This window comes from Eptesicus fuscus, chromosome 10, assembly GCF_027574615.1.
Source record: "Eptesicus fuscus isolate TK198812 chromosome 10, DD_ASM_mEF_20220401, whole genome shotgun sequence".
NCBI classification, from domain to species: domain Eukaryota; kingdom Metazoa; phylum Chordata; class Mammalia; order Chiroptera; family Vespertilionidae; genus Eptesicus; species Eptesicus fuscus.
Genome location: NC_072482.1, coordinates 88546412 through 88690590, shown reverse-complemented (window position 1 = coordinate 88690590; position 144179 = coordinate 88546412). Strand labels below are relative to the sequence as shown.

The following is a 144179-nucleotide window of genomic DNA, read 5'->3' as shown; positions in this document are numbered from 1 at the left end:
CAGAGTTGCCAGGAAAAGTTGAAAATCACTTCTTATTTTTCCATTCTAGAACTTCCTATTAAGACAGTTGACTCTACATGGCCTGATTCGATGCTACTAAACAATGACACTTCATAGCCCGAAGTTTTACAAGAGTCCCAGTCCTACCAAGTGGGACTCTTGTCAGGCTTCCAAATATGAACCTTGGGAGCCTGACAAGAGGCCCGCTTGGCCCAGTTGGTGGCCTCTCCTCCCAGCTAGACAGGAAACCCTGGGGCAGGACTGTCTTTCCTCATCCTGTGTGCCCGATGGCATGGCGCCGGTGGCACTGAGAGGACTGTGTCTGCCCTGGAAAGTGCTCAGTGAATGTTTGTTGAACCGAGGTCTTTGTCATCAAGAGGAACCTTCGAACCCTGACTTGGTCACGCCTGACCTCTCGGACTTCTCTCCTGGGTTCTTCCATTGGGACTGTGTCTTTCTGGATGGACTGGAGTGGGAGAACCCCTCTAGGCCTTGGAAACTGGGGGCCCTGCCAGCCTAGGGGAAACACAGGAACTTGACAGTCAGAGGCCCTGGAGTTGGTACCGCACTGGGCACTTCCACTGTGAGATGGAGGAGCAGCGGAAGCCGGGCCCAGCTCTCTGGCTCTCCTACCACCTGCAGCTTAGGAACAGATGTCACTGGGGTCTCCGCCACCTTTCGAGTCTGAGACCACTGCTTGAGGAAGTGAAAACTGCTGGGACTCCAGCTTCCTGTGGTTGTAAGCTGATTCACTGATAGTCTTGCTACTTGGGATGTGATCTGAACATAGCTGGTTACTTAGTTTCACTGACATAAGCTTGGAGCTCCTTTAAGTCTTGAGCCCCACGCAGGCCACATGGCGCAGAATCTGCATTGCGTAAGATCCCAGGCAACCTTCTCACGCACAAACTTTTAGAGCAGGGGTCCTCAAACTTTTTAAACAGGGGCCAGTTCACTGTCCCTCAGACCGTTGGAGGGCCGGACTATAGTTTAAAAAAAAACTATGAACTAATTCCTATGCACACTGCACATACCTTATTTTGAAGTAAAAAAACAAAACGGCAAAAACACCCGCATGTGGCTCGCGGGCCGTAGTTTGAGGACGCCTGTTTTAGAGGCTCTGAGACCGGCCCTTTGGGGCCAGTGTTCAGCCTCTCTGATATAATAATGCTGAGATCTTAGGGAGCCTTCCCCTGCCTCTCTCCCTTTGCCCTGGGGGCATCTAGCCATGCAGGTCTTTAGGGGTAAGGTCTGCCTTAGAGGTAAGGTCTGCCCCTGGCCTCGTAGGCCTCACCCCATATCCCAGTGCAATAGACCCCTCTAGGCCTGGCAAGAGTCCCGCTTGGCCCAGTTGGTGGCCTCTCCCCAGCCCTGACATAGGCCTCCTTGTCCTCCACCTGCAGAACCTTCTCCGGCAGGACCTACAGGGGATTCCCAGCTCCTTGTGGGCTGTGCCTAGGTCACTTCAGCACCTCAGGGAAGCTGGGCAAAACCACTCCTGAGAGCCTGCATCCACCTGACTACCCTCTCCCAGACTCTCTAATTAGTGGGAGGGCGGGATCCCCTGACCTCCACGCACTCCTCAGCTCATCCCAAGTATCTTCCCCGTGGCCAAAGCTCAGAGGGCAGGCAGGAGACACGCTGGAAAGCTCCCTACTGACTGTCCTGATGTTTAGTCCGAATCCTCCCAGGTGAGAAGAAATGCATTAGATGGAACGCAGGTGGGTGCCTCAGGGCCACACTCCGGAGTCCAGGAAGTATGAGAGACACACCCGCTCGTCATTTTATTGGGGCTGGCGCAGAGCTCGAGTTCCCACCGCTGATGGCACCTCACTTCCTCACGTTGGGGACATGAGCAGCAGCAAGCACAGCAAACCCTCTCTCACAGGGATGTGGGGAGATCTCCTGCGATCATGAAGGTCTAAGTACTTGTACTGTCCACCGCCGAACAAGTGGAACCACCTCCCACTGTTCGGTGCTCATAGTTTAGCAAGCAGTTTCGCACTTCGTATCTCATTTGCTCTTTACAACCGTCTTCTGCGTTGGGGAGAACAAGTCTAGTCGATTCTCATTATTCTGTTCATATCCCGTACACCCGCCCATCGTCACCTAAACCTGCTTTGTGTACGCTTGTGTTCAAACGCCGTATTCCATATGCACTCTTGGCCAACAGCGCTGACTCATGCCCGGAGGAAGCTTAGCTCAGACCTATTTTCTCCCCAAGGCACACCACGGCTTCTTGCCTTGGGAACACCGAGCAGCACCTCAGCACTAGGCGTGGGCCATTTAAGTCACCGAGGAGCACACTGAGGTTCACACGCAGAACTGGAGCACGAAGCCAACAGCCAAAGGGTCACGTGTTCCCACCAGGGCAGCAGGAGCGTGTGCATTGGGGACTCCCGTTTTCTGCCGCTCTGCATAAGCCCTTCCGTGACGACAAACGTGCCAAAGGGATGGTTTGGGGGACACAGATCCATGTCGGCAAGCGGGCAAACCCATAAATGCCGAGCCCGTGAGGAAGGGGGGCTGGCTGTGCCGTTATCCCCATCTCACAGGCGTAAAAGCTCCCCTGCTCAGTGACGTGCCCAAGGTCGTGTCACAAGTGAGTGGGAAGACCGGGGTTTGCACTAAGCCTTCTGGTCCAACCGCAGGTCCCCTCCCGTGGCCACTGTGCTCCCCTTCCCTGCCCCAGGTCAGAGATTTAACTCAAGAAGCTGCCTGAGTAACCACAGGTTCAAGCTCCTGACCCCAAGCCTCTGGGCACAGAACCTCTGCGGTCATCTGAACTCTGTCCATGAAAGACTGAGATAAGAGGGAGCCTCGCAGACCGCTGCTGGTTTGTCTACTTCCTCTTGGGCTGCCACGTAAAATGTAGGCTGAAGTTATTACCCATAATCCTGCAAAAAAAAAAAAAAAAAAGGCAGCAATATGGTTCTTCTGCCCTTGCGTCCTCTTCACCCAGTTCCTAACGCTGCCAGAGGGCCAGCGGGAATACCCAATTAGAGCAAAGAGTTTCAAACAGAAGGAGGGGGACCGACAGAGAGGAGTCCCCGCTCACGCTCAGGTTCCATGTATTTCTGCCCTCAGATTTTCGCTCTGCCGTTTGGAAACACTGTCCCCAGGCACGTTTCAAAGTGGGAACAAGCGATGACGTACCCTCTGGCTTCCGTCCCGCGGCTTACTGGCCACACTCGGTCTTGGCCGCAACTGCAGACTTGTCAGCCAGGGCCGCCTGACCTCTCCACCTCTGACCACAGGCCACTTGTGCTTCTCTCCCAGGCCTGCCCTGGCTGTGGGCTCCCCCGGGGGGGACTGCTCCGAGTCCTTCTCCTCAGGGAATCGCCTCCTAGCTGTCCTTCCTTCTCCCGCCCTTGCCCTAACTGTAATTAAGAAAGCGCTTGTAAGTGTCAGACAAATCAGCAGTGTGAAATGCATCTTTTTAAAAACACTGGGGCGTATCCCGACATTGCAAAGGCCCCTCATCAGATGGAGCTCACAAGTGGAGCAGGTGGTGACCTTGAGACCTCCACGTGGGCCCTCGGCCAGGGCGTCCCTCTCAGATGTAGTGGGCGGTACCAGGGTCGCACAGAGCTTCCTGTCCTTGCCACCACATCTCCCGCCGGTGCATCAAGAAGGTGGCAAGAGCGACAGAAAAAAAAAAAAAACAGGGAAAGGGATCACCCGTCACCTCCTGGCCAGACTTGTCAGGGTCTGGAAGATTTCACAAACCCTGCCGCAGGGTCAGGAAGGGGGGAAGTGGGCCCCCCAGGACAACTGAAGTTCAAGCCACTGTCCCTGAGCTTGTCAGCAGGAGGTGTCCGTGGGCGGCTGGGATTTTTGTTGAAAGGACTGAAGCTGCCTTTCTCAGAGCTCCTACCTCTTTCCTTTGATCCTTCTCAGCTGCCTTTCCCGGGACCACACTCCGCGAGGCTTGTTACACAAGACACCCGCCTGGCTCCGGCCGCATGTCTTACTGAGCGGCTGGCCCATTCATCCGCACTCCCTGCTGGCCCAGAAAGTGTCTCCATGGCCAGACGCGCGTGTCTTTTATCTGCGGGTCTCTGACACTGTGCCTGGCCCACGGCAGTGCCAGTTCGTGGGTGTTCAATGAAATAACGGATTGGCACCGAGGAGACGTGGAGCCCGTGGAGCCGGGCCCTGCCTGCGTGCTTCCCATCGAGGCGAGGCTGGAGAAAGCTCAGTGGGCGACCCTCAGGAGGCAGAGGGAGGACATGAGGAGAAATGTTAGAGCCACTTTCTTCTCCCTCTCAGTCTTGTCCCCGCGGTTCCCACATGCAGGGTGCCCCCCTCTCCCCCAGGAGGCACGGCCAGTGAACCTGACAGAAGAGCCTGTGTCCCCAGTGGCCTCTGCCCTGCAGCTGAGTCCCTCAGCTCATAGTGAGCAGAGGCAGCGCCCTCTGTCCCGACGACAGAGACGCATTGCTTCCGTGCAGCTGCATTTAAAAAAGGTCCTCCATATTTTAATCGATGTGACACATCCCAGGGGCTTGTGACACAGAGGAACAGTTGTGTAAACAGAAGATGCTCAATGCCACGCTGCTGGCCAAGGGCAGGAAGCCCGCGGTGTTCTCACTTCGCGGGGGTCCGCCCTGACCGCTCACCAGGCACGAAGCCCCGGTGTGGACGCGGCCCAGGACAGAGGCCACTGTCCCCGGCAGCAGCGTGAGCCGGTTTCAGGCACAGACTTCTGCACTCCCTGCCACATCGCGCCGTTGGGAACGCGCACTTACTCTTCGTATTTGCAGAAAGATGGGCTCCATACTCGCCTAAGGACTCAAAGCGCAATGCAGCAAACAAAACAGAACTGTCTTAAGCACTGACCGAAAAGGGGGTGTGATAGAGAATAGAACGTCAGAAGGTCCTGGATGCAGACTTTAACAAACATCACATGTCAGAAATCTGAACCCTCTTACTCTTAAAGTACTATTCCTATTCAGCTGAAGGCGGTGAGGATGAGGATGAGAGTTTTCCCCACATAAGACACTGCGCAGTGCTTTCCCGAGAACTAGACTCAGCCCCGAGCCTCCCGGCGGGTTCCGACGGAGACGAGCTGGCTCTGGGCCTGAGGACGCAGGTGGCCTCCATCAGCATTTGACATGTTTACCGGCTGCCAGGCCCCACGGGCCGTTCTGAGGGGTAGCTGTCGACAAGGCACCTGCCCCTGTGGTATTTATATCCCGAGGAATGAAGAAACACGTGAGCAAGCACAGGGGGCAGGGTGAAGCCCAGGGCTGTGGCAGAGGGTGCGGCTCAGACGGGGCAGCCTGGCGGCGAGGCCCAGAGGGAGAAAAACAAGCCGGCCAACACAGAAAAGAAAGCACCAAGAGCAAAGCGAACCCAGAGAAGCGGCAGCAAGTGTTCGGGGGCCCGGGGGCTGGTGCAGGCCCAGGCCGGCAGCAGGGCGAGCCCACCCTGGTCTGGCGGGAGGCCTACTCGGTGCCTGGGTGGGAGCCTGACTGTGTTCTAGAGGGAGGGGCTGCCGCTGAAAGAGTTCAGCAGGGAGATAACAGCCTGGTTTACAGCTTTTAAAGATCATCATCTTAATCATGGTGGTTACACAAGCAACACATGCCCCATGGTTGTGCGCACGCACACACACACACACACACACACACACACACGTAAAGCTGATGAAATCCACTCTGTGCATTGCACCTGGGGTACTACTTCCTGCTTTGCTGTGTCACCACTGGGGGAAACTGGGTGATGGGTCCATGGAATTTCCCTGTACATTGTTTTTTGCAACTTCTATGAATCGATAGTTATTCCAAAATAAAAAGTTTTAAAGAGAGAGAGAAGATCATGTGGCTGCAGAGTGGAGAATGGGTGGGGGGGGGCTTGGACAGAAGAGGAGGCGGAAGGACTGGAAATGTCAGTTAAAGTTGAAGCAAACAGGGCTCCTCAGCAGGCTAGGTGTTGCCAGGGCCGGGACAGGGTGGGCGGGTCAAGTTTAACTCAGAGTTTTCTGGCTTCAACTACTGGCGATGCTGCTAATATGCTCTAATTTTATTTCATTTTTTAAATTTTTTTTTGGCGGGTGCGGGTGTGATCATTGGGGACAAAGTTCCAACTGGCTTTAGTTCTGTGAAACACGGCCTGTTAATATTAAAACGGGGGTCTCTTTTTTAGGAGTGGTCAATAGCACAATGGTATGTGTTTTTCCTGGACACCAATTCTCAGGACGAAAGCGGCTTTCCTGTTGTACCTGGGCTAACTCTGCATTCCAGGAAGGGCCCCGTGTGGCTCCTAGTCCTAGAAAAATCAGCACCTTTGCAAGATCTCACCACCCATGTGTGGGGGATGGTAAAATACACTCTTCACCAGGGACGCTCTTCTAGCTGCGCTATTGGTCCCAGCGCCACGTGGTCTGCACCGGGATTGCCTGAGGGACACGGAGAAGCCACTGCTGACGGGGCTGAAACCATATCCGGGCTCGACAGAGGCAGCGAGTGTCCATTTAGTGCGAGGCCTGGCTCAGCGCCAGGACACGCAGCTGCCTCCCGCCCTCTGCTGCTGGGATTAGACCACGTCCCTCCCTTCTTGTCCAAACTACAGTCATTTCACTGGAGACTGTGTTTGGAGCCTGATTTGATGGATGCATTGCATTGATCACGCTGCACGTGTTGCCTTTCCATGAAAATCTCATGAAGCCCGGGCAGGTGGTCTTGGAGAGGACATGGCCTCCGCAGGGCCCCAGCGTGACATCAACACTCTGCCCGGGGACAGAATGACCCACTTCCGCCCTCCCGCTACTCTGTGGACATTTATGGAGGGCCTACTGTGTGACAGGCATGTGCCAAGGGACGAGGGGTTTTGTGGAGGCCACTTATCCCAGACAGAGAGACATCCAGAGAAACCTGGGCCCGGGAGCCCCTTCCCCAGTGAGCCAATCACTTTCGAGACTCCACATAATGAGATTTTGCAGGCAGAAGTCTGCGAATGACACCCACGGCTCCACACGGCCCTCTGGGTGGGAGGCGTCTCTCTCACGCCTGGGAAAAGGAAATCGGAGCGCGTGAAAGAAGCAAACCGGATTCGCACCGTCTAAACTGCCCCCCCCCGCCCCCCACTACAAGTTCCCACCCATCTGTCTCCACTGCATCTCAGCTATTCCCCATATGAAACACTTGCTTTGTCTCCGGCACAAGATCCTTATTCCAGCCAGCCCTCTCGACAATCCTATGAGTGAGGTCACATCCTTATCCCCGGGAGGAAACCAAGGCACAGAGGGTTGAAGTCACCTGCCCACGGCTAGGAGGCAGCCGAGCGCACTCCGGACTCCAGTGTCTGTGCCTCACCATTGGGCAGCACTGGCCCTCTCCCACAGGGTTTGTGAGCCGTGGAGACGCAGCCCCCACCTCCGACCGCAGCCCTGTGCTGTCCCAAGCCTAGAGGTGGGTGGGATGCAAAGCTGAAAGCGTTGGTAGTGTAAATGCCGCCTGGACACGGGGAGACCCCAGGCAGCTTGGGCTGCTCTGAGCTAAGCTGCAGAAACAGTGTTCCCCGGAGTGGGGTTTGTGGGGAGCCTCAGAGGCGTCACACAAGCCACCATCCGCTGGGTGACCAACTTTGCAGCCAGCAAACTTCTGAGCGTTCCAGGCTTGCCTCTAACCTCGTTCCCAGCCTCAAGTGCCCAGGTTCTGGTTAAATCCAGTGACAGCCCACCAGGACTCAAAGGCAGGGGGACGCTCACGTGGTCTTTCCCAGCCCCTGCTGTCTGCTGCTCACGGCGTCCTCTCCTAGCGGATGTGACAGGGGAGGCACTGAGGTGGGAGACTGGTGAACTTGGTTATTTGGCAACAAGCAGATCTCAGCGCTTCAGGACTGGGCGCTTCAGGAGGGAGGGTCCCAGGAAGGAGACGCTCGCTGAGCACCAGGGGCCAGTGGGGGTGGGGGGTGGAGGGGTGGCTTTGGCCTAGTCAGCCCACAGCCCAGCGTGCTTTTTAAAGTGGGGTTTCTAGGGACCACCTTTCTGGCTGCAGGAGTCTAAGGAACATGAGGTCGCTGGGGAGGAGCTGGCATGGTGCTGAAGTCACCGTCCCCGTCCCCCCCACGCCCCCCCCCCGCCTCCCTCCCCCGACCCAGGCAGCTCTCGGCTCTCACAGCCCCACCAGGAAGTTACAGGCTGATCAACAGTGAATTATTCCCGTGTCCTCTAACGCAATCCAGCTCCGATCGAAAAAGCAGACGGCCCGCATCGGGAAAGATGAAAGGAAGCATGGGTAAAATTGCTTTCTTTCAACAGACACCCGTGACATTTAACTTACCTGAGCTCTGCAGTCATTCACTTCTCAGAGGTTTTCTTCCAAGAAACAACGTGGGCACAGCCATGGTTGGGGTTCCCAGAACGGTCACGGACACCCTGCGTCTGCCTCACCTGCGGCGGTGAGCAGCGGTCCGGGCTGCCAGGCTCCACTCCTGGCGCAGGGACCTCCACCAGCGGCCACATGTCCTTTGAGCAAAGCCCGGGAGGCCTGGGGGACAGGTTCCCTGTGCCTCTTCTGAAATGTGATCATTCACATCATAGTCATACTTTAAGACCCAACATAAGTGTCACCTCCTCCCAGGAGCCTTCCTTGATTGCTCTTTTCAAGTATCGTACACGTGCCTTTTTCTTGGTACTTTCCAACCTTGCTCTTCGCTATGTATTTTTCCAGTTGCTTCATATGCTATAGTTGTCTCTCTACGGGAAAGTTACTAAAGATAGGACTCAGGGTCTCCCTTTTGTGGTTCCCTCTATAGCTCCGAGCACAGGCCTAGACACCACATGTTAACCAAGGGATTAACAGCAGGTCCTCCATAAACATGCCGTTACTGTTTGAGACTGGGCTCCGGGGACAGGGGACAGCAATCTGTCCAAAGTCTCTCTGGGGTCAGAAAGTTTCTAGGTTGGCAGAACTGCAGGGTGATCACGTTGAGCTTTGATATCCTTAGACAGGGAAACCCAGGAATTGCCCCTTCCCTCCAGCCTTCCTTCCTTCCTCTGCTGTGGGAAGCCACCCATTGTCTTCACTAGCAGAGAGGTGTGGACAAGGAGTCCGGAAGGCTGGAGACCTTGAGCTCTGGCAAGGGTCAGAGCCATGCACCCACTGTCTAGTGGAGACAAAGGGAGCTGAAGCAACTTCCACCTTTTAGTTTTATGTAAATCCTTGCTGATAGGCTATCACTGAGCTATGACTGGAATTGCCTGCCTAAGGGCTATGGGTGTGTCCCAAACCTGAATAAAAGGGATCACAAGGCCAGAGCAAAGTGGAGTCCTCCCTTGGGCTTCCTCCTGGCCCCCAATTCCCAAATTAGCATTTCTTGTCTTGTCTCTTTCATTTGCACGTGGCCTCCTCCAGAGCCCGAACCCGAACCCTGAACCTGAACCCTGAACCACGAGGGATGTGGGTCCCTCGCACTCTCCCCCACCTCCATGCCTGGCTTTTAGATTAAAACCACTGCCCACATCCAACTGGCCTGGGATGAGCAGATTCCAATTCCTGAAAATGCCTTATTCATTTGCCCCGAGAAGACCATTCTGCAGAAATCCTTTTAATTTAATTATGAATTATGGCTTCCACTCTCATAAACTCTATTTACTTTACTCCAAACACTCTTCCAGTATTTAAAAATGAGCATATGTTTTATGGAGCTAGAGTCAATGTGTTCATGCTATTTTGAGCTCTAGGTTCTGGGTTTTTTGTTGTTGTTTTTAAAACGTACATTATTTCAAATGTCGTATCCACGTTAATCAACATTTTCACACAGCATCCTATTAGCTAGCTCCTATTCCTTTATGTTCGGGTGCCATCGTTTGCTAAGTTGACAAATACTTTTTAATATATATTCTCAGCACGCTCGCTGCATGGCGGGGGTGCCTGAGCAGTGACCCGGTGCCGGCCCCGCCGGGCAGCCAACCCTGACATTTCATTTCTTTTGCGCAGTTGCTGCCACAGATCTTTTCACAGGAGCTGCCTCCAGCTAAATGCCAGATTGCACCTCAAGAATGCGGGGAAGCTAATTTCCACTCCTGCCACTCACCCATCTCTTTCTGTTAGAGATCAGAGGAGGCAGTTTTAGCGCTGGGAAAAGGAAGTCGGGCTGCTGGTTGGTGTTTTCTTTTTCTTCCCACCCGTGTCCTTTTGTGGTAAATGTTGTCTCAAGACCTAAATGTGGGGGTCATTAAATTCCCATGATGCTGGAACTCCCTAGCGCTCCTCCGCGGTGAATGGATGGAGGCCCCACGCCCTTACCTTGGCCGGAAAGAGCCACCGCCAAAGGCCCAGGCAGCCGCCGTTCCCCACTTACCTCCTCTCCACCCCACTGCTCCATCCGGGCCGGGAGCCAGTGCTCCTGGGAGCAGCCAGAGGCACCTCTGAGAGTGGAGACTGCAAAGGCATCGCAGGAAACCTCTACTGCGCAATGTCACATGCCGGGCCCTGGGCGTGCAGACCAACGTCACACAGAGGCAGGCGTCACCCTCTAAGCGGGAACAGGACAGCTGCGTGTAGAGCAAGCAGCGGCGAGTGCTGTAGCGCAGGTGATCCTCAGGTGTGAAGGGAATTGTAGCACCTGCCCCTGCCTCTCTTGTCACCTGGGGATCTGAGGGTTCCCTGCTTCCCTGTCCCCAGCCAGGCAGCGGGGCGAGCTGCCCAGGAGGCAGGGAAGCCTGAGTAGCCTTTGCTAATTATTGTTATTTCCCATCATCCTGTTGGCCTTAGTGTTGGTTCAAAGATTAGACATTTGACCTAAACAGTTAACAAAGCAGGAGATGTGTAGGGGCTCCTGGGAAAGAAAGTCTCTCCTTCCCTTGGAACCACGGGAAGTGACAGAGGGTGGGCGTGATCGCAGGATGCTGGCAGCTGTCTCGTGTCCACCTGTGAACGGGCCAACATCATGGGAGGAGAGAGACTGGGGCCCAGCCTGAATCCAGCCAGATCTCAGGCCAGGCCTCCAACCATACCTTTTTGTTGCATGAGTCAATAAATGATTATCTAAGTTGGCTTGGTTTGAAATTTCTCTTACTTGCAACACAGTCATAGAACTTGATCACCTGTCTGGCTGGGAAACTGGCAGGCAAACAGCCAGCTCTCATGGGTGTGATGGGTGCCAGCCCCACGGAGGTAAAGCCCAGCAGGAGGAATGACGAGCTGAGGAGCTCTGACTCACAGGCGAGGGGCTCCTCTGGGCCACAGGCAGAAGGAAGAGCCTGGGACACTGGTCCCTGTCAGGAGCCTTCGCGGGCAACTGGGGAACTGGGAGCTGTCTACCCGCCCTTTCACCCTCAGATAAGAAAGCTCCGAGCCAGGTCGTAGAGTGATAGGTCCAAGTTGGAGCCAGAATGGAGACCTTCAAATTTAATCCAACAAGGCTTTTAAAATTATTATCGTAAATTCAAAGAAGGGTTTGTTATCTTTAAATGATCATTATCATAGTCACTGGTTAAGCCCTAAATCACGCTTTTCTCTTTATCTAGACTCATTTATTTTTTTGTTAAATCACAGATGGGGGCGCCTGGAGAGCCCGCCTTGGGAGCAGGTTCATAGGATCCCATCAAGCCTCTGGCGGTGCTGCTGAGCCAGGATCTCCGCCGCCAGCAGACTCTGAACCGAACACCTTGGATGCTGTCTTCAGGGACAGTCCCCAGGGACTTACAGATTCCTAAAAAAGAAAACAAATCTGTAGCTTCATTCATAAATTCCATGCAGAAATAGCCAAGCCTTTGGAAGGAGAGGTACGCTTTTCCAATGCTCATGTCACTTTCCATGTAGAGAAGACGCTAATGAGGCTACTTACATAAAACAGACATGGAGATGAGCTGGCTCTGACTCCCGGCAGCCCCAGCCTCGCTGGCCCATCCCACCCCGTGGAGAGCCTTGTTGCTGGTTCTGGTTGCTCACACACTGGCTTCTGTGATGAAGAAAATGAAAACTCTGTCCGCGTGCTGTTTGATGAAAACTGGCTGCAGAACTTTCACCATCTTCTCTCCAGTGAGCCGCAGAGTTGGGAGCTTTCTGCCTCAAATTTCCAGCAGGTTCTGAATAAGGAATTCAAGTCTTTTCTGTACTAAACTGTGTAAACAGGCAGATGGAAGGAAACGTAATGATGTATTCTAAAACCCCTTTTAAAACCAGTATTTCCCCCCGTCTTAGAATACAAAGCAAGTAAATCCCACTGATGGCAGGTAAAGGCTTCAATTTTCTAAAAAAGATAAAATGTGCCCGGCCTGCATGGCTCAGTGGTTGACGTTGACCTATGAACCAGGAGGTCACAGTTCGATTCCCTATCAGGGCACATGCCCGGGTTACTGACTCAATCCCTGGTGTGGGATGTGCAGGAAGTGGCCAACCAATGATTCTCTCTCATCATTGATGATTCTGTCTCTCTCTCTCTCTCTCCTTCCCTCTGAAATCAATACAAAATATATATTTTTAAAAAGATAAAAATGTACCTTCATCCTTGGCATTCAGAAGGCAGATAATTGTCACACCCTTTCCGTAGGGTGACTTGTTCTGGAAATCTTTGACATCTCTGTAATCCATCTGGTTTATCCTATGCTAGAAAGAGAAACCTATTTTCATTGTTAAAGTTGAAATTCCCTGGGATGGGAATCTTCCAGAACTGACCTGGCTCCCTCTATGCCATGCTGGTGATGTTATCACACAGTGAAGGGAAAAGTTGGCCTCACTCGGCTCCAGCTGACCTGCCACCCGCAGCACAGAGACCTGCTTATTCACACCCAGCGCTGCCTGCTCCCGGGCCCAGGGAGCTAGCTCACAACTCCTGCTATCTTTCCCCCTTGACCCCAGGCGGCGCTGCTGGAAACTCTGCTTAGCCTCTTGCATCCTTGGGATACTCCTGGTCAACACCAATAAAGCCACAAGCTAAATTTGGCACAGCCCTGCCTGTGGAATCAGGCCGAACTGACACCCAGTGACTGTGGTCTGCTATACCTCCTATGGGCTTGATTCCCGCTGGTTCCTGCCTCCGGGTGAAACTCACATTCTCACTTGCAATCAAGCTTTGATCTTTGCTTTCAGAGCTGCTCAAGCCACTGGTTTAGGACACCCTCCCCCTCCCCCGGCCCCCTCCACCCCCGCACCCCCCCCCCCCACACACACACACACACTGCCCTGGAGCAGACTCCGCAGTGCTTCAACAGCTGCACACAAAAAGAGTGCAATAAATTGTTGGGCCAAAGGGACAACAAATGCTAAGACAAATTAGGACCAGAGTTTAACGATTATCTCAATAATTATCTTGTAAAGCATGTCAGTTTGCGGGTGAGAAGCAAATCGTGGCCAGGATCTAGGGACAAATGCCAACATCTAAAGCCATTGCCTCCCTGAAAATACCCCCGAGGGGCCCATCAGCCTGGGGCTGCAATCTTGACTCTTTCCCTCCTTGTCAAACTCCCCAGGCCCTGACACAGGAACAGCGTAGAGAAGGAAGGGCTGTCATGAATGACTCACTCTTTTTCAGTGCTTGGTGCTCTGTAGCCTCTGTTCTCCCGGCTCAGCCTTCAAACAGCAAGTCACTAATTCCTATGATGCACCGTTGAGACTGATTTGACATGAACACGTCTTCATGAGTTTCTGAAAAGCTGACACTAATATGGTGGTGACGTCTGTCAACTCAGTCTCGCCAGGGGATGGCCTGGAGTCCCTGCCACCCACGTGAAGGCTTCGAAGACCCGGGGAAGTAAAATTGTGGGTTCTCCTGGCAGAAACAGGGTCTGCCTGGGTGGCCTCGGGTGGCCCGCGGGGAATGGAACAAGGGACGTGGGTGCCCTGACCCCGGAGGTCACGGGAAGGATAGTTTCTGGAAACCCAGGACAGCCACACAAAGGCCTGAGCCAGGGCTCTTTGCGCAAATCTTCATTCCTTCAGAAGGGCTTGTCAGAGTTAGCTGTGTCCTGTGCCACAAGGCAGAAGGCTCGGGTGTCAGAGGACACGCTAACGGATTTCCTAAGCAATCCCTTCCCGCCTCCTCGCCCTCAGTCTGCGGATGAAAGGGTATTTCCAGCTGCGGAGCAGCTCTGAGTGGTGTGCCCTGCACCTTCGCTGGGGAATTGGAGAGAGGCGGGCATTGTCTTCTAAAGCCATGCCTGAGGCTCTCTAGTGACATAATAGAAAAAAAACAGAAAATGTCTGGGCCTCCAGGCAGACGACAGGAGGTTCAGATGTGTCACTCAACTCAGTGGCCTTGAGGATATCAGTTCAACTCTTGGAACCTAGAATTCTTATTAAGATGGTGTTGTTGGGCAAGAATCAGCCTTAAATTCCATAGGGAAAAATTCTGCTAACATTTCAGGCATGTGAATGTTACTCCAGAGTTCGCAGATGTATGTCTGATACATAAAAGTTAGAATAGGCTGGAGTTCTAGAAACTGAAAAGCAACCGTTGAATCCAGCTCTTTCCCTCATGAGTCGTTTTCAGTCAACTCTTTCTGGCAGCAGCTTACCCGTGGTTCAGCCTCCACTCCACCCCATGGCTAGCTGTGATTGGTGAAGAAGTGGGTTCTTTTCAAGCTCTTATCACTGGTGCTAAAGGCCTTTGCATCATAACTCAACATCCTCTCCATCAAATGCCACACCTCTTGCCCAGGTATGCGCTTATGCTATGAAATGCCATCACTTTGCGTCCAGGAAGAAAGCAGCTTCGCAAAGATGCTCTTTGGGATTGCGTAACCTAAACTGCTCTCATCCTCCCCCTTCACCTCCCCAGACTGCCTGCATTGAAACCTGCCTTTCCCTGGACCAATTCACAAGCGACCTTCCTCTTCCCTCAGAGCCACCATGCTAAACCCTTACACTGGCCCTTGACAAAAGCTGCAGAGGGACACTTCCATTCAGAAGGTTTTCTTTCAGTATCAAAGCCCCATGATTGCTGCCTCTGGCCAACAGTCATAAGAGAAAGCTATCCTGCAACCAGATCTCCAAGCCAGCCCAGGCCAACATCTTGACTGTGACCTCATGAGAGACTGAGCCAGAACCACCCACATGAACTACTCTTGGATCCTGGCCTACAGAAAAGCATGTGAGATAAGACACGCTTGTTGTGTCCAGACATGTAGTGGTAGGATAGTCTGTTATGCAGCAATCGATAACAGATGCACTTGTTAAACTTTTAAGAGACTAGATCTTGGCTCTTGCCTGTTGCCTAAGAATAGTATTGCTAATATTCATTCCTTTAGCGGGGTACGAAATGGTGGGAACCCCTCCACAATATCTACGTATAGTGAGTCATCACACTGTATGCTTTAAGTATATTATATTTAATTGTCAATTATACTTCAATGAACCCTAAAAACATATAGAAATCACAATATTATAATTTGAATATTTGAGACCAAGCTATAGGCCAATAATATCACCTCAGTGTGCATGGGCTCCTTCAGCTGCCTGATGAAGTACTATTACGTCTCTCCGCACATTGGAAATGTTGCTGCTCTTCTGACAGTAATGACCAGGGCTCGGCGGCGGCCTTCCGTGTAGTTGGTGCTCGCTCTTCTTCTCTGGAAAAGGACCCAAATGCCCTGAGGTAAGTTTAAAGAATCAATTTCAGTTTTTATAAAGAGATGAGCTGGCTCTTTATAAGCTTCAGCTTTCATACATTTAGACTTGATACTGTCAGCTATTTGGAGGAAATATCAGAGAAGTAAGCTTTACGTAAGTGTTCTTAAAGCTCAAGACTTAGAATGACCAGAGAAAGACTGAGAAAGCCATGTCCAAACTTGGCAAAATTGACAGCCACCACCACCACCCCCATTCCTAAAGAAACAACACACCGAGTGAACCCTCTACTCTGTCAGAGTGAACAAAGACGAGGATGGGCCTCAGTGCCCTGACGCTGGCCTGCGACCCTGGCTTTCTGGGGTGCATGGGTCCTGGGATGACGCTGGTCCGCTTTGGGGAGGAAGTGGGGCATTTTACTTCTCCTCTAGGTTCATGACTCAGAAACCAGACATGCAGATAAATGCTCACTTTGGGGGCGGGACGGGGGGCGGTGGTAGAGAGTTCAGATCTGGCAAGGGAAAGAAACTATAATTTAACACAAGAAAAAAGAGACATCTTAAAAAGTAGCTGGGTCACACCACCAGAAATGCAAACTAGAAGGCTTAATGCGAGAGCCCCACCAAAAGCTTGGGGTCTCCCATCCAGTCCTGCCGGCTCACTCACACAGACCCAAGTCCGGCGCTTCCTGCAGAGCCCCCTGCCCTTTATTTGCTCCTGTGTTGTCAGGAAATGCCCAGCAGTCAGCGACATCACTTCTCTTCCCAGTCAAGTTCTGCCCTTCTCCCCAGTCCCCAAACTCAAAGCTTCCAGGAAATGAAGAACGTATCTTCCCCGTAAAACAATCCGGAGAAGTTCTGACCTGACACACGACCACACGGTGAACTCCCTTTTCCAGGATACTCCAAGTGACCAGGAGTGTGAAATCCATTTGACCCTTCCAGTACTCCACTGGCGGAACGCACTGGCTGAGGGCGTGTCTGGCCCCCTCCGTCTACACAAGTGCCTGGGTGCTGTGATCCCAACTCTGCCATCGCACAGACATGTCTTAGAATGTAATCCAAGTGTTTGCTGTTGCGGTTCCAAGCCTTTCTTCTGGGCGTCACCCTGGCTTTCAATATCCAAACAAAATGGTGTGGTGCAACTAGAAAGGCCAGGGGCCGGGCAGCCCACAGAAATATGTGCATCTTAGTATTCAACAAAATGAACATTTTTTTGAGGACCTGATATGTAAAAAAAAATAAAATAAAATAAAAAAGCCTTGATGGTAGGTGCCTATAAGGTACACATAGATTAAAAAGTGGAGGTCCCACCTGGCTGGCGTGGCTCTGTGGTTGAGCGTTGACTGTTGACCGATGAACCAGGAGGTCACGAATTTGATTCCTGGTCAGGGCACATGCCCAGGTTGCCTTGATCCCCAGTGTGGGGCCTGCAGAAGGCAGCCAACAATGTCTCTCTCTCATCATTGAGGTTTCTCTCTCTCTCTCTCTCTCCCCCATCTTCTCTGAAATCAATAAAAATATATATTTTTAAAAACACAGTTATTAAAAAAAAAAGTGGTGGTCCCATCCTCAAGAGCTTTTATAATTCAATGAGTTTTCTTTCACCCTCACCTAAATCTCAGTAGAGCACAGCATCAGGGATAGATGGGAGTTCATTTTCAGTAATGGTTGGGAGTGAGAGGCCTCCAGAGGCAAAGTGACTTCAGACAACCAGGAGTGAATCTTGGACTGGAAGCCAGTGCCCGAGTCTCTAAAACATCAGGATGGGCTGCAGCGGGAATAAGCACACAAATTAATCATTTGCTGTTCTGCAGGCATTGGAACCATGTCACCTCCCTTGTCCTAGCCGTGAGCATCTGTCATCACATTTTGCCCATAGGAGGAGTTGGCAAGCCCATAAGTGCAACCAGACACTTCAGTGACATGAGATTTTGCTTCCTGGGACTCAGTTTCCCCATGAGGAAAGGTCCCACTAACCTATGAGGGCTCAAACAAATTACACTGGGTTCCCAATAGTTTCAGATGAAATCAAGTAGAAAATGAAAGTCTAGGGAAGAAACAAAAAAAGAAAAAAGAAAAGGAGAAGGCATCTCATCATGCTCTTGACAGGGGTGCTGGAGAGAGAGACAGGAAGACTTCGCTGTTGCCAGGCAACTCCCCTCCCTCTCTGAGCTTCAGGTTGGGGCCCTGACTGTGGGAACGACTTCCTATGTCCTCACGTGTGCCTCCCTGGCGGCCAAAATGTCCTCCGACAGCTGCGGTCACGTCCTGTGTGAGACCGGAATCTCTATTCTGATTTGTGCTACCCCGGAAATGTCTATTTCTGAGCCTCTTTTTTCCCAGGAACCCAAAGTCCTTCTCTGTATGTCATGGATGCCATATAATCTATATGCAGACAGCATATATGAACACATTACACATGCAAATCGAGTCAGCTTCTTGAAAGTTCTCTGTTCCTTCCTTGCCAGCTGGCAGACTCGGTAGGCCAGCTGACACCCAGCCAGGCCATTTTATTCATTAGTGCACAAACCCAGAGCTTGGCTCCTCTCTTCCTAAGAATCACGGAATACAAAGGCCAGGAAGAGTGGGGATCCCTCAGCTCAGCCTAACAACTCTGTCCCTTTCCTGGGGCCTTTACTGGGCATTTGGCCCAGCTATTGTAAACCTGTCTTCCTTGTGATGGAGCACTTGCGACTTTATTCTTTGGGCAGCACTGAGACGGGTCTCAACAACAGCTGGGTGGTTGTGAGAAGGGGCAGTCTCGGCCTCTGGGGCAAATGTCCATCAGGTTTCTATGTGGCAGGAATGCATGTGGCATGAAGATTCAGGTAAACTGTACAGAAACAGTTTATACTCAGCATTCTTTTGGGCAAGATTACAAAACGGAGTCTTATTTAAAAAAAAAAAAATAACAGAACCTCAGTCCATCTGCTGTGTGTTGCTGGCCAATACTGTGTCCTTTCTCACATCAGTTTCTTAGACTAAGCTACTTAAAGAAGCAGGAAATGAAGAAAGGCAGAAAGTTTATAAAGGGAATCCATGTAGAATCAGTAGAAGTAGAATGAACTTTGAATTAGAGCCACTTAGGTCCAGGTCTTTGTGGCTGTGTGATCTTGAGCAAGTTGCTTTACCTCTCTGGGTCTCTAGTCATAGGACCTTCAGGTAAGGTACAGGCAATGATCCCGCAGAGTTGTAGAGTTAAATATCACATGTATGAAACATCTAACATGGTGCTTACCACATTTGCTCAGCAATAATAACTATTATGATGATTACTATGTATCAGTTTCTAAAATTACACTCCTTTTTTGAGATTTTTTTTAAAAGGCTCAACCAACAGGAAGACTAATACCCAGAGAAGATGACCTTCCTCCTGCTGCTCATTCAATACCAACTATAAATACTGATGGAGTCCTTAGTCTGAATTGAACATGGTCCTGGACTCGAGTAGTACTCCGGCTGCACCAGCGAGTCAGCCCTGTCTCCTTCCCAAGGAGCTCTAAGGAGAATGAAACGGGTCCTCAGGGATGCCTTCCTCCAACCATCCCCAAGGATGGTCCCACCAAGTCTCCATCCTGGGGGAGTCAGGCCACCCTTGCTGACAGGGGAGTGGCTCTTCATTCTGTAAACATTTACGAAACAGCTTCTAAATTGCAGGCTCGGAAGGGGCTGCAGGGACATGGAGACTAATAGAACATGGCCAGTGCCCTTGAGAGGGTGATGGTCCTGCGGAGGAAAGAGCGGGGAGAATGGATCATGACAGACAACTGAGAGGTCCCTCGGGATGTAGGTGGAGGTTGTGGGAGCATATCGACTGCCTGGGGAGAGCAGGGAAGCTTCCAGGAGGCAATGCTTGGTGGGGCCTTAAAGGCTGAGCAATATTTTGCCAGATGGACAATATTGAATTCGTAGGGGCTCAATATATAACATCCATTTATTTTTCCCTTTCTCAACTGTGGAATCAATAGAGAAGTAAGACACAAGGGATAGACAAATGGAGGTCAGAATGTCAGCTTTATTGTTGAGAAAGCCAGTTGGGGAACATGGCTCTTTTGTGGCTAAAAGAGCATTGTCCCCTCCCACCCCCCAAATAACTTTACAGTGGAGAAACTGACAGACTCTGCCTCAGCCAGGTGATCAAGGTCAACATCAACAGTCGTAAATCATGTTGACAGCAAGTGGACCCTTGTGGTCTTGCTCCCCAAAACCATAACCCCAGTCTAATCATGAAAAAATTTCAGCCAAATGCCAGTTGATAGACTTTCTACAAAATACCTGGTCCGTACTTCTCACAGCTGTCACGGTCATCAGAAACGAGGGAAATCTGTGCAACTGCCAAAGTGAAGAGAAGCCTGAGGAGACCTGAACAAATGCAACATGGTACCTTGGACAGGATCCGGGAGCTGAAAGAGGACATTAGGTGAAAGTGAAGGCAAAGAAGAGAAGGCAACGCTTCCGGCACTGCTCTGACCGGAAGCCCTCCCATCTCAGCACCTCCCCACTTTCCTGTTTCCTAAGTTCACGTCCTCCGGCCCTGGCCCTGTTTCCTGGATGCTTCTGGCCTGTTAGCCATGAAAAGAAAAGCAGGGGGGAGAATCCTAGTGGAGAGAAGGAGCGTGAAGGAGAGTGGACTGTCCTGGGGTGACTGTTTCACCATCATCCTGGTGCCTTCAGGTCTCTCTCATCAAAAGACCCGAGAAGGCAATTCATTTAGGAACTTTTGGGGCCAACTGCAGAGCTTGAGGCGGGAGAACGGACATGTGGTTTTCCCCTGAGAGGTTCATTGGAAGACTAATTTGCCCTGTTGAGCTACTGGAACATGATTACAAAAGATGTGTGAGGTTTTATTTAACCTCAAACCCAACCCAAACCCCAGCTGCTGTGATGTTCGGTTACTCAGCCCAGGCGTCTGCCAGATTGGCCGTCTGCCTTCACCCACACAGGATCAGAGGCGGCCTGGCTCATGGGGAGCCCTCAGAAGAATGTTCATGGGCAGCGATGCCACAGACATTCCTTTTGCCAGGGCAGGAGCTGCAGCAGGCTGGACAGACGTGCCCCGGCCTGCCATGTTCCACTGGGGACGGAGACGGCAAAGCCATATGCTAACTTTCTGTGGCTTCCGTGGCAGAATCAGAGCACCTGTCAGGGAGCTCTCTGGAGACGCTGCCTGCGTAGCACAGCTTTTGTCCACACACTTTGTTTGAAAGCAGGAAGCCCTTGTTAATTCAGTGCACTCCCTCACACCCCCAGACGCCTACCAGGCCCTTGGCGGGTCTACCAAGCAATTGCTTTGTTGTCGGAAGAAGGCTGTGGGCCTCTCACACCAGCCTGGTCGGTCTTCTCATGTACTAGGGTGTCTTACCTCACGGGCTTGTGCTCATAGTAATCCTCAGACCTCGGGTGTTTGTCTTTGCCCATCAGAATCGGACTCCCCCTTCTCTTCACTTTCTCTGAATTCGGGCAGCACTGGGGGCCACCCTCACAGTTTCATGCTCAGTCTTCCTCCTGTGGGGCCTGGATGCGTGGTGACTGTCACCCTTCTGCGCGTCCTCAGAAACCAGGGGCTGTGCACTAAGCAGGTGACAGTTGCTAGGTCAGTCACTGGATAAATCTGACTGGTGAATAGATTAGTAGTACACCTGCTTAGTCACCTGGCCCTCACCCTTGAAATAGGAGTTCAAGGAAGAGGTGGGGATCAGTTTAAGCGTGAAGAGAAGACATGATAAGGCAGGGGAAAATGGAGGGCAATGAATAAGAAATTAAATGAAAAAGGAAAAGGAAACACTTTGCCCTCTGGCTAGACAATACATTCCAGTCTCCACCTGGTGGCATTTCCATCCAGATGGTAGCAGTTTGACTTTGTAAGGGCCCATTCAGGTGATATGAGTCACTGGGTTTTTAAATGCCCACATGAGTGTGACAACAGAGTCCAAGTTTCCCATGATGCCTCCAAATTAAAAACCTTCCCTGCACTCACATTCCCCAGCAGTTGGAGTTGCGTAAATCACTGACATTTTGTCAGCTACGTTTCCATCGTCCCAGCTCCCAAAACAAAGTCCTACCCACGCTTTTCTGTGCACCATACTGCTGGGAAACCAATCTGCTCTTCAGTGGCTGCAAATTTGGATCAAGTCCAAGGTGCTTAACATGTGTGTGAAGCCCTTTGTGACCGACTGTCCAACTGCACCTCTCCCCGCCTCCCCACTGAACTCTGATGGCCTAGACTCACATGCCCTAGCCCATTCTTGGCCAGGTGCTTGAGTTTGCTATTACCTCTGCTACCACATTCTTCTCTAACTTCCAACCCTACTGCCTCCGATGCCTCCTCCTGGCCAGTACCATTTGTCCTAGGGGTCCCAGCACCTCATTCATTCCATCGGTCAGTCTGTCTGCAGGCATTCTGCTAGTGCTAATCCTAAGTGCACCAGACACTGAGGATACCGCCTCCAAAAAGCAGAACTGGTCCCTCCCCCCGCACCCCCCCCCCCGAGAGCTTATGGCCCAGTGAAGGGATACAATTAAATAGGCAGTGATAAGATGCTTTGATGAGTGGTGTAATATAGGATAAGAGCAGGATGTGTGTATTAAGTGTTCTCCAGACAAACAGAATAGGCTATAGAAAATGTGAGTGTGTGTGTGTGGAGAGAGAGAGAGAGAGAGAGAGAGAGGAGAGAGAGAGAGAGAGAGGTTTTAAAGAGGTTTATTATAAGCAGTTGGCTCATGGGATCATGGTGGTGGACAAGTCTTAAGATGTGCAGAGTGAGTGGGCAAGCAGGAGATGCAGGTGAGCCAGCAGGCTCAAAGTCCAGGGAGAGCCAAAATTTCAGTTCTCATCCAAAGGCAGAAAAATATCTGATGTTCCAGTTCAAAGGCAGTCAGGCAGGAGAAATTCTCCCTTACTCAGTGAAAAACAAGTCTTTCTGTGTCATTCATACCTTCAACTGATGGGATGAGGCCCACCACTCTAGAGAGAGTAATCTGCTTTACTCCATCTACCACTTTAAATGTTAATCTCATCCAAAACACCTTCACAGAAACACCAGAATAATGTTTGACCTAATATCTGGACACCCGTGACCCAGTAAATTGACACATAAAATTAACCATCACAGGGTGTCTCGGGGACACATAGCTGGAACCTCTACTCTGGAAGTGCTTCCATGACCCCCCACCCCCAAAACTCCTTTCTCTCTGCTCCTGTAGCCTTCAACCCCATCCTTATCATGTCATAATTCCTGTTGGCTTGGCCTCTCTCCCAGTGGTCTGTGAATGCTTCGATGTTTATGTGATGCTTTAAGACCTTGCTCTGAAGTTGGACCAACTAGGTTGACTTTCTGGCTCTCTTACTTTTAACAGTATACCTGGACACATTTCTTATCATTCCTGAGCCTCAGTTTTCTTATCTGTAAAAGGGCTAGTTTTAGTATGTACCAGCCTCACAGGAATGTTGTGATGATTAAACGAAGTAACTCGTGGGAAGTGTGTAGAGCAGTGCTGGCACAGGGGAAGTCCTCAGAAAAAGAAGCTCCTACCCGCATTCACTGTTGAACTCGAGCACCCGGCACACTTTCCAGAAACTGACAGGCTCTTGATTAGACTTGGATGACACACCCTGACTCATTTCCAGCCAGCAGCCAAGTCTGTGCCCAAGAGCCTCTCAGGGACTCCTTCCAGAACCCGGCCAGCGTTAGTTCCCTCCAGGCAGGCGCAGTGGGAAGGAAAAGCATCTGATCTTGTCTGAAGGGAGGTGATGACAGGACAGATGTTTGTGGAAGGCTGTGGAGTGCCTGGAGCAGAAAACAGAGAACGATTCCCAACAGGTGGTTTCTTTAGTGACCAGCTTGGCCTTCAGTTAACAGCAAGACTGACTTCTTCAATCAGGCAATGGATTTGTAGCCAATCACTTTCAAAGGGAGGAGACCTCAGGACAACTCATTATCAAGGATTTGATTTCCACTTCAAGGATAAAGAGTACCCAGTAGAATTAATGGACACTGGGCAATTTTGTCGTTTGCCATCATGAAGGGTTTTCCTGTCTTTCTGAGAGCCTTGGATGTCTGGACTCAGCAGTGTACAGACATGAAAGGGTTTTATTGTTCTCCTAACAAGGTCTCCGCCTGGGCTCTGAGGGTCTCCATTCAGGCCCTCACTACTCTCTCTATGTCAGTTACTGCACCTAAAAGTAGGGAGGATCACCCTCCCTGTATACATCAGGTGACAGCTTGTTACATGACACCTATAGGCATTATTTAACCTTTATCAATGAGGGGATGCTGGTGAAATGCTTGGGAGAGAATGCAGCATGTCACACGTACAGGGTGGTGGGCTTACGCAGAGGAATTCAGCCTGAAGATCTCGTGTAATCCGACCTAATTTTTACACAGAAATAAATGTAACGTGGAGAAAAAATAACTTCCCACAGCATGCAAATCAACAGCCATGCAGTCATGCTTTTTAAAAATTATCTAGTATCATCTTTAATATTTCAGCAAGCTTGCTCTCTTCTGAAGTTAATAGCATGGTGTGTCCTGGTCTGGGCCTTCCTGCTAGCTTTTTATTCCTCATGTTCATTCCAACCCATCTTTCAGCACGAGCACCGCCAACAAAATGAGTGCTTATGGCGAGATATACAATATAACAACAGTGTATGTGAAAATATAACAGCAATGCACCTTAAAAGAATGGCACCATGGCCCCAACTTCACCCTGGCTGGGTTCCTCTGCACATGCCACAGTGTAGTTTGGAATTGGGTATTTAGTCATCAGCTCTTTATGCATCTGCCTCAGGGCCAGAGCATAAGCACATTTTACAATTCACTGGGCCCAGAATGAAAGCTGGTTATTATGGGTTTACCTGTTCCCTCATCAAAAGATATTGAAATCCTAGCCCCCAGTACCTGTGTATTATACCTTGTTTGGAGATAGGGTTTTCATAAATGATCAAATTAAGATGAGGTCATTAGGGTAGACACCAATGCACTATGACAGGTATCCTTATAAGAAAGAGACGGACACACATAGAAAAAAGGCAATGACACAGGAAGAAGATAGCCATCTACAAGCCAAGGAACACCCGAGGCTCAGCTATGGAAGCAGAAGAGAGACATGGAGCCGGTTCTCCCTTACAGCCCTCAGAAGAAACCAGCCCTGCCAACACCTCGATCTTGGACATGTAGCCTACTGAACTCTGAGAGAATATGTTCCTATTTAACCATCCTGCGTGTGGTATTTTGCTATGGCAGCCCTAGCAAACTAATATGCTAGACTATTCTTGATTATTTTAATTTGGAGAGGTTCTCTTCCGTAAGGTAATATTCTATCAATTACTTAACCATCGTGCTTCTGGGGTGCACAATTAGCTGTAGAAAAGTGGGAAACTTTTGGGAGAGAAGAATTAGTGGAACCCTGGATATCCCATGAGTGAAGAAAGCAGGGCTCAAAGCAAAAGATTTTAGGACAGATATGTAAATAATAATACAATCACAGCTCATACGGATTGGGTGTTGCCATGTGCCAGGCACTGGGTTGAACCATTCACAGGACTTAACTCATTTAATTTGCAGAACAACCCCATGTAAGTGTTATAATGATCACCCCCAGCTTTCAAGTGAGGAAAATGGGTCAGAGTGAGGTTGGTGATCTGCCTAAGGTGGCTCAGCTGGCAGGTGGTTCGATCCTTGGCAGCCAGGCTTCGGAGCACACCTCTCTGGCTAGAAAGACCTAGAAGCCATTAGTTTTATGAGATAACAAAGAGGGTTTACATGTATTCCTTCCACACATATCCATGGATGGCCTATCATGGCCAGGCGTTGCTCTGGGGTCCAAAATTGAACTTAGTGCAGACCCTGCCTGCAGAGGACACATTGTCTGTGGAACAAGGGCCACTGCATACGTCTTCAGTTTCATTTCTGTTCCTCTGTGCTGGTGCTTAAGTCTGCCCACTAAGAAAACTGGGACTTATCCTAGGAGGATTTCTAAAATACAGTTGTGATGGTTAGTGTTGTGTGCCAACATGGCTAGGCTTCAGTAACCCAGTTAAACAGAAATCTAGGTGTTGCTGAGAAGGTATTTTGCAAATGTGCATAACTTCTACAATCAGTTGGCAGTAAATAGAGATTAACCTTGGCAATGTGGGTCAGCCTCATGCAATCCGTTCAAGATCCTGAGAGAAGAGGAATTCTGCCTCTAAACTGCAGCATTAACTCTTACCTGAGTTCCCAGCCTGCTGGCCTGCCCAACAGACTTTGAACTTGCCAACCCCTACAATCACATAGCCAATTCTACAAGATAATAGTAATTCCTTATTTATATGCATTCTTTATATAACAAACAATATATAAACATTTATGTATACATATAAAGCTATGCAATTTCTTAAATATGTTATATATGTTTACACACATATATGTATGCATATACATATGCACACATATGTATTTGTATAGGTATATGCATATGTGTATGTGTATGTGTCCTATAGGTCCTGTTTTCCTGGAGAACCCTGACCTAAACAACAGTCTAGTTGAAAAATCACAGTATTTTTGCAGAGTTAAAGGTTTGGGTCAAGTCCCAGATCCATCATGTACCAGCTCTGAGAACTTCAGAAAATTCTGAAAGGCCAAAAATTCTCTTCAAGCTTTAAATTTCTCAAGTATAACATGACAATAAAAATAACTCTGAATGCTAATACTTGCCTCACCTACTGCATAGAATTGAGTATCAAATGATATGGGTGAAAACACTTCTTAATAAAATGTCACTAATACCAGTTATTAGATCTAAAGGGAATGTATTTTTACAAATGATAGGCAACTATTTTTCTCTCAGACTTTGTAACATGGCCTCAAAGAGGGTGCTTGGTTCAGACAGAATGAGTGAAGCCGGAGCTCTTGAGGTCACAGTGAGTGACTTCCAGGGGTAATCAATACACTGCCGGGGACCGTCCTTGCTGGGCTTGAGGAGGAGAAAGGAGGACAGACACAGCCTACAAGCTTACTATTGCCATGGCAACGGAAGGGAGGGAGGCCTTTTCCATCAGTCCTGCAACCTCCCTAGGAGACGCATGACCAGGACAGCGAACAGGCGTGTGGGCTGCCATACCTGTCACAGTGTGGCTGCTCCTCAGCCCTGCGGTGGGTGGAGCTGCTGTCGCGGGCCACACAGAGCTTGTGTCGGGTGTCCCTGAGCACTGAGCAGGCCTCCGTGTGACATGAGAGGCCGGGAGGGAGCCGCCAGACCTACCACAGGGCAGAAAAGGACTTCGGGGGGGTGCCTGCTGTTTTCTGCATTAGGAGGTGTCAGCTGCGAGGAGTGCCCCCTCGCTGGTGCCCATGGGTCAGCAGACACGAAAGAAGTCAGAGAAAGAGGTGGAGTGCAGAATGCTGGTGTAACCACACCGAGTGTGTGACTGAGCGTGACGCCCCATGCGTGCTCTCAGGGGTGCAGGGTGGAGAGGTGTGAACAAGGCAGCTGCAGAACTGCCCACAGCCTCCCCCCCTGCGCCGTGTCTGGGACTCGCAGCGGGTGTCCCCCTCTTTACACAACACTGAGCCAAACGGCTGCTTTTGCTGAGTTTCCCTGAAGCCTCACCAGGAGCTTCGGGCAGCCTTGACCCCAGCCCATCCCTTTAGCGGCTTTAACAGAGCCCAGGGACACCCTGCCTGCGGGCAGGGGCACTTTCGTATTTCCCTGGTCCTCCCAGGTGCCAAGTGTCATCCAGGCCAACAAACCCATTCTGAGAACAAAGTGCTTTCTTCTTGATTCCAGCAGACAGCCCAATCCTCCAGGATTATAATTTCAACTTAAAAAGTGTCCAGGGCGACTGCTGTGTGCTTGTTCCAAGTCCCACTGCCCAGAGTCTGGAATTTCCCTGTTTTCTTAAAGCTCCTTGTGGTATACTTTTCATGACAAATGTGACTTCATACTCACCCCCAGAAGACTTGTCACACTTTCGTATTTTCAAGACGGTTCTTTGTCTTGCAGGGTTCCCTCCATTTCCCATGTGTTCCTCCTGCATAATCATAAAAATCAAAAGCCTTAATGAGCACGGTTCCCTTCTTAAACTTCACGACACATAGATAAATAGACGATTGGCAGTTATATTTATATCGACATAGAGAAATATAGATATTTCAATGTTATCCCTTAGATGACTTGTGCGCCATAAACATTTTATTGTTATGATTTTAAGTTACTGCTAAGTAATCTAAGTAGATGTCCCAGGAAGCCGAAGTCTTTTAAAATTAGCATATGGGTCATATGTAAGAAACCCTATACTTTCTGGTCCCTTTCAAAAGATTAAGTTATCAAGTGACGAAGATTTTAAAAAATCAACTGACTTTTTCTGATCCTTTTAGGGGGAATGTCAGCAAGTCTGGGCGTGACTGAGCGGGCTCTTCCCCTGTCTTTCTAGAAGTCCTTTAAACGTGGGGTTTTCTGTCTGAAGGCGGAAACATCGCTTCCCTAAGCTGCTTTCTGGTGGCAGCAGGAAATGCAGGTCAACATCCTCCTTGAAACTCTTTAAGTGGAGACAGATTGGGAGCAGAAGCCGGAGTGGTGGCCGAGGGGTGATGACAGGCGCGTGGAGACAGGCAGCGGGGTGGCTTGAGGACAGAGCAGGCTGCGGCCTCAGCGGGCTCCCCACAGACACTGGAGAGAAGGACGCAGCCTCAGGCGGCGAACAAGGGAATCCTGCCAAGGAAGCTTCCCCAGAGAAACAAACCCATTGGAGCTGCCAGAGAACGGAGAGACCTGCAGACAAAGCCTGGGGCGGAGGAGGGGCTCTGCTGGCTGGCCGTAACCCCTGAGAGGTGAGCACAGCACCAAGCGCCAGAGGGGCTGCTGCAGCTTTAATTAAAGATGCTCTGCCTTCCCCTGGGCCTTGATTTAAAAACCGAGGCCCTGAGGAAGCTGGGAGAATGTGTGCCTCGTTAGATGGGTTTCTCCTTCTTGGAACCTAGAATGTGGCCCACATCTACCTGGCTGGGTAGCTCAGTTGGGGGTTCGATCCTCAGTCAGGGCACAGATGAGAACCAACCAATAGAAAAAATAAAAAAGCACAAATAAGTGGGACAACAAATTGATGTCTCTCTCTCTCTCTCTCTATCTCAAATCAATGAATTTTGTTAAAAAAAAAAAAAAAAAAGAAGAATTTGGCCCTCTGGGATGGCTATTGGATATGGGATTTTTGCTCAACTGCAACCTTCGCCCCCAGCTAAATATGACCCCAAGAGAGAGAAATGACAAAAATACATTTCAAAATTAACAAGTAGGAAGTGTAATACACAGACAACAAAGGTGAAAACATAAGTGTGTCAGGTCTCCCGTGTCTAACTTGGACTTGGAGAGCTGGAGAATTCTGAGGGCGCAGGCGCCTGCCCCCACAGCCGGCGCTCCAGCCTGGCTCCTGGCGACACCTCCTAATCCTGGCCTCGCAGTTAGGACGCGCTGTCAGCTCCACTGAACGTCCTGGTCTCACACGTGCGGCTGAGCAGCATCAGATGAATGATGGCAACAGACCAAGAAGTATGAGGGTGGCCTGCCTGAAGGGGCACCCGGCAACCTGGCTTCCTGCCCGGCAGGGCCTCTGAGTCCCGGGCCTGGCCCTTCACACCTGTCGTGGGTGTGAACCTTAGAGAATCTGAGGCTAGAACAGACCCGCTCCTTCCAAAATGCTCTCACCTCTGCACGTTCCCGTCTGCCACTCTCCTGTCTCCCTCTTTCTGGCACTCTCTCCTCGGCACACGGTCTCTCTCGGTGGCTCCGCCTGTGGCTCGCAATCTGTCCCTCTCCTGCCAGGTTTAGAGGTTGTGAGGACCCTTAAGCTGCCTGAGCCGAAGTTCTGAGAACCCCTGGTTCAAAGATCGAGGCAGGGAGTTCTCTGCTCTAAAAGGAGCATACATGCTTGAAACAGAAATATCATTCAAAAGGGGAAAGAAAAAAGACCACAAACTGCTTTTCTTGGTAACTGTTTGAGAAATTTGACTCATCACCAGTTTCAGCACTTCTCAAAGGCTTTGGGAGTATTCTGAGAAAGTGACACCAGCCTGCACGGTAGTTTGTAACCTTGTTCTCCTGTGTTGGGATTATAGCCGAAAAGTGAGGTGTTGTGCTAAGTGCTATATGATTTTTTTTTAAAGATAAATTATCTTATTTATCCCCTTTCCAGGAGCGATCAGAAAGGGAGTTGGAGTCCCCTTTTCATACATCTAATCAGCACCTGTTGCCAACAATAGAAAAACCAGATGGTAAATCACTCACAGCAACGTGTGACCCACAGGGTATGTGGGGTCACACTTTATATAGATCACTTTTCGACCTGACGAGAACCAATCTGGTAACACCAGATATCCCATGAGCTCAGTTTCTATTTTTGGTTTCAGCTACCACTGGGTAGACTGTGATACTGCAAATAAATTAGTCTCAACGCTGCTTTTGGGGTTTAATTTAGAAACTTCAAAATAGCAAGGGATAATGTGCCACACATATTATTTAGGCACATATTTCAAAGGGGAAAATGTGTGGCAAGAATTGCCATTTGCCTGTCTTCACTTCACGGGGGTGTCATTTTTCTGTAAATTCAGCGTGTCTCTCTTCTATTGCTCATTTTCCCTGATCTCCACCAGGCAGCGTTCCCTTTTTGCTGCTGACAAGGAGGAAGGGAGAAAGTGGCTTTTGTGAAAGTAATTTCTGTCCACAGAACAGCCATTTTCAGGCATAGATCCCTTTAAAGGAAACTTCTGACCCTAATAGTTGAAAAGGGTGTAAATATAAGAAGGTATCTCCTAGCTACAAGAATGATACAAGTCATACTAAAAGAGACCGAGAAGATTGACCATTGTCAAGACTTGTGCAGGCTATGAAATTGGACCCTACCACAAACTGACAAGTTTGCCTGCGACAGCATCATTGATGCTGCCTGTAGAAGACCCAACATTCCTGGGTCAGAAAGAATGGACCGTTTATTACTCACAGAAACAGCAGTAGCCAGAATAGCAGCATATTTTGGCACTGATTTCTCCAAGTCTCAGTTCCCACAGGGGGTTGCAAAGAAGGCTAGGTGACAGCTACACATGCCGTGGGTTACATTACAGGAGAAAGAACTCTGAACTTAGGGAACCCTCATCTTTTATAATGGGCAGTAAGCTCCCCTGCTCTTTGCTCTAGAGCAGCGGTCGCCAACCTTTCAGACCTCACGGACCATCGGTGGTCCGCGGACCATCAGTTGGCGACTGCTGCTCTAGAGCAATAATTTTCAACCGATATGCCACAACACGTGCATATTTTAAAAATTATTGGGGCACACTGGTTGAAAATCACTGCCCTAGCCGAAACCGGTTTAGCTCAGTGGATAGAGCATCAGCCTGCAGACTGAAGGGTCCCAGGTTCGATTCCGAACAAGGGCACGTACCTTGGTTGCGGGCACATCCCCAGTAGGGGGTGTGCAGGAGGCAGCTGATCGATGTTTCTCTCTCATCGATGTTTCTAACTCTCTATCCCTCTCTGTAAAAAATCAATAAAATATATTTTTTTAAAAAGAAGAAGAAAATCACTGCCCTAGAGGGAGAAACTATATCTTCCAAGGCTATTTGCTACACTTACATAAAACAATTATTCAGAACTATGGTAGTCTCTGCTCACAAACATGCAGAAACATGAGAGACCCATATGGAATTTTCTCCCAACAATGGTAACACTGAATTGAAAATATAAATATGATCAAGTGTATAGAGTCATGTGTCACTTAACAACAGGGATAGGTCCTGAGAAAAGTGTCATTAGGTGATTTTATGGTCATGCAAACATTACAGAATGAACTTATACAAACCTAGATGGTCTAACCCAGTGGTCGGCAAATTCATTAGTCAACAGAGCCAAATATCAACAGTACAACGATTGCAATTTCTTTTGAGAGCCAAATTTTTTAAACTTAAACTTCTTCTAACACCACTTCTTCAAAATAGACTCGCCCAGGCTATGGTATTTTGTGGAAGAGCCACACTCAAGGGGCAAAAGAGCCACATGTGGCTCGTTAGCCGCAGTTTGCCGACCACAGGTCTAACCTATTACACACCTAGGCTGTAAGCTATAGCCTATTGCTACAAAGCAGTACAGCATGTTATTGTACTAATACTATAGGCAGTCATAACACAATCTATATATATAAAAGCCTAAGCGACCGGTCGACCAGTCGCTATGAAGCACACTGACCACCAACGGGCAGATGCTCAACACAGGAGCTGCCCCCTGGTGGTCAGTGCGCTCCCACAACCAGCCTCCTGCGGCCGGCCAACCTCCCGCAGTCCCTCCCCCTGGCCAGCCAGACCCAATCGCCTCAATCGGGACTGGGCGAGAGGGCCCTGATCAACCCGGACCACCAGCCAGGCCGAGGGACCCCACCCGTGCACGAATTTGTACACCGGGCCTCTAGTGGTAAATATTTGTGTATCTACACATAGACGAGGTTCAGGAGAAATGTGGTTAAAGGTAAAAATGGTACACTTGTATAGGGAGGGCACTTACCAGGAGCACAGCTTGCAGGACTGGGCGTTGCTCTGGGTGAGTCAGTGAGTGAGGATGAGTGAGCGTGGAGGCCTGGAACATACTGTACACACTGGAGACTTCAGAAACACTACACACTCAGGCTGCACTCAATTTATAAAGAACTTATCTTTTGTAAATAATAAATTAACCTTAGCTTACTATGCCATTTTTACTTTATAAACTTATTTTTTTAACTTTTGATTCTTTTGTAATCTCACTAAGCTTAAAACACAAACACTTTGTACAGCTATCCAAACATATTTTCTTTATTTATAGCCTTATCCTATAAGCTTTTTTCTATTTTAAAAATTCCTATTTTTTTTAACTTTTAAAACTTTTTTGTTAAAAATGAAGATGCATAAAGAATAACAGACTCAATCCCAGCAGGCTGAGTGTGGAGCAGTGCCCAGCGCAGAGATAGGCCACTGGGCAAGTGTCTGGCTACCCCTTGCAGCCTCTCCTGCACTCTAAAAGGGAAAGGGGTCCTCTCCCACCTGCTTCTCCAGCTGGGAGGCCTAGTGCTTGGGCCAATCTGGCTCTGTCTTGGCCTGGGCCCCTTCAGTCAGTGGGTAGGAAAGTGGTAGTCGTGGCCCAAAACAACCTCATGTGTCCAGCTCATGTGTGGCTCAGTGGTTGAGCATCGACCCGTGAACCAGGAGGTCATGACTCGATTCCCAGTCAGGGCATATGCCCAGATTTGGGGCTCAATCCCCATTAGGGGGTGTACAGGTGTATAGGAGGCAGCCAATCAATAATTCTCTCTCGCCAAAAACCAATTTGGCTCAGTGAATAGAGTGTTGGCCTGCGGACTGAAAGGTCCCAGGTTCAATTCCGGTCAAGGGCATGTACCTTGGTTGTGGGCACATCTCCTGTGGGGAGTGTGCAGGAGACAGCTGATCCAAGTTTCTCTCTCATTGATGTTTCTAACTCTCTATCCTTCTCCTTTCCTCTCTGTAAAAAATCAAAAAAATATATTTAAAAAAAAATAATTCTCATTGATGTTTTTCTCTCTCTCTCTCCCTCTCCCTGAAATCAATAAAAAAGGTTTCTTTAAAAAAAAAGACCTCATGTTTCCAACCACTGCATCATCTTGGAAGAGTGAGGTATAATCACATACTCACCTATTGTTAAGAAGCTGATTCTGCACCATCTTTGGTGGGGACTCCAAGTGGTACAGGAAAATCAGACACCTGCCTGTTACAGGAATTGCAAACCACCTTACCCTGAGCCCCTCTTTTTCCCAATTTTGCCTTCTCAGGAGGCTGATGAAAGGACAGTCCATGCTCAGCAGCCACAGCCACGTCAGGAGCCTTTTGTTATGGGAGAAGCAGCACAGAGCCGGCTACACTGCAGCTCAGGAGCGGGGAGCCCCTAGGGTGAGGAAGAACCAGCAGGTGGCCAGGGACCCTCTCCAATCACAGAGCACCCCAACCCCCCCACATAGGCGTGGGAGCCCAGCTCACATCAGATGCAGCTCATGGCTTTCACTCATATGAGCGAGGATGAAATTAACCCCCTGTGAGAGGCAGAAAAGCCTCATGGTCAAGGGGTATGGAATCCAACAGGACTGGGTTTGCATTTCAGCTCTGTAACTGTATGACCTCAGGTAAGCTGCTCAACCTTTCTGAGTTCGTTTTCTCATTTGTAAAATGAGGATCGTGCAATTTACCTGGTACCATTAATGTTGGGATTAAATGAGATAAGGTATGTAAGCCCTGAGCACAGTGATACATAAACAGGAAACGTTACTATTATTGTGAAGAATAGACGCCACTCGGTAAAGTTTAACCTCAGCTTTCTCAGTGTCGAAGAGAGCACTGGACTAGAAGCTGGAGACTGAGGATTCATCCCCCAGCGCTGTGCTTTCATTCCTCTCCAGCAGAAAATAAAATGAGAAATAGTCAGCGTGCTGATGTCATAGCTGCCACCTGCTGTACCAGCACAGACATGGTGAGCTGAGGTCAAATTCACGCATCAGGCGACACAAGAATGGCCCAGGGGCCCAGGGGTGCTCAGTCCGGAAGCTAGTAAAGACGCGTGCCTACAATCTGCTCCTACAGCTGCTGATTGAAATGGTCAGGAGGAGGGTCTAGGCTTCAGCAGTTTTGAAAGCTTCCCGCATGAAACAAATGTACATTAAGGTCTAAGAACCACTATCCCAGCTGGGAAGGAAACAACTGAGTTTTCTTGAAGAACCTTTTATGTTATTTATTCCGTTGGCAAACACAGATTGATCCCTTGGATGGACCGAGCACAAGAGCAGGTGCTTGAGTTATAAAATCCAGTCCCATCCTCAAGGGTTCTAGTTTATCAGAGAGACGAACAGGGGAAGTGACAGTAATAATACTGTGGATACGTGTCATGAGGGGTCAAACTGGAAGTTCTTCAGATAGAGCCTGCTGGCAGAGGGGAGGTTCCAGACCAAGGCAATAGTTTCTGCAAAGCCCCAGAGGAGAAAATACACAGAACACTCCAGATATCCCAAAGAACTCAGTGCAAGGTCGAGAGGTGGGGTGGGAGAGCCAGAGTCCAATTCCTTGTAAGAAATGTAGCAATGTCTGGATTTTATGTAGGGAAGTAGAATGATCAGAGCTGTCTTTCAGAAAGATTATTCTGGCTACTGGGTGGAGAGCAGATCAGAGAGAGGCAAGACTGGACATGGAGAAGCCAACTCCAACGGTTCTAGCCATGAAGGGACGGATCTGAGAGATACTAGGGGAAGACAAGCATAGTGACTGGGGGGGGGGGGTGTTGGGGGCAGAGATGGCCCATGCTTGTGGCTTGAGTGCTCAGGGGACATCAGGTGATGCCAGGCCCTGAGTGAAGGAAGGGAGGGAAGGCGGGAGTGTGTTCTGTGGCAGGATCAGAGGCCTTCGGAGGAAAAGCTCATTCTTGCTTCATCTGAAGACCATAACTTGGGCTGGTCAAGCCTAAGGAAAATTGTACAAATCCTGCATTTTTCTGTATTTACAGGGTGCATGGCATTCTCATGGTAATTGGAATACCTGATTGATTTGAAATCTTCTTGAGGATTTATATCAGATGGGTAAAGGGGAGCTTAAATAAGATGAAGGCGCACGGCCGAGGAGAGGGTTGGAACAGAAGGCAGGTGGGACCAAGTGCCTGGAACTCACCCTCTGTTTCCTTCTCAACCTTCTCTAGCTCTGCTGCTCTCATCGGGACCCACTGCCTAAGAAGGGACAGCTAGACACAGCGGCCTGGCCCCTCCTCTGCAGAGCGCCAGACTGAATCAAGTCAGCACGTGGCCATTTTTTTACAAGGCAAATGGTGAGTAGAGTTGTAAGCAGCTCCATTTATTTGAGTAAATAGCTTGTAAAGAAATCATTGGTAAACATTACAAAATTAAATACATTTTCAAAAGCTTGCCAGTTATACATAAAATTCACAAACATAGTTATTTTAAAAAATAAAATATGTTCAAAGCACCCTTGATAGAAAATGCCTGACCCCTGTGCTCCAACAGGGTCCCCCCGAGACACAGCTCACTGTAGATGGGGCCTCTGTGGGGAGGCAGCGGGACCTCCTGGAGGGAAGCAAGAGTTTCTACTCGGACCTTTTACTCCACCAGAGTCCATCTGAATGTTGAGCCTCCCCCAAGGAGCTGGTATGTAACTAAGAGGGGCAGGGCAGGCACCCCTGGCCTAGCTCCAGGCAAGGGAATCGGGGTGCCTAGAGCCAGAGTCCTCACCATATGCCGCTCAGAGAAACCAGAAATGCACTCTCCACCGAGCTTCTCAACCAGCCGATGCTCCTCTACCAACTTTCCTGAGAGGGGAAGAGGCTTCCCCACCTCTCCCTCTGCTCACCACTGAGCGCACCCCCTCTGCTCTGCTGCTGCCCAGGCACAGAAGTGACCAGAACCTACTTCTAAGAAGGGAGATGCATAATCTGCTGGCTTCCTTTTGACCTGCTTTCATGGAGAGAATATTACACAGTACTTGGTTTAAAGCAGAGAATTCATTGCTACCCAGTGCTCCCATTTTCCACAGAAAACACTGCTCAGATAGCGTGGGCTCCTCTCTAGACACCCCAGTAGTTCTTCCAACGAAGGATTCGTAAAACTTTAAAATACCACAAACGAGGCAATAAGTACACGACCTGGCAAAGCATCCCAATGAATGAAATAATACAAAGTCCATAAATTAAGCCCTTGACCAACTCAACACTTTTGTAGTGTAGCTCATTCAAACAACGGATACACTGGATTCTTTCACTTTGGTGCATAAAGCGGATGTTGGAGGTCAGCAGCACTCACATGAAGAATACCTAGTGGCCTCTGGCCAACACACGTGCTGTGACCTCCAGTTAAAGGACGACCACACGTTCATTTCATCAATGTGAAATAAAGCGCACATCTACGTTGTAACTCTGTTGTGTGTAGATATATACAAGTATGAGAAATTCGACGTCTGAGTTAAATGCAGAACTTAAGAAAAAAGGATTACCCAACTAGTTGTAAAACAACAACAACAAAAAACCATCATCCCTGTATAGTTAGGTCATCAACATCGGATTTCTCGAAGAAAATACTGCCTAGCCCAGCCCATCCTTGGATGTCTGTCTGGTTTGACAATCCCTGGTTGGGCTGAAACCAGAGTCATGATATCTTTGCTATTAAAATAGTACACTAACAAAACCTTTAGAAACCAAAAACAGAACGCTCTTGAATAAATGTCTAACAGATCCCCCCTCCCCCAAAAAAGTTAAAGAATAGTCTGAGTGAAGTCCAGTTCCCGGGACCCTGTCTTGGTCTCCCGGCAGCTCCGTCCTGTGCAGAATTACACAGCCTTCTTCTGCGGGGGGCTCAGTTTCCTCATGCCTCTTATCCGAGAGAGCAGCTCCTTGATGAATTCCTAAAAGAGATCAGAAGAAGTTAATGTGAGGGGGTCACTCTATTAAAATGTGGGTTGAAAATCTGCTTGAAGTAACTGATGTCAATTGAAGTTAACCTCAGTTGATGCGTTTGTTTAGATGTATTAACCCCAACTGATATAAGGCAGGGCATTTTTAAACAAATGAAGAGTGCTTAAATTTCACACCATAATGCCTTCTAATTGCTATACAGATGCTCCTCAATGTGCAAGGGATTTAGGTTGAGAATACTGTACGTTGAGCCTGGCTGGTGTGGCTCAGTGGTTGAGTGTCAACCTATGAACCAAGAGGTCATGGTTCAGTTCTGGTCAGGGCACATGCCTGGGTTGTGGGCTTGATCTCCAGTGGGGGGCATGTTGGAGGCAGCCGATCCATGATTCTCTCATCATTCATGTCTCTCTCTCTCTCTCTCTCTCTCTATCTCTATCTCTATCTCTCTCTCTCTCCCCCTCCCTTCCTATCTGAAATTATAAAAATATATTTTAGGGGAAAATACTAGAAGTTGAAAATGCATTGAATACACCTAACCTATGGAAGATCATAGCTTAGCCTAGCATCCCTTACACAGGCTCAGAACACTAACAGTAGGCACAATTGGGCAAAGTCATCTCACTGCCGCTGTCCAGCATCGTGAGAGAATATCGTACTGTGTACTGCTAGTCGGGAGAATATCAAAATTCCAAGTATATTTTCTACTAAACTATCACTTTTGCACCATCGTGAAGTAGAAAAATCATAAGTTGAACCACCATAAGTCAGGGACGGGCTGTGCTCTTTACGGAGAAGTCCAGGCTGCCTTCATTCACTGACATTGTCTACTTGGCCCCTGAAGGCATATGCGGTTTAGATCAGTGCTTCCAAACCTTTAACAAACCTCTAATACGAGCATACAAATCACCCCTGAAGCCTGTAGATTCCGATTTAGTAGGTCCAGGTTGGGGCTTGGGATTTTGCATTTCCAGCTAGCTGCCAGGTGATGCCAGTGTTAGACTCCAGACCACACCCAGGAAGGCAGGGCGAGACCGGTGGTTCTGAATTTGAGTGTGCACCAGAATGGCCAGGGGGCCTTGTTAACACACAGAGTGCTGGGTCTACCCCCGGAGTGTCGATTCAGTAGGTCTGGGTGGGGCCCGAGAATCCACATCTGTAACAGGCTCCCACGTGACACCTATACTGCGGGTCCTGGGATCTTACTGAAAAGCACTGCTATGTCACAAGAAGACTTTTGCCTTTTTTTTTTTTTTCTGCAAATCATCATTTGAAGAACACACATGTTTTTCATTTACAATCCAGGACATATAAAAACACACCCCTAAAATAAAAATGTAAAGAACTCATACTTACTATACACAATGGACCCTATATTTTCTATGTATGCTAATTTTTACTTACACTGTAATGCTGGGAGACCCACTGAAGTGATTTCATGATTCATGGCTGAGAACCCAAACACTGAAGAACAATCTAGAATGGTTTCCAATTTACAGCATCAGGAATCTTTCACTGTTGCTTCATGTTTTAAAATATTTGGTATCAATTGACAGGAAAATTTAATGAATTAGTAATTAAACACATTTTGCAATGTCTGTGGTCTCTTTAAGGGCAATTTCAGCAGTTAAAGAACTCGGATGAGAAAAAGAATGTGCACATAGGTTGCCTCGCGTGCAATGAAATAAAACTCAAAGTCTGTGTTCACACAAAAATATTTGGCTACTAAATAGATCACATTGATTAGATAATGACTTTGCCTTCCTATTTGTGTTTGTCAAAGACAAGGCGGACAGCAGTCAGACTTTCTCTGATCAGCAAGTGACAGCCAGCAATGCAGGACTGAGCAAAAACATGAAGGATCCTTCCTCTGCATTACGCCTCTGCACTGTTTAAGCTCTCAGACTACCTCCTACCCCAATTACAGCCCTTAGTCACCAGCTCTCAGGCTAATGATGCCTGCAACCATTCTCTGGCTCTAACACACAATAAGCTTGAATATTTCATATTCTATTAGACACCCTATTTCCTTTTTAAATCATCTTTTTGCTATTATAAAAGCAGTATGAGCTTGGCCTAGAAAAAGTAGAAAATACAAACCAGCAACAATTACTCCTCAGAATTAACCACTATTAACATATTTTCTTCTATGGAAAGTATTTTTTACCTAATTAAGATCAGACTGTATAAATATATCCTTTTTTCCATTTAGCATTATGTCAGAACTTTTCCCCACAACATTAAATTGTCTTTCTAAAAATAAAAGATTGTATAACCATTAAAATTAATTTTTACAATCTGCTTAATTCCCCCACCAATGGAGATTTGGTTGGTTCCTGGCTCTTCAAAATGGTCAACAATGCCACAGTTAACATCTTTGTGCATCAGTCACCGCCTGCAATTTGGATTATTCCCTTTGGACAGCAATCCCAAAGTGGGTCGAAGGACAAAATCATTTTTATCGCCACCATTTCTGAACTTGGACAGAATGAAATCCATGTGAATAAAATGAGGCCCTATTTTCAGTTTCTGAACACTATTTCATCTAATTTAAAGAATTCTCTAGGATAAAATGATGCTGAATTTTCCCACTTATAGTCAGTTTCCATTTTGAAAAGTTAAATGCATTTCCAATTCCCCTTTTACTGTGTGATTTAAACGATGCAGAGTATGCTGCACATACAATTTCAATTTTGTGGTGTTTTTAATCTGTTACTCAGCTGACTGCTGTGAAAAGTTCCAGCATTTAAGTGAAGATTTCCTTTCTCTCTCTTTTTTTAAAGCAAAAGTCAGAATTACAAACCCTATCATTTATCTTGTTAATAAGTCTGATAACTTTCCTTCACTATTTTAATAATATTTTTCATAAAGATCATTATAAAATAAAGATTAAAATCATATAAGGAATGATGTAACCTAAACTACAGACCTTTCTTCTTCAAGACAAGAGCAATTTGGTAATTTAAATCAAATTCAAATTTCCTTAAAACATTGGTTATGATGTGTAAAAAATCTGAGTGATTAAAAAGTTAAAATACATAACTTATCTTGTATTTATGATATATTAACATTAATAAAAGCCTCATTTTCAATTTTATATTAACATAAGTTATGTCTATAACTTAATATAGCCTATTGTGCATGTTTTAAACTGTTCATTAAATTTGCATAATGAGATGCTCAACTCATTAAGTTAAAAAATAGCAAGATCAATATTTATTCTCCAGATAGAAGCTTGACAACACCACTTGCAACAAAGATTTTGTTGATTAAAGACAATTCACAAAGAAAATTCAAAGATCTCTAATCAAAAATACTGATTGATAACTCTTGGTTTCTATTACTCAAGTATCTTCTATATAAGTAATAACATATCTCATTTACTTCCAAAACAGATCACTTAGACTAGGGTTAAGGACACTCATTTGGTCACTGAAGGGTTAACCCTTTGAGGAAATGACATCTGAGTTAAGCCCTGAATTAACAAAATGAAGCCAGCATGGGGTCTTGATCACCGAACACAGGCAGAGGCCTTGCAGAGAAACAAGAGAGAAAGCGGGCATTCCTGGCAAAGGAAAGCCAAGGTCAGCAAGGTGGGAGCCCTGGCTGAGATGCTGGGGCCTTGTTGGCCACAGTTAGATGATCAGAGATCATTCTCAGTGCAATGCAAAGTCACCTGCCGCTTTCAAGGACAAGAGCATCATCTGATCTGGGTTTTTTAAAGGTCCCTTCGGCTGCTGTGTGGAGAATAGGCTTTATGAAGACAAGAGGGAAAGAGAGATCAGTGTGGAGCTGTTTTTTGGTCCAAGCAAGTGCTGCCAGTGTCTTGGAGTTAAGTTGATGGAAACTGAAATGGCAATCAGTGGATAGATTTGGGATCCATTTCAGAGGCAGAGCCAAAAGACCTTGCTGGTGGGCTGAATGGGGGTAGGGTGCAGTGGGGAGCAGGGACAGGAGAAAAGGGAATTAAGGACCTCCTCAGAAGTCACTAGAAGAAAGGCAGTGGCATTTGCGGAGACGGGATAACTGAGGAGGGGGGGAGATTTACAGATATGAGATGTCTACTAGACATCTGGGGGGAGACATCAAGAGAATAGATAAATATGACTTTGGGTTTCAGTTCATGGTTGAATGCATAAATATGGGCACCACCAGCACTAGATCAGTGGCTTTCAACTGAAAAACAAACTGAAAAACTAAAATACTATGTGTGACCCACACATTGTTATAGCAACCTAGTAGACAGAGATAAAAGACTAAAACCAAAGTTTTGTGAATAAAAGATAATGCTTACTATATGTAATACATCTTGATATTTCCATTCTATTTTATTTTGAAAAAACACATGCCATAACCAGCTAATGGGTTATCACCCATAGTTTATAAACACAATGATCTAGACTGAGGCTATTCAATACAGTAGCCCTTAACATGTGTCTATTTAAATTCAGATTAATGAAAATAAATAAAATTTAAAATTTAGTTCCTTAGTCATACTAGCTACATTTCAAGTACTCAATAGCCACATATGACTAGTGGCTACCATAATGGACACTGCAGATACAGACTATTTCCATCATCTCAGAAAATTCTACTGGACACAGCAGATGACAATGCTTTGAGTCACAGGACTAGATGCAGTAACATTGGAGAAAAGCGTAAGTAGAGAGGAAAAGAAGGCTGGGGACCAAGGCCAGAGGCCTCTAACAGTGAGATCTGGTAGAGGAGTTAGAGTCAGAAAAGGAGACTGAAAAGAAAAGAGAGATGGGGGAAACCCATTAGCAAGCATGTCAAACTCGAGGCCGGCGGTCCACATACCTCATTTATTTAAACAAGGCATGCGGCCCATGGGCCGCGAGTGTGACATGCTTGCTAGAGTGTGCTATTAAGAAGACAAGGGAAGTGTTGGCTAGAGGGTTTTCTAGTGTTTCTAGAAGGAAGAGGTGCTCAATGAAGTCAAGAGCTGATAAAGGTTGAGATAGTCAAAGACAAACAAAGCTATTCAATTGGCAAGAAAGGGGCCGTTGTGTATCAAGTGGGGTGTGTGGAATTACATACAGTAATCAACTGGCAGCAGCTACTATGGAGGAAGGTTCTAGAGATTTTCCTTTAAGCCCTGAAACACTAGCCAGCCTGGGGTAAGTTAGGGAAGATGGGAAGCATTTAGAAAAGGGCAGAGTCTAGGATGCATGTGTGTGTGTGTGTGTGTGCGTGTGTGTGTGTGTGTGTGTGTGTGTGTGTGTGCGTACGAGCGTGCACACGAAGCCCTACCTGAGAGATCAGAAAAGCAATAGGAAGAAAATAAACATTTCCAGTAACCTTGGAAACCTGACTTTATGTAACATGCAGCCACCTGATTCACAAGAGACTTCTAAGAAACAAAGAAGCCAAAGCAGGTTTCCGAGGGGACCTGGCAGCCACTGTGAACACAGAAGGTCCCCCCTCACTCTGGAGTTTCAGCCATGTGGCACTGTCAGAGGGCATGAAATCACAGTGGCCACACTGCACTCTGAGCTCTCAGCCCTCGGTCCCTCCTGGGCCCTGTGGCTCTCAGCTTCGACCTCCTCCCGCCAGCTCCATCCTGTGCAGGAAGTGGCAGATGGACACCGGTTTTGTAATTATCACCAGAGCCAGGCGTCTGGGAACCTACCTAGACACTGAGCGATTCATCTGTTACTCTCATTGAGGATACTGCAATGCTTAAGCGAAGATGGCTCCATCAGAAAGTAGGAAAAGCAGAAACCACTGCACCGTTGTAAATCACTGCTTTGTGCATAAACTGCCTTTATGTCATTCTTGCAGCATTTCAAGTCATTTAAAAAGACAAAGTAAATAGGTATTATGTGGTAGCCCTTTGATTAGAAGTATTTTCTGAAGAAAAGAAATTTAGAAAGAAATGCTTAAACCGCTTGGTGAATGGTGTCACCAAACACGTTAATTATATAGATCATGCCAGCTCCAATAAAGCGTGCATAGCAGAACTCTGGATGCCGGACCTGCTTTTCCAAAAAAGCGTCCACCCCTTACACAGAGTACAGGGTGGAGTGAGGAGAAAGAGCAGGTGAGGATTCTGAAGGCTGAGATTCACGTGGGTCAGCAACTTCGCTGTGTTCTGTCTTCTCTTTGTCACCCTAGTCGATGCACCAGTCATTTCCTTAAAAATGCACAGTCATAGGGACCATCTGCTCCTGGTCTGAGACTCTCTGCTGGATGACAGCAAATCAAGTCAGCTTGTGCTCCTCCCCTCCCCGCCCCAATATAATTTTGTATTAGTTTCAGGGGTACAGCAGAGTGGTTAGAAATTATATACTTTACAAAGCAATCCCTGTGATATTTCCAGTACCCACCTGGCACCATATATAGTTATTACTGACTGTATTTCCTATGTTATACTTTACATCCCCATGACTATTTTGCAACTACCAATTTGTACTTCTCAATCCCTTTTTTCACCCAGCCCCCAGCTTGCACATCTACCTGACATTTCTTCCAAAAAGCATGACATTGAATAGATGACATGAGAGTGAGGCAAGTTGTGATCGGGTGGAGGAAGAGAAGAATTTTTTTTTAATTTGAGACATGAATGACATATGTTATATTAGTCTCAGGAGTAGAACATAATGATTCAATACACACACCCACACATACACACACACACACACACACAGACACACACACACACACACACTATTGTTAATGTAGGTAGCTAGTTAATACTAACAAAGGAAGGTAAAGATGGCGGCATAGATAAACACAGTGCTCGCTTCCTCTCACAAGCACATCAAAATGACAACTAAACTACAAACAACCATCATTCAGAACCATCTGAAATCTGGCTGAACGGAAGTCCTACAACTAGGGAATTAAAGAAGAAGCCACATCAAGACTGGGTCAGCTCCTGCACAGCAGCTCTTCCATTGTAGTCACAGTTGGTCCTCTCAGCCAATTGGCCTAAGGGTCAATCCCTCCCAGTGCCGTCAACAGCAATCAAGGCTGAACTACAATAGGACAGTACACAGGGCCCACACAGGGGCACATCTGGACTGCCCAGCTCAGGTAACTGGGGAGGCTAAACTCCTGGGCCCTACAGAATACCTACTACACAAGGCCACTCTACCAAGTCTGATAGACTTAGCAATTCTACCTAATAGACTTAGTCTGATAGACTTAGCAATTCTGATAGACTTAGCAATTCTACCTAATAGACTTAGTCTGATAGACTTAGCAATTCTGATAGACTTAGCAATTCTACCTAATCCATAGAAACAGACACAGGGACACAGTCAAAATGCAGGGACAAAGAAACATGTGGAAAATGAAAACAACAACAGAAGAAATCCCCAGAAAAAGAACTAAATGAAAAGCAAGCAAACTACCATGGTTATAAGGTTATAAGGATACTCAAGGAACTTAGAACTTCAAGGAACTTAATGAGAACATCAACAACATAAAAAAGGATCAGTCAGAGCCCTAGCCCAGTGGTCAGCAGACTGCGGTTAGTGAGCCTCATGTGGCTCTTTGGCACCTTGAGTGTGGCTCTTCCACAAAATACCATGCCTGGGAGAGTCTATTTTGAAGAAGTGGCATTAGAAGAAGTTTAAGTTTAAAAAATTTGGTTCTCAAAAGAAATTTCTATCGTTGTACTGTTGATATTTGACTCTGTTGACTAATGAGTTTGCCGACCACTGCCCTAGCCAGTTTGGGTCAGTGGATAGAGCATCAGCCTGCAGACTGAAGAGTCCCAGGTTCAATTCTGGTCAAGGGCACATGCCCGGGTTGTGGGCTCGATCCCCAGCAGGGGGCGTGCAGGAGGCAGCCAACCAATGATTCTCTCTCATCATTGATGTTTCTCTCTCTCTCCCTCTTCCTTCCTCTCTGAAATCAATAAAAATATTTTTTAAAAGGATCAGTCAGAAATAAAGGATAACTGAAATAAAGAATAATTTATAGGAAAACGACAGTAGAGGATGCTGAGAATCAAGTCAGTGATTTGGAATATGAGGAAGCAAAACACGCAATCAGAACAGCAAAAAGAAAAAATAATTTTAAAAATATGAAGATAGTATAAGGAGCCTCTGGAAAAACTTCAAGCATACCAACATTCACATCATGGGGATGCCAAAAGGAGAAGAGAAAGAACAAGAAATTGAAAACCTATTTGAAAAAAATAATGACAGGAAATGTCCCTTACCTGGTGAAAGAAATAGACATACAAGTCCAGGAAGGGTAGAGAGTCCCAAACAAGATGAATCCAAAGAGGCCCACCTCAAGATACATAATTAAAATGCTAAAGGTTAAAGACAAAGAGAGACTCTTAAAAGCAGCAAGAGAAAGCAGTTAATTACCTACATGGGAGCACCCATATGACAGTCAGCTGGTTTCTCACCAGAAACTTTGCAGGCCAGAAGGCAGTGCCAAGAAATATGAAAAGTAATGACAAGTAAGGACCTACAACCAAGACTACTCTACCCAGCAAAGTTATCATTCAGAATTGAAGGGAGGAGGAGAAGGAGGAGGAGGAGGAGGAGGAGGAAGAAATATGAACAATAAAATGCAATAAATAGATACCTGTCAACAATTGAACCTAAAAACCAAAATAAATGAACGAGCAGAACAGAAACAGACTTGTAGACACAGAGAACATTTTGACAGTTGCCAGATGGGAGGGGTTGGGGGATTGGGTGAAGGGATTTAGAAACACAAATTAGTAGTTACAGTGTATCATGGGAGTGTAAAGTACAGCATAGGGAATACAAGTCAATAATATTCTAACAACTAGGTATGATATGAGATGGGCATGAGATTTTGGGGGATGATCACTTAATACATTTTATAATGTCTAATCATTGGAGTGTGCACCTGAAACTAATGTAATATCGTGTGTGAACTGAAATTGAAAAATAAAAAGAAATGATTAAAAAATGTTAATAAAGGAAGGGAGCAAAGGGAATCGGACATTAAGCATAATAAACTAGGGAACTGAATTGAACACTAAGCCTGCTCTACTAGGAAGCTGCAGCATTCACAGGCTCCCCACAGGACGGCTGCATCCTCTGCCCTCAGCACCTAATTCCCCAGACGGGTGGAAGGATCATTGCTGGTCACTAGCCAGGATGACTGAGGGAGAAATAACATCAAAAGGGGATCATTTCTTTGCTGGGTGCATGTGTAGCAGGAGCCAAGATGGTGACCATAAAAGGGAGGTGCCTAGCCTTGGAAAAGGGTAGGATTGGATAAAGGACACAAAACCCTGGAAGATCCAGAAAAGGGATTAGTTAGGGGGTGGACCCAGGACAAACCATGAAGGACTGGGAAAGAGACTGGCAAGTTGGAAAGCCTGAGATAATATAATCGAAGCTCAACAAGAAAGGGCTTTCCACCGTTCACTTGTGCATTCTCTCTCCATAGCAGCCATGCGGGCCTGGCAGCTGCGCAGGCCCCAAGCTCAGCCTCCACGGCAGCCAGGCAGGCTCCAAAGCAATGGCACAGAATTTCTAGGCTCTGGCCCTACTTCTGGGCTTGATGAAGACAAAGCTGGACTTCTTCCACAGTGGGACAGACAGAGATGGGACATCAGGAACCTGGGAACCGTCTTTTATTTCTATTCCAATAAATTTTACCACTACATCTCATCCTCCAATACGTGGGTCCCCAAAATGCTTTTCTTGCAACTCAGTGGAAGGACCTCATTCCCACCGGCAATATCATGACATATTCACCATAATAAGTCTAGTTAACATTTACTACTACATAGCTATCCTAATTTTTTCTGTGATGAGAACTTTTAAGATCTACTCTCTTAGCAACTTTCAAATATACAATACGGTATTAACTCTTGTTACCATACTCTGCAAGATGAATTTCTAGATTTAACAAAGTTTAGGTAAGTGAGGACAATGGAAGGATAATAGGTATCTCTTTTAAAACATGATGGCAACCCTGAAAATGGTTCCAAATGACAATATATCCTCACCCAAGGAACAGGCGAAGCATTTAAATATCACACTGTAAACTTTTATTGGCTTAAATATTCATGTCACACAGGAGGCCAAAGGGACAGGCAGTGATTCAGCACTGAGAACACCGCTTTAGTGTCCCCAGCCCCATGTGACACTGGGATTTGCTCCCTGCAGTCACAGGCTTTCAGCACAGTCATCACTACCCACTGAGATATTTAATTTCTTTCCTCTCAGAGGAGAGGGTGGATAGTGCTGTTTATCATTGGAGAGGTTCATTTGCTAGCGGGGCACACCAGAACTGATCCTATTTTTCATTATCTGAAAAGAGGCTCATGAATCTGTTATGAGTAAAGGTTTGTGCCTGCTGTTGTTATAATCACTTCTGCCAACAGAAATTCCTGAAGGTCTTAGGCATCCTGGATGAACCCCCCACACCCTATCTCCTTTAACTTAAAAACCACTGACACTATTTTGTCCATTTATTTTCTTGACTATCTGCCTTTAAAGATTAATTTGTTCTGCTGATAAGAGCAGTCCCCTTAATCTACTTTAGAGATTCAGACCACTGCTCTTAAGCAAATTTATTTTGTACCCAAATTCTAGACCTTATTTGTATGCAGAACAACAGTTCCTTTGCTCTTACCATATTCAACCTTACCAGCATTTAGTTCTTCCCTCACTTACTAATAATTTTCTCAAATTCCACACACTTGGAATTCAGGCAACATAACATAAAATCCACGTAAATAATCCAACCAATGCAAAGAACCAATGGAGTTAATTCAGCAAAATTATAATCTCCCATTTTATAATCACCACAAAAATAATTTCATCAAGGATCCCATTACCAATTAGGGACAATAGTATTTCCTACAAGAACCTCAATCTCATCTAAATGAAAGAAACCCATTTCCAAACTTTGAAATTTAGTTTTGACAGCAACTCCCTTTGCTAAAAAATATAGCGATCCAAATGTCATGTGTTAAATTGCTCTTAACTCATATTCCTTCTTCTGTCTAGATAAATCTAAACACAAGAAGAGAATGTGGAGCTGTTTTTAAGATAGAGTTGACCAGCTTTTAAAACTCGATCGTTCATTTTGAGTTTAATGAACAAAGGAAAGGCCACAAAATCACAATCAATCACTCAAAAATGCCAACCATTTTAAAGGTCCACTGCCCTTTAAAACCTGTACCCTCCTCCTCCTCCTCCATCTCACTTTAAAACAACAACAACAACAAAACAATCATTAATTGCTGGAAGAAAAGTATCCAAAAGCAAAACACGTGTGGCTTTTCCTATCAAGGCATCTCTTCTTTCCTTTCCTTATGTTACATCACAATTATTGTTATCATCATCGTTGTCACTATTCTCATGGTCAAACTGCTTCTAAGAGTGTGTAGTAAAGAATTTAACCTTGCCCAAAAAGATGTCTGGTCTTTGCCCTCAGCTCCTGGGAGGCAAGCTCTAAGCCCTTGGAATGTTCTGCCTGATGAGAGTGTCTTTGTTCACCTGGGGCCTTGGGACATGAGAGACAGTCTCACAATGTGATGTAGGGTGGGGGCTTTGGGTCACATGGTACCAGCTCAATGTCCAGAGGGGCTGGTGACTTGAGGTCACTGTGGGCAGTCAACCATGACTATGTGACCAAGTCCCAATAAAAAATATTTGGCTCAGATGAGCTTCCCTGGTGGGCAATACTCTCCACACTGCCACACATCGTAACTGAGAGTCAGCACTGTCTGTGACTCCCCGGGAGAGGACGGCTGGAGGCTCTGCATTTGGAACTTCCCGGGATTCTGTCCCAAGCATCTCTTCCCTTGGCTGACTTTCATCTGTAGCCTTTCACTGTGTTGAACCCTAACTGTGAGCGTGACAACTTTCAGTGAGTTCTGTGGGTCCTTCTAGCAAAATAGCAAAAATGAGTATGGACTTGCACTTGCCATTGGTGTCAGAAGTGAGAATGGTGTTGTGGATGGTTCCCTAACTCGGCAGAGGATGTGGAATGAAGACCAGGAAATAAATGCAGAGTTTTGCTTCATGACTCCGTGTCTTTGGCAAGCTCACCTACTAGTAATGTTTCTGGCTTGATTTTCCTCAATGAAGATCATCTTAATCAGGTTTATAAATAAATATTCCAGAGTGGAGCGTGTGCTCACCCAGTAAGAATTCAGAGAAAGGAAATGAGAAGTAGACAGAGCACAGGATGTCAACTCCAATGTGGGTCCAAATGCCAGCTCCAGCACGGCCCGGCTCTTTTCCTGGGCCGAGGAGGCCTGGTGTATAAAGAGCACTATTCTAAGTATGTGAGCAACTGACATACTGGGACCAAATGTTTTTTTGGCTACTAGGTAACGTTACTCTTGTTTCTGGTTAATCAGTCCCACCCCTTTATTACTTGCCTGCCTAATTACAGTAAAACATAAGGCTCTCCTAGCCGATGGCTACAACCACTAGAATGTCCTTTGCATCTGATCACAGTCTTTCTCTGGAAGCCCCCAGTTCTCTCACTATTCAGAAACATTGTTCTGAAGGTGGCAGCTTTCAAAGGTTGTATTTCAACTTAATCTAGCATTCAAGCTCTATTCCTCACCCCGGCCCAAAACTGCAGTCTTTCTTTGAGGAAACCCCATGAGAAGCCACAGGGAAAGGTTCCCCTGAGTATAGACACTCACACCCGTTCAAGTGGAGTGAAGTGCCCCCTTCCTCAGTTTCTCTCGCAAGTACAGATTCCCATAAAATCATATTCTATTAAGCAATTTGGTTCCTAGCTTAGAGAACCATGGGATAAGCTGACACCCTGGCATTTCTGTCCTGTTATTCCTTCTTTAATATTCTTTCAGCATTTAAATTCTCCCCGTAGTGCACTGTGGCCTTATAAGAGATTGTTTTTAAAATGAACATACAGATTCACTGCTTTATCTGAGTCCCTAGATTAGTTACAGACACATAGATGTTGGATAAACATTTGTTGAGCAAATGAATAAAGAAAATATAGCAAAATGCCAAGCCGCATCTCCTCCGATCACCCACACAGCCTCTCTGTGTTGTAAATATCCAGTTTATAGTTTCTCTCCCCTGCAATCGGCTCAGTGAACAGGGACTGATAATATTCCATAAACTCAAAAATATTTCAAATGACAGGTTAAAATGCTACATGGGTAAGAGCTGATGTGATCAGAATGAGTTGACAATGGTCACCACCAAAGCGTGTCAGAAAAGTGAGACCAAGGCAAAAGCTGGGGATTCTGCCTTCCTGCTGCCAACACAGAAAGGGTTGAACATAAAATGGAGGCATGAACATAAAATGGAGTCAAGATAGTCTCTTCAACAAATGGTGTTGGGAAAACTGGACAGATACATGCCAAAAAAAATGAAACTAGACCACCAACTTACACCATACAGAAAAATTAACTCAAAATGGATACAGGACTTAAACATAAGACGGGAAACCATAAAAATACTAGAGGAATCCACAGGCAGAGCAATCTCAGACATATGCTGAAGCAATTTCTTCACCGATACCGCTCCTAGGGCAATGGAAGCTAAAGAGAAAATAAACAAATGGGACTACATCAAAATAAAAAGCTTTTGCACAGCAAAAGAAACTATCAACAAAACAACAAGAAAGCCCACTGTATGGGAGAACATATTTAATCAATCAGAAAGGATATATGCACTCCTATGTTCATAGCAGCACAATTCACCATAGCTAAGATTTGGAAACAGCCTAAGTGCCCATCAGCAGATGAGCGGATTAAAATTCTCCCCATAGGGCACTGTGGGGCCTGCTCCCCAAGCAGGCCTGCTCCCCAAAGACACTGGTCTACTTCTATTTACAACCATGGCCAGACACTCCTTTCCTGCACCTCATGTGGCCGTGACATTTCCGTGACCCGGCAGGTTACTGAGGCCCAGAGATGCTTTCACCACCTACTCTTAGACTTAGTCATCTGCATAAACCCCTGATCATATCCACTTACAGGCTTTGATTGCCAAAGCGATAGGAAATACCACAACCTCTGTTTCACAGAAATGAAACAGAAGACAAGTTGATGCAAAAAAAGACAAATTCGATGTTTATCCGACAACAGCACAGCCACCTTCAGCTATAAGAAGAGATTTCTAAAAGCCCATTGATTGGATTGGCAATTACCTTAACAGATGCTAAGACAGGTGCCCTCAAGCCCATATTAAATGTATTTTCTGTCCACACCCCAATACAATGGGGTGTATGTGATCTTAAGATCTGAAAATCATGCAAAGTTAGAGTGAGAAATAGAAAAGCAAGTTCCTCCTAGTACCCCCACCCCTGATTGCTACAATGTCCACTACGCTGTTAACTACGGATCCTCCAAATCCAAGTAATAACCAAACAAAAATACTCCTTTTCTTCTTGCATTACATAAAGACAACCTTTTTCTACATTTCAATCAGCTCTATGTTAATGCCTCTCCAGAAAAAAAAAAAAAAAATGGATGTCCAAACCTGGGGCGGTGACAAATTGATTTAATGAGACACAGCTATTTTTTTCTTTAGAAGCCTAATCTTATATCTGGCTTTTGAAATTATGACTATGTATTATATTGATTAAAAAATATTTTTAGCCCTAACCAGTTTGGCTCAGTGGATAGAGCGTTGGCCTGCGGACCCAAGGGTCCCAGGTTCGATTCCAGTCAAGAGCATGTACCTTGATTGCGGGCACATACCCAGTGGGGGGTGTGCAGGAGGCAGCTGGTCGGTGTTTCTCTCTCATCAATGTTTCTAACTCTTTCTCCCTCTCCCTTCCTCTCTGTAAAAAAAAAAAAAATCAATAAAATATATATTTTTTAAAATATTTTTAATAACTAAACTTAAAAATCTCTGTGACTGAAAGATAGAATCAATATAAAGAAGAACTGGAGATTGTAAGAATAAAGCTCAAGTTAGTAACTGGCCACAAACCAAATGATCATAAAACACCCCAGTCACTTAAATCTTACACATTCTTATAAAAGCATGGTTTCCCCTCACTTTATAATTATGTCACTTCAAAAAGCAGGAGTCCTACCACCAAGTGGACTCCAAAGCATCTGATAAATCTTCCTATTTCTCTGATTTATCACAGAGATACAGTGAAAGTACTTCTACCAATATTTTCTTAACTGATCAAACCCTCGATTCCTACATTGTTCTTTTGGTCTTTCGTGTATACATTAAATGATTCGGTCTAACCAAACTAATACCCATTGTTTCTCACAGTAGTACTTGTACACTTGATAAGTATCCAAACAAGTCATAAAATTGCTCCTTCCAAGAAAGGCAACTGTTCAATTTTGAACAACAGAATTGGCTGTAAGCTTTTAAAGAATACACACCTAGACACCAATAGAATGTATTCTCCAGTTACAACCTAAAACCCCTACTAAAATGATTCCAAAACCTCTCACAATTACCTTTGGAGTTTGGCTTTTATATAAAAGCAATCAACACATGAAAATCAATTCATTTTAAGTCTTCCTAAACCAGGCATATTCAGGCTTACAAATAATTATGGGGAATAATTGCTACTTAGTGTATACTTAATCAAACCCACTTATTGTGGTTTGGCTTTAAAAATAGACAAATTGATTTAATAAAAACCAATTCAAACATGGCATTTAGGAAACATGATTTGTTTACCTCTGTTGGTTTGTAGCAGTCTACGAGAGCTTCCTAGAATGAAATACACAGAAGGTAAGTTTTATTATTTTAAAAATCAGTATCATTTTAAAGGTGAAATTAAAAATTATTAATTCTTTATAGTATTATTCTAAACATAGTGAATCAACATTTCATATTGACTATCTAGAATCACACTTTATTTCAATACCCACTGACCACCTAGAGATATAAAGAGTTGTTCGGGGCCATTGTGGTTCGGTGGTTGAGCTTTGACCCAGGAACGGAAAGGTCATGGGTTTGATTCTTGGTCAGGGCATGAGCCGGGATTTCGAGCTCGATCCCCAGTAGGGGGCGTGCAGGAGACAGCCAATAGATAACATTTCTCTCTTATTGATGGTTCTATATCTCCCTTCCTCTCTCTAAAAATCAATATAAACATCTTTTTAAAAAGATATAAAGAGTTGTGTCCTTCATATGCAGGAATGCCTTACATTTTCCAGAACACATGCACGCATGGGCATACACACACATGTTTCCTTTGGGCTGCCAAGTTGGTTAATAATAAACGGGATATACTTAAATTGAGACAGCCTATGAAAGGCGGTGACAATCACACTGGATAATTGCACTGGAGAGTCAGGGGCCTGGCTGTGATTCAACCACAAACCAGCTTGTCACACCTCTGCAGGCTTCAGTGCCCTCACCTGGGAACCAAAGTTCAAGTTCTCAGTGTTAAGAGAACTCGATGCCATTCCATGCTGTATAAAACTGATGCCTGCTTCACTTTTTTTTAACTTGCATCTCCCGCTTAAATTTACCAACAAGAAATAATCATTAAACTGAGACTGTTCACCACTCAAGGGATGTTAGTAATGATTAACACATTATTATATTAAAATGTGCCCTTTAATTGCCTTCAGTGATCATTTGCCGCTGGTAATAACCAACTGCCATTAACAGTAATTATCTGTGTACATTAAAAAACATTGGCAGGTCAAAGGTTGACTGGTTTTAGAAACTCCCAAATACAGATATTTAAATGATAGATTTGACCTCCTCTGGGGAGGGAAATAAATATTGTATTACTGTGGACCAAGGAAACATGAGACATCTCAGCATGTACCAGGATGCTATCAGGTGAGCATAGTCTAATAAAAGAAACTTTATTCAACGGAATTATGTTGTACATAATCTTATGTAGAAATGAATGTCATGAACGATATAATCCACAACTGCAAGACCGGAGTCCTGGGTTTAGACACCCAGTTCTAGCTCAGCCCTTTTCATACAGTTGTGGGGCATCTCTTCCTTCTCTGGCAAATGGATCTCAGGAGGCAGAGCCAGCTCTCCCTCCTAAGAAGAGGAGGCTGGTGAAACTCACATCCATAAGGTGTCTCGAGAACTGACTGTTGTCAAGAACTGCTTTACCGTCAGAGAATCAGAGATGAGCTTCATGAGGGTGAATACTTAGCATCCCACCGCTTTCCCCTCTGCAAGCTCAGGAGCCCAAGCAGCTACGACCAGAAGGTTCTAGATTTTGAAAGCTGCTTACCCGTAATTTTAAAGCTCTCTCTTCTTCACTGTCAGCATCAAGAAGATCATCAATGTCAATTTCTACATCTGGCATTTCTTCTTCCTGGAGGACAAATGGAAAGGCATTCTATTTAGTGAGAAACTACATCGTGCTGAACCAACTTAGTTGAGTTAAATAAATGACTAGATCACCAGTTGACAATAAAGGGGGAAGAAGAGACTAGGAGGAAGAGGAAGGAAAGGAGGGGAAGGATGGGGAGATGGGAGAGAGGAAAAGGGGGGAAGGGGAAAAAAGAAAAAGGAGGGAGAAGGAGGGAGAAAAAAGAGGAGGGAGGGAGGAGGGGGGATGGAGGAGGGGGAACAAAGGAAGCTTTAAGAGTCACAAAGCAGTAAAAGGTAAATTTTCAAAAACAACTTTCTGCTTGCGGGCAGAAAACTGCAATGATAAGTACACACTAAGGATTGGTAAATTATAGAAAGAGTAGTGAGAGTTGTGGTTTGCTACGCAATGACTACCCTTCTCTCAGTGACTACCGGATGTTTGATTCTTTCTGGGGGGTTGAATAACTTCTTTTATGATTCTGGGTCTGAGGCAAACCTGATTTTATCACAGGTTTCTGAGGTGGGGCACTTGGATGAGCCTCGCCTGAGCCCAGCCCCAGTTACTGACTCAAGAGAGGACTCGGACCCAACTGAGACCAGTGAGGGACTCTGGGAATAGAAGCTCTTCCAACAGAGGCATCCCTCTGATCTGACCTGACGGGGGCTGGGGAAGCTCTGTGCCTGAACATTGCCAGCAGTCCTCATGGATCCGGAAAGGAGTGGGGCTGACTCCACAAGGGCGGGGTCAGAGAAACAGGGAAAGGAGGCTCTGGAGAATGTCACTCAGTCACCGAGTCAAACCTCCTCTACAACCGGCACCTTCACAAGTAAATCCCTGTTATCATTTCAGCCAGAATGACCGGAGTTTAACAGTCCCAAAACTAAAGACATCCAATCCAGAAAGGAGGGTAAGGAAGTCCAGCTGGAATGTGGGAAAGGCCTCACTGATTTGGAACCCGTACTTCCAATCCAAAGAAGGTCTTTGCTGCTTCTCATTTCTTCTGTCACCTGCTCTTCCCCCATACCTCTGAGAATGCTGACATCAAATCACATCTGAGAAACGCTGTCATTTTGCATTGCACCTTCCCACTAGGAGTCACCTGCACTCCAACCCCCCCCCCACCCCCCCCGCCGCCCCAGCCACAGGGATGGGCGAGAAGCGATTGAGAAACCTGTGGGGGGACACTTGGCTTAGCCGCTCTGTGTCAGCTGCATCAGCTGATCAGAGCAAGGCTGACTTCCTGAGTCTCTCCTTTCCGGTAAATTGCATTTCCTAAGAACATTTACTTCCCTGTTCCAACACAAAAGCAGACCCACGTGTTTGGAGGACTCTGAGGACTCTGATACACTGCTGTGAAACCATAGGGGCTGCTGCCCTGAACTGGAACGCACCGGGCCCACTTGCATCCAGTCCCTCTGTCTCTCTGAGTGGTCGGGGCCACTTTAAGCCCTCCTGGGGCAGAGCAGGGAGGTGGGTACAGATGTGGCCTCTTTTTGGGCAGAGGATGCTGGGAGGACCCCAAGGCTCCTCTCCATTGTCAGGACACCGGGAAAGACCACACTGGACATGTGTGCTGCTCCCCCCCCTCCCTGGGTGCCGGTCTCCTTGCCTCCTACCCAGCCCTAACCTTCCCCTCCATCGCCTGCCTGTGCCTGCCCGACTGCCTCTTTTTGTGTCTACGTGAAACCCTGCTGAAAGGAAGACTGTTTAGGGAGAATTTCAGATGACAGTTGTAGAGCTGTCAAGGGTGCCAGACTTCTCAGAGTGAAAGGACTGGTGAGACCTGAGACACCATCCAAGAAATCCCCTCGATGACAACACCACTGGCAGCCCCTGAACTCGGAGTGATGCTGGGAAGGCACAGTGAGCGTAGATCAGCCCCGGGGCCTCCCTGGCCACGGCCTATCTCAGTCACAGTCTATTCCCCTCCCCTCCCCAAGTCAGTCATTTGGGTGCAGCATTTATATCTGGTTGGAGCAGCAGGTTATATTTATGTGACGGTTCATGAAATCAAGCAGAGGAGACGGTGTAGGGCCCGCTCCAGGAGTCACAGGTACAGGGACCTCTGTGTCCGCTCTTCTTAAAGGAAATAAGAAGTAAATAATAGCTTGCCCAGGACAGCGCAGAAGGGTTTTCCTGCAGCAGTTTTTCAGCTTTGATGACCCGCCCAGTTTGGTCAAAAGGGCTTTTACTCTTGTCGCAAGATCGAGGCCCGCCCACGTCGGAGGCCCCGGCAATTAGGTGCCCTCCGCCCAGCTCTCCCTCAGGCCCCACATGACCCATTTTCCCCAGTCCTCAAGATCCAGGCCGCCCAGCATGGCAGCCACAGGTGGTGTGTGTTTTTTTCTCTGCTGAGTAAGGTATTACATATGTGTCCTTATCCTCCCATTGCACCCCACCCCCCCCCCACTCATGCCCTCACCCCCCGGTGTCTGTGTCCATTGGTTAGGCTTATATGCATGCATACAAGTCCTTTGGTTGATCTCTCCCCCTTACCCCCACCCTCCCCTACCTTCCCTCTGAGGTTTGATGGTCTGATCGATGCTTCTCTGTGGTGTTTAAATTTAAATTCACTGAAATGAAATGGACAGAGAATTCAGTTCCTCAGTCACATGAGCCCCATTTCAGTGCTCAATACCACCTGTGCTGAGTGGCTGCTGCCCTGGACGGTCCCCATAGAGGCTCTCATTCCTCTGGACAGCACTGCCCTGGAGCCCACCCACCCTGGACTAGAGGTGGGAAGCAAAGCTCCCTCCCTTCTCAGGGACCCTCGACAGGAGTAAAGAAAATGCATCGTAAGGCCACCGCCATTACCCAGGGCAGGTGGCTGGGAAACCCTGGGTGTGGCTATCCCGGTGGGAAAGCTGATGCGAACTAGTCCCTGAGTCATTATAATAATCATGAGGCATCAGCCCTGGCTGCCAACCTATGTTGCTACCCACCCTCATCCATCAGAGGGTAGGAGGAGCCTGAGCCCAGGGGCGTTCCCACCGTCCATGATGCCAAACCAAAGCCCGGATGAGAAGGACATGGAGACACGGGCCACAGAGGCAATGTGGGAGAGGCCTGGGAAGCAAAGGCTGATCTAGTACCGGGTATGGAACCCCGTGTCTCTTGGCATTTGATATTTTTAATGAGGTGTGGTAACAGTCTATATTCTATTCAAGTTTTCTGTGTCTCTACCTTCTGTACAAAGCAGTATCACTGAGTGTAACCGTAGTGACAAATCGGGTAACCTATAAACGAGTGACATGCCATCCTCACAGCCACTCTGGTGTACCAGAGTTCATTTGGGTTTGGGGATTTCCCCACATTAAAAACAGATCAAACAATCTCTTCAGAGCCTCCGTGGTAAGCCATTAGCCATAGGCCCTCCTGTAGGGACCCATGGAACAAGGCACCTGATTATTTGGTGCCTTTTTCCTGCCGGGAATCCACTGTGTACGAGGCACCATGTGTCAGATGCTGTGAGGGTCTGTCTTAGAGGGACATGCCGTCTAAGCTCAGGACCAAACAATGTACAATGGCACCAAAAGAGAGAGACCGCCCAAGTGCCCTGGCAATTAAGGGGAGGGAAACTTCCACCTGGGCCCGGCCAGGAGGTTTCAAACACTGATAAACAGGGAGGGCAAACCAGGGAAATCTGGCGATGACTTGGATGGTGGGCGAGGGAGAAGGACAAACAGAGAAGATCCAGGTTTTGAGCTGAGAGGTTTTGGAGGAAGACGCCATAATAAGACCACGCTGAGGCCCTGAGGACATTTCACAAACCAACAAGCAGTTTCGAGTTAAGCCATTTCCAGTGCCCGCCCCATGATCGATGAGCAAAGTGCCTCTCAGCAGCCTCCTCACCTCCTCCCTTTGCCCAGGCCCTGCCGCGGGGCCAGCCGCCCTCCTGGCACACCCAGGGGCACGCTGCCGTGCTGAGTGACAGAGGCACAGCCCGGCAGGCAGGACCCTCGGCCTGCCACCAGGCCTGCAACAGCCAGGAGCTCCCCACTGGCTCAGGCGCCAGGCTGCAGCAATGCAACTGAGGCAGGTCCCCGAAACAGTCAGCCTGGGTCACAGCACACGCCACACACCACACACACACTCACATGCACATACACTCACACGCACACATTCACATGCACATGCTACACATACACATTCATATGCACACACCATGCACATACACTCATATACACACATTCACATGCACACACACCACACACACACACACACACTCATATACACACATTCACATGCACACACACCACACACACACACACACACACTCACACACACACATGCACACACCACACACACACACACACTCATATACACCCATTCACGTGCACATACCACATTCATACATTCACATGCACACACCACACATACACTCAATGCACACCACATGCACACACACTTCTAACTAGCCAGAAATTTTACACCATGAAGCCTGTCTATGGGGTGCCAGCTTTTAAAAAATACACACGCTCACCTCTCTCCACAGTGAAGGGGGCAGGCCTGCTCAAGCCAAAGCAGCTTGAAAATGGATTATGGTTTTCCAGCTCCATGACAACCAGCTTAACAGCTCGCCGAAGGTGACAGTGGCTCACAGCACAGTCTCCGCCTCGAAATGGGGGTGTGAAGTGCCCTGGGATTGCAGCCCTGCGAACATGGCAGCCCTGCGGAGACACATGGGCAGCGGGGCCGGGGGTGGAGACCACCCGTTATGACAGCCACCACCCCTGAGCGCCCCTTGCGCTAGGCCTGCAGGGGGAACCCACACAGGAAGACGCCTGCAGCCTGGGGGCTGTGTGAGTGCCCTGTGAAAATATTTACACATCGTGGTTTCACTTTAATGACAATCCAAACCCCGTTCTATAAGCAAGCCTGTTTATGCTAAGCATCGTCTGGATGGCCGTCCGCTAGCCAAGTTGGCTCTGTGTGTACACATTGGCATCGAGCAGAATGACGTTGTCATGGGCGACTGAGAAAAGGGCCAAAGGGTAGATTTAATACTTAAATGACTTATTTACACCAAGCGAAGCCAGAGAGGTCGCTCCGAGCAGGCTGAGCGGCAGCGGTCTGCTCCTAATTCCCAACCCACACACGTGGCACCAGCCCTCCCAGGGGACTCATGCTGTACAGCTGAGTGCCGTTGGCTGGCTATTTACGTTTGATTTGCAATTTTGATTTGATTTTATAATTGGAAGAACCATACGCAGAAGGAGTTTATGCTCGGTTTTAAGTGGTACATGTTTACATATTATATTATTAAACGTTTAAATCAGCCCTGGGATCTGCAAGGCATTTCTTCACCGAACAAGGAGCCCAGCGTGGCCGCATTGCTGGAGGGGCGTCGGAACATCGGCTGAAGGGAGACGGGGAAGCTTTCAGAAGGAAGACAGGCCACGGAAGGACAGGGGGCCGGTGCCCTCCGGCCTCCCAGCAGCACCGCTGCCCGCAGGAAGCCAAGGAAGCAAGGCCACCCAGTGAGCAGGGCGGCAGTGGGCGCAACGGTGGGTGTGAGCACTGGCGCTGTGGTCTCCGCGGTGAGGGGCACTTGGTGAGAAGGTGCTCAGTCCGAGGAGTTAGGGGAGCACTGGATGCTGACTGCAGGAGGGAGAAGCTGGGGGGAAAGCGGCGGGGTGACCTGGAGCCAATCTGTGGAGGTGCTCTCCCAAGTCTGAACCCCATTTCCCTTCCCCACCCTCCATGCAGGGCGCTCCTCCTCCACCCCCAATCTCTGCTCTTCTTAAAACCAACATACAGCCCTAACCGGTTTGGCTCAGGGGGTAGAGCGTCGGCCTGCGGACTGAAGGGTCCCAGGTTCGATTCCAGGTCAAGGGCATGTACCTTGGTTGCGGGCAAATCCCTAGTAGGGGGTGTGCAGGAGGCAGCTGATCGATGTTTCTCTGTCATCGATGTTTCTAACTCTCTCTCCCTCTCCCTTCCTCTCTGTAAAAAATCAATAAAATATATTTTTTAAAATAAATGAATAAAAATTAAAAATTAAAAAAAAAACAAACATACAGTGACTTGTTGAACAAATGAGTATCTCTGGAGAGATCACCGTACTCTCCAGACACGGTTTTCAGAAAAGGACTCGGAGTCGGGCAGAAATGGTGTTACGTGTCCCACCCTTAGTCTCAGTGGGTCATGAGGCCACTCTTTCCTGAGATAAAAGGACCTGGGGGTGGGGAGGGTCTGGGTCAACAGGGCACAGAACAGGAATCCAGGGAACAAATCCTCCATCTTCCCTCCCAGGTCCCACTGATCTGCCTCTCAGCACAAATGAGACCGTGGGGGTGCGTGGTCAAGTGCCTGGAGTTTAGAGAGAGAGACCGGCCCAGGTTTAACTTCCATCTCAGCCCCTCACTACCAGTGCGAGCAGGGGCAAGAGAGCTCACCCTCCCAACCCTTGCCCCAAGCATGTAAAACGGGGGAGACTATCTAACTCCAAGAGTTCAATGCAAAGCATCGGTTCCTCTTTTCACAAAGAAGTTCAATGCAAGTGTCTTTTCCCAGGAGCCTTTCACTCCTGGTGCCTGAATATTTCAAGTAAAGACCTAACACTTTCCCAACTTGTTCCAAACCATAAGGATGAAAAAAAAATGTGAGCGAAAGCCCCCAGATGCAGAGCTTCCTGGAAACAGGAAGGCGTGGCTCTGCATTTCTGCAGCTTTGTTAACAATTACCGTAAGAATGTCCACTGAGTGAGGGCCCGCTCTGTGCAGGCCATGTGACTACCGGCCTGGGGTGCCTCGCCCACTGAGCCCACCTCTCCCTCCATCTGCTGGTGGTGGGAGGCCCACAGTGTCACTGCCTAGACAAACAGCAGGAAGGAGAAAGTCAGGGCCCCTCCCCAAGGGACGTGACAATGCCTCTTACACTGGGCTCCCCTCCTAGCTTTCTCCTCTCCCTCAAAACACTCCCCATCAGAACCTCTCCAAGGCCTAAGAAAGGCACGCGTGGCTGATAATCCTTGTAAACCTCTGCGGGCCTTCGAGGATTGAGATTTGAGTCATTGCCCAAGGTTACGTGTCTGAAAACCACAAGGGGAAGCAAGTAGCAGTTCAAGCCTTCGTCGGGGGTGGGGTGAGAGGCTAGGCTTGTGTGAAGGGCAGGGAGGGCAGGAAAGAGCATCCTCGTGTCCTTCCTCGGCCCCAGAAACCCTCATCTGTCTTCCACAAACGTCACCCTGATTGTGACAAATTTCACCTTTAAAATAACAGCTTGGTAGCTCTAACCGGTTTGGCTCAGTGGATGGAGTGTTGGCCTTCGGAATCAAGGGTCCCAGGTTCCATTCCGGTCAAGGGCATGTACCTTGGTTGCGGGCACATCCCCAGTAGGGGGTGTGCAGGAGGCAGCTGATCGATGTTTCTCTCTCATCGATGTTTGTAACTCTCTTTCCCTCTCCCTTCCTCTCTGTAAAAAAATCAATTATTATATATATTTTTAAAAATAAAATAAAATAACAGCTTGGTAGCTTAGATCCAGACAAGCAGCGTATAACCCAACCCCAATAACTCCCAAAGCTCCGGTTGAGCTACTCTGCCTCAGTCACGAAGTTAAGCTTCCAGTGGAAAGCAGTGCGCTGGTGTCTCACCGACATCTGTGATTCTGCTCCGGGAATAGACACCGTCTTAGATGACAAGTGACAACAGATGGACGGGAAGGGGGATGCCAGGCCTTATCTTTAATTTCAACAAATGAATCAACTGCACTACACATACATTTTTCACAGGAAAAAAACTCATGGCCAATAACAAGGGGGGAAATTCCTTACACCAGTGATTTCCACCTTTTCCATCTCCTGGCACACATAAACTACTAAAATTCTGTGGCACAACAAACAATATTTCTATTTTTTTGCCAATCTGACCAAAAAAAAAATAGGTATAATTTGTATTCATTCACACTGGACAGCTTTTGTTGTGTTGACTGTTGTCTTTTTTTTTTTTTATTTGACAACCTAAGGGAAAAGAGGTCAGTGCCCTGCCTAAATAGTTAGGTGTTTGCATCTTTAATAAAACACTGTGGCACACACAAATCACTGCCTTACACTGTTCTATGTTTTTATTCCCAGAAAGAGGTGCTGAATGGTCAAATCTTTCCCCAAAGTTTTATTGATTTTTCTCCTGAGCAGAAAACACTTTGGATTGAAAATGACATACTCAAAACAACTTTGGAATTAAAACAAAGAGAGGCCTTGGAATAGACGTTAGATTCAAGAACCTGATGCCTTGCTCCTCCCACTTTGCTGAGTAATGGCATAAATGGAGAGGAAACAGTGCCTCACCCCAGTGGACACCCCATAATTATCTGTGGAGTGACCGACAGAATGATTTGTTTTGAGTTCCAATGGCTCTCTGCACTGGCAAGCGAACTCGTTGTTAGAAAGGCAGGCAGGACTGAAGATTTATGATTGCCCAGGTGTCCCCCTCTGCCCCCCCCCCAGCCCCATGACCATAAATCCTTGGCAGCCTCTAGCTGTTCCAAGGGGCCCCGAGGGCAGAACAACGATACATTGTGAGCACTCCCTTCAGAAGGCCCTGGGGTGCTCTTGCTTAGAAAGAGCGAGTCTCCTAGGACCACAGCTTCAGTCCCTATGACACGGGCCCGGGGAATCCCATTGCCCCGCTCACTGAGGCGGGTCCTTCAGCCCAGATGATGAGCAGGCTGACGGGTCTCAGGCCTTCTACCCTCCGTATCCAGTGTGCATCTGGAGGTGGGGTGAAGGTCATGCAGGCTGACCCTGCCCACGACATGACACTGTGTCCGCACCTGGAGTACCTGTCCTCTGACCTCCCACAGCTCGGTGGTCATTCACACATTAAATCTCATCATAGTCACTAACACATTAAAGCCCACCGAGACGTATATGTGTTGTCTCCACCGGCACACTAAAAGCTCCCTGAGGACAGGGACGGTGTCTCATTTCTTTTTGTGACCTCCATACATAGCATGATATCCTACCCACATACTTACACGTGAATGTTTTTCTACTGAGTAAATGGAAGCGCTCTCCCAGATACAATGTTTAAGCCTAAAACTATCACTCAACCTATTTCCTAGAATATTTGAGTTCAGAATAAGAGGAACCCACATAATTGCATGGGTGCTTCATTTCCCCTTGAAATTGACTGAGGACTGGAGATGAGATGGTCACGCAGGTTATATAAGAACGGCTATAAACAGCAACTGCCCTAGGTGTGTGAGCAAAGACAGTCCAAAGGGACCGTGGAGCTATATTCTTTTTCTAACTCTTGCCTTCATTGATCGGTTCATCCCAGACAGAGAGCCTCTTGGATCAATTGTTATATTTATGAATTGGCTCAATCTCACCTTTAAATTCCATGTCAATACGAGTAGTCAACATGCATAAGTACTTGAGCAGCTTCCCGTTTATTCGTTGAGCTGCTAAAAAAACAGCAACTGTCTACGGCCAAGCAATTTAAATAAATGCACAGGGTCTTAAATTATGGAACAAATTGTAAGAGCAACTTGTACACTTTCCAGCCACCCGCGCCAGGCGTTTCATCAGGTTCACAAACGACAGGACTATTTGTGCTGAAGGTGACATGAGACCAGAGGAGCCGTCTTTCTGTGCAAAAGGGAGAGTCATTTCAGAGTGAGGAGAAGCCAGCGTACTTTAATAAAACGTAAAATATCTTATACGGAAAGATATTTCATCATTTTTAAGTAACGTTCCAAAAACCATCCTGGGCTAATAAACCGCTGCTTGGTAGACGGTTGAAGAATTCTTCCTTTAATTGATGATAAAAGAATGATTGGTACTTGACATACAAGTGGTGGTGGAACATTATTTGGTTCTCTCCGCTGAGTTACACACACCATTTAAAGTCCTGCATTATTCCGTACACATTCTTTAAACCACAAAATAAACAGGGGTGTGCAATTCAAAGATAAATCTTGGCTTGAGCTGTGTCCAAACCCTCAGAAGGGTTATGAAGTGGCTGAGTAACCATTTGGAGGGGGGAGTAGGGTTAAGGAAAAGGTAACCAAAATAGAAGAGGGATCTGGAGAAAGAAAGGAGATAAGAAAGCCATGCCCACATAGGCATTCAGTAAACATCTGCTGAGGAATTGGAGGAGAGCCAGGGTGAGGCGGTTTGGGGCACCAGGGCAGAAGCCACATCACAGAAAGGGCAGTTGAAGGGAATGGGGCCTGAGCTGTTATCACGAATGGCTGCCTCGGAAGGACAGATCCAAGTGACCCAGAGAGGCCGATGGAGAGCTCCCTCCCTCCTCCAGATCACAGGCAACTTCTTTATATATGTCAAGTGTGTATTACTGGGCGTGTTCTCTGGAGATGCTGACTAAGGAAGCCTGGAGTGGTTTCTAAAAGCTCCCAGATGACTCTGATAAGCAACAAGTTCTCAAAACACAGGACTTGGTAACCTCTAAGCTTCCTTCTCTGCATGAATCAAAGCCTGGCCCACATCTGCTAGTGGCAGCCTGTATAAATGATTTTTACTTTGTAGTTAAATGACAGATCAAGAAAAGAGACTGCAGAAAAGGGAACTGAGCCAGCCCTCGGTCTACTATAGGGTCTATCTCCATCCCACTAAAAGGTCAACCGAATGTACTGTGCCCATGTCATCCTATAGCACGCTCAAGCACAATGTGAATAATGTGGGCCACATCTTAGAGACAGTTAAATAACTATGTCCAAGTCAAGTCCACAAAATGGGTGAGAAAAGTCAAAATGGATCAGCCTACTCCTGCAGCCAATCAAATCTCCCGCCTTGAATTTCTACATTGTGAGGACCCTAGGGAAGCATTCAGCACCCCTCCAGGGAGGCGCTGCACTTCACAAACAGAAAACTTAGAAGCCAATGAAAATTGCTAAACCAAGTGACTCATTCCCCACACTGAGTCAGCACCCAAACGAAATTACCAAACCAAGTGATTTTTGGTTGACCATTTAGTGGGATGGAGATAGACCCTATAGTAGACTGAGGGCTGACACAGTTCCCTTTTCTGCAGTCTCTTTTCTTGATCTGTCATTTAACTACAAAGTAAAAATCATTTATACAGGCTGCCACTAGCAGATGTGGGCCAGGCTTTGATTCATGCAGAGAAGGAAGCTTAGAGGTTACCAAGTCCTGTGTTTTGAGAACTTGTTGCTTATCAGAGTCATCTGGGAGCTTTTAGAAACCACTCCAGGCTTCCTTAGTCAGCATCTCCAGAGAACACATTCCCCACAGACAGGAGCACTCAGTGTGGACTCATTCCCCACACTGAGTGCTCCTGTCTCGCTCGGGCACATGGGCATCCCCACCTGGAATGCTCTCCTGCCCCCACCCACACCTCACATCCCAGCTGCAGACCACTCCCATGCCTCAGACAATTCCTTCCAGAACAGCTGGCAGTGTCAGGTTTCTCTCTGTCTTTTGGTCTCATATCACCCGGGCACTTCATGATAATAAAAAGGAGGGGCCGTGTGCATGGCTTGTGTCATACTGTGAGGACACTCGAAGAATATTATACATGTAGATTTATTTTTGTGCCCCTCCCAACCCTAAGCACTCTTCTTTGTGCATAGTTATAATAAATAAACACTTTGTGGATAAATTCATCCCACAGATAGTTTTTGAGTGCTTACTATATGCTAAGCATTATTCTAGATACTGGGGATAGAGAAGGAAACAAAACGGACAAAATCCTGGCCCTCCTGGAACTTAGATAAGCAAAATAGTGTTAGATGGACATAAGAGCTGAAAAAACAATTAAAGCAGGAAAGGGAAACAGAAAGTGTTGAGTGTGTTGCGATTCCAAACAAACAAATAAACAAACAAAAAAAGGTGATCCTGAAAGGTTCACTGTGGGTAAAGCTCTGAAGGAGGTGAGGGGTGAGCCACGCAGATATCTAGGGGCAGAGAGAACAGCAAGTTGCAAAGCCCTGAGGAGGAAACACTTGTGGCATGTTTAAGGAATGAGGAAGCCAGTGGGGAGTAGGGGGAGCAGAGTAAAGGGGAAAGAAGTGGAAGATCAGAGAGGTAATGAGGTGGGGGACCTTGTAGATCAGTGTAAAGACACATGCTACATGCTATACACTGAGTGGCCAGATTATTATGATCTCTGAATGCATAATAATCTGGCCATTCAGTGTGTGTGTGTGTGTGTATGTGTGTGTGTGTGTGTGTGTGTGTGTGTGTGTGTATTAGAGGACCAGTGCATGAATTTGTGCATGGGTGGGGTCCGGCCAGTCTGGTCAGGGGGAGGGGACGTGGGCAGTTGGCTGGCCTGTCTGCTGGTCAAACACCTGGTCAAGGGGACAATTTGAATATTAGCCTTTTATTATATAGGATATACACTGAGTGGCCAGATTATAATGCGTTCAGAGATTATAATAATCTGGCCACTCAGTGTATAATAAAAGCCTAATATGCAAATTGTCCCCTCGACCAGGAGTTCAACCAGAGGGTGGGGCCGGCCAGACCCCACCTGTGCATGAATTTGTGCACCGGGCTTCTGGTATATATATAATTTGATTTATATGACAGTATCACTCTAGCTTCTATGCTGAGAATAAAGTGGTAGGGGATGAAGGGGAAGAAGGGAGAGCAGGTGGAACTTACTAAAATAATCCAAGCAAGAGAAATTGGTGTTACGAACCAAGGAAGAGGAGGTCAGACTCTGGGTATATTTTGAAAGTTGAACCAATGGGATTTACTGGCCCACTGAATATAGGATACAAGGATAGGATGATGCCAAGGTTTCTGAGTTGAATAACTGTTAGGATGAGGTTGCCATTACTAAGAAGAACAAGGCAGGAAGAAAGAGTGGTTGGGAGAAAGACAGGGCTGAGAGCTTGTATTTGAATGTTAAAGCTGAGCGTGGAGATGTCAAGGAGATAGTTGAATACATAAGAATGAAGTCTGGTGGAGAGGTATAGACTAGAGATAAATAAATTGGGGATTCATCAGTATATAGATGACAACTTAAACCATGAGACTAAAAAAAGAACCCCAAGAGATGGAATGTAAGAAGCTCAGAGAAGAGGTCTGAGGGCTTATCCCAATGTGTAAAAATTAGAAAAATGTGGAAGAATCAACAAAGAGAATGGGAAGAGTTTGCTGCCTGGGAAGCCAGATGAAAATAAAGTGTCTTAAGGGAGGAGGGGCTGATCAACTGTGTCAAACCCACAAATGAGATAAGGAATGAGAATGGGCCATTGGAGTGAGCAACACAGAGTCACGGTTACCTAACAAGACAGCTTTGGTGCAGTGTTGGTGGGGAAACCCTGAGTCATTTCACAAAACAAAGGACAATTGGGACTGGGTTTGGTGTTCAAGAATATAGAGAGGTTTTTCAAGTTTTGTTTTGAAGAAAAGAAAAGGGTTTACTAACTAGAGGAGGAAGAAGAAGGTCAAGAAAGAATTTTAGATTTTAAAAGTGAAGAAATAATAGCATGTTTATACTCTGATGGGAACTATCCAGCAGAGAAGGAAATAATTATGACACAGGACAATGAGGTGAAATTATCAGAGCACCATTGCTGGGTGGGAAGAAGTTACAGTCCCTAGTTTGGGATGTGAACAGTGCATCCATTGTGAGAAGACTCACAGTGTTTGTGGACATGTGCCAGTGGGGACATGTGGAGACTTGTAGAAGTTCCCTCTGACTGTCTTTATTTTCTCAATGAAACAGGAAACAAGGCTGATGGCTGAGATGAGGTGTTGGAGAATGGAGAAAGAGGAATGGTATGCATATGTCACCTAGGAAAATGGGAAAACTGGTGGTCTAGACAAACATAGTGTAAGTATGAGGGCCAGCTTGTAGTTACCCATCATAAATTCATAGTGAACCCAGGCAGAGAATGAATGAGTGGATTCACAAATACTTCTGAAGAGATCAACAAACCACAATCTGGACAAAGAAAGTTTGGCTAGCTCTCTTTTTTCCCCTCCAGAACAAGTAACAACAACACGGGGGACATTGTGTAATTGGACACTTAAAGCAGGTTCCTTCTTAGTGGACCTCAAGCATCACCTTACACATTGTTGACACTCCATTAAATATTTGCTCTTAAAGGAATATTTCTGAAACCCGACATCAGCTTGACCTAATAGTATTTCAGAACAGATTTTAAGCCAAGCAGACTGGGGTTCTGGTCCCACCTCTACCAATCACTATTTGTGTGACATAACCTCTGTGCACCTCAATTTCCTCATGCATAAAATGGGAATAAATAAAAATAGAACTCACCTCACTGGGCCTCAAGGATTAGATAGTAAGTCTTTGCCTAACACAGTGCCTGCCTTATAGTAAGTGTTTCACCAATGAGAGCTACTGTAAGTCTGAGGAAATCAACAGTGGACCCGGGCCAGGAAAAAGATTAGTCTTGATTCAAATTTTTATCAGATCAGGGTGATGCCTTTGTTTACAGAGCTCAAAATGTCAGTTTTATTATGCATCTTTTAAGGATTGTGGGCCTCTGTCCAGAAGACTGATTAGCAATTCACCTGATCTACACCCTCTAAGAATCAGTAAGTCCCTGAGTGGGGACTTTGGTTAATATAAAAAGGCAAAGTTCTGAACCATAAATCAGCTATGAATCAGTGAGTTGGAGCCCACGTGTTTGTTTGCTTTAAAATATCTGTGTAACCCCATAGCAATGAGTAAGGAGACACCTAATTGGTGGTGTTGCTCTTATATCAATCAGGGGCAAAGCAGACGTACAGTTCTTAGTTCATCCTAGTGTTAGGTCGAGGCAAGGGGGAAGTCCACAGCCATACAAGCATCCGCAAGGTAGATGGTGACAAAGATAACTGGCGCCTTCCTAGACCCTTGCCTGCCTTCCTAGACCCTTGCCTGCTTTCCCAGACCCCTGACCAAGGCAGGAATTCCACACCTCTCATGCCCTCCACCCTCCCCTCACTAAACAGCTGTACAAAGGAAGTACCTAAGCCCCCGTTTTGGCGTGAACTTCCCTGGCCCACTCTCGGACCGGTGAGTTTCCCCCGGGAGCGCAAGATTAAAACCTCCCCCCCCCCCTTTTTCATCGCCTGGACTCTGTGTCTTGTTTCCTGTGTCGCAAACCTTTCACCTAGCTTGATGCCTGTGTCAATTGCCAGAGCTGTTTCATGAATGAGGCACATAAAAAATAAAATAAAATATCTATGTAAAACACAAACTATCACAAAGTACATTCCTAGGCTTGGTCAAGAAGTGCAAATATGAGTAAGACAGTCCTCTTTTATAAAAACAATAATAGCGCCCTAGCTGGTTTGGCTCAGTGGATAGAGCGTGAGCCTGTGGGCTGAGGGGTCCCAGGTTCGATTCCGGTCAAGGGCACATGCCTGGGTTTTGGGATTGATTCCCATTGGGGGACGTGCAGGAGGCAGCCAATCAATTATTCTTTCTCATCATTGATGTTTCTATCTCTCTTCCTCTCTGAAATCAATAAAGATATTTTAAAAATCTTTAAAAAATAAAAACAATAATAGCTAATATTTATCAGGATCATTGAACCAGGCACTGTGTGAATAACTTAAAATCAAGAGTTTAATTACTTCTCATCTCAACCCTAGTAGCAGGTGCTATCATTACAAGTGAGAAAATGAAGACTTTGGGAACTTATGTGATTTGTCCTGGGTCAGGCACTTTGACCTAAAGTGAGATGAGGAATCAAGGCCAGACTAAGAGCTTGGAGGGCCTTGCTGAACAGTGACGGCCTTGGCCTTGGCCTTCCTGTAGCTTCTTAGAGGTGTTCTGTTTTAGGGGGTAGAGATAGGGCTGGGGGATTCATAAGAATTAAGAGGAGGGGCTGGATTCAGTGTAGAACTAGCCCAGGTTAAGATTCCAAACTGTGGTTGTTGGTGTTAAGTTGTCCACAGCTTTCAAACTCTATCCAGAGGCACACTTGATAATAAAACATTCCATACTGGTCTGGAGAAAGGTTTTAAGGGTTCCAAATGGGAGCAGCCCTAGAATTCGAGGTCAGGAAATGTTTCCACTGAAAGAAAAGCTAAAACAATCAACATCAACATGAGGAGCTTAGCCATCACCAGATATCCCTCCAACGTAAAAGATGCTTTGATGATATATTACAAATGAGACTCAGGTATTTCCCCAGTCCTCCACAACAAGGCTGGAATGTTGGCTGAATTCAATCAGGGATACCCGGAGGGCTTCCTTATCCAATCGAGAGACCTGAGTCTTCTTCAAATCCAATAACTGTGACCATGAAAAATGGGATGAGGGTGTCAATTAAGTCACCAAAGAACATTGCAATCTGCTCTATTGAGTTAAGGCCTCTGTCTGAGCTGACACTGTGTCAACAGAAAGAAATATATTAAGACGTGGGAGATGGGGAGTAGACTCAAACAGTTAAAATGCAACACTCTTCATCTGGCACTTTGGAGGAAAAAGATCACACAGATCCTCAAGGGTTATATCCACAAAACTAACGCCAAGAAGGGAATTAATGAGTGAAGAAAGGGTAAATTAAAATACCTCTGAAGAAGGCCGGTGCCCTTTGTTCTGTTCACCAATCAAGCTTCTGATTTCCTGTCTCATTTCCCAATGGCACCCACCCACCAGGACAATGTGTCCTGAGCAAATGATTACTGTCACCTTCCTGCCAAATGTCACACTCATTCACTGGCAAATTCTGTTGATCCTACCTTTAAAGAACACCCACATCTGCCCACCCTTCCCCATTCCCACCTTCAACACCTTGGTCTGGGCCATACAGCCTCTCTGGCTTCCTAACTGACACCTGACCTTCCACACTGCCCATTTGGCCATTCTCCACAGAGCAGCCACACTGTCTTTTCAAAACTCTAACCTGCCTTCAACCACTTAGGAACGAAATTAATAGTTTTTTAATGTGTTGTGTAAAGACTTGTCTGGCCATCTAATTAAGCTATTACCAAAAGAAGAAAAATTCAAATAAGTAGATTATCTCACCACAAAACCAGCAAAACCAGAAGTAGATGAATGTGTTGTGAATTAGAAGCCCTTAATGCTTTAAGACAAGTAATACATACGAAGTTAAATTTTGACAAGTTGTAGTCATCGCCTAATGAAATAAATAAGTCCCAATGATAAATCTCTCTCTCCACAGTGACTGAATCTATGTTAGAGTATAATATTCTACTTTGATTTTTTTCACATTGTTGAATTTTCTGTGTGAATGAAAAATACTGGAAAGGATCAGACTTAAATGTGGTCATTCAGGGTAAAATATAATTTTAGGTTTAAAATGGAAATATTGCATAGAGAAATTAGTTGTGGAGATATAAATTAAACCCCAAAAGGCAAGTAGACAATAATGAATAAATCAAATATAATTTAAACCAAAAAAAATCAAGGAATTTGTTTTGAGGGAGATATCTTTGAGCTCACCAAGTAGACACCATGAGCAAAGCTCATTCTCCCAAGATGAAAAAAAATTGTGGACAAGAAGTTATCATTGAAATGAAATGATGGCAGACAAGTCCAAGGAATACTGTGGAGCTCTGATCCCTTTATGAATCTTGTGATAGATGAATGTGTGGCGATGGCAGCTAGTGGGCAACAGAACGATATTGCAACGGAGGTGATACGAGGTAATAGTACCATCATGTTGGAAGCCGTGGGACCAGCACACACAATGGCTCTGATCTCCAGAGCACCTGCTTTACTATGACATGAAAATCAGGTTGTGTACATTTCCCTAGTGAACTTTGTTGTTAAACAAGCTTTTGTAATAGTCATAAAAATAATTCAAATCTGATCACCTCTCTCCCCTGCTTCAATGGCTTCTAACTAAACGTAAAATTATGACTCCCCGACTTGGCCCCCAAGGTTCTCATGCTCTAACCGTACCCCGCCTTTTCCCTTCAGCTAGCTGACTTCTCAGCCTCCAGTCCTCACCTAAGAGAGGCCCTCCCCTACCTGCTCTCAGGTGGCCTAACCTTCCCTTGTTCTAACACACTTCCCTTTCCTTCTCCTTCTTTCAAGCAGCCGTCGTTTTGTCTATTAACCACTTTACCACATAACCAGGGACCCCAGCTCCCAGCTCAGTGCTGAGCACAGAGGGGTTACTCCCCAGAGGCTGGCTTAGCTTCCTGCATGGATTACCAAAGCTGGTTTACTGGACATGCAGCCAATTCATACGATGACAAGTCACATATGCCTCTGAACCAAAGGCCATGGAGAGGCTCAGCAAAAGCCCAATAAAATAAGTGAGTTCGGCGTGGCTGGGGTGGCTCAGTGGTTGAGCATTGACCTATGAACCAGGAGGTCATGGTTCAATTCCCAGTCAGGGCACATGCCCAGGTTGCAGGCTCGATCCCCAGTGTGGGGTGTGCAGGAGGCAGCTAATCAATGATTCTCTCTCATCATTGATGTTTCTCTCTCTCTTCCTCTCCCTTCCTCTCTGAAATCAATAAAAATATATTTTAAATAAATAAGTGAGTTCACTGAGGCGCTTTTCATGTAAAACACTCCCCCTTGAGGTCTCGCTCTAGATCATGTAGCACATTTGCTCTTTAGACAATGGACTTCCCTTCAAAGTGGATAGGAACATTGTTCCTGGGGCTTTGCAAGACCATCACAAGAGAAAACCCCACTTGCTAAACTTCCAGGGATTGATGTCCTTTGTCCCTGACTAAATAAACTGATTATTTCAAATGAGGATAGAGACGTGGCAAAGAGTAATCCTTTTGGGGAGTGATGGTAACGCTCATCAGCATAATATTCTGGTGGTCCTTCCTGGAACATGGGTAGGTCTGAGCTCCCTCTGAAGACAGACATGGACGTGTGACTTGCTTTGGAATAACCTGGAGGTAGAAGTGATTATACCCTTCCTGCTGGAAGCTTTCAGAGACAATGTGTGCCTCCCATGGCCCGTGACCTGCTTTCATAATCATGTAATCATGTGTCCTGATGAAGCCCCATTTGCCTGGGTTCCTGGGTGACAATGAGGAACAGAACACCCATGTCAGCCAACACTGTGTACATAGCATGGGTGAGAAATACAACTTTGTTGTTTTAAGCCACTGAGATTTTGGGACTTTCTTGACTGTAGTCTAACCTAGTCTGTCTTGATCGATACACTGAGCTGATTATTGTCACTGACTATTTATTGGAATGATAAATGATCACCAGGTTCCTATTATGGACAAAGAGGCTGAATTTAGTCAAATGACGAGGTTTAGTTTGGTTTCTTTAATATCATTTACACCTATGCTAGTTAGTTATATAGTCTGTGTCAAACTCAGCATTTCCAGAAAAACAAATTCTTATCCTACCCCTGCCTCGAACTTCTCACTTCATCAAGCAATTGCTATGGAAGGAGACAAAGGGATAAACATACCGAAAACTGTTTACTGCACAACGCAGTTGTATTTCAGGTCTCAAGTTAGAGAAGCAATGAAAAAAAAAAATCTGTCACAACCCACATCAAAAAGACATCACCACATTAATGAAAGACATTAAAGATACACACAAAGTGTGCTGTTTTTCAGAAAGGTGACTCACAGTCTCTACCCAAACCTCGGTGGCCTGGCTCTCCAGCATGCTGCAATTAGGGCAAAGGTCAAAGCATCTCACTAGATTAGAAACAAGAAAACTAGGCTCATATGTGACATTTCTCCTAATTAAGGTATAAGCAGAACAAAAAATAAAATAAAACAAAATAAACAAAAAACATTATGTGCAAAAAAATATTTTTTAATTTGAGAAGTGGGGTACTTGGGAAAACAGGAAACAGCACAACAGTGAAGAGCTGGGGTAACAGCCAAGGACAATGCTATTAACAGTTGAAAGTTCAAGATGAGATTTTTTTAAATGTCCTACCATACTGTTAGATCTTCTCTTAGGACACCCTGAATCCTCAAGTGGAAAGGAATAGAAAGGTCCACTGCCCTCCCTGAAACTACCCCGAATACTCCCTCCCACAGAGGAACCTGGTGCCAGGCCAGGCCAGGAAACCCTTTCAAGAACCTCTCCTAAGATGCCAGCCTCCCTGGAAGTGGTCAGCCACTTCCTCAGCAGCAGACACAGCAGAGGGGATGAAAGCTGTACTTCTGAAGACCACGCTACTTGAGTTCACTTTTCCAAAACATAATCACTCGTTACCGCATTTAAATCCAACCATTGGTTCCTAAGGGAGAAGCTAGAGTTTCTCTACCTTCCTCCCACCCATCACAGCCTGCGCTGGGAGGAGAGCCCCACAGCGACCATTCGGTGATCATGACATAGGCAGTGAGTCATCCTGGAGCAGCAAAACCACACTGCTGGGCTTCAACCACACTCAAACCTGCGGATTTCATTCACTCAACCCAACCCCCAGCGCCCTGTTTGGCCACAGCCCTGTCTTCAAAACCATGCTGGGTTCACTCTTATCTCCACGTTACATGTTCTCAAACTGCTGACACAGACTGCAACCCGTGTGTCACCTACTGAAGTGACTGCAGGGAGGTCTTCAAGACACAGGCTTCAAATAGCTCTTCCAAGAAGGGCCTGTACGGCTGTGGCCACATTGATGTCAGAGAAAACAGGCACACGGAGGAGCTTGCGTGTTTTATCTACACGGGTAGCGCTCCTTATGCGATGCTGGATGAAATCTAAAACTCACACGTCAGACAGTCCGAAGTGTTTCTATTTCATTAAAGCACTTTCCCCAAATCCCACGATGTATAGCTTTCACAACAACCCTTTTATGTAGGTGGAACCAATATCCCCATTTTACAGATGAGGAAGCTGAGGCTCAGAGAGGGACGTTCAGTTATTTGCCTTGGAGGGGAAGCCAAGACTTGGACCAGCCTCTACTCTGTCTCACACATAGTGACAGCTAACATTGACTGAGTGCTTACTCTCTACCAGACTGTGTGCTAAATGCTATGTATTACGCGGATCACCTCACATCCCTCTTATTACCCCAGTTGTTTGGGTAAAATCTGGCAGAAACCAAAGAACAAAAAGGCTGAGTCATTTCCCCCGTCAGTCAGTGTAGTGTTAGACTGACTCAAACTCTTATCTTTCTCACTCATTCTATGCATGACGTTACTTACTCACATCACAACTATACTAAATAATAATAATAAGGTTGTTTTTTTTTTTTCACAAATATGAAAGCCTCATCATGGATGTTATCAATTATTTTTAATAGTCCATGAACCAATGTCAAAGATTTAACATGACCTGTGTATTGGGGGATTCCAAGTCTAATAAAGGGCAAATCGGTAGTTAGTTTCCATATAAAAGACAGGCCTGTGTGTCCAGACCCCCAAATCTAGACGCTGACTGGGATTCTCCTCACCTGGGTGGTCCCCTCCCCCCACCCTTTCCTCACTGTGTCCCCCAGCATGCCTCCCCATGATGGCCTAGTCTCTGGACAGGCAGACCCACAGGCCTGCCTTCCACCAGGAGGCAGTGATTTGGAGGGGATGTGAGGAAGTTGAACAGAGCTTTGAGTAGGCCTTCTCTCCTCACGGGAACAGAGAGCGTCTAGAAAGTGGCAAGTGCAGCTGGCTGGCGTCCCCGGAGAGCTGGCTTTGCCTGCACATGCCCGTTTGGGGCCAGTCATCCAGGAGGCACCCAGGTCTCATTTTCTCTCCTTCTCTGTGGCTGAAGCAGTCAGTCACCTGTGAGACTGGAAACCGGCCTATCAGAGAGCACACCGAGCTGCCTCCATATCTCCTTAGCTGGGTCAGGGTATGGGAGACAAAGCGAAGCTAGCTCTTTCTTCATCTTAGATGATCACTTCCACTCATAGGAACACGATCGCCAAGAGCAAAAAAAGATCCTCTGTCATATTTCCGACACGCTCTTTTGTAAAACAATGGTAATTTTGAAAGCCAGGCATATTTTATCTTTAATGATTCAAAAAAAAGAAAGAGGAAGCAGCAGTGAAGATAACACAGCTGTTACTATGTTTAGGTTAGACACAGTCATCTCTTGGTTGAGATACGTCCAGTAAGTCTATAAATCAATTGTGTTCACTTTACTTAGATTGGAGAACTCAACTTCAGGGGCTGGTCCTGCAGGTTGGGAGAACGAACAACAGATATTATCCCGTAACCCCGTTCCCCTCCGATTGCAGCTGGAGCCTCCTGCAATTCTCGTGCTGGTCTTGCCCCTCTGTCAACCCACATAGGGCTTCCAGCGTCCCTGGGACCCCATTCCTCTGCCCACACTTGAGGGATTCCTCCGCCTCCCACCTGGGCTAGGCTCTCAGACAGACCAGCTGGACCCTTAGCCCAGATCTCCCATCACAGTTCCCACGTGGCCCAGAGATAGGTCAGCGTAAACCTTTCCAGTGTGGTGCCAGCCCCTGATCACAGGGCACAGGAGGACTCGGAGGGCACAGAGCCTCCACAAAAGCCCCAGGTGTCTGCAGGTGGGGGTGCAGGGCCCCCTGGGGGGCCAGGAGAGACACACACAAAGACCTCTGGGAGATTATGCTCACAGTATACAGCCTACTCATGAGTGAGGTAAAACATTAAGCTGATGAGTAGACAATATTTATACCACGACCCAGGCCAACAGTAGAGCAAAGGGGAAAGACACAGGCAGCAGAGAGAAGCCCATCTCCCATGCCCAGGGATGAAGTCTGTCCCCGTCTACTCACTGGGAGTCACTGGGCAGAAGCAGCCCCCGGGGTTCTGACACAGGTCCACTTGGCCCAGTTAAAGTAACTCACCCCACCTGCCCTCTGCCTCCCTGCCCCACGGAGAAAAGGACAGCAAAGCAGTCTGGAAAGAAGGAAGGAAGTGGCGGCTTCGTGGAAAACCACTGCATGTTCAAAAAGTCACAGCCCCTTGGCCACTCCACACCGGACCCTGTCTTTACCCTCTTTGCTGTCAACAGACAGGGTCCAGTCCTCAGTCACATGGGCAAGACTTTTCACTTCTTATCAACCAAGATAGTTCCCGTCCCAATATAGTGCCCGAAAGCACCATTAAGTGAGACCCATATATGGGCCCAAACTCTGACTTCACCTTCCCTCTCTTCTCTGCAGGTCCCGTCACAGAGACAACAGGCAGAGGGTTCTGCAACAAGACCATTGTCTTATTCTCTGCTTCAAGGCACCGTCTAGGTGCTCCTGGGACTGGGTAGATGTGTGCCATGCCCTCTCCGACGGGCAGTGCAGGGAAAGGCCTGCACCCTCCTGCTGAGCGTTAAGATAAGCTAAATCCTGTCCAGAGGGCATTGCAGCATCAAAAACTTTACAGCAAACCCACCCAGCACGCATCTGTCAGGTTTGGGTGAAGTTTGCAGGCTGGAAAACACGGATATTAGGATTTCTGTCAAACGGGACACAGAATCAAGAACACAGGAAGCCAGAGGAGGAGAATGATGGGCCAGCTGGTACACAGGGTAAGGCCAGATCACTTGCCCAGTGGGACTTGCCTTAACTAATTGGCTATTCCTAGCAATCTTGCTTCTCACTTTCCTGAGTGGTCTCGTCAATCAGTGTAAACCCACTGTCTCTCCCATAGGTTCCCCCACACGGTGAACCAGATTCTCCTGATTCAGCCACTCCTTCAAGTTCACTGCCAAACCAGACACCGGTAGCAAGGGCAGGGACCTGCCCTTACATGGGCCTCACTCCCATTAATAGAGTAAAGGAAAGATCTCACTTCTGTGGCCTGAAAGGGATTTGTTAGAATGTGGACTAGTTGAAGATGATCATAACAACTCTGTGGCCCCCGAGACACCAATCCACTAGATCACTAAAATAGCCGTAGAAAGAAGCAGATTGTGATTCAAACAGAGAATAATTCCTTCAAATGAACTAAGGAAGTTCTCACATGTTTATTTTTATTTTTCCATCCTCACCTGAGGACATGCTTAGAGAGAGGAAGGAAGTGGAGAGAGAGAGAGAAACATTGATGGCTGCCTTCCATACGTGCCCCAAATGAGAATAGAACCCACAACCCAGGTATGTGCCCTGACTAGGAATAGAACCAGCAACCTTTTGGTGTATGAGACAATGCCCAACTGAGCCACTCTGGCCAGGCACTTGATGCTTTGAATAAGATAGCATAGATAGAAACAGGAAGTCGCTTTTCTGTGATCCCTTCAGCTCTAAGACATACAATCAGGACAAAGTTCAGTTTAAACCGGAAGATACTGCCTTGCAGCACAAAACAAGACGGGGGCAGTTTCCAAAGGAGCCAGACACAATTTGCACCATGGGCAGCCTGCCTCAAGCTTGGTATTTCAGAGTAATGACTGCCTTAATGACTCAAGGAGGCCATGGCACCCTGTAGAGATGGAGATGGCGGTTAAGAACACCCCAGTAATCTGTGCCTGTGGTTCAGATGGCATTTCCCAGACCAGGGTGTGACATCCAGTTTTACTTTAACCGATTCTGCTGAGAGAAACACTGGCATTAATCCAGCAGAGTCAGTGGTTACCCATAGCAAGTGGTTGGTTAGATGCTATAAAATGACTAAACATGAAGACAGGGAAGGCACAGAAAGAGTTCTGGGGGTACCTGCATCCTGGAGAAACCCAAACCCCACCACCCAGAAACTGTCAGAGCCACTTCCTTGCAGTTAAAGGCACCCTCACATGTGCCATGCTCCGGGGCTGCCTTTATTGGTGCTGTTTGCTGGTGAAGTAATACTTTACAAAGGAAGTTACTAGGCAGTCCTGAAGGGCAAGAAGTTAAACATGGATAAAGGCTCACAACATTCGCCAACTCACTTTCCCCAAGATGCACTCAATATATCAATGTTCTGTATCCTCAGTCCATGACCACCCTGATTTCACAAAATGAGGAGGTAGGGTCTGTGTCCATCTGTGACCTGTGCTGGCAAAGACCCCACAGGGGCAGATCCAGGAGACCTGGCCCACGGGGACAATCCCTCCTGCTGCACCAGCTCCTCGGGGGCTCTCGGTGAGTGACTGAACCTGTCTGTGCCTGGTTCCCACCCTTTTAAAATGGGACTTAGTGATAGCAGCCACCTCATAGGTCTGTTAAGAGAATGAAGAGTTGATGTGGAAAAGGCCTTTAGAATAGAGACCGGCACACAGTGAGCACCGTGTGAATCACTGTTCTTGTGGTTGGTTGTGGTCTTCTTATTTAGTCAACAGGGATTAAATGCCATAGCAGCACCATAAGCCACATTCAAGCCTTTGATTCTCTTTCAAATAGAATCAGACCAAAAGGAAACACTCTCTTCAGTGTGTATCAAATAAAATTCCAAGAAGTCACATTTATTTAAAACACATTTATTCAATAGAGACTACCTGCTGGGCTTTTTGAAGGATACAACGTATTATAAAGCAAAGTCCCTACCCTCTGGGAGCTTCCAGTCGAATTGGAAAGGTACATACCCATAAGAAACCACAAGCAGCATAGAGTAAGTGCCAGCTGAGTGAGCCTATAGCGTTTATTTTTAATTGATTTATCTATCCTATACAATAAAGAGGTAATAAGCAAATTGACCATCACTCCAACACACAAGATGGCCGCCCCCATGTGGTCAAAGATGGCCACCCCCATGTGGACACAAGATGGTCACGACAAGATGGTGCAGGGGAGGGCAGTTGGGAGGGACCAGGCCTGCAAGAGAGGGCAGTTGGGGGTGATCAGGCCTGCAGGGGAGGACTGTTAGGGGCAACTAGGCCTGCAGGGAAGGACAGTTGTGGGGGAACCAGGCCTGCAGGGGAGGGCACTTGGGGTCAATAGGGCCAGCAGGGGAGCAGTTAGGCATTGATCAGGCTGGCAGGAGAGTGGTTAGGGGATGATCAGGCTGGCAGGCAGAAGTGGTTAGGGGTAATCAGGCAGGCAGGCAAGCGATTGGGAGCCAGCAGTCCTGGATTGGAGAGGGTGCAGGCTGGACTGAGGGACACACCACTCCTGTCATGAATTTCATGTACCTGGCCTCTAGTATATATAAAAAGGTAGTATGCAAATTAGGCCAGGACGCTGTAATGGTTCACGACCAGACAGGAGGAGGTTGCATGTGCAGGTAAGGCCCAGAGCAGAGAAGGAGACAGACAGGGGGCCTGCCTGAGCCGGCGCAGTGGCTCTGGTGGCCCCAGAGCGGACACAGGCAGGGGGGCCAGGGGACTCTGCAAGTCAGGCACAGGTCCTGGCCCCCCACAGGGTGCCTCCTCTCATAGCGGAAGGAGGGGCGCATCCTCTCACGATTTCAATCACGCTCTGGGCCTCTAGTAAATAATAAGAAGGGCTGGGTGAGCAGATTGGTTTCAGCCCAAAATGATAAATATCATGGAAATGGGATCCGAGCCGGGCTTTGGGGGCTGGAGAGGCTCCTCACTGAGAGAGGGAGGATTTGGGGGAAAGTACTAGGGTGGGATAAGCAAAACCCACAGGGCCATCTTGAATTTGAGATGAGAAACTGGGGTGCTTAAGAACCTGAGGTCTTAAGACTGTCAGCCCAAATCCTCCTTCAAACACATACTAGCTGTGTGGGACCATCCATGGCCAGTTATTTAACCCTCTTTGTGCCTCAGTTTCCGAATTGTTCCTCGTAGGTACTTTCCTGAAGACTGAATAAGATGAAGGACGTAGGAGCTGGATTTCAGACTGAGGACTGGCTTGCTCTGAAGGCTATCTTCTTCCCACTAGACCAGGGGCCTCATGCAGTAGGCCAGGTGTGGGCTGCTGCTTTCACAAACACACACAGAATTGCAGCTTTACAAAAGAAGTCACCTTGTCATAAAAGCACCAATGCCTGGAGTTAGAGAGATCTTCTAGAAAGGTGTCATTGCACTGGCCTGAGGGAATCGCTTATTTCCTACCTATAGTAACCTGACTCATCCTATATCAAAAAGCCTAATATGCTAAGTGTCCGACTGTTCATTCAACCAATCATGCTAATGATTGCTAATGATATACTAAGGCTGCTCAACTGCTCACTATGACATTCACTGACCACCAGGGGCAGGCAGTCGACCAGTTGACCAGTCCCTATGATGTGCACTGACCACCAGGGGACAGACGCTCCAACCAGTAGGTTAGCTTGCTGCTGGGGTCCGGCTGATCAGGACTGAGCGAGAGGAGCTGGACATGCCCTGGAGCCCTCTTGCATTTTCTCCCAAGCTGGCCAACCTCCCGTGTCCCTCCCCAACCCCGATCATGCACTGGTGGGGTCCCTTGGCCTGGCCTGTGCCCTCTCCCAATCCTGGCTGAGGGACACCCCCCCCCCCCCGCCCCGCTACCAGAGTGCACGATTTCCAGGACTGCTAGCTCCCTGTTAGTTATAAATGTCAAAAGTATCATATAATGAATATATATACATATATGTTTTATATATACTTATGAATGAATATATCATGTAATAAATTATGTAACCTGAAGAGCATAGATAAGAGGGAAATGTAATAAAATTATATAAGACCTATATAATGAATGTCCTTGATAGATGGTTGATGAATCCATAAAGTAAATTATTTGACAAAAAAAAAAAAGGACAGATTTCTTAACATCTATCACATTATAAGTGGCAATAAGCATGTGTTCCTTTTATTTAATGACATGGTTTGGTAGTTTTTATATCAATCTCTACAAATAAAATACCTTGTGCTAAATTATGCAATCAGGAATTGGATTGTTTTCATGAAAATGAAATTAAAGAGCAACAGGAGAAAGAGATTAAATTCCAGTCCTGGTTTGGAGCCTGAAGAACTTCCCTTAACTCTGAAATGTGTGCGCCAATCATGGGCTCTGTGTGGGGACATGAGAAATCTGAGCAGCAGAAGCCCTAGAATATCCTGTCACCAGGTTGTAGATGGAATTAATGTGTCAGGTGGAGAGATCAGAAGAGATCGTCGCTAGGGCCTCTTTTAGCTGTGAGCTCTGGGACTCTTACAGAACTTATGTTGTTATGCTCGAAAAAGATAACAAGGCATCTCTCAGCTATATGGTATTGGTTATGTGCCATAGTGCACTGGAGCTGGCTTGTAGCAGCTCACTAGAGATGACTGTTACATTTTCAGGAATTTTACAAACCAGTTGTTCAATAAAGTCGTTATTAAAAATTAAATAATGTGCCGAAACCGGTTTGGCTCAGTGGATAGAGCGTCAGCCTGTGGACTGAAAGGTCCCAGGTTCGATTCCGGTCAAGGGCATATATCTTGGTTGCGGGCACATCCCCAGTAGGGGTTGTGCAAGAGGCAGCTTTTCGATGTTTCTCTATCATCGATGTTTCTAGCTCTCTATCCCTCTCTCTTCCTCTCTGTAAAAAAAATCAATAAAATATATTTAAAAAAAAAAAATTAAATAATGTAAACATACAAATAAACCAATTATAATTAAAATGAAGTTAATAAACACTCAAAACTCATCACTTTCTCACAATTTTATTATATTTCCCTTATCTGTGTTCTTGAGGTTAATTAGGCCTATTGTGTCCATATGGAGGAAACACTGCTACTGCTCCATGCTTGGCGACTTCACAATGGTAGCCTGGAATCAACCATGGTGGGAGTATTTACACCAAGGAAATGGGCAAATGCTATAAATCAGGGAGGTTTTCTCCTGAGAGCCCATTGTTAAACATTTACCAGCAACCAATGGACATCTGTGTCCTTCAAAGACAGAGAAAGATGGGGAAGTGTATTGTGTTGGAGAAGGGAAGGGGGAGAAGAGAAAGTGAAATGGGGAAGAGAAGGCAGTTGAGAAGGGACGACAGAGACTAAAAGGGAAAATTACTGTACCTATTAGTATCCTGAGGAAAACAAGGGCTCTACATGAGCAATTTTTTCAGATATCCAACACTTAAAATTCTGTGAACATCTCTCTAAATGTATTACTCACGTGTCTGCCTTCTGAGGCAGAGGCTACCAATATAATTTAGTGTTTTGTCCATGACTCAGGTCAGCGCGGTGAGACGTCCTACTGCGCTGCATCCCCCTCCAGGCCGCTGGCACGCACTGAGCTCTTTTTCTCTTACACAAAATGGCTCCAGCCCTCTGAGCTTTTTATAGATTCTCTGTCAACCTTTACTGTCAGACTGTCAGCTGCCACTTCTAGAGGTTCCCCCAGGACTTACATGTAGCAGCCTGGTCTGTTGCTTCTAAATCATAGCGAACTAAGAAGAAAACAAAGCTCATGAGAACTGTGGCTAAAGGAAGAGCCAACAAACTAATACTACAAACTAAGAGTAACCTGAAACTAATACAATATTGTATGTCAACTGTAATTGAAAATTTTAAAAATTTGCATGTGAAAAAGGAAAGACCAACGCAGAACCTATGGATCTCTCTGATAAAGAACAACTCCTTACGTCCTCAAAGGTACCCACTCTGCTATCTTCTAGGTTTTTAACTGTGTTCCAAATGATTGAGGTTGGTGACCTCCAGACAGGTGAGGTTTCATTAAAGAAGGAAAACATTCCATTGAGACAAACTGAAAAATAAAGCAAATGGAGCCAACTTAACTCACTAAGAAAGTCCTGTTGTGTGAGTGATCACCGCTGAGCAGACACCCTATTCTGTTGCCAGGCTCTTTCCTTCCCCTGAGGCAGGGGTGGAGCCCCACGGCCCAGCTCCCCGGCTGCCTCTCCCCAAGGCCGCAAAGCCCTCTGAGCAGCTGGAACTGGCGGCCACCAGCACGGTCAGCAGTGGACGAGGAAGCTGGGAGGGACAGCCCCACGGCCTAGGGAATGCTAGGGCAGGCCCCAGCCTAGGCTATCTGCCCTCACTGCCACTCCTCTTGCACATGCCCAACAGAGGCAAGGAGCAGAGCGGCCTGTGACAGGAGCCAGGGCCCTGGTATAACCAGGCCAGATGGCCGCTGGGGAGAAGCCACCAATGGACAAGTGCCCTGATGGACAGGTTCCCTGATTGACAGGTGCCAGGACCAGCCCAGCACTCAGCACGGGACCCACTTACACTGCATCTGACATAACACTGGCCCCGCCTGAGCACAGCGCCAGCCTTGGGAGAATACATGTCTCTTTCTCTGAAGGTGGACTCAGGGCCGGCACTAAGTTCTGCAAACAAGAAAAGTACTGAACTGCTCCTTGAATTTACCAGATAAAATCATGTACTTTGCCAAAATAAAAAATCTCCTTTCTCTTATAAGGTTTTGTTTGTTTTAAAACAGTCTGACAACAACATAGACGCTCTAATTCTTAGGCCTGTTGCCTGTTACCCAGACTGTCACCTAAAAAAAATTTTTAAATAACTATAACAGAACAACAAACTACACAAGAAATAGACGAAAATTCTAAAAATTATCCTCCTTGCACTGAGCATTTAATTTGTAAAGAAACACAAATGTTCTAATATTAAAAATAGAAACTCTAAAAAGAATCCCATTACTTCATAGTTATACTTCAGGCCTCGCACAAAGTAGGCCCATAACGAATATACTAGTGTGGCTGGCTGGCTGGATAGATGCACTACTAGTGACAGGGTAGTCTGAAGTTGACGGGCCTTCCTTAGCACTTCAGCCAGCAGAACTTGCCCAACCCATTCTTGGGCCTGTTGAAACAATATGACTAATCAAGTAAAGTCTTCTCTGAAATGAAATCTGAGTATCTTTACTTTGAGCCTGAGCCTAGGTATTATACACACACACACACACACACACACACACACACACACACACATATATATATATATATATTTGATGATTTTTTTTTTTTTTTACAGAGAGGAAGGGAGAGGGATAATAGAGAATTAGAAACATCGATGAGAGAGAAACATCGATCAGCTGCCTCCTGCACACCCCCTACTGGGGATGTACCTGGAACCAAAGTACATACCCTTGACCAGAATCGAACCTGGGACCCTTCAGTCCACAGGCCGACGCTCTATCCACTGAGCCAAACCGGTTAGGGCTAGCCTAGGTATTTTCAATACTCATGTGTAAAGGCAAGTCCAGACCAGTCCACCAACTAGCTAATAATTACTGATCATTTACAGCTCATGGGCCATTGTGCCAGGAAATAGAGAGGGAGCAAGATGGGAAGGCCCCACCCAACACACTCACCAGAATCTCTAACAGACCCATATATACAAGGTCCCTGGTTTGTTACTACAGTGCAGTGGGGAGGGGGTGATCTTTTCAATGAATGGTGCTGGGTCAACTGGACATCCTGGTGGGAAAGTAAAGAATCTTTTCTTTTAAATATAATTTTTATTGATTTCAGAGAGGAAGGGAGATGGGAGAGAGAGAGAGAAACACCAATGATAAGAGAGGATCATTAATCAGCTGTCTCCTGCACACCCCACACTGGGGATCGAGCCTGCAACCTGGGCATGTGCCCTGACCGGGACTTGAACCACGACCTCCAGGTTCATGGGTTGACGCTCAACCACTGAGCGATGCCGGCCAGGCAGAAAGTAAAGAATCTTGTTGCCTACATGGTACCATACATAAAAATCAATTTTAGATAGATTTCAGATCTAAATAGAAATGACAAAACAATGAAGCATCCAAAAAACAACATAGGAGAACATCTTGACCTCTGAGCAGACAAAAATTTCTTAAACAGGATGCAAAGTACACTAACTACAAAGGCAAAAAAACTGATAAACTAGACAAGATTAAGAGCATCTGTTCATCAAAAGACACTAAACATTAACAAAAGTGAATGCCAAAACCGGTTTGGCTCAGTGGATAGAGCATCGGCCTGCGGACTGAAAGGTCCCAGGTTCGATTCCGGTCAAGGGCATGTACCTTGGTTGCGGGCACATCTCCGGTAGGGGGTGTGCAGGAGGCAGCTGGTCGATGTTTCTCTCTCATCGATGTTTCTAGCTCTCTATCCCTCTCCCTTCCTCTCTGTAAAAAATCAATAAAAATATATTTTTTAAAAAAAGTGAAAAAGGCAACTCACAAAGTGAGAGAAAATACGACATACATTCTGACAACAGACTGATATCTGGGATGTATGTATAAAGATTAATATCCAGGATCTATATAACAATCAGTAAGAATAAGACAGACAGTTCAATCCAAAGAAGTTGTTTTTTTTCCCCTTAATGGGAAAAGAGTTGAACAGGCACTTCACAAAAGGGACACCCAAGAGACCAATAAACATATGAAAAGGGTCTAGATCTCTATGTCCCAGTAAGCGCACATTACCACCACAATGCAATACCACTATATACCTCACAGATGGGAACATGGAAAAGATAAAACACCAAGTGTTGGTGAAGATGCAAAACAACTGGACTTTCGTTACTTCCGTGGGAATGCAAGTCAGTAAATTACGTAAGAAAATTGCCTGGGAATATCTAGGGAAGCTGAACTGACCTTACAGACCAGTAATCTCACCACTATTTGTATAACTCAGGGGTGGGGAACCTTTTTTTCTGCCAAGGGCCATTTGGATATTGATAATATCATTCACGGGCCATAGAAAATTATCAACTTAAAAATTAATCTGCTATAGTTGGTCAAACATTTAATTAACTCATCCCTAATGCCTTGGCAGGGCCCAGACCAAATGATTTTCCGGGCCTTGTATAGCCCGTGGGCCGGATGCTCCCCACCCCTGGTATAACCCATAACCCCAGTCTACCCAGTTTAATCATGAGAAAAAACATCAGAAAAATCCCATTTGAGGGGCATTCTACAAAATACCTAAACAGTCCTCCACACAACTGTCAAGGTCATTAAAAACAAGGCGAGTCTGAGAAACTGTCATAGCCTAGATCAGGCGTCCTCAAACTATGGCCCGCGGGCCACATGCGGGTGTTTTTGCCATTTTGTTTTTTTACTTCAAAATAAGATTATGTGCAGTGTGCATAGGAATTTGTCCATAGTTTTTTTTAAAACTATAGTCCGGCCCTCCAACAGTCTGAGGGACAGTGAACTGGCCCCCTGTTTAAAAAGTTTGCGGACCCCTGGCCTAGATGATCTGAGAAACATGACAACTACATGTAATGTGGTAGCCAGGATGGAATCTGGGAACAGATAAAGGACTCCAGGTAAAAACTAAGGAATCTGAGTAAAGTGTGGATTTTAGTTACTAATAATAATGTACCAATAATGGCTCAGTAATTGTGACAGATGTACCATCCTAATTTAAGATGTTACTAATTAGTGAAAATGGTTGCGGAGTATATGGGAACTATCTTAAAATTTTTTCGTAACTCTAACCATCTTTAAAAAGTTAAGTTTGTTTGTGTTTTTTAAGTGGGCCTGGCAGAAGGTGGATGGGTATTGGAGGGAGGAACAGATGGACAGCACAGTGGCTGATGGAGGATGGACAGAGGTTGGGATGGCTGGTGGATAGATAACAGATGGAGTGGCTCTGGGAAGCAGGGCAGTCAAACATTCTGAGAGCATGAGGATGAGAACTGGGATGGGCACCTGGCACTTAGCAACATGGAGGGCATGATCCTCTCCATAGAAATAAGAGACACAGCAGGGGGCTGACAGGAGAGCAGAAGGGGACAAAGTAGGGAGGAAGAACATAGACAAACTGAGGAGAGAGGACGGAGAGTTTTGTGGGCGTGTCCTACTGCTATATTGAGGTATAACGTCCACATCATGAGATGCACAGATCTTAAGTGTGCAGCTCGAGGGCTCCCGAAATGGAGGAGAGGCTGCAGGTAAAAAAGAGGAAAGTCCCTGAGCAGATGGAAGGGATGGGCTCCCGAGAGAAGGTCGAGGTGACGCAATCTTCCTTCTAACTTCCCTCTGACCTATGGTGGGTGACCATCCTCACTGGAGATGGTCTTTTTACCCAAAAAGATAATGATGACACCCTAATTTCTGAAAGGGTTATCAGTGCTTATTCTGAAAGTGTAAAGAGCTGAATATGAACACAATTGTTGGCTTATTTTTTCCTTATTTATTAGTACAATTTACAATTTTTTAAACCCTGGCTGCCTCATAAAGAAGAGAAGGCAAAACACCACGAAAGGTGGTCTTTTTCCTTTCTTTTCTTCTTTAAGAAAGATGGTCTTAACATTGTAACTTTAGATTATTCCTTCTCTAATAAAATGACTACACGTTCATTATACAAAACATAAATTAAATAAACATTGCCCATAATGACACTAATTAATATTTATTACATATCTTTGCAATCTATTTTAGGCAATTATGAAAGGTATCTTATGGAAAAGATTACTATCAATTATCACTTAATTCAAATGTCATAATTCTGTTGAATTAAAAAGGTAATTCTCAGCAAGATATTTTGTTCTGAGATATTGACTAGATTATTCTATATTCGTAAAACCTGATGTGTGACCAAAATTTTCAATCAAGCCCTATACCCCACCATAGAAAACCCTCAAATTAACAAATGATAAAAAATGTCTGCTCTCTTTTTGGCCAAAGAACATGCCTTTAAGTTGAATATATGTATTAATGAGGCAGAATTAATTATGGCAAAAAGATCAGAGATGTTGCTAATGAAGCTTTCATAAATATCCTGGGCTTTTCTTGGGGTGATTATTATGATTTTTAACATTATTGATGCTGAAAACACCCCTGAAAGGGCTCTATCATTTTAAGGGGGGTTAAAGGAAGCCCAGGATGAAGACTCATAGCCATGCTGTGAATGAAGGCGGGTCAGGAGAGCTCTCCATCCTCCTGGGTGGACCAAGCCCACTCCTGGGAGAAGGAAGGGCCTATCTCAGAATGTGACTCCTTGCATTCAGACATAAAAATGCAAAAAGAACCCCTAATATATAATATATTATTAAAATATACATTATAAAAAAGAAAAGAAAAGAAAAGAAAAAAAACCTGATCACAACCAATAGGGATCTCTGCGATGGGAAAAACTAGTTCCCACAACCGGTAAAAAGCCATATCTAGGGACTTTTCCATTTATTTTGATTTTGTGAAGTGGGGCCAGGAGGGAAAAAGAGAGGAGCTGAGATCCTGAGAGGAAGGCAGGTCCACACCCACACCCCGGGCCTACTCCTCGAACCCCAGGAAGCAGTAGGTCAGTGTCTTAGTCTCAGTGGCTGGCTTGAGAACTTGAATTTCATTTTGTTCAATGTTTTATATGGGCTCTAAATCTCATTCTTTGCCTTCCTTCCCTATGTAAATTGTTTTATGCGAGGCAATTTATGTAAGGTGTCAATGATCAATAAACTAGTTCCTCCTTTTTCCTCCTCTGGAGTAATATGTTAACGCAAGCTTGGGCTCTTATTAAACACAGCCTCTAGTCCTCCCCGAAGTTTATAACAGGCATACCCCAGAGGTTTGAGGCAGCCCGACAGCTCAATGCTGTGAGTCTCAGGCTAGTTCAGGTGAGAGTCGGTTTACCTAGACACACAAATGTTCTCATTAGCCACACTTAAACACTGTTCTGGCATGGGATTACTTAATACTGAACCATCTGGGCTTTGATGAAGAAATGGAATACTACCCTAGCTCCGTGGTCGGCAAACTGCGGCTCGAGAGCCACATGCGGCTCTTTGGCCCCTTGAGTGTGGCTCTTCCACAAAATACCACGGCCTAGGCGAGTCTATTTTGAAGAAGTGGCATTAGAAGAAGTTTAAGTTTAAAAAATTTGGCTCACAAAAGAAATTTCAATCGTTGTACTGTTGTTATTTGGCTCTGTTGACTAATGAGTTTGCCAACCACTACCCTAGCTGGTTTGGCTCAGTGGATAGAGCATCGGCCTGCAGACTGAAAGGTCCTGGGTTCAATTCCCATCAAGGGCCCATGCTCTGGTTTCAGGCTCGATCCCCAGTAGGGGGCATGCAAGAGGCAGCCGATCAATGATTCCCTCTCATCACTGATGTGTCTCTCTCTCCCTCTCTGAAATCAATAAAAATATATATTTTTTTAAATGGAATATTTTAGCTGAACAAAAGGCACTTGTCTACCAGAGATAGTACGTTATTTTGTAGTTGTAATATTTGTAGGGTGTTTTCATTATAGCAAGCATAATCATGTTTTAGCATCAAATCCATGACTCATCTTCTTGTGACCTGTCAGAGCTTCCACACCCCAAGACAAACAGGAGAAAAACCAGTTAACTAATTAGAGTTGTTACATAGAGTATTAGCTCACAAGACCTAGGCAGAGAAGACATTTTTGCCAATCTGAAAACTCAACACCCTAGCGACATTGCTTGAATCAAATTTGATTTAATATTAGCAGAAATGAAACAGCGACGTCAGCCACACTACTGACATATAAAATATAAAAGATATCAACCGATGACTGACCACAGTGGACAGAACAAATGCAGCCTTTAACATAAGCCGAACAAGTTGTTAAGGATTTTTCACATTTTATTTAGAAGAAACTCTATTTCTTTACTTCTACCATGCCAAAGGTAATAATAGCTGGTCCTTTCAAACACGTAGAATAAAATTCCCACTCTGTATCCTCGGGCTTATTTCAGGTGAGTTTCTAACTTTTCACCTCAACACTCCATCTGAGTGGATAGATGGAGAGCATAAGGCTCTCATACTAAGGGCTCATGTAAACCTGGCCATCAATGAAATAAGTAACATGCTCACGGGAATATATACTTGAGAACTAATGGATTTGAATTTTTCTAAAGAAATAGCTTAATCCTACAAATGGCTTCTCTAAGGCAGCCTGTAAATTGTTAAAGATGAAGTATATTTGAAAATGTATTCCATAAATGAAGCGGAAAAGCCTTGCCTGGTGTAGAGGTCAAACATACTAGTCTTCACGGAAATGGTCAGGTGGTTTAGGGGAAACTGATGTTTCCAAGTCTGAGTCTTCCCCCTCTTCCTCCTGGCAATCTAACTTGGGCAGGTACTAAGTCCCTCTGAGCCTCAGTTTTCTCATTTAAAACATGAGAAAACTACTCACATCAAAGAGCTTTTGTGTGGATTGAATGGGATTATCTGGTGGTGCTCTATGGATTCGATCATCACACAAAATAAATAAGTATTACAAAGAAGGATAAGTTCTGCTGTTCACTTCCTACCAACACTGTCCATGAGAAATCTACTTTTTTTTTCTATCCTATCATGTTAGTTCTGAAACCAACTACAAAGGGATGTTCCAGAAATAAATTCCCCAGTGAAAATTAATTTGTTTAGTGCAGATTTATTTGGCTTCTTATTTAGGCTAATTTGTAGCTTTCACAGTTTTTTAATTTTATTTCCTAAAGCTGCTGTGATTCTACTTCTCAGATGCTCATTTTATACCTCAACACAAATGTTCCTCAAGTTAAAATAAATACCACTATTGGTTAATTATGAGCTGCCAAGCTAAAGGACAAATGATAAGAACAGGAAAGGCCCTCCGACAGCCAATATTATAAATTATATGCTGCAAGTGTTTAAGTCAAATATGCCAGCTCTTCTCAAAGGTTAACCCAATTAAAGCAAAAAAGCAGATAGGTTAGCTATGAATAACTGTACTTGCCAGATTTCAAATTTAAGTTGGAAGTTTATAGTGGGGAGGAAGTGCTGGAGGGGGTTAGAAGGATTTTCTTTTTTTAATGCTTCTTGATCTGATCCTTCCTAAATCTCATCACACCACAGATCATGCCAAGGAAAGGATGGATAAAGACATGCTCACTTCAGCTACTAAAATTAACTGTGTAAATTGGATGATCCTTTGGTGAACTAGTTAGCTCTTATCTAGGTTTGCAAGTGAAAGACCTTTCTATTATTACATTATTTATTTTTAAATATATATTTTTTTATTGATTTAAGAGATGAAGGGAGAGGGAGAGAGAGATAGATAGAAGCATCAATGATCAGAGAGAATCATTGATCAGCTGCCTTGTGCACACCCCCTATTGGGGATCCAGCCCACAACCCAGGCATGTACCCTGACCTATAATCAAACCATGATCTCCTGGTTCATAGATTGACACTCCACCACTGAGCCACACCGGCCTGGCTCTATCACTGCTTTAAATATAACCTTCTCTTGAATAAATCTCATCTTTTCTAATGTGGGGCCAGCTCTATTAAAGAATCTCTAAAGTCTGGAGCTTGAAAGACCTAGACCCCCTCGCGTTTTTCAGATGAGGAACGAAAACCTAGGAACGAAAGTCTATCAGGAGCCAAGGTCACTGAGCTAAAACAGAGTCCCACGACCAGAGCCCTGCCTGCAACTCATGCTGGGAACAACGGACGTGTTTGGATTTCACAGATCTCATCGATTCCAACAAGGCCCCACAGCCCACAAATAATGTTAGTTATTTATAAGCCTGCCCAGGTTTATTAATCCCCAAAGCTCAGCTGGTAAGAGATTACCTTCTCTTACTTGGCCCTTACTTTCCATTGAAATGAAAGATAAAGTGTTTTCAGTTGTTGACATTACAGTGACAATGAGTTCAGCATACCCTTTCCTGAAAGCAGGCTTTGAGTAAAGGAAGCACACCCGCACTACGCAGGGACTCATTCACTGGTGCGCTAACACCACGGACTGCCCTCACAGGGATGCCCACATTCCTCTCCATGGGAAGGTCCCTGGACTTTCCGACTTCTAACTTTACACAGTTTACAAGGATGAAGTCTTCTGTTCCCCTTTCCTCCTTTATGTAAATACGTGCTGAACGAACGAATGAATGAATGAATGAATGAATGAATACCTCTGCCCTCCATAGCTCCTGTCACAACCAGCCCTATGGATTCTTTCAAAGAGGAAAAGCCCTACTTTGGTCCCTTTTCCTCGACCACAAAGTGATGCTTTAGAGCCTAATCCGCACTCCGGTCTCCTCTTTTTTCTAAGCTTTCACGCAGTGGAACAGATTTCCAAAATGCCGGTGCTGACGAAGAGGGTCTGGGGGAGAAGTCATTGCCGGAACTTTGGGGCAGAGGCAGGAATCCTGACTTTCACTCCTGTTCTCGGAAGACTTGTGTGAGCCTGTCGCTCGGGCCTTCTCTGCTGGTGGAGCAGCGCTCACCACTCCCCAGCACAGCGAGCACGTCCACTCCCAAAGAAATGAACGATCACTGGGCAAATAAAGCGGTATTCCTGCACATCCCGGAAACTGAAAATGACAGAAGAGAATGGCAGGAACCTGCGATTACTTCCTTGGGAGACTTTTACGGCCCATGCATCTGTGCTGTACTCCATAACAACTTCCTTTAGTTCACAGGTTCAAAGGACTCACGGACATAACCCATAACCACGAAAAAAGGCCGAAACTTCCAGTCACAATGAAAGAGCGGGTTTTTAACACCGGCAGAGCCAAATTACGTGAATGCAGCCTGTATTTCTGAAAAGCGAAGCACCAGAAAATTTGCCAACTGCCCTTGAGGCCCCGTTTGTCTCACTCACTGCACAGCCAGGCACGGGGGCAGCCAGGTGTGCACGAGGCAGTGGGGCTGCAAAGACCACATGGTTCTGCCCCCTCGAAGCTGCTGCTGGGGGGATGGGAGTGGGGGGCCCTGGGTGGGGACAGGATTATAGAAAGAGTGCTGAGGAAGGGGTAAGAAGAAGCCAATAAAGGCCTGTAAGCCTGCCGGTGAGGAGACCTATCAGAGAGGCTGCCTGGAGGAGGCAGCACAGGGTGAGCCTGAAGAACAGGTAACAAGTAGACAGGTAAGGTGGGGAAGGAGGGGGTGAGTCTGGCAGAGGGAGAAGCAAATGTGAAGGGGCTCCTGCCTTCCCTGGTCAGACCTCGGTTCATAACTGAAGAAGTGGGGCGGGGACGGTGGCCAGAGATGAGACTAGAGAGGTGGGTGGGGCAGTCCCCTGAGCCCCTGTCACAGGCTGAGGTGCTCACGCCTTTTCCTGAAGGCCACGGGGCATAGCAAGCTCCAGTCTGGATTTCAGAGACGCCCTGGCAGTGCGGAGGGGGCTCTGAAGCATCACAGAGATGGAGGTGAGGGCTCGGAGGAAGAGGCCCAGCCCGGGAGTCAGAGAAGGACGGGGGGCCATCCTGACTCGGCCACTTTGGGGACGTGGCCTCCTCAGCAGACACTGAGTTTCTTCACCTACCTTGAAGAGTTCACGAATCCTTGCAAGGATTCGGAGAGAGCTTATGAAGGACGGGGTATGCAGTAGGAACTTCATAAATGTAGCTGCAGGGATCAATGGTAGCATCGTGGCTAGGTGACTCTGGAATCAGCATGATCTTACACAAGGGCAAGTAACAACTTCTCTGATCTTAAGGTCTTCCCGTAAACCATGAGCAATGAAGATGGTACCAGCCACCTCACCGAGGCATTGGGAGGTTTGACCGTGGGAGACACGACGGATAAATCACCTGGCCCTCACAGAGCGGCGCCAGCGGCAGAAATAGTAATAATAACAGCAAGCACAGAGGACTGGTGATAGCAGCAGTACTGTAGTACTAGCCGTAATTTGAGGGAAACAAGACCAGAGTGTCTATTGCTGTAATACAGGGGAGAAATTATAAGCTGCTGGGCCAAAGCGGTGGCTGGGAGACAAAGGAATTAGTCTTCAGAGCCATAAGGAACAAGCATGAACAAGATTCCGTGGCCACTGGGTGTGGCGGGCCAGGGAGAGGCGGGCGAGGAGGATGCCAGCGCAGTCTTTGGCTGGGACGTCTGTGGATGGCAACACGGGAGAGAACTGAGGAAGAGGAGCAGGCCTGCGGAGGAAGATGATTAACTCATTTGCAGACGAGTTGAATATGAAGTTGCTGTGGAGCATCTGAGTGGAGTTGTCCATTTTGAAACTGTCTGAATATGTCTGGTGCTCAGAAACCAGACCTGGGCTAAAAATGTGACCGAAGAGTTGTCGGCATATGGACAGCCACTGCAGTCACGGGACTATTCCTAACACTCAGAAAGAGCGTGCCGGGGTGAAAAAACCAGAGAAGACAGAGTCGGGGCCCAGAGGCAGACCCTGTGTGACATCAGCACTGAGGAGGCGGGCAGAGAAAGGCCAGGAAGGAGTTTGTGAGAGGAGCGAGAGGAGCGAGGGAGCAACAGGATGGAAGGCCTTCCAGAGGAAATGGTATGGGCACCCAATGACACAGAGGCCAAGTAAAATCAGACCCAAGCAAACCCACTGGATTGGGAAACCACAAGGTGCTCAGGGAAGCCGTGGTGGGAGCTGACATCAGACTGTGGGTGGAGAAAGATCTGGAAAAATAGATGGTAAGGGAGAGAGAAAGATAGGGTGCCAACCAGAGGAGATAGAGGATTGAGAAAGGGAAGTGTTTTTTTGTGATGCGGGGGGAGGGAGGGGTAGTTGTTAACCCAAGTGAAGGACTTCAACTTGTGTATGTGCTGGGAGCAAGGGGGAGGTTGGAAATGCAGCCAAGAGGGGAGGGTCATAAGGAGAGGAAGGGCTGGGAGGGTGCTGGACTGGCTTCAACAGGAGGCTGCAAGGACACCTCTGAAGGGAAGAGAGATGGAGCAAAGGCGCCTTGAAAACGGGTGAAGGTTTGAAATAGCCACGTGCAAGGAAAGGCGACTGAACAGAGCGAACTACAGAATGAAATCGTGCGCACAGCCCATGGAGAACAGAACAATTCAGCCTTCCTCCTCCCTTCCATCCGGAAAGAGACGGCTTCTTTGAGAAGCGCTACGAGCGAGGCCAGGTGAGCCACAGGCAGCCAGGTTGTTTCGAAGCTGGGAGAAAAACAGAAAACACTGGATGCAAACACACAGAGGTGAGAGCAGCAGGCAGAACTAGTGTGGCAGGGGACCCGGTAGAAGCGAAGAGAAAGAGAGTGGACAGGGGACTCAGGGAAGGTCAAATTTTCAAAGGAATGCTCGCAATCTAAGCTTAAAAATCAATTAGCTGCCACTGCTATTTTAAAATTCCTGCTTGGAGCAAATAAGTCAATGAAGGAAGGTATATTTTCCAACAATGCTGACATGAAACAGGAGTGATGCAAGAGTATGATACGAATTATTGTAACAAAATCATGGATCGGTTTCATTTCTTAGCCATGACTATGACAAAGAAACACCACCCACTAATTCAATATTAAAACACCGGTGGCTTTTCAAAGATTTTCTGAGGACTGACCCTTTTTCATTCATTCAAACAAATACTTCATGGTTGAAGAACTGTGCTCTACTAGGGCCGTAGACAAAGAAAATTAAGACAGAGCCCGCCTTCGAATTGTTGAGGTCTAATTTCTCTACACATATATACCTCGAAAACCACAGGAACTTCCAGAATAAGGAAGTTCCCTCGAGGAAAAAGGGAAATAATATAGAGCAGCAGTCGCCAACCTTTTGGACCTCACGGACCATCAATGGTCCACCGACCACAGGTTGACGACCGCTGACCTAGAGAATGTTCAAATCCATAGACACACCATCTCTGACCCCAAAGTACCCACACTTCCTTCTCCAAATTCTATCACCAGGTAGATGTGAACACCTGTTTTCTTCCTCCTCCTGCCCTCTCCCCGCATCGTAGAGAATAACCAACAGTTAGTGGCTGGGTATGGTTCAAATTACAACAATGACTGGGCACCTACTAGGTTCCAGCTACCAGGTTCTGTGTCTTACGCATTCAGTCCTCATGACAACCCTACAAAGAGGCCAGGATGATTCCCTTAAATACAGGGAGAAAGCGAGGCTCAGAGAGGTTAAAGAATTGCCTAATCTCTAACTACCACTAAAGGCTGGGGCCTGCCCAGCCTGTGTGGCTCAGTGGTTGGGCGTCAACTTAGGAACCAGGAGGTCTCAGTTCAATTCCCAGTTGGAGCACATACCCGGGTTGCAGGCTCAATCCCCAGTGTGGGGTGGGCAGGAGGCAGCCGATCAATGATTCTCTCTCATCATTGATGTTTTCATCTCTCTCTCCCTCTTCCTTCCTCTCTGAAATCAATAAGAATATATTTTAAAATAATGAATGAATGAATGCTGGGGCCTGAGGTAACTTCAGGTTCATCTAGCTTCAAAGCATTTGTTCTCTCAACCACAGCCTCCACATCAAGTTCCTGTAACCACTGTGCAAACGGAAATGTGCTAAGCACAGCTTTCCTTTCTTCCTTTGGCAACTTAGAATTCTTTTATTCCTAGACTTTCAACATGTTTAATTATTCCTTGATATTTTACAGATGGACTTTATGGAGATTTCTTAAAGCAGTTTTGTTTAAAATGCTATTCATTCTCAAATACACAAATGGTGTTTGACCAAATAATCCACAGGCCAAACGCTAAGCAGCAGTTCCCGCCGCCAGCCGCGGGCCTCACAGAGCGGCACGGCAGGCTCATGTGATGTTACAGCAATGGGTCTGCGTACACAGCAGGACCTGAACTCCAAACAAGAGGCCCAATGCAGGCACAGAACACACCCGCTGACTGTGGAATCCCCACCCAGGCACTGTCAGTCAGCTGAGACGTTCCAACCATCACACCTGGAGAGGGGGTGAAAGACGGGGTTCCCAGAAGGGACCCACTGTCCTCTCTCAGGAAGCAGAATAGTGCAGTGGTTAAGGTACATCCCTGCTCGGCCAAGTCCCACCCGAGGGCCCTGGAGCAATTTCCAGACTTCTCTGTGCCTCAATTTCCACATCCATGAAATGGAATATCAGAGGTTGGATTACACAAATCATACCTGTTACATAGAAAGCACTCAATAAATGTCAGCTAATTTTATGACAGATGTTTAGACTTTTCCCTTTTTGAAGTAATATTTTTTTATCATTTTTTACTTTCAATTACAGTTGACATACATCATTGTGTTCGTTTCACTGGCCAGACATAAATTAACAAGTGATCACCCAATAAATCCTGTACCCATCCAGCACCATGCCTAGTTATTAGAATATTACTGACTATATTCCCTATGCTGTACCTTACAGTATTTTTTAAACTAGAGAACACGGTCCAGAAATGTGTTCTGAGCTCAATCTAGAGGGTCACAGCCAGCAACTTTGGGAAATGAAATAGAACAGAACATCAGACTTAAGCATTAATGAAGTCACATCTTATATTTCCTTTGTAATTTTTTCTCTAGCGTACATAGTAACATTAGGGGGTACTTGTGGCTCTGCTCATACATCCATGTGCCTGTGTGAGTATATCAGGCAGCAATCCAAAGGGTATTTCTTTCTATGAGTCACCAACAACAAAAAACTGATTTACAGCCAGAGGATGGTAGGGAGTCAGGGAGGAAGAAAAGGTGTAATGTGCCAGAAACCACTTTTTAAAATGCAGCAGCTTCAGCAAAGAGAAAGGCCTCCTACATGGACAGTCCGCATAACAACTCAGGAAAACCCTCAATGCACAGACCTGTCTAGGGTGAGGCTTCCCCGGCATTTTGAGATTAACAACCGGCTTTTATTTCCAAAGCAAATGGAATTGCACAACTGGGAGTACAGATGTTACCTAGATGTTGGGAAAGATGGGAAAAACTGATAGAACTTGTCCAGTAAGTTATCTTGCAATACTTGCCCATGTAGATGCTATGCCAGATTTCAAATGCTCTTAAAACCAGACAGGGTTTGGAAGAGATAGGAAAATGTCTTAAACCAGAAAGCCTTGAATGTGGATTCAGACTTAACCTAACAGTCCCATTATCACCAAATTCCTAGGTGGACACTGTACAAGGAGATGAAATGGAAAACAAATGTAAACACAATAACTAAGCATTTTTTAATCTAAAAAAAAAGCACTTATCTATGTATCCAAAAAGCTCTGAGACGTGGTGTGAAATCATATGCCTTCAACTGGGTGAGGAGGCTGGGCCCGCTCCTGTCACACTCATTTTCCTGAAGAGTTCCTGGAACCAAGTGGACCCAGCCAAAACTGGCTTTAGGCTATGTTCCAGGTCCTCACAATCCCCTGATCAAACACCAAGCCACTTCCAGGGCTCCTCCCGGATCTGTCTTCCCAATGGGGCACTGAGCCAGAGACATGGCTTAGGGGTGGCAGAGGGTGTGGACAAAGACTGGACATGCACATGGACACTGTACCCTTCGCCAGGTGGGACTGCACCAGGGGTGGGAGGCAAAGGGAGGCGGACCCCAGGCCCAGGGAAGATTCTCCCCAACCGCATTGCAGCTCGGAGCTCTGGGAAGCCTGAGAATTCCGAATCTCAAACCTGACCTTCCAGGCCATTCTGAAGCTATTGGTGTCAAGGTAGGTAGATAAATGCTCGTTTGTTGACTTAATGTATAACTTTGAAATATTTAGATGTGTGCTGTGAGGGCCTCCATCTGTTCTCTTGCATGAGATCCTGCCAAGTTTCAGGCAGGCCTGGGTACAACTCCCACCCCCACCCTGCCATCCACCAGCTACGTGAGCTGGGAAAGCCTCTTAACCTTTCTGTCTCCGCTTCCTCGTCTGTAAGACAGAGACGCTAGCAGCACCCTCTTCACAGGGCTGTTGTACAGACTGAGGGAATGATGCCTACCAAGTGCCCAGAACAGCACCTGGTACCTGGGAAGCTCTCCTCACATCCCGTCTTTACATTATTCTCCACACAAAACTGACTGCAGTGCGAACTTCTAGATAAGACCACAGCCAGGAAGCGTCTTTCTTCCTTCCCACTCTGTTCTAATTTTAAATCTCGTGCTTTATGCTGCTCCAAAAGATCATTATTTTCTACTCTGGGAAGGACAAGTCATCCAACTGCTGACCTGCCTGGTAAAAGTTCTTCTGAAATTAAATACGTGTTCAAGCCCCTCTCCCCGCACCCCATCCCCAACTTGGCTCTTTGCTCGGGCATATTGGCTTTCTGTGTCAATTTCATGTGATAAATATTTGAAAACATTACCAACTTAAGTGTTAAAAAAGGGCATTTCCTAACCTTCATATTCATGAGATTCAGAGCTTTAAGCCAGGGAAGGTCCTTGAAGCTGTCAGCAAGGAAAGGCTACCAGGCCAGAGAAACGAGGCCAAAAGAGAACCCTACCAGAGGAGAACTAGATGGAAGAAGACAATGGCTAATTATTCGTCCACGTGCTTTCGATTATTAAATGAGGCGTGCCATCAACACAGTAATTACAAATGGCCAACAACCTTCTCTGATTTATCTTCCTTCCCTCCAAAATGACAGAACAAACAACTGGAAGTGCTTGCCACATTTTAATGACAGGGGGGCAACACAAAGCACCCTGTATCATTTCACCACAAAACCTATCTTCCAAATCAAAGCTGTTTGCTATACGTTGGAGTTCTAAAGTGAGAGAAGAAATACAAATAAAAGATTCAAGGTCATATTTAACCTGTAAAAAAATATACCTACATGTTCAATACAGTGAAAATCCTCCGTTTTTTCCCCAATTGTGAAGAGTTTTTAAAACATATGAATTGCCAACCTACTGAGAGTCTGGAATGCTCTTGAGTTGTGCAAGCTCCATCTATTCAGTCTCCCATAAAAGGAGCGTTGCCAAAGCATTGTTAATTTCAACAACAGTTTTTCTATGAACCCAAATCTTTCAATTTCAAAATGGAGTATAAAGGCCTCTATGAAATAAATGAAACCAATAAATGAAAATCAATTGGATTCTACAGAAGCAAGACAGAGTGTACAGTAATCCCATCCAAATCAAATATATCGTTCCTTTGGAGAGTTTTGCCAACTTCCTATTTAAGAAAAAACATGAACACTTCCGACGTTGGCCAGTTTTTATGCGTGACGTTAAAATGGCTTTTTATAAGAGCTGGGCTGGAAAACCAATATATTTTACAAGCCCATGAGTCATATAGTCAAGCTTCATTATATCATAACCCTTCAGCGGTAGTCCATAATTGAGAATGCCGTTTCCTTGTGTGATGAGAATGTTAAGGAAGATGTGTATTCACAATTGGCCACAAAAGGTGTGAAAATCCCGTTTTCCCCAAACCAATGGGGAAGCCAGTGAGTCCATCCGGCTTCCATTGTCACTGAAGAGCGTTAACAGCTGAATGGACACAGACCTAGCTTCAACTTAGACGCCATGTCCTAAATTACTAATCCTCCTCACTCCTCCACCCTTTCCAAATCCCACTCCCGCAAGAGAAGTAGAGTGCTTCGTTTTAAATCACTGTTATTAAAGGCTCTGAGGAGAGATCAGACTGGCTTTGGCCCTTTTTCTAGCCTACCTTTGTCACCGCTTATTCTACACATGCCTCCCAGCATCACATGTAAACAAGTCAGGCGGAGTGGCGCACGGCCTGCGCCCCTGAGCGGCGGGAGGTCACAGCGTCCTGACCGCCACGGAGCTACCTTCCTGGCACCCAGGCGCCCTGCGAGGTCGCCCGAGGCTTTCATTCTGCACCATCCACAGGAGCAGCTGAGCTTGGCCAGGAAGCAAGAAAGCCGCTTCCACAAAGCTCAACGTGTGCAGCTTTGGGCAATTAAAGGATTAATTATGGGGACACGCTTTGGGCGGGGGGCGGGGGGGCGTTGGGAGAGGGAAATCGTTCCTCTCCGGATTTGGATGGATGTAGAATTTCAGGAGCAGAGGCCCCCTCTGAGATCCCCAGAACCTCTCCTTTCGGTTCCCTCTCCACAAAAATCGGGACTACCAGGATCCCAGGAGCGAGTGCTGTTCTCCAGGGGGGTTAAGCGCAGCTGGGGTGAGCCCCTGGGGACCCAGAAATGCAATGTGCTGAACAAGACCTAACCCCACACCGTCCCCCACAGCCAGCAAGGGGGCCTGCAGCTCTCCGGGGCACCCGGCCGCTGAACCCAGTCAGAGGTGTCCCACTCGCGGCTCCCCGGGGCCAGAGGGCACCCTGGATCGAGAACGCGCCGCGCCCGGCCCCGGCGCGGGGTCCCGGGGAGCCAGGACGGTGCGCGCCCGGCCCCGGCGCGGGGTCCCGGGGAGCCAGGACGGTGCGCGCCCGGCCCCGGCGAATTCCCGGGTGGGCACATGGGGAGAGGGAGGCCCCCACCCTCCAGGCCCCGCGTCCAGGTACCTCGCAGCCGTACAGCTGTCCCAGCTGCTCCACGATCCACTCCTCCAGCACCAGCCGCTTCCGAAGCTCCTTGCGATCGTATTTCACTGTCACTTTTCCCTGCTGGTGGCGCCGCTGCTGCTGCTGCTGCTGTTGCTGCTGCTGCTGAACCTGCCCGGCCGCGGCCGCGGGGGCCACGGGCGCCGAGTCCTCCCGGGAGGAGCCCGCGCCGCTGCCGGAGCCCGGGCTGCCGCCCCGGGGGCTCTGGAAGAACACCCGCGCGCCGCCGCCGCCGGCCCCACCGGCCGCCTCGCTGCTGCCCGTCGCCACCGACATGTCCCCGCGCGCCGGAGCCGAGTGCGGCCGGGAGGAGGGGCGGGCGGAGCGCGCGGCGCCGCTACCACCGCGGGCCGGGCAGCGGCATGCGAGGGGCCCGCCCGCACCTGCTCCGCGCGCCGCGCACGCCTGGCCGCCGGGCTCCCGGGGAGGTCGGAGGAGCCGCGGCTCCACCGCGAGGGCGGGGAGGAGGGAGGGCGGGGACCGCAGCCTTAAAGACGCCGCCGAGGACCCTCTCGGTCCAGCGCGGGGGGCGGATCTGGCGCCTGGCGGGCAGGGGGCCCGGGCGTGGGAGCTGCGCGCAGAAGCGGGGATGGGAGCGCGGAGACGCGCCGCAGCCGCTGTGTAGACACCGGGGCTAGTGCCAGGGGTGGTCGTCTGCGCGGGCGCCCGTGTCCTCTTCTCCCGGAGACGAGAATCGCGCGTCCCCCTGCCGTTCCAGAGCGCAGGACCCTCCGCCTCCCGCGGCCTGGGGCCTGGGCCCTGGGCAGGGGTTCGCCGGGAAAGGGACAGGGAAAGGAGCCGCGCCGCCCGTTCCCACGACGGTTTTCTTCTTTCTACCGTCTCCTCCGAGGGCGGGGAGGTGTCTCCTCCGCTCCCAGCCCCACCCCGCCGCTCCACACACACACATTCCTGTTCATGCCTCTTCCTCTCTCAGACGGTGAGAAAAATCCAGGAGGCAATGTTTGTGCAATCGGGCGATCGCCACGCCTGAGAACTCTTCGGACCAGTTTTCGCTCCTGACTAACTGCCTGCTTGCTCACAGGCAGAGCATTGGACTATCTCCGTATCGAAAGGGCAGCGGGCGTGCTGTCCCTGGGGCTAAGGGGCTGGGGGCGTCCAGACAGGAGTCAGGGCCGGTTTACTGGTCCTACACGCCTCACTGTAGGTAGTGTGTTCCCTGCACAGCCAGCTTGCTTCTTTCCCAATACCATTTCCAAACAACCTCTTTAAACAACATGCAGCCAAGTGGCGTTGGGAATGAATGAGCTTATTATTGTAAGGTTTGGGGTAAAGAGATGGGGATGGGAGTTATAAACAGAAAACTGTGTGTGCGCATGTGTGTGTGTGTGTGTGTGTGTGTGTGTGTGCGCATGTGTGTGTGTGTGTGTGTAAAATTATAGGGAGACACTAAATATATTTCCGTTGTACATAACATTACATTTCTGTTCAGGCAACTGAAAGAAGCCACAAAGATGCTCAGACGCAGTAAGGAGCTTTTATGATTTTTTTTAAGCTGGTAAAGGGTGCTGGCAGCTACACAAAGACGATTCTCAGAGATAAAACGGGTAAGCCCATCGTTTTACTGTGGACACTCCCTATGGTGAAGATTCTGTGTGATCCGACCAACAGCTGTAAAGGCCCAGAGAACAACAGAAGCTCCCAGCAACTTTCTCCTGGTTCCTCCGGCTCTCCATCAGCAGCGCCCAGGTCTGCTCCTCCCAGATTTAGGATCGGCTCTGAGTCTTCCGTTTGGGGTTTTCCAGCAAGAGCCTGAGTAGGGAATTTCCCAAATTGTTTCATGCCTGAAGCTTGCCATCAGGACAGGACAGGCCTGGCCTCGAGCAGTGAAAGGAACGGATCTAGTGAGAACAGTGTGGAATAGGGTGGCGGGTGTGGGTGTTGGACCCCTGTCATAACAGAGGGGTCAAGGCTAAAAGATCTCCGCCCCATGGAAGAGGCCAGCTGCCCCACCCACAGAAGGTGGCTTTCCCACTCATCCTTTCAGGGACAGGGGAGACGGAGCTACTGTGATTGGGCCCTAAAGGTGGATTACCAATCTCCACATCACCTCCGCCCTCACCTGCCGGAGGCATCTAGATCATTTTAAAGCCTGAACACACAGCCAAGAGGGTGAGCGCCTCAACAAAAAGGGACTCTGTGGGGCAGGAGGAGGAGGTGGGAAGGCCCCTGAGATGAAATCTCCCCACACAGAATAAGCTTGTCTCTCTCTGGACATGTGGCAAGTATCCAAGTTAGCTGGAACCAGCTTTCCCCCAGCTGAACCAACCAGGAGAAGGTCAATTGAAACAAAAGCAACCATCATTTTAGTTAATGAAGAAGACACTACATATATTCCAGAGAAACTTCAAGGAACTTGTCACAATTCACTAAGTTCTTCCTGAGAAATTCTTGTGTTAATTTTCTCTCACTACGTAGCATACTTCCTCCTTTGTGCTTAGAACTCAGCTCTCACGTATGACTTCAAAAATGACAGGTACTAAGAGACAGTAAGAAGAAATTTGGGGTTTTAGGCATCTTATAGGAAAATAGCCAGTGAAGATTCAGTCTCCACACAGGTACATTGATCTTCAGATGCTCAAATGAGTCACCTTGACTGGCAACTAGGAGTCGAACTAACATGAGAGTTCCTCTTCCTATAAGTCCACTTGCTCCATCCTGGACACAATTTACATCTGGAGTGAACTCTATAGTCTGCACCCCCACCATACACACATACACACACACACACACACACACACACACACACACACACTTTTAATTTGATGTTTCAAAATATTTGGGAATAGGGAATTATTCTCAGGCTAGAGACCCCCATGGATGGCTGTTTAAATTCAGGAAAAACAGCAATATTTCTCATCTACAAGACAGATATAGATATGTAGATATTTGTTCAAGGCAAGCTTTTTTATTTCTAACCTATATAGACAAGTTTTCCAAAATGCTGATTCATCAAAAGCAGTGAATCGTTTTTAGAGAATTGAATGGTCTGAGAATATTCTAGAACACAGGGGATGAGCTTTTACCTTAAGGCAATTACCTGCCGATGTGAGAGGAACCTAAGGAAAGTTCCTTTGTCGATATCCTTTCTGCATAGCTTTGTGTTTTCTTAACTGAATATTTTTACTTGCTCTCTCATTTGGGGAAAGTTTATTTTAGGAATTATACAGGCCCTTCACCTCTGGAAACCATCTTTATGCCCAAAGCTTGTTAGGCAAGGTGACTTAACCAGGGGTCCCAGGGCTTTCTCCTCTCCCCAGGGAAACAAGGGTTAACTGCAAATGTTTATACTCAGATGCAAATTTCCTTGCACAGTAGGTGTTGCAATAATTATGCAACACCTGATAAACTACTTTGAGACTGTGATAACCACAGCCCCAAGGCCCACAAACCTCAGCATGGAATTCTTACCTTGAGTAACAGTGTAGGTGATATGGTGCCTACACCCAAATTCTCTCAAAGATTCAATAGAGCAAAAGGAAAAATCAAAGGTTTTCCTCCTAAAAGTAGAAGAAATTTAATCTGTCATTTGGGATTGAGCAGTTACTCAGAGTACTTTGAGTTTTCAGAATATGGTCCATTATTTCAATATTCTTTATGGAGTGATAACCGCAATGGTGGTTTTCCTGTTTCATCCTCTGTCTTTCTCTTCCTCCTCCTAATTCTGGACCTTTGATTGCATTATGTGCTACAATTTGGAATCCTAGTTCCAAAATCAATTTAGCCATTACTTGTATAAACAACCAGAACAACCGCCGTCATTGTCACAGTTGTAAAATTTTGTCTCAGCAATTAAAAGAAATTCTTCCCACCCTGGCTGGTTTGGCTCAGTGGATAGAGTGCCCGCCTTTGGACTGAAGGGTCCCAGCTTGATTCTGGTCAAGGGCACAGGCCTGGGTTGCAGGCTCATTCCTCAGTCGGGGGCTTGCAGGAGGCAGCCCCAATCAATGATTCTCTCTCATCATTGATGTTTCTATCTCTCTCTCACTCACTCTCCCTTCCTCTCTGAAATCAATAAAAATATATTTTTTTAAAAAGGAAGGGCTGAAATCGGTTTGGCTCAGTGGATTGAGCGTCGGCCTGCAGACTGAAGGGTCCCAGGTTCGATTCCGGTCAAGGGCATGTACCTTGGTTGTGGGCACATCCCCAGTGGGGGGTGTACAGGAGGCAGCCGATCGATGTTTCTCTCTCATTGATGTTTCTAACTCTCTATCCCTCTTCCTTCCTCTCTGTAAAAAATCAATAAAATATATTTTAAAAATAATAATTAAAAAAATAAATAAATAAATAAATAAGGAAGGGAGGGAGGGAGGGAGGGAGGGAGGAAAAAATTCTCCCCTGACTGTTCAGAGATGAGGAAAAGGAAGGGGGGTAGAAATGTAGCTTCATGTCATTTCTCCTAAGAAAGATTAAATATCCCTGGGCCTGCCTATAAACCCAGCTTGTGGAATATTGTCTCTTTCTGAAAACTAGGGTCAAATTTGTTTCGAGAGGACAGTTATCCCTCTCTAGCAAGTAGCCTCTTGCCTTCCCCCTGCACTGCCAAACGTTTGGGAAGAGTTGCTCATTGGCCCATGTCTCTGTCTTTCCCTCTTAACACTCGACCTTCTGCATCCAACTACCACCACTACAACCAAGGTCACCATCAAACTTCATGTGGCGCAATCCGCAGGTGCTTTTCAGCTCTTATCTAACTTGACCTCCTGCCACCTTTGACTATCTTGAACCTCTCCCTCCTCTTCAGACTCTCTCCTCTCTTGGCTCCCATGCCAACACCCACCTCTTTGTTTCTTCCATGTTCTCCTTTCCTACATCCCTGCCTTAAAGGTAGGTGGTTCCCACTCAGATAGTGTGGCTCAGCAGTTGAGCGTGGACCCAGGAACTGAGACATCGCTGGTTTGATTCCCCAGTCAGGGCACATGCCCAGGTTGCAGGCTCAATCCCCAGTAGTAGAGGGGATGGGGATGCAGGAGGCAGCTGATCAATGGTCCCGTTTCATCACTGATGTTTCTATCTCTCTATCCCTCTCCCTTCCTCTCTATCTAAGAATCAAGAAATATATATTTTTAGAAAAGCTAGGTGGTTCCCTCGGTTCCTCCTTTGCTCATGCACAGGCTCTCCCCAGGTGATTTTGTCTCCTGCTGAAGCTCCCGCTTTGACCCCCTACCACCATCTATCTGCCACAAACTCCCCAAATCAAAGCAGATTTCTGGTCTGAGCTTTACGTCCACAGGTAGACTGCATTTAGTGCCAATGCACTATGTAAATACGTTTCTATTGGAAGTACACTAATATACAACTTTATCAACTCAATAGAGAACAAAATAGTAGAGTGAATATATTTTTGGCCATGGATGGTCAGTAAAGGATGCTCTAGCTTAGTATCTTAAATATTTTTTACCCCAAACCACAATAAGAAATATATTTTATGTCATGACCCAAATATATATATCCACACACATAGCTTACCCAAATTACATGTGATACTCTCTGACACATGCTATTCTATTCTGTTGTGTTTCATTATTTTTAAGGAATGCTGCTCACAATCTACTAAATTGGTTTTCAGCCCACTAAAGGGTTGCAGCCCAGAACTTGAAAACTGCTGCTGTCAGCCAGAACCGTGCCCTCAGGTGCCAGCCCTGGCTCTCCTCAGTCTTAATGGCACACTCCAGCCTGGTTATTTACCTGCCTAGCACCCTCTTTCTGTCATTACTAAGTTACTAAGTGTTCATGTAAACAATGTTGACCCAAAATGGCTGGCATAGGGCACTCATGTGACCCTCCTACAGGTGCCACAAAAAAAAACTAACGAAGAAGAATGTTGGACATTAAGACGCACCTCCACTGACCTCCACGCTCCCTCGGGAAATGGCCGAGTGCCTGAGGGTAAGATCAGAAGGCCATTAGCGGTTGGTAGAGCCTCCAGCTTGAGGACAGGTATACAGTGATGGGTTCCAGCACAAACCGGAGATCCCAACTACGTGGATGGAGTCTGGCCTCTGCCACTTGGGCACCGTGTGACCTTTGTAAGTTACTTACCCTCTCTGTGCCTCCATTTCTCCATCTGTAAAATGATCAGGAATGCTTGTGTCACAGGCTGTCCAGAGGGAAAATGAGTTCCTGGGAATAAAGCACCTAGAACGGTGCCTGCTGCTATGTTATGTGTGAAGGAATCAAGACCATAGCAGAGAGGACTGATTCACCATTGTTCCAGCAATGTCCCCAAGAGTCTGTGGCCACACCATATCCTGACTTCAGGGATGTGAGAACAGTGAGAAAGCATCTCCATAGGGACCCTGCTCCCACTCGCCACACAACACGGTCCAGTTATTGTTCCCATTGACAAGTCCCAATAAGTGGAGGTGAACGCCAACATCCAACTGCTTATCCCGTTGACACCTGCCCCTGGATGCCTTGCAGTCACTGCAAGTTACAAATTCAAACTGAAGTCACCGCCTTCTCCGGGTGAACCTGCTCCACTGCCTATCTCCCTATTGCTGGGACTGTTTAGCACCATCCCCTTCTTTGTCCAATCTAGAAACGTTATCCACTGTACCCAATTAATAAGCAAATCCCAACGACCCCACATTTATCTGGATCTCAGGTCTGTCCCCTCCTGTCTGTCCCCACGCTCCCTCCCAGATTTCTCCTGTGCTTTCTTAGCTTGTTCCCCTGCCCGGCCTCCCACCCACTCTCTGTATTACTAAGCAAATGAGATCATATCACTTCCCTCCCCGTTCTCTTCAGGTAAGGTCCAAACTACGTAGCGTTGCACAGGAGCCTATTCTTGCTCTGGCCCTTGCTTTCTGCTCCAGCATCTGAGCAGACATTCTCCACCCCACCCCATCACACACACAGGCCATGCTGCCCAATATGTCACTCAACTCGGAGTTCTCAAACCCTCTCTACTTCTGCCTGTGCCCACAAACTCCCAGCTAAGCTCTTCTCGATTTCCTAGCGAGGTGTCACTCTCATGTTTGCCCACCATCTGTCTCTCTATCATATCACCCATCACACCTTTCAGTGATCATGTCTCTGCCCACGTGTCACCTCCTCACACAGGCCTTCTTTTTGCACCACCACCCCACCCCCTCACCCTCTCTGTCTCATCCTCATTCTTATGACGACTTGAAAATGTATATGTATTTGTTGACTGCCTCGCTCTCCCACCAGAATGGAAACTTCATTCGGGCAGGACTATCGTTCACCTTGGTATCTCCACCTCCTGAACCAGTGTGAGACTGTTAGTACACGAGGCACCTCCCTGTGACAGAGGAGCCTGTTAGGTCACCTGTCCTTCCCACCATATGGTAAACTCTTGAAGATGAGGACGTGCCTAACTGGAATTTGTGTTCTTAGAACCAAGAGCAGCGCTTACCACATGGCAGGGGCCCCAAATAGTGAACAAGTGAAACTATCTCCATTTCTAGCTGTACACATTTTTTAAAATATATTTTTATTGAATTCAGAGAGGGAGAGAGAGATAGAAACATCAATGATGAGAGAGAATCATTGATGGCTGCCCCCTGTGCAGCCCTTACTGGGGGATCAAGCCAGCAACCAGGGCATGTGCCCCAACTGAGAATCGAAGGTCAATGCTCAACCACTGAGCCACACCAGCCATGCCACATTTTTTTCTTGATTCTCCAATGCAAATATGCAAAAATGCAGGTCTGTCTCATCTCTCCTCAATAAGGCCCAGTCTGGTGTGTCTATTCCTTTAAATCATAGCAAGTCACAATTCTCCCCTCTACAGATCCCTGGTTTTTACTGTTTCCACAGTAACAAAGGTAACAACTGTCACCCAATTGTCCCAGGGTCCTACACAATCATTTTTTCCTCCCAGTGTTCAGTTCCAGCTTTTCAACACCTTGTTGGTTTGAGGCCGTTATGAGACAGTGACTGAGAAATCAGGTGTAAAATCAGATTATGACTCCGACCTTCCTCTTATCCAACTGGGCCCATCACCCAGCGGTTGCTTTGCATCTGCAAAAGTGGGAATGACGCCAAAGGCAACAAACTACCTAAGGCCATCTGTGGAGAAGGACCAGCTTTGTTTTATCCCAGGTCATTGGACCAAGGTGTGGCCCTACAGTGCACAATTCATCGGCAGCATGTGTCACCTTCGACTCACCAAGGACATCTGACGACACAAGGAGTGGTCTAAAGCAGCAGTCGCCAGCCTTTCAGACCTCACAGACCACCAAGTGGTCCATGAACTACCGGTTGGCGACCGATAGCCTTCAGCCTGTCCTCTGACACCAGCCCATACCACGGGGTCCATGATAATACCAAATGTCTCTGAAACTTGGTTAGCCTCTACCTCCCGCAACCCCCACCCCACCTGGCAAAAGGTGAAGAGATTTAGAAGTATAAATTAGTAGTTACAAATTAGTCATGGGGATATAAAGTACAGAATAGGGAATATATCAATAATACTCTAATAACTATGTATGGTGCCAGCTGGGTACTAGACTTATTGGGGCAATCACTCCATTGGTTACATAAACGTCTAATCATTATGTAGTACACCTGAAAGTAATATAATATGTCAACTGCAACCGAAAAAAATGTAAATGTCTAAAACTTTCCAAGCATCTACTCTCGAGTTCTGCACTTACATCACCACGGACCAGAAGCGAGCAGCTCACAGCTGCACCAAGTCGGGAGCACAGTCGGGAAAGCTTTGTTAAAAGTAGGGCTGAGCTCTAGCCGGTTTGGCTCAGTGGATAGAGCGTTGGCCTGTGGACTGAAGGGTCCCAGGTTCGATTCTGGCCAAGGGCACATGCCTGGGTTGCAGGCTCGATCCCCAGTAGGGGGCGTGCAGGGGAGGCAGCTAATCAGTGATTCTCTCTCATCATTGATGTTTCTATCTCTCTATCCCTCTCTCTTCCTCTCTAAAATCAATAAAAATATATTAAAAAAAAAAAAAGTAGGGCTGAGCCCTAACCGGTTTGGCTCAGTGGATAGAGCGTCGGCCTGAGGACTCAAGGGTCCCAGGTTCGATTCCGGTCAAGGGCATGTACCTTGGTTGTGGGCACATCCCCAGCAGGGGGTGTGCAGGAGGCAGCTGATTAATGTTTCTCTCTCATTGATGTTTCTAACTCTCTTTCCCTCTCCCTTCCTCTCTGTAAAAAAAATGAATAAAATATAAAATAAATTTTAAAAAGTAGGGCTGAATCCAGTGACCCAGAAAGATGGCCACCTCTGCCAAGGCCATGTGGCCATCGCTCTGTCTGCACATGGTGTGCTAAAGAGGGTGGAATGAGAATCCTCCCTTTGTCTGTTTCTATATGTGTCTCTCAGGATGCTGGGATAGTTGCACTGTGTTGTGTGTTGCGCTGTGTTGTGTAGCATTGTGTGTTACATTGTGTTACAATGGGCTCCATCCCAGTGGACAAGGGGTTGGGTAACAAAGAAGGGACTAACATTCCAGTGTCAATTATCCAGAAATTTAGAAGGTCCTTCTAGAAGCCAAACTCCTTAGGCACCACTGAGGAAGGTAAAAGAAGCAATTTTTCTCCAGCCTCATGATTAGATTCTGAGATGTCCTCCACAGGGAAGTGGACCCACAGTCATGGCCGGCAGGACCTGAGCTAGTCTTGTCTGGAGCAGATGACCCAGGTTTATAACAGTTTGGGTCTAATACTACCAAAAGCTACCCATCACTGACACCCGTTATGTGTCAGGCGCTTTAACATAAACGTTGCCTCATTAAATTTCCCCACAACCCTGCATGCAAGGTAGATCATGTTGGAAAGATAAAGAAACCAAGCTCCGAGAAGCTAAGTGAGCCCTACTTCCCCCCTGAGTTTAAAGTGCAATGGTGGTGGTGGTGCTTTTATGTCAATCAGGGGCAAAGCAGATGTACAGTCCTTAGTTCATCCTCGCTTGAGGCCTGTCCCTCAGTGGCCAGAGCTGTTTCATGCCTGAGGCACATAAAATTAAAATTAAAAGTGCAATGGATTTGGGATCTTATTTCTTAGCTGCTGGCCTAGTCCTTAGTAAAATCTTACTTGAATGTCCCAGCCTTCTCTCAGTCCTGTGCAGGGTCTTTAGGGCAGGGCTATGTGTTTAGGGCAGGTGATGGGGTTATAGACCTGAAGCATCCCCTTTCCTTCCTTCCATCTTGGCTTGGTGGAGCCTGGGGTCATTGTGAGAGAGCCTGGGGTCATGGTGGGGGAACCTGGGGTCACTGTGAGGGAACCTGGGGTCATTGTGAGAGAGCCTCAGGGACAGTTGGCATCCACTCCTCACAAAGACTGCTAGTCTAGTTGCAAATTGGGAGTGGTCCAGTTTTGTTTTGTTGATAAAGGCAGTCTTTTCTTTCCCTTTCTCTGCTTTGAGAACTGAGAGCCTCTGGAATCGATCATCAGTTACAAATCGGATGCAAATCCCATGCTGGGCCACCCCACACCAACTCAGTCCAAGTCCCTGGAGGCCAGGCCTGGGCATTGAAGCTGCTTAAAATGCCTGGGTGATCCCTCTGTGTTTCCTGGGTGAGGACCACTGCCCCCACCTCTCAGGGACGGTCTCACATGCAATACCTGGATCCTCCACACCCTGCCCTCTCCTCGGCCATCTCCCATTCTTTCCCACTCTTAACTGCTCTCTCTGCGGCTTTGCTCCACACAAAAACGCGGAATCATCATCATCGGCTCCTCTGTAAGTGCGTAATCAAACAGGTCGATTTCTATAGAAATGCCCGAGTCAGCCACGGTGGGAATTTCATTGTACAATTTGAAACTGGTGAAGCAATTTGAAATATAAAAAGAGTGTACCTTTAGGAACAAAAACACCTCATTTATAGAATAATAGAGGAATCAGATGGAATTATATAGTTGTGTACATCTATCACACCACCAAGAAAGCTAATGACCCAAGTAGAAAAAACAAGCATACAAACAAAACACCTTAAGTAGAGAATGGCATTTTTTCCCCCAGCTTTCATAGTTAAAATAACAGAAAGATCTATTGCCCTGTGTTGCATACATAATGTTTGAAATATAGACCAAATTATAACCCTGTATGTCATGGTAGAGCAATAATGCTACAGCCCAGTAAAGGACCCAAGCAGTCAGTGTAGATAATGCCCTCAGTATAGACAGCAGAGCCACACGCTATAGAATAAGTAATAACTAACGTTAACCTCCTCGGCCCCAACTGCCCATCCCACAGAGAGAGGAAATTATTAAAAATCCCACAGATGCCCTCAGGCTGTCTGACCCCCTAGAAAGAGTTTCTATACAGAACAGCCCAGGAATGCGGAGTGCATGATGAAGGGAGATAAACCTCGAGGTCCTTCCAGAACTGTCACTGTGTATATCTCAGAACTGCGATGGTCATCGGCGCCATCCTTTCAGGAAATAAAAGTGCTGGTGAATGCATGCTTCTGGAGAACCAAGAAACGCGGAGTGTTCCTGGGAAACAGGAGGAATCTAATTTACCTATTGTGCTGCGAAATCAGCCAGCCGGGGAAGGAGCAAGCCAGACTCCACACGCACGCAGGGGGTGAGCTGGGCCATCTGTGGTTGCTAATCCTGGAATGCAGTGCTGGTTGGGTTCCAGGCTGGAGCCAAGCTGCGAGCGGGTGATTTGTGTCTCTCTTCCTAATTCCCAGGCCCTGTCCTCCCTCAGGTGCAGATTCCAAGTGCTCTGTCCCTCATCACAACCCTTCGCTGGCAGAGCTTCGCACAAGCCTTTCTCCTCCCACATGTCCCCTACCCCTCTCTCTCCCCCCAAGGCCAGCGCTCCCTCTCATGCTCCAGGACCAAGGAAGCAGCCATTGACTGGGGTACACCAGCTGTGTGATGACAGTCGGCAAAGGTCCTGTACTGGGTTGAATAGTGTCTCCACCCCCCAAAATTCATGTCCTTCCCGGACACTCAGAATGTGACTTTATTAGGAAATTAGTGAGGATGTGGTCATACTAAGGTAGGGTGGGCCTTTAGTCCAGGAAGACTGGTGTCCTTATAGGAGGCAAAGAGACAATGCTTGTCATCACGGAGGCAGAGGTTGGAGTGATGTGTCTACAAGCCAAGAAGTGCCAGGCCACGCGAAGCATCTACAAGCCAGAAACACCAGCAGCTAGAAGAGGGGAGGAAGGGTCCTCTCCCAGAACTGGGAGAGAATAAATGTCTGCTGTTCTAGCCTCCCAGTTTGTAGCACTTTGTTACTCCAGCACTAAGAACGGATGCAGAGCCTTTAAAGGCAAGTGTGCTAACCACAGTCTCCTGCAGACTTGGGGTGGAAAATACGTTTTCTCTCAAATGACGGCTCGTGTGGCTTCACAGGGGCCACTACGCTCTCTGCCTGGTGGAGGGCTGCGAGGCAGCGTCCGGGCTCTGCAAGGAAGAATGCCATCAGGCACTAGTATTGTCAGCCATCAACCCAAAGAGAGAGTGGCAGCTCATGCCACCTCCTGCCAGTCCAGCTGGGGGCACTTCCCAGGGCTCAGAGCTCGGCACCCAGGTTCCCACTCTCACCCACTGTCCTACCTGTTGAAATATTTTGTTTTTCACCTTACAGGGGGAAAATGGAAATAAATACAAAATACCACACTTAGAATTAGAAGTAATCTCTTACAAATGTCTTTTTCGAAATGTTTTTAAAAGGCTGGAATTATTAATTTTTGTTCAAATGCACTGGGTGTCAGTTGATGTTTTTAATTAACAGAAACTGGACCCAGTACCTCGTTAGTAGGCCAAAATGTTAAAAAAGAATCTTGCAAGAAAAGACCAGCTTAGAAAAGTTTAAACATTTTAAGATATAAAATAAAAGTGGTTTTAGAAAATTTGTGAGGCTGGAAAAAATTAGTTTTAACCAACAGGGTTTAGATTATAAAATTTCAGGAAAAAAAAATGATTTGGCTTACTCTGTTACCTTGTGCTTAGCATGGTATTTGGCAAGCAGTAGATTTAATGAATAAATACATGACTAAATATGTTAATTTTTTAAATATAAAAGATATTTAAATACCAAATGCTATTTGGACATAAAAATGTCATGTTGGTAATCTGTAACTCTTCTATACTCTTCTACTTGGCTTATTGTGAAAGAAACATTAAGAATTACTCAACTGTTCTGCAAGTCCATATTCAGGAGAATATTAATACTACTACTATAACAACAGCAATACTTATCTACCTCTACAAAATGCCAGTGACTGTCACACTTGCTTCTTGTACATTTGCTAACTATTTAATCCTCACTCATCATTTTGCAGATGAGGCAACAGAAACACAGAGAGGTTAAGTAACTTGCCCAAATCACACAGCTGGTAAGGGCAGAGCCAGCCAATGCAGCCTCTTCCCCCTCTCATCATAAACATCTCCAGCAGATGTTTATGAAGTGCCCACTGCATGCCATCACTCTGAGTCTCTGAGGGGCAAGCTCTTCCTGGGCACCGCCCACTCACATTCCTCCAAACCCAAGAGTCTGACACCCCACAGCCTCCTTCAGAAAGCTCATGTCCACACTCAGCGGGCTCTCACTCCACTCTCTCCCCGGCCACCTCCATCAGGCAGGTTCAAGAAGTCCTTTCTCATGTAACACCCCAAGAGCAAGGTACACATCACTTTGTAACTGGAAGGACCTAGAGTTGTGGCTTGTCTTCCTGAGGAGGAAAGTTCGTGTTTGCAAATACACTCACTTCGCTTACTTAAAAGCTGAACTCTCTGTTTGCTTAAATAGCTGTCTCCCCAGATGTCACATGCCCCCTGGACATGGTTAGGTAGGCCAGAATTAAAAGTGACATTTTTAAATAGATAAACAAGAGGATGGTAGTGATCATTCTATTCACAGGGTCGAGATTGATGACTTCTTTTCCTCAAACCTCCTGAAGGTTCTAGTAAGTTTTCTGAGTGCGCATGAGAAATTAGAATGGGACTGCGGGAGTTTTGTTAATGGGGACCATTTACCTGATGTGGTCAAGATAACATGTGGATCATATTTATTTATTTAATATATTTGTATTGATGTCAGAGAGGGAGGGAGAGGGAGAGAGAGAGAGAAACATCAATGATGAGAGAGAATCATTGATTGGCTGTCTCCTGCACGTCCCCTACTGGGGATTAAGCCCACAAGCCGGGCATGTGCCCTGACGGGAAATTGAACCAGTGACCTCTTGGTTCCTGGGTTGGTGCTCAACGCCTGAGCAACATCCGGCCAGGCTGGATCATGTTTATTTATGAACTCCTCAAACTGCCCCAGGACACTTCCCAGGCTGTAGCTAGTTAGCTGACCCTGTATTGGCATGAAATGATATTTTGAAACTATTCAGAAAAAACTTTAATCCTTACATTTATTTTTCTGGGAAGTAGTACCACGCATGGAGTTTATGCAGCGCTTATCTCCATCTGGCCCGTGAGCCGCACACTCTGCTTGTGCACCTGCTCGTGCCTTAGTAACACAGTGTGTGCTCATTAGAATAGCTAACTGCTATGGCAAAGACCCAAACTATGTAATGGCTGCACTACTACCCAGTGTCTTCTGTGCTCATGTATATTTTAATTCTAAGGAGATGCACAGCCCTCCCCCATAGCAGCCCTCCTTCATGCAGTCACTTAGAAAGACAGCCAGACTCATAAAAACTGCTACCTTCCACTCCTGACAGTCCTAGGCGAGGAGGGAAAGCCTAGAAGACAGGCATAAGGTAACTTTTCAGAGGCCAGGCCAGGAACCAGCACACATCACATGCTATTGGGTAGGACTCGGTCACATGGGCCACCCCTAATTGCAAGGGAACCTGGGAAATAGAGTTTAGCTACGTGCCCAGACAGAAAGGGGAACAAGATTTTGATGAGCCCACAGCAACCTCTGCCTCACAATGAGTTGTGAGATTATAGATAAGCCCTGAACCTCATTTCCTACTTCCAGCAAAGATGTTCCGTTCTGAACAATGTAAGGTATAGGGAGACTTTTAGTTGATATTTTAAAGTTCTGTTTCTGGGGCTTTTCTGGACAACTAAAAACTGATAAAATCTTAACTACTGCAGTCATCCATAGTAGGCCCTGGAGCCAGGTAGACCTAGCTTCGAATCTGGGCTCTGTCCCTGAGTAGCTGGTTGATCTTGGCCAGAGGTAAATTTTCCCAGCTTCAGGAAAATGGGTACAAGAACAGTACCTACCTCATAACGGTGTCACGAGGATGAAATAAGATCACGCACTTAGACTCTAGTATAGGGTGATTAACATGGGGCCCGAGTAAACCCTTGTAAAAGGAGTCAAATCACATTTCGCTGAGACCCCCAAACAAATTAAGTGTGAGACCACCGCCTAGGACTGCAAAAAGGAAGTGGGGAGAAGGGGTCATGCAACTCGCACACCCCTCTCTCACATTGAGGCTATTCACAGAGAGGAGTTGTGGGGTGGGGGCAGGAGAGGAGCTGTTGCTAGGAGTCCCGGTCACCCATGCACAAGGGGGCAGTTTGAAGGGCTTGGCCCCTGAGTTCCGATCCTGAGGGGTGGGCTTCAGCAATAGCTCTTGGGAACATGGTGGGCCAGTGCCTGACTCGGGCCTGGGGAACTTACTTGAGCCTGGCTGTCTGGCTGCCGGGGCAGCAGAGCAAGAAGAGGTGGTTGCATTAAATCAAGCATGGGCCCCCTGTAAACGCCCAGGTCCAGTGCCCCTGGAGGCAGGCCTTCGGAAGAGGGCCTGCCCCGCACTGATTTGGTTGAGCTAATGCTGTGGGAGCCCTGCATTTACACACTATTCCTTTGGAAGGAAAGTCGCAACACCAAGTAGATCACCTTCCAGAAGCTTCCAAAGCCTGAAAGCCCATGAAGAATTTCAGCTTCAGACACGATTACTCCACACGTGGTCCTAGCCAGCCCTGGCCCATCCATCCAACTGTGACCTCCTGGTTCCTAGGTGATACTCAACCTCCTGAGCCACACTGGCTAGGCTGATACAGTTCTTAAAGCAGAGAGGTTAACTTCACCCTCCTGGAGAGAAAAATATCTTTCTGGTCATTTAACGTGGTAAGTTGTCCCCACATTCTCCTAGGAACTCGATCATTCACTGACCAGGTCCCCTAATTTCACCGATTAGCACAGTATTACACAAAATTACTCTCTGCTCAAAACCCCAGAGCAGCAGGGCATCCTTCAACGTTTTATATCTTTTTAAAAACCACTCTCAAAAAGATCTCCTTGGTGATGTAGGGGGTCCGGCTTTGGTTAGGCTCTGCTGGGACTGGTTACATAATTTGGGGAGGCCGCATAGTGTAAAATTAAACTATTCCAAGATTATCAGTAATTTCAAGACAACATCAGCAGAGCATGAAACCAAGCATGAGGCCCTGTGGGACTGCACAGGTTTTCGCCGTAAGCTCCACCCCCCGCGACCCCGGAACTCACTTTCCTTGACTCTGAGGAACTTCCTGAGTTAATATAGCCACTGAGTTGGTTAGAAGGCTGACATCTGCTTCATTGTGAAACCATATTTATTCCAGTGCAAGTGGATCGCTTTTGTCACTTTCTTTTGATTCCAGACATGGGGTTCTGAGCAAAGAATCTCGACTCTAACTTCCTCCAAAACAGCACCAGGCACTAGTTCCCCGGGGGCCCGGTGGTACCTCCTCTCCACCGGCAAGGCCTTCCCCAGCCTGTAGCCCTGAGCCCCCAAAGGGAGTACAACAAGACCTATTTGCACACAAATACAGGTACATTCTTCATGATCTAGTCAGTGCCCACAGAGCCACCTCTTCAGATTTTCAAGAGAATCCAGAAAGACGGATTTTTCATGTGAAATCTCCTCATTTTAAAATGTCAACTAAATAAAAATTTAAGAAAACTGCAAGCAAAACAAAAGATGCCCATGAACATTATTTAGTTGTGAACTAACAGTTAACTAATTTTATCCCAGTTGGGGGTTACCTCTGCAGGACCTACACTGCCCCTGGGGGTGGCCCCACAGCCTGCCCACAGTGATGTCCCCACCCAAAGGCTGCACCTTCTCGCCCAGAGGCTTGGTTACAGAAAGGAGTGATTTTACATGTACATACAGAGCATCTTGGGACGCCCCGAGCTCCCTCAAAAGCAGAGCAGGGTGCTGGGGCCTCTTTGTTTATCCCATGAGTGGGGAGGACCTTCTTAATTATAAGCCAGGGGAGAGGATGAGAAGGTGAAGCTTGGGGTGTCCTAGACGGAGGGGAAGTTGGCCTTGGATGAAGCATGTTGGCCTGGATAGTTGGGAGTCAGAGAAGGAAATGACCATGGACTGGGAGTGCTGAGAATAGAGGATGAGAAAACCAGAAAGGATGTCCTGGAGGAGAGAGGCCTCAAAGGAGAGACCCATCAGACAAGCCCACAGCACTTCAGAGTTTTGCCCAAGGCTGTTCCTTGGAGTCCAGGCCTCATCAGAGAACTGGCCACAGAAGTGGCCTTTGGCCCTGGGTGGTGGAGTCCACTCCTGGAGAACAGTGCTCCCTTCCAGACCTTCCCCTCAGAGCAGCTTGAACATGACTTGTGACTGAGTGAGAGTCGGCTAGCTGGGCACCCTCAAGATCCCTCCAAGGGCAAGAAGCACAAAGTACTCTCCTCCCCTGGCAGCGTGGAGAGGAACAAACACTTGTAGAATTTGCTCATACTTCTCATTGTGTGTTTCTGTTTGATGAATTACAGGAAGTGCCTACAGCAGTTTCAATAACACAATAGCTCTTGTTGGGGTGGTGGTGGTGGAGGAGAGGGACAACTTTGTAAAGCACCTGATTGACACCATGAATAGGAAAAGGCAGCCAGACACCACTCCTTCCCAGAACTGAGCAGTGTTACCTGGAGCCAGGCTATGTGGACCGGCCCTGGGGGACCTGGGAAGGCAGGGCAGGAGCTGAGGGGCAAACAGCTGACCCTGCCCCATAGGCAGGCCTGGACTTGACCGTGATCCTCAGGGCAGACAGAGCCTCTAGGCCAGGGGTCCTCAAACTTTTTAAACAGGGGGCCAGTTCACTGTCCCTCAGACCGTTGGAGGGCCGGACTATAGTTTAAAAAAAACTATGAACAAATTCCTATGCACACTGCAGATATCTCATTTTGAAGTAAAAAACCAAAATGGCAAAAACACCTGAGGCCCGCGGGCCGTAGTTTGAGGACGCCTGCTCTAGGCCAGCGGGTCGGGAAACTCATTAGTCAACAGAGCCAAATATCAACAGTACGATTGAAATTTCTTTTGAGAGCCCAACTTTTTAAACTTAAACTTCTTCTAACGCCAGTTCTTCAAAATAGACTCGCCCAGGCCATGGTATTTTGTGGAAGAGCCACACTCAAGGGGCCAAAGAGCCGCATGTGGCTCTCGAGCCGCAGTTTATTGACCACAGCTCTAGGAGGCCTGAAAGGACCAGAATCCTCTGTCATCCCAGAGACTACGGGGCTCAGATAAATGACCAAGATGGCTTCAGACCACCGAAGGCCACTGTCATGGACACTTAGCCAAGCTTGACCCATTCACAGGTGTGAGCATCAGTAGATTAAAACCCGAAGTGATCTGAGGTGGGCAGTGGCAGGTGTTGAATGTATCCTGATAGCTGGAACTATTGACAATAGCTTTCTAATCTATCGGTGCAATATGGGCCGAGATGAGGTATTTTTTTTTTTTACTAAATTACCCAATATGGTTTTGAACACTGACTACATTAACCATGCAGATTTTTAACTTCTACTTCTCTCTAAATTGTGCAGCTACATGGCAAATATTTAAGTTAGAAATAACTTGTATTTTAAAAATTTTACAGGAAACACTTATACACTTAATATATTTGCTTCAATTTTTATATTCCTAAAGTAATAAAATTAATCCTTAAGTAATTTTACCCAAACTTTCTCCATACTCCTTGCTTATAAAGCAATGCAAACTTTCAACTAATTAACTAAGTGCCTTAAATGTATTATTTCTTTTTTAATATATTTTTATTGATTTCAGAGAGGAAGGGAGAGGAAGAGAGAGAAACATCAATGATGAGAGAGAATCATTGATTGGCTGCCCCCTGGATGCCCCCCCACCACAGGGGATCGAGCCCTCAACCTCCTGTTTCATAGGTTGATGCTCAACCATTGAGCCACACCAGCTGGGCTGAAATGTAAGGACTGATTTTACTAGTATAATCGTGCCAGTGTGTAGGAGTGTAAAGAAGGAGGAGGGGAGAGGGAGGAAAGGCGGAGGAGAGGGAAAGGTGTTACAAACCTCCCCAGGTAGCCAGCAGCACCTTCTGAAACAGACAGGAGTGGGCGAGGCCACCTTTTCCCAGGCAGAGGGGAGCAGCTCATACCTGATGAGTGGTGTCCCAGAGGTACTCATGGAGGAGATGCTGCCGTGTCAGAATCTGGGGCCCCGTCTTGTGAGCTCTGGTGGCTTCACCTGCTCCTGCAGATAATGGGTGCCAAGGAGGTCCCTCATGGAGGATCTTCTGTGTCTGGAGCTCGTTTGTTCAACGGAAGTGCTGAATCGCTCGCGATCTCTCCCCACCCAGCGAAATACAGACGTTACAGCTTTCAGTTCTTTCTTTTAGCTGCAAAAAAAAAAAAAAAGAGGCTGTGGCAGTTTCTCAGTGTGTTGTCTCTCCTTGTGGGACTGATGAAGAAAATATTTAACATTCCTCAGAGTCATGGCACCGCCATCGGAGCAGCCAGGCATGGTGGTAGATGTAAGGAGCGTGGTGTCTGGCTGCCTTTTCCTATTCATGGTGTCAATCAGGTGCTTTACAAAGTTGTCCCTCTCCTCCACCACCACCACCACCACCACCCCAACAAGAGCTATTGTGTTATTGAATACAGAAGTCACAGCTTTCAGTTCTTTCTTTTAGTTGCAAAAAAATAAAAAAAGAGGCTGTGGCAGTTTCTCAGTGTGTTGTCTCTCCTTGTGGGACTGATGAAGAAAATATTTAACATTCCTCAGAGTCATGGCACCGCCATCGGAGCAGCCAGGCATGGTGGTAGATGTAAGGAGCGTGATGGCCCAGGGGGGTGCCTCTGAGTCCTGAGAGAGGGGTAGCAGAGCACCTGGGAGAGGGTGAGGGTGGCTGAGCGGAGAGAGCAAAGGGAGTCTGGGGGTGGGTGGAGCAGGTAAGGGGAGCATGACTTGGAACTGTTCTGGGGATTCAGACCCAATTCGAAGCAGGAAACTGAGGCAATCTCTCTATACTGAGTATTGGACCATCTTGTTATATCATTGATTTGTACTTCTACCACACAAAGAGCCATCTCTATATATACTGCCCAAATTATTGTTAGGACTGAAAATGCTAGACTATGGATTCATAGAGAATCAACCAGTAAAATTAAACTTCATGTGCCGCGTACACTAGTTCTGTATTGCTTGCATAGCAAATTACCTCAAAACTTAGCTGCTGAAAACAAATATAAACGTATATCATCACACAGATTCTAAGGGTCAGGATTTGGGGGCAGCTTTGCTGGGCTGATCTAGCTTCAGTCTCTCATGAATTAAAGTTGGGGCTACAATCATCTGAGGGCTTGGCTGCGGCCAGAGGATCTACTTTCAAGATGGTGCACTTATGTGGTTGTCCAGCCGGTGCTGGCTGTTGGCAGGAGGCCTCAGTTCATTATCACATGCATGTCTCTGAAAGGATTGCTCCAGGTCCTCACAACCCTGAGGCTGGCTTCCCCCAGAGCAAGTGATTCAATAGGGCAAGGTGGACCCCACAATGTCTTTAGTAACCCAGTCTTGGAAGTCACACCCTGTCACTTCTGCAGTATCCTACTGTTTACACAAGATTGCTACCCTATTTAGTGTGGGAGGGACAATTCAAAAGCATGAATACCAGGAGGTGAGAGGATCATTGGAGGCCATGCTGGAAGATGGCTGCCATACCATGGAAAATGCATGTGTTAGAACACATTTAACACCAATGCATTCTTAGGAGAAATTATCAACTGAAATCCTCAGAAAATCCAATGGTGTCCAAGTTTCAAACCCATCCTGCATTCTTACCAGAAATACCAAACTCCACTTTCCTTTCATCAACCTTCTTACCCTTAAAAGAAAAGGACTAAGGTTTCATGAAATGCTCAAAGGTGAGACTCCCAGGGATAAAGAGAGGCAGAAACACCATCCTCTTGTCTTTCAAGTCACTGGAACGTATATTACCACTTGCTTGAAAAGTGCACCAAGATAAAAGACTGCTCTTAATCAACAAATCAAAGCGAAGCAATAATTGAATTCCAGTGAAATTCAGTTCTAATATAAAGACCAAAGGAGCAATTTGCTAACATGACACAGATGAGATGTGATAGCATCAAACTCAGAGAAATGACAGCCGATAGAGGAGTGAAAAAAAGAAATGTTCTGATGTTAACAAAGTCACTTTCACACAGATTGGGAAATCTAAGCCATGGTGGCCAAAGTGAGAGGGAATAACAATTATCTTCTGTCAAATATCAAGGCATTCAAGGAAACTTCCCTTTCAATTAATGGCAATCAACATTTATCACCCAAAGACTGTGTGCAGTGCAGTGTGCTCATTACTTAGAGGGGACATCTAAAAACAAAGAAAACATGGTCCCATTGCTCAGGGAGCTTATACTTTATGGGAAGAGAGGCACACACACAGATATGTCAACTATGAGTGACCACAGGGAAATACAGGCAAGGGGTTATGAGAGTGCTGAATGGAGATGACCCAAGGAAGCCTTCCTAGAGAGGTGGCTATTGAGTGGGGCTTTGCAGGATGCACAGGATGCTGATACCTAGGGCCAAAGGAGGAGGGGGGCGGGGGCGAGCAATTCTAACAGAAGAGCTTAGACAATGCAACAGAGGTTGGCAAATGCAGGATTTGTCTGGAGAACAGAAACAATTTAGACTGTAGCTAGAGTGAAAGCTTGGAAGTGATCAGTGGTAGAGGGTTGTCCTTGATGGGAGAAGAGACTGAAAGGGTGCACTGAGACTAGGACATGCAGGGTCATTAATGCCATGAGTTTATTTGAAAGCAATGGAAACCATGTTGACAGGTTCAAATCTCAGCTCTGCTGCTTAACAGCTGCATGAGCTTGAACAAGTTACTTAAACCCTCTGCACCTCAATTCTTCATCTGAAAAAGGAGATAGTAAGCCTGGTTGGAATGGCTCAGTGGTTGAGCATCAACCTATGAACCAGGAGATCATTATTCAATTCCTAGTCAGGGCACATGACCAGTTTGCAGGCTCCAACCCCAGTGTGGAAGAGACAGCCAATCAATGATTCTCCCTCATCATTGAAGTTTCTATCTCTCTCTCCCTCTCTACAATGAGTAAAAATATATATTTTTTAAAAGAAGACGGTAATAGTACTTACTTCACAGGTTATGTATGAGATTAAAAGACTTTCTATAAGAACGAAGAACAGTGCCTGGAACAGTGTCCCATCATCATCATTGTCATCACCATTTGTTCAGGGAGATAACAAAGGCAGCTCTGTGAATGGAAAATAGGGGCAGATCTGTGGAATGTTGCAAAGGTAGAATAGAAAGGACTAATGACCAGTCATATGTGAAACTATGAAGTGAGAGGAGTCCAGATACATGGCTAAGTTTACAGTCCCAGGAGAATGAAGAGGATGGAGATTGTACTGGTTGGAATAATAAATATAGTTAGCTGAAGAAACAAATGAATGTCCCAAATCCCGGGCTTAACAAAGTAATGAATTATTTTTCTTCTGGGAGACACACCCTGTGGAGGTTTTGCTCCACTCAGACTCCCAGGGGCCGGATGGAAACCCCACCATCTTGTAGCTATGCCTCTGGAACAGTAGCTTCCTCTTGTGACAGGGGATAAGATTGTTGTTGCCCAAGACCAGAACTAGTTCATGGCCCCACCCAACTAGAGGTGGGCAGGGCTTCTAAGGGTATTTCATGGCTATTCAGTAAATGCCTCTGTTGCAGAATGAATGAGTTTAGGTAGGGAAAGAAATAAATTTGGTATGGGATGTTACATTAGTTTTCTAGGGCTACCATAAAAAAAATACCATAGATAGCATAGCTTAAACAATAGAAATATATTTTCTCATAGTTATGGGGGTAGGAAGTCCAAGATCAAGGTATCGGCAGGTTTGGTTTCTCCTGAGGCCTTTCTCCTGGGCTTAGAGATGGCCATTTGTGCCCATCCCTGGTGTCTCATCCTGTGTCCAAATTCCCTCTTCTTACAAGGACATCAGTCAGATTGGATTAGGGCCCACCTTAATAGCCTTATTTTAACTTAATCACCTCTTTCAAAGCCCTATCTCCATATACAGTCTTACTCTTAGGTATTGGGAATTGGGGCTTCAAAATATGAATGGGGGAAAGGAGAACACAATTCAGTACATGGTGGATGTGTTGAGGTTGACCTACCTGAAAGAGTCATCTAAGGTTTGTCTTAAGAATAGATAATTTTTGTTAGATGTTGGCAAGTTTTACCTAAAGTCAAATGAATCCATTCGACCTAAGGAGCAGTGATCATGAATGTTATTTCTGTTAGTATTTGACAGAACCAACCAGTTAAATATCCTAAACATGAAACAGAAAGAGGATTTCCTCTTGCATAAAGAAAAAAGGACCTCCGGAATATGCAAATGTTAACCAAGAATGGAACTCATTCACAGCTGTGAAGTAAGTAATGGGTTTGACCTGGCATTTATTAAAGAAATTGAAGGCACAGTGATGATCCTAATTAAAATAAAATTAATCTCGGGCTCATGCAGTAAACACTGACGCAAGGCAACATGTCCGTGATTATTCCCTTACAACTCTCATTAACCCAGGATTAGATCTCTGTCATTTGCCCTGTCTCAGCTTGCATGCTGCCAACATTTGGAAGAACAGTTTAAAATTCAATCAAGCAAAGAAACAAAAGAAACCAGACAGATGATTGAATGTTTCTCTCTTCATCCACATGTTTCAGCATCACAGAAAAATGGCCAGAAACTAGAATTACTAGAAAAGGTACCTTATGAACTTTCAGTGAAACTCTAATTAGATAAAATATTTTCTTGCCATTCTACTTTATGAAAACCAGACAAACAAAAACATTGACCATGTTGTGAAGTACAATCTAAGCCTAAGGTGCTTCCTTCTTAGATTTTTCCACGCTGGCTCTCTGGATGCAGTAAAATCCCCTCTGACAGCCTCCATCTCTGCTCCACACCGCTCAGCACGTGGTTCTCTGACTTCGTATTAATGAAGCATGTTCCTCCTGTATTGTGAAGGGAGTATGTTTTACATGTTTTATGTCTCTCACAATGCCTTCCACATCGTTCGCCCATGGAAAATCCTTATTACTATAATATTAGGAGGTAGTTTACATGTTATAAAGTGCAGGGCTATTCCGCTGATTTCAACAATGCTTTCCAAGTCACTCAATTGAATTTTCCCTCCTCTCCTCAGGGATTTTGATGAAAATCATTTTTCCCCTTTAACCAGCAAGTGGGACAGAAAATCAAGGCCAGGCTAAGAGCTAAGTGACTCCGTTCCCTGGGATCACACTCCCCAGTAAAATCCTCATCCATAAGCCTTTTGTTCAGCCTCTGCTTTCTGCAGAAACCAGACTAACACACAATGGAAACAAGTGAAGAAAGAATCCATCAACCTGCTTTTAAATACTCAGCTACGTGGGGGAAGGAAAGTAGATGACATATTTTCTGTAACATGTAGTACCAGCTCATTCTGAAAGTTGCTTTTTATAACTCAGGTTCAATTGCTTCCAGCAGAGTCAATAAACGAAGAGATATGCAAGATGGTTTGTCTTAGGTTTTATATCCTAAAATTTGTCATTTCAAGATGTAGAATAGCAGGTCACCAGTTGCATGCATAGTAACCTGTATGGAATTGTAAGGTATCTCGAGTCATTTTCAGGAATTTGCTCATTTAATATTCATTCACTGTTTATTGGTACATAAATACACTCTCTTTGCCCTTCATCTTCTGGGCTGTTCCACAATAATCATCTATGCTTTATTTTTCTTCCTCTGTTAATTTCCTTCTTTCTCTGACTGGTCATACTCTGATCCAGCTTCCACTAAGTCCCTGGAAATAGGTTCCAGGTAACCACATATTTGGGGGGCCCCGGTCAAAGCCCACCTGTCAGGCTCTAGCCCCTGACCCTTTGGGAAAGAAGCAGGTAATGTAGAAACCCAGGAACCAGGGAGATTAATCGCCAACCAGTCCTGAGCTGGGCCCTGGTCTGTCTGAAGAAACACAGAGAGGACCTCTGGGCAGGGAGAGAGACGTCAGGACCCTAGTGGCAGAAAGAGCGCGTTCATTCTTTCAACAGATGTTTATTCCGTACCCACTGTGTGAAAGGGTACATATCACAGGGCAAGACAGGCAACATGCTGCCTTCATGAATCTTACCATCTAGTGAGGCCAGAAGATGCTGCTTGCCAGGGCCAGGACCTCTAAGAAGACACAAGACCCAGGGCTGATTGTCCCTATGGCTGACTGCAGACTCCAGCTTCTCGCTCTCGGTCCTCAGACCCTGCCCTCCATCTGTTGGCCACACTAGTCAGCTCTCCGAAGCCACTGAGCCCTCCCTCTCAGGGCCTGGCTCAGCCCACAGGCAGTGTCCTGGCATGAACCCCATTTGCCTCACTTGTTGTGCAGCCTCTGTGCCCTTGGCGAGCCCTTCACCTGGTCTCCTCTCTTGAAGGTGTCATCTGGGGATGAGCAGTCCTGGAGCCCTGCTTCTGACCACTGCAGAGATCCGGTGTTTGAATCCAGGAAATTCTTTAATTCCACATGTTCTGCCCCATAAAATATAATAGAAATACATTTTACCTAGTGTTAAGGAGACTTTTCATCAGTCTAATTTATGAATTACATTTTAAGGTTATTTCTGCAATCTTGCTGCAAAGGAAAAGGCCTCTGGTAGGCCATCCAAAGATCTATTTGTGGTGGGGACACTTTATTTAAAAAAAGAGAAAAAAGAAGATGGTTCATTGTTAGACTAACAACTAAAGAAAATAAATGTTTGCCTAAAGGTCGCTAGATTCATGACTGATACTCATTAACAGTCAAAAGGGTAGGTAGGTAAGTCTTATACCTTGAAAGTTCATCAGAAAATCACTTTGGTGTTTTACCTGGAATGTTAATTTCTTCCCAGAAGGAGGTTGTGAATTTCTTCACTCTCAGGATTCTGTCCCAGATGGGGTTTGGGACAATTTTCCCTTTAGAGTTGCAACTCAGAAAACACTTGCATGTATCACTTAAACGAAAGTCCTAATATACAATTCTTCCCTTCCCAGGCCTAAAGCGTTTGCGTTTTTCTCTTATTTTCTACTCTTTAAAAACAATTGTTTTTCACTTTACAACCAGTCTCAGCATGAAAACCACCGCTGTGGCCGCTTATGCTTCTGTGCCAAAGGGAGAAGTAACGCCAGACACTCTGCTCTACGAGGCTGTCATTTACTTACAAGAAAGTTGCATTCAAAATTCTCACTGTCCTTGAGGTGTGGAGGCCTTCGTTTAAATGTTTGATGCTTCGTATTACTCATCATAGTCCAAATGTTTCTGGGAAACACTTCTAAAATTTTAGAATGGAAGCCAATATTACAAGATAAGAAAGTTCCTAGCAGCTTTACTTATAACAGGTAGAAGTCAGAAACAGCCCAAATGTCCATCAACAGTAGAGTGGTTGGTGTAGAAAGAGGAAGTGTGTGTGTGATCATATAAAGGAACACCACTCATCATTTCCAAAAATAACAAACGACTGGTCCAAACAACTGAGATGACTTTCACAATCATTATGAGAACAAAAGAGCCAGCACATACTGTATGATTCTATTTATATAATGTTAACGAACAGGCAAAAACGAATCAAAGGTGACACAAGTGGTGACCTCTGGAGGGGAAAGGTGTTGGCTAGGAAGGGACATAATGAAGATTTCTGGAAGACTTCTAGAAACATTGACTTTAATCTGGGTGGCAGTTACATGGAGGTCAACGTGTCAAAATTTGTACTTTTGTATGTTATATCTCAAAGAGAAAAAAGAAAGAAAAAAGAATATGCTTTATAGACATACACTTTAAACTCAACTTTTTAGAACAAATTTATGACCAATTCCTAAGTTTCTTTAACAGAGTCTTACATCTCATAATGCCGTGTGCTTCTCAGACACACTTTGTTTGTATGTGGTGCTGTCACATAAGTATTTATTGATAGTTATTAGTTTTCATTTCATTCTCACAATACCTCTGGGTGGTGCAAAGGATCAGGCATTATTACTTCTTTTTTTATAAAATAAACAAATTGAGGATCAAAAGATTAAGAGACTTGTTCAAAGTTTTACAGTTGATTGATGACCAAGTCAGAGTTAGAACTCAGGTCACCTGACTCCAAATCAAATAAATAATCCTTTCACAACAGTCAGCCATCACCGCAGCATCCAAGAATGAAAGGAAGACCCTCAGTGTCCTTCACTGTCATCGCCCTTCAATCCCCCAGGACTTAGAGGACTGAATGGTGGGCAGCAATTATCTGGTAACTACAAATAAAGCGCCATGTTTGACACACATATGCAAGCAATGTGCTTCCCTTTGTCACAGTGGGTGTACTACTGTCAACACACTTATGGGTAGGTGTATTTATCCCCACTTTACAATGGAAGTAACTGAGGTTCAGTAACTTGGTCAAGACAAAAACAGCAGGTAAATGGGAGGTATGGGATCACTCAAACCCAGGTCTGCCTGAATACACAGTCTACTGGGTTAAGCAATAACTCTTCTGCCTCTCTTAGGACACTCCTATGTCCCCCACCAAGTTTTAACAGAAAGCAGTCTTTCTGAAGAACATGTAACCACATCCCATTTCAAACCTGCTTGCTCCTCAGCTTGTGTACCTAAGGGTCACCCTGTATATCTGCAGTATTTGGATCCCAAGAAAAGAAACCCCTCACGGTACACCGTGAAGATGCTGACAGCGTTGGGAGGAACAGAGAACTTAAAAAGACAAGGCTCTTGTCCACATTGAAATAAACTTAGACATATTTATTTAACTTAGAGAAAACTTTTCCATGTTCCCAAACAGGCAGTACCAACTAAAATGTTAAATGCAAAATTCCCCTTCATAAAGAATGTGTATGCGTTAGGAATGGAACCTGCTTTGGACTGAGAGTTTCAAGGTGGGCCTTTTCTGTTTGCAGCCCAATTATCGTTTACCTGCTTCCTGTGGCACTTACATGCAATCAAGGCTGAGGCTCCAAGCTCTCTCTGCTATGTCGGTGACAAAGACACAAGCTCTCATCACCGAAGCTGGCCTGACACTCACAGCCAGGCCCTGGCGTTCCTCTGTGGAACATAAACACTTTCACAGAACATCAATACCACACAGCCATTCTCTGACCAGGATGGATCAAGACAAAAACAAGACCATCCGTCTGAACACAAAGATTAGAACATTGCTGAAACAAATGACCAACATCTCCCTGCCCTGGCAAATAGGATCATTTGGCCTCTGCTCTCTCCCAGTCATAGCTCTAGCCTCCTCTGTCCCTTTTGCCTTCTACATAAGAATTATTAAGATCCCCAGCCATGGGATTTTCCCTACTTCCTGACAGCATCCAATGCAGATCAAAGCAACCCTTCCTCAAACCCTCCCTCAAAGCACCTAATGCAGCCCAAATCCTGTAATTCCTGTCTCACACCCTCTTGCTGACACGCCCCAAAACCCCCTCGCTGTGTGTCCTCCCCACTACAATGAGTAACAAACCCAATCTACTCAGCCACAGCTGAGCGCCTTGGTGGTCTCAGGCTGAAGAGTGATGTCATCGGCTTCCTGCCTTCCTGCCTTCCCATTCCGTGTCATGAGGAAGTATCATAAACACAGAAAACAAGGTGAAACATATTTCAATATAAACCCGTGGATCCTTCTTTAAAGAGTTAGACTTCTATATTATAAACCGATGTCAAAGGGTGTCAGTGAAAAGGCAGGTGCTGTTCTCTATGACCACAAAGTTTAATGAGCACCTATTTGAGCAAGCCCTACTTCTAGCTTCTACAGTAATTAATGCTTAACGTAAGAGGAAGGGCTGGGGAGGGGGGGCAGTTGGGGGGTCGCTGATGAAGAGTGTTCACATCTGGAGGTCAGACCCCAAGGAGGGCCATGCAAGCGGAAGGAAGGGAAATGGATGTTCCCCGCTGTTCCAGACATGAGCACAACCGTGAGACAGATGGAGTTTTAAATACATGTGTTGCCCACCTGGCCTCAAAATGAGTATGTGATGATGGCATGCTGTACCGCCATTAAGGTACACAAGTGTTCAACTTCCAGATAATACTTCCTTGTGGCTACAGGATTGTTCAACTTAGCAGAGAGGAATGACACTTAGGAGCACAAGTGATTTGGTCATGATTATCTGGGGTTGGATTTTCCATATAACTTCACTCAGTTCTTCAGAATTCCACAGCATGGAAGGTCAGTGTGATTGTGGAACACAAAGCCGCCGTCCCATGACCAGTAACTATTTGTGTATGTTTACGGTATATCCTCTACCAGGCAATTCCTTAATGTGTAATATGTAAACCCTCCAAAAAAGGGGGTGTTGTTCAGCTTCCCATTGATCAGAGAGTGAAGCATGAGCTGGGACTAGCTGATGCTAGTAGCTGAGAGGAGTTGATGGGGTCAGAAGTCATCATTTACATCACCCAGAGTTGCCTAGCAACTTTCACAACATTTTTCTCACTCACAGTTCTTTTCCCAGCAGCACCATCCCTGAACCCTGAAGCAGGGTATTGGTTCCTGCTTTCGCTGGTAATTACCCAGATAACTTCATCATTTTCAGTGGGCAGGAGGAGATGGGCTTTCACAGTCACCCTAGAACCAGAGCATTACCCAAGGTCTGCACCCCACTTCTTCCTGCCACTCATTGACAAGCCAAAAGCTTCCAATGACTACCCACCGACCACCAAATGAAGGAATACAAGAACCTCCACATCTTGGCTCTGAATTTCCTTCCAACACTATTTTCTTCCAGCCCATTCAGGCCTCCTTTAGTCCCAGCTTTCTCCTCGTACTGAGCCCTGCACTGTCTCATTCTGTGCCTGGGTCCTTGCTATTCTCCCCACCGAGGACATCCTCCCACCAGACTGACATGACCAAATCCCACCTGCCACTCCTCATGTCCTAGTTCTCAGGCTTCCTTCTCCCCAGCTTTTCTCGTGTGGTCACACTGAGATGGATCTGGCCTTTGCTGAGCCCCAGGGCACTGTCTGGACCTCCATCTTCCACTTATCACCATCTACCTCCTTTACGTCAGGGCCTTCGTCCTTTACGTCAGGGCCTCCTTTACAAACAGTGCCGTTCCTAGACATGGGAGAGTATTTAATAAACACTTATGGAATAAATGGAAGACTGGAAAGTCATTGCATGTGATAAGACACATGATATTGGAATAACGCAACTGTGTTCTCTCTTTATTGTCTTCTTTTTCCTCATTTAATATTTTGTTTTGCTTATTTATTTGTTGGGACCTGCCTTCTAAATTGAAAATCTGTGTTTCCAAAGGTCCACCTGTTTCAAGAAATGTTTTCTTCCTCCATTTTTTCTTTCCATATAAAATAACTCATTTCTCATTCAATTTTGTTTGTCCATTTATTCTGTCCTTTAGATTCTACATATGAGTGAAATCATCTGGTATTTGTCTTTCTCTGACTGGCTTATTTCACTTAGCAGAATACCTTCTAGATCCATCCATGCTGTTACAAATAATATTTCATTCTTTTTAATGGTCAAGTAAATATTCTATTGTGTATATGTACCATAGCTTTTTGAAACAGGCTCACAGATACAGAGAACAGACTGATGGTAGCTAGAGGGGAGTAGGGTTAGGGGACTGGGTGAAAAAAGTGAAGGGATTAAGAAGTACAAATCAGTAATTACAAAATAGTCATGGGGATGTAAGTACAGCACAGGGAATATACTCAATAATATTGTAATAACTAGTGTGGTGCCACGAGGGTACTTGCAATATCAGGGGGATCACTTTGCAAAGTATATTATTGTCTAACTACTACGCTGTACACCTAAAACTAATACAAAATAAAATTAAATGTAAACTGTAATTGAAATATAAAAAATAAAATTATACTCTTTGCCTGGAACAGATAAAAATACAAAGTGTGCAGAAGCCACAACTCGGGAGGAGGTATGATTTTCCCAGAGCTTTGTCAGGCTGCCGTGAGCTTTACTCACAGTTTACAGAGTGTGTTAAAGACCATGGTAGGGCTCATATCAACTCTGATGGATTCCACTGCTCAATGTCAGGACCCTTTCTGAGACCCCAGGTCACTCCCTAGGCTTCTTATCTCTTTGTCTTTCAGGTGGCGGAGACAGCCTGCATCCTCTCCTGAAAGAGAAGCCCCTCAAAGCCATTCTCTCCCCCAATTTCCTAAGTCATTCAACCAGCACCCTGCTGCCTCCTCATCCTCCTCTTGGCTACCCTGGAAGCAAGTACACAAAGCCTTTCTTTATGAAGTGTTTTCACAATGGGAAGACAGGCACTAGCTAAGCAAACAGAATGTACAGAAACTCCAGAAGTCCAAAGGCCAAGGTTCCTGGTCTCCAGGACTTGGCCTCCACGTTTGAGCTTGAGTTTGGGGCTCACTTTTCCCTTCGCCCTCCATACTTCCACAAAGCCAGAGAATCCTTTCCTCCACTGCAGGCCCAGTTCCTAAGACACGAAAGCAGAGCAAGTGTGACCCCTTCTATTAGGTGGGCAATCCTTTGCCCATTGCTCCCTAGGAAAAACCATTAGAAATAAAATCAAGATTGCCAGGTGGAGGTATTCGATTAACTGTGAAAATATTTACTCATCTGTTCTGCACAGTTACAGGGAACAGTGAAATCTCCTTCTCTATGGAGCTTTGGAAATGGTAGACTTTCATCTGCCAGGAATAATCAGATATGTCTGCCGAAAGCCAGGGAAATAAATGAACCAGTTGCTCAAAGTCCTCCCTCTCTACAGCAGCCACCTCTTATGTTGACAGTGTTACCTTGTTTATTTGAATATTCATTCCTTCTAGCCCAAGGAAGTGTCTTCATCACTAATTTGTCATAACATGAGTCAAGCAATTGGGAACCAACACAAACACCTTTAAGAAACCAAGAGTCACGCCCAGCTGGTGTGGCTCAGTGGTTGACACCATGAAGTTTGATTGGTTTGATTCCAATCAGGACACATACTCAGGTTTCAGCTAGATCCCCAGTAGGGGGCATGCAAGAGGCAGCTAATTGATGTTTCTCTGTCATTTGGTGTTTCTATCTCTCTCTCTCTCCCTCTCCCTTCCGCTCTCTCTAAAATCAATAAAAATGTATTTAAAAAAAAATTAAACCAAGAGTCACAAAGCTATGGACTCACTCTGGCGGAGGAGCCAGGAGGGAGGCCATCAGTCACTGAGGAAATCGTTTTCTACCTGGAGAGCTTCCCTGGGAAATCAGGAAATCGGTTGGATCAGCACCAAGTGAGGCAGCCTCCACCTGGTCACTTACCCGTGGATAAAAAGCCAAAGTTCCTTCTGGGTTGAAAGAAGAGAGTTCTGTGGTGAGAGAGTCAGGCCTTCCCCTGGTGAGCAAACATCTGGACATTGCTTTAGGGAAGGTAGTTGTAGAAACCATCATTTTAAAAGGAGAAAGGGCTTCTATAGCCTAATAGGAGCAAGTGGGTTTGGGCTCAGGTAGCCTTGGCTTGACCTCTGGCCCCGGCACTGTTTAACACCTTGTCCCAGTTATTTAACCTTGGTAAGTCTCCTTATCCCAACTTATAAATAAGAAGAAATCATACCCACCTCACAGCATTGTGAGGGGGCCTAATAGCCTAATAGGAAGAATCATGGAAAGTACTTAGCCCAGTTCTCTGAACAAAGTGGGAGGCAGCATATGTTAGCAGTACGCATTGCTGTGATTGGTATGATTACTCCATTGTCATGTATACGATGCTCGAATAAATGTTGGCCATGAGTGTTATTTTGATTGTTATGATTATTATTGTGTCATAAATAAATGGTGCTCCCAGAAAGTTCCATCTTTGGAGGTATGGGGAGGAAAGGAAGATTTGTCCTGGGATTAAATTGGGAAGTCATAGTGAACTAAGAAACATCAAAGTGGACACATGTGCTCACATATATGTCACCGGTGTCTTGGGACTAATTATGTTACAATGCGACCAAAGGAAGACCTGGATAATAGCCCCAAACTTTAGAAGGGCTTTTTGAGCCTTTCCTCTCCAGATAATAATTCTCAAGCTTTAAAGCAATAACACAATCAAAATCAAGCACCACATTGAAAGACTTGCATTAGAGCAGACTTCAAAGTCTCAATAAATAACCCAACTTTACCCTCACACCTCTGAGATGTTAGCAAGCCTCTGTTGAAGTAGCTGTCTCCCTTACCAGGGTAAGCAATAAACCCCGCTGTGTCTTGTAAAACAAACACTAACAAACTAAAAACAAAAACACTACCGTTGAGCGCGCATTGGCTCTGGGGCAACTTCCTCCCTGTTTCCCAGACTAAAGAGAATTCATTTCATGAACCCCTGAAATGACCCTCTTTGGGGCCTTGTAAAAATATTTACACATTCCATATCATTTTTGACAGTTGAGCTAGGAATTGTGTGGGCAGATTGAAACAGAGACCTGAAACTGGTTGGTTTCCAAAGCAAATTACCATAAATTGGAAACCTGAATATAGCTATTCATCCTCTGGCCTTGGGGTATGAATGGATCATTAATTAGGGCCAGAAACAAAAATGGTGCTGTCTCAGACAGGATGGCAAAAAGGAAAGACTCTCCTAACCAGTGTGAGTTCCTTTCAGGCAGGGCCCAGCCCAGCACAAGGCAGCTGATCCACAAACGGAGAAGGAATGAATATAGAATTGGTGTCAAAGATTTGGGGGTAAGCCCCTATTCTACCATTTCAGACAGCCCAATCCTATAAAAATTCTGTTTCCAAATTCTAGATTTCAACCTCTGTTAAGCAGAGATGAAAAACAATACACATCTCATAAAATCATTGTGAGAGTTACATGTTAATTCAGATGAAAATTTTTTACAAGCTACAAACAGAGTTTGCATGGGAAAGGGAGAAAGGATCTGAAAATTCCCGTAGTGCCTGCTATTTGCTAAGCATCCTGGCAAAGACTGTATTTGTTACTTCGTGTGACAGAATACAACATGAGTTACTACTGCCGAAACCGGTTTGGCTCAGTGGATAGAGGCTCGACCTGCGGACTCAAGGGTCCCAGGTTCGATTCCGGTCAAGGGCATGTACCTTGGTTGGGGGCACATCCCCGGTGGGGGGTGTGCAAGAGGCAGCTGATCGATGTTTCTCTCTCATCGATGTTTCTAACTCTCTATCCCTCTCTCTTCCTCTCTGTAAAAAAATCAATAAAATATATTAATTAAAAAAAAAACATGAGTTACTACTAAGTATTCATTAACGAATATGTGTCAACTGACTTGTTTTCTAAGTGGATTCAGTTGCTTCCTCCAAACCATCGTCACTTCCTTGGTAAAGGGGCTGCTTGGGGACTGGTGCCACTCAGGACCTGCCCGTGGTGCCTGGGACACGGGGTAAGCAGCATCCCCAGGAAGAGGAGCTAGCTCTGTGGGGATGCTCAGAGCTGTGGGCCTTGCCTGGTGCATCAGCATCTGACTGTCAGGAGGCCAGGGATAACATGGCGAACCCCGTCAGGGGAATTGTACCATGATTTATCATAAAATGCTGAGGACCCCTCCTTTATAGCAGCCTCTTTTAAATCTAAGTTTGTCTCGGGTATAATGGCAAGTAAAATGAATAGGTTAAGTTCATTATGGACTAACAGTTCAATAATGAACCCGAAAACAGATAAACAGAAGACACTTTAGGCTCAAACAGAACTATATAACGTGTGTTTGATTTTTTTTCCCCCATCTCTTCTGCTCCTCGCCCACGTCCACATTTCCGTTCTAGAAGGAGGTAAGAGGCCACGCCAACAAGTTAGGATTCCTAAACTTATTCAGGAAAGGATAAACATCTACTACTAACACTGCTGTGAGAACTAGGCAATACCCTTAAATAAAAATAATAGCTCCCATTTACTAAGCACTTACCATGGGCCAGCACTGTATGCTGCTTTGAATCTCTACAAAATAGGTATTACTATCCCCGTGCTGCAGATAAGAAAACTGAGGCCCAAAGAAGATGAATAATTGATCCAAGGCCACAGGGAATAATAAATAGTAGACCTAGAATGGAAGTCAATTTGCCTGATGCCCCAATCTGTTCTTAACCAACACATCACTTCTATCCCCTACCCATGCCTCTTGTGCCCACAGCCACTCAGAAAATGTTCTGTCCACTTCCCTCTTTTGGAAATGCCAGCAACATAAAGCTTAACTCATTTCTTTCATGGAAACTTTCCAATCAATTTAAACGTGTGTGCGCACGTGTGTGTGTGTGTGTGTGTGTGTGTGTGTGTGAATATACATATGTATGCATATGATCACCATTGATCTATTTAATCATTGATCTACTCATAAATCTATTTCGCATGAAGGCTTAAACTGGACAGGATCTGGCAGTCACTGAGGTTCTCATAGGTTTTCTTGGGGGGTATAGAAGAATACATAATGGGCTTATAGTGTCTGGAGAAACCCAATTTGAACCCTGATTCTACCTCTTTCTGGCTGCAGAGTTGGGTTTTCAGATGCAAACGGCAGAGGCCATCACTGAAGAAAGAGTCTATTGAAAGAGAGCCTCTCAGGGAGGGCTGGGGATCCAGGCTTGCAAACCACAGGAGCCAGGCCAGCCCAGCCAGGATCACCCACAGGGGCATTCTGCTTGGCCACCACGCTTGCCCCACCAGGCACTGGCTCCATGCTTTTGCTGTGTCACCCCCGACCCCCTCTGCACCATGGGCCACTCCAGTCACGTCAGAATCCCAGGCAGAAGTATCCAGTCAGCACACTTAGGCCACAGGCCTGCTGCTTGGCTGCCAGGAGCTGGGAGAGAGAATATGCCCTCCTAGGTCCTCCCACCATGCAGCATAAGGGAGGGCCATGCGTGAATGTGGCAGGTCCCCCATACCTGTCAACTCACATCCCCTAGCTCCCCACCACCACCACTACAGCCACCAGTGAACAGAGCTAAGACTACCAGAGTCCTGCAACTACCCGGCCACAGGCCAGCCCCGGAGAAGCACAAGCCGGCCCAACACAGCCATCCCATCTTGACACCTCCCCGCTCTTTGGGAGAGTGGCAGCTGGCTTTCCCATGGCCATGGGATGTACAATGTTCATAGAGTCGTGAATAGTTCCAAACCGCTGGGTCAGAGAGGATGGTATTAACACTCTGCTGGAAGCTGGATAATGGCAAGGCAGCAGATCCGCTCAGGAAGAGTTCCTAGAATCTCTCCCAGAACCAGAATGCAGAGAAAGCGCGCCATTTGACATCAAGTGATTTGGGTTTGAATTCAACGACCCTTACTAACGGGGGTGTCCTCGGGCCTGCTGGTTCACCTTGCCACATCTGTTTCCTCACCTACGAAATGGAGTAAATAACATTTCCTGAGCAATTTGCAACGTGAGTCCAGTGGGTACCATGGAAAGATCTGGCCACACAGGGGTTCGGCTTTGAGGGTGAGTGAGATGGTTGTATAAGGGTGGACAGAAAGGCAGAGCCGTGGAAGCTGCCACTGGCCCTTCTCTGCTTGGCCCAGTGGCAGATCTGATACAGGTTTCCAAAGCCACACGCCCCAGCTGGTCTAACTGTGCAGGTCTCTCTCCCTTCCTCTCTCTCAATCCTGCCTCCTTAAAACTGTGTTCACTCTCTCCAGGACTTGTCCCAATGCATAAGCTTTAAATTTTCTTATTCTTCTGGTATTTCTCTTTTGCTCAGGGTATATCATACAGGGTCTCACTGGGGAGCAGTGGGTGTGGCTAACACACTATAAGAGAAATTGTTCTTCATCCCAGATGACCACTTACCCATTCTCACGTCAACAGAGGGATCACCTTTGTGGAAAGAGTGAATTTATGCCCTCCCCAGTCTGGAACGAAGTGCCATGTTTACAGAAGAAAAAGCACTGAAATTAACTTAAAACAAAACACCTCACAGCACCAAGATTTCTTTCTTTCTTTCTTTCTGCCGCTGGAAAGTAGTGCTGTTTGCCCTGTTCCCCTCTGTACTGCCCTGGCCTGATCCAGCAATAATCACAGAGATTTAGGACCGGAAGCCCAATCTGCCTGCATGTGTCAAAGACAGGGACTCATGCCAATAGCACACTGGCCACAGAGCCTGGCACAGGCCATGCCCAAGGGAACCCAGTGGGCCAGCTCTGTGGCCCAGCCCTGCTCCATAGCGTGGGCAACGGTCACTTGGGAAGGACAACATCAGCGCCAAATTAAAGAAACACCACGGCGAGCCCTCTGAAACGGCTCTGTAAGCCTTCCAGCAGCCGAAGTGAACTTGCATCCCAGTTACTTTCGCTGTCGGGTCAGCAGCCTCTTGTCCTGACATAGGTGCAGCCGTGACACGGGTTGTGACATAACACCTTCAAGTAGAAAGGGCCAAGTTTGAGATGAGAAGGAGCTACAGCTCAAAAGCTTTCAAGTGACTCTCCTCCCAGCCTGTCCCCCTCCAGGTCATGGCTAGCAGCTAAGGTCTCAGAGGCAAAGCTGTGCTCCTCCCTGGACTGACTACAGGGGGTGGGAAGTCAGTTACTGCCCTAATGAACCTCGCAAACCACGCCCCAGGTGCAAGGCCTGTATCAGCCTTTCTACAGGGCACTCCTTCCAGCCCCAGTTATTTACCCACAAAAGGAGAGAACTCATGGGGACCATCAAAACCCTTTTTACTATAAAAAAAAAAAAAAAGAAAGAAAAAGAAAACCTTTTCTGAAACCAGCACAACCTGCAGAAGATTTGCTGTCTCCCTAAAGAGTAAACAGTTAATGAGTCTGAAGTTAATTACGGAAGGGCTGAAAACAATTGCCAATAGGCGAGATGCTTTAAACGGGCCTGTTCCGACTCAAGACGCTACGCCATTGAAGAACTTTTTGGCATGAGGCTCAAAAGCATTGACTGGGATGGAGCCAGCAGGATCTACAAAACTTCTAAATATTGTCTCCGTGATAGTTGAACCCCTACCGGCTGGGATCAGGCCAGGGCTGTTAATAGCTGTAGAGGGAGACTTGATAAGAAATGCAAAGGAATCATAAGCCAGGATGAATTCCTCATTTGGGGATTTACTACCTTAAAATATTGTTTATTTATTCATTTGTACATCCATTCACTCATTTATTCATGGATTTCACAACTTTCCCTAGGCCAGGCTGCACTAGGTGGCAGGGACATGAAGTCATGTATGCACAGCGCCTGCTGCCCAGGCAATCTCAATCCCTTTCAGGGGAAAAGTGGGGAAACTACGTGTATCACATCACAGGAGCACCCGGAGGGCTCCTGGGGAAGGTGACAAGGAGCTGGGGATTAAATGAGAGCCAGGAGTTCATTCCTTGGACAGGAGGGGCATAGGTAGGCATTGCAGATAGAAGGATACAGGAGTAAAGCACTTACCTCTGGAATCTTCCATTTCTTTGTCTCTAAAATCAGGGAAGGCCTAGGCTCAACCTAAGGACGTTCCTGGGAGGATTGGAGTCAGGGTGAGCGTAGTGCCTGACAATCACACGGCACTCTAGGGCTTACACTCTGGTGGACCTGGCTTCCCCACAGTAGGGAGTGGATTGATGCAGATTCCTTCCTGACCACTGATGGCCTGGGGGTGTGTTTCTAGAATCCACAGGCCAGAATTAGGAGAGCCTGGAGCCAAGCAATAAAGCCAAGATTAGCAATAGAGGCCAACTAATGAATCACTGACCACAGCTGTGCTGACAGAGCAGCAATCAAGTACAGTAGCTTGAGATTAGAATTGTTCCCGGTAAACCCACTTCTGTCCCTTATCAAAGTGCCTTCAAGTGCTGGAGTTAAAGCCTTGTGCTCCATCTCAATCTCTCTCTCAAATACACATAATATAAAAGTTGCCATCTTGTTTATTTTTAAGTGTGTAGTTTGATGGTATTGAATACATTCACATTGCTGTGCAACCATCACCCCATCATCCCCATAACTCTCTTTATTATCTTGTAAAACTGAAATGCTATACCTTTTAAATAATATAACTCCCCATTCTCCCCTGCCCCCAGCTCCTGGAAACCACCATTATACTTTCTGTCTTCATGACTTTGACTACTTTAAAAGGACCTCATTTAAGTGGAACCATGCAGAATTTGGCTTTTTGTGACTGGCTTATTTCACAGAGCATAATGTCCTCAAGGCCCATCCATGTTGAAGCATAGTGCAGAATTTCCTTTCCTTTTTAAGGCTAAATAACATCCCATGGTATTTATATAGCACGTTTTGTTATCTATGTATCTGTTGATCAACATCAGAGTTGCGTCCTCATTTTAGCTACTGTGAATAATGCTGCTCCAAGTATGAGGTGCACATGTCTCTTTGAGATGCTGCTGTACGTTCTTTGGGGTACATACCGAGCAGTGGAGATTACTGGATCATATGGTAAACTCTGTTTGTTTGTTTTAAGAACCATCATACTGTTTTCCAGAGCAACTGCACCATTTTGCTAGTACATTCCCACCAACAGTGCACAGTGCTCATTTCTCCACATCCTCACCAATGTTTGCTGTTCTGATTTTTTTGATAGTAGCCATTCTAATGGGTGCGAGGTGGTATCACACACAGGTTTTTTTAAAATATATTTTATTGATTTTTTACAGAGAGGAAGGGAGAGGAATAGAGAGTTACAAACATCGTTGAGAGAGAAACATCAATCAGCTGCCTCCTGCACACTCCCCCACTGGGGATGTGTCTGCAACCAAGGTACATGCCCTTGACTGGAATCGAACCTAAAACGCTTCAGTCTGCAGGTTGATGCTCTATCCACTGAGCCAAACCAGTTAGGGCTCACACACAGTTTTGATTAGCATTTCCGCCAGTGATTAGTGATGTTGAGCATCTTTTTATGTGCTTATTGGACAGTTGTATACTTTCTTTGGAGAAAAAGTCTATTCAAGTTCTTTGCCCATGTTTGAATCAGGTTGCATGTGTGTTTTTGTTGAATTCTAGTTCTCTTTATATTCTGAATATTAATCTCATATTACACGCATTATTTGAAAATATTTTCTCCTATCCTGTGGGTTGTTTTATTACTCTATGAATAGTGGTGTGTGTGTTTTTTTTTAATATATTTTTATTTATTTCAGAGAGGAAGGGAAAGAGAGAGAGAGATAGAAATATCAATGATGAAAGAATCACTGATAAGCTCCTTCCTGCACACCCCCTACTAGAGATCAAGCCTGAAACCCAGGCATGTGCCCTAACTGGAATCCAGTCATGACCTCCTGGCTCATAGGTCAATGCTCAGCCACTGAACCACACAGGCTGGGCTGTGGATAGTGTTTTTTGATGCACAAAAATTTTAATTTTCCTGGAGTTCAATCTGTCTGTGTTTTGTTATCTGTACCACTGGTGTCATATTCAGAAAATTATTGCAAATCCAATGACTTGAAGTTTCTGTCCTATGATTTCCTCTAGGAGTTTTATTGGTTTAGAGGCCTAACACTTAGGTCCTTGTCCCACTTGGAGTTAAATTTTGTATATGGTGTTAGGTAAGGGTCCCGCTTCATTCTTTTTGCATGTGGACATCCAGCTTCCCAGCATCCTAGTTGAAAAGAGGGTTCCATCTCTTTATAGCACTTCAAATTTGGTTTCCTTGAGGACTGGAGTCACTGTGGGTAAACTGCCACAAAGTTCATTTACTTCTGGGGTCCTCTCCCCCACGTATCGCGGGAGCCTGTGTGTTGACAGACACTGTAAACAAGAATGTTTTCTCAATCACCAAATACTGGAACCCTGGAAGCCCTTCCCCTGCATGCGAACCTGCAGCACAAGATAAAGTGTTTTGTTCTTGTTACTTGTTTTCACTTTATCAATGCCAACCTTTAAGGCTTCATAGCAGCAATCCAGACGAGGGTAACAAAGCTATGCACAACCGCTCTCCCAAAGCATGCATGCCCAGGGAGCTGGCGGCTAAAGTCAGGTATGCTTTCAATTGTCCTCGATGGGAGACTACTGGCCTACTCCGTTCACCACCAGGCCTCTGCTCACACTTCTTCTCACCCTCTGAAAAGATTGGCCACATTCGGCTTGTACTTCCTCCTACCTCACTCTCACTGAAGAGCCCTCTGCTATTTTTCTTGGTTTAAGCAACTAAAGTCAATGGCCTTTGCCTCCTGTTTCAAAGTGTTTCACGGTGGTGATTTTGTCATCTGTTTCTTTTAAGTAGCATCTGGAGATAAATTAGAATTATGACTTTGTAAAATAAATAAGTCAATGCTTAGAAGCCACAATCTGCAACTGCTTTCTTAGTAAAATGCTAAGTAAGTCACTTCTTCCAGAGCCTCGCTTTCTACAGTAAAAAACTTGGAGATTGTTAGCTCAGGACTCAGCTTACAGAGCGGGAAAGACAACTCCCTCATCTGCAAGGCAAAGAAACCAAGACCCAGAGAAGGAAAGGGACTTGCCAAGGTGATATAACCAGTGACCCTCTGCCACCATGTCATAAAGAGGACAACCTGCAGTTATTAGTTTGCTTATTTTGTTTTTATACACAGAACCCAGGCCAAGGCAGGCCTTCCATCTCTTTTTGCCTTGTCTCCCTGTGCCCTCTAGCAGACTTTTTTCTAATACACTGTTTCCCTATATCTCATCTTTATATGGTGCCTCAGTCCAATTGGCCACCTGGATAAAGCCCATAACCTAATCTCTGGTCCCTGAATAGGAGTGAAATCTAAACCCCCAGCATACTGAGGCTAAGAACCTCCACTTCCCTTCCCTACCCTTCGACCAACCTCTGGAAAGCCACAATGTCCACCCTTGGTTCACCACTCTGCTTTCCTGCTCCTATTCCACCTTCGGCCCATATACATTTCCCTCTCATGTAAACTGAGCTGAGTTTTTAAAAAGGGAGTTACAGGTCCCTCTCACTTTGGAGACAGAGAGCTGAAACTCTACACCTCAAACGTCATATTTCTCAGTTAAAGACAGACAGATTCATCTTGAATCTTAACCAGTTAGAACACACAGGAAGAACAGCAGTAAATGATTCTCAGATGTCCTTAACCAACTTAACTTTCAGAGAATAAAGTCCAACTGAGTGGACTTCATTGTAGCAATATAAAGGATAACTACATGTTTCTCCATGTGTTTCCAACTCTCCTTCTCTCCAGGTAAGCTACCAGCTCTCTGGGTCTGTGCCCTCAGGGGAGATTCATGGCAGGGGGCGGGGGG

At 46.4% G+C, this 144179-nt stretch overlaps 1 protein-coding gene and 1 pseudogene across 1 annotated transcript; one reads left to right on the top strand and one right to left on the bottom strand.

Moving 5' to 3' along the window:
• Nucleotides 1–35360: 35360 nt before the first annotated feature.
• On the bottom strand, nucleotides 35361–102781 carry PPP1R14C (protein phosphatase 1 regulatory inhibitor subunit 14C). Its single transcript, XM_008158598.3, has 4 exons — nucleotides 101827–102781; nucleotides 54098–54181; nucleotides 52564–52596; nucleotides 35361–36936 (listed from the first exon to the last, which is right to left on the bottom strand). Exons 1-4 carry the CDS (start codon nucleotides 102139–102141, stop codon nucleotides 36862–36864), a joined length of 507 nt encoding a protein of 168 aa, XP_008156820.2. The 5' UTR covers nucleotides 102142–102781; the 3' UTR covers nucleotides 35361–36861.
• LOC114228693 (small nuclear ribonucleoprotein G-like) lies at nucleotides 71563–72665 on the top strand (annotated as a pseudogene).
• Nucleotides 102782–144179: the final 41398 nt, after the last annotated feature.

Bases quoted from the DNA above. Each gene is read 5' to 3' on its own strand.
- PPP1R14C (XM_008158598.3), bottom strand. From the start codon at position 102,141: ATGTCGGTGGCGACGGGCAGCAGCGAGGCGGCCGGTGGGGCCGGCGGC. The intron at 52,597-54,097 runs GTAAGCAGCTTT...ATTTCATTCTAG, and splicing joins AGAGAGCTTTAAAATTACGG to GAAGCTCTCGTAGACTGCTA. The intron at 36,937-52,563 runs GTAAACAAATCA...GATCTCTTTTAG, and splicing joins ACTGCTACAAACCAACAGAG to GAATTCATCAAGGAGCTGCT.